Below are 144179 nucleotides of genomic sequence, written 5' to 3'. Positions count from 1 at the left end.
GGTTAGGGGTTGCCAGAGCAGAACTCCGGTCCGCTAATGATTGGTAGTTGATTTTTATGTGCCGAGTTACCAGCCCTGATGCACAACCTTCAACGAAGTTACGCCCATTCACGCATGTCTCCACGCAGAAGACACTCTAGCTGAGAATCGAACCGGACAGTGTCTGACTGTGAGGCGACAACGCTACCGCAGCACCACCACCGCGGAAGTATACACATGGAATGGTGATAAATAAAATATGTAGACTCTTAATATATTCAGCACACCCATTTAACAGTATACATCTTTAGGATTCTCCATCCATCTGTGGATATTATCTGTGTGTGTGTGTGTGTGTGTGTGTGTTTGTGTGTGTATACAGAGATACAAATAGTTTAATAACTACTGATGTATATAGTCTGTAATAATAATAGAGAACTATATAATTAACTCAAAACTCATCAACAATGGAATAACTGATTTTAGTAAAAAGAAAAAAAACACCAAAGTAGTGCTTTTTTCAAGGGCAAATTTCTCTAGACCACTACACCTGCAACCATATATATGAAATTGGTCAAGAATCAGATTAGGTAGAATCAAAAATATTATATTTCTGCTAAAAGTTAAATGCATACATTCCAAAATCATGCAAAGGATAAAAACAAAGCTATGTTTTTGAAGGGGGGGGGGGTAAACTGCCCTTCATTCCTCCCAGCTGGGGGAAAATACCCCAAACTTATATATACTAACTCTCTGCTACACCATCTCAGAGAAGGAATAAATCTGCCAAACAGTGCAATCACTGCTTGCATGCATGTAGACATTGCACTAGCAGAGATTTCCCATAGAAAACAATAATTACACTTCCCCACACTGGCAAAATGTACTAACCGTTAGAAACTTACAAGAGTATCACTAACTCTATAAAACACACAGAAAGAAGAGAAAGCTCAACAGCACACATTCTGAAAAAAAAAAAAAAAACAGCTAACTAAGCCACTTTTCTAAAAATTCAACCTGAAAGTACAACCACTAAATACATAATTCTACCAAATTAATCTTCTACTAAATGTGAAATTTACTTATTTTTTCTATCAAATGTGATTCTACAAATTGTATATTTTACCAAATATACTGTAGCCATCTACCTACATATTTTAATTATATTTATATATATATATATATATATGGGTCTACTAATAATTGAAAGACCACTTACCTGAAACCGGAAACTGAATTTAATGAGATGACAACACTAAACTGTTAATTTACTGAACGATCACACTACCAAATATTTTAACAGGGAATGTATGAAATTGGCCAACATGTGGAAATTTGCCTTTTTCCCCCACTGTAGTGCAGTCCCAGAGTTGGTATATTTAGTTGGGGGGGTGAGTTTGCCATACTGTGGCATATTTCTTTGTTCAGTGTTGGCCAAGTGAATACTTTCCATGTTAAAACATTTAGTAGTGTGATCATTCAGTAAATTAACAGTTCGTTGTTACTGTCTCTGTGAATTCAATTTCCGGTAAGTGGTCTTTTGGTTATTAGAAGTAGACACATATAATGGTGTGTACCACTTAACATCCTTCCACACAATGTTTGATCACATTTACGTCCGTACTGTACTAAGCTTATGTAAATATAGTAGGATGTTGTGCAGAAGGACATTAAACGAAATACAATGTAAAGAATATGGTGTTCATCTAACATCTGTGCTGATTAACATTCTATGGGATAAAACCTATCCTGGATGTTAAGAGGTGCATACCTGTATGTTAATTATATATACTTTAATTTTATAAAACATATATATATATATATATGTATATATCTATAAAGTCAAAGATCACACAAATGAAGAAAAAGGATGATTAAGACATAGTGTTTTTTTTTTTTTTTTTTTTTTTTTTTTTTTTTACGAGCATGTATTCATTTGGAAGGGGAATCATATATAAGCAAGTGCATAATTACACAGACACACACACACACACACACACACACACACACACACACACACACACACACACACACACACATGCACAACATTTTGTTTAATCAGTAAATCAGCATTTTAGGATGTCATTTTTAGGAGATGGAAGCAAACAAGAACCAATGAAATCAGAAAAACAAGACTAAGCATACATACTGTACAAAGAGAGTGACTGAAGGCCAGGAAAGAACCATGTAGGACTAAAGAAGAGCTGTTTACCCTGATCCAATCCACTGCTTGTTATTCTGAATGGAGTATTATATCAGGTGTCTGCCCTTCTGAGCTGGGAATTTCTGGTTAAAGGTTTATAGTGCCTGAATATTTGAAGCTGTATCTTACTGAAATTGGTACACCTTGTTTGCTCTAGCATAGACTAGATCCAGGCCTGCTGAATCTAGCTTTGTTTATATGCTTGTTGTTTGTTTGCTTGTTATTTCCCTGGAAGCTAATTCCACCTAATACGTGGCTTCTCAGCGCTTCTGTGGATCACTAGTGATATCTGCATTGCTTACTGTACTAGTTCCTTGTTTCACTTGAAAGAAAGTTACTGTTTGTCGTTTTTGCATTTAGTTACTTGTAACACATTGCACTCAAGTTACCTGGCACTTTTTCACTATAGCAATTATATGTCAGCACTAAAAAATAAAAGCACTACACCCTCACTCCCCACTGGCCCTTGTTTTCAATTATTAAGGAATTCCCAATATTATTCTAGCATGTCCAAAGGTCAGTTGTCAATCTCCTCTCCGGTCCAGCTGGTGAATCTGGGAATCTTGAGGCAATGTTATAACTGCCTCATGTACACAGACAACCCTCTCCTCCTCCCACATAACACAAATACGTGCGAGAGATGCAGCTATTTAGCCAAACTGGAGGCTGAGCTCTCTCAACTCAGGACTGGCAAGACCAGACAGGAGGAGAAGGCAACTACACACACCACAAAACCAGCCTCACATAATGCTACCACACCAGTGAATCAAACACATAAACACACAAAGACATACTTGGAGGCTCTGAGTAAAAATTTATCTAAACAGCAGAGGCCTCCAAAGCAGACACCCAAACAACTGCTACCTCAAGACACCCCACAAGCAACACATAAACCACAAAAGCAGTGTGCAAAGCAGTCACAGCCCTTAAGGCCAAATACAACACCAAACATACTTGTCATAGGTGACTCCATAGTCAGACACACTGATGTCCCACTCACCAGGCTGAACAAGGAGAGGGTCACAGTAAGCTGCCTATCGGGCGCTAGAATCCGCCACATAACACAAGCACTCTGGTCACTCCACGGCAAGTACAAATATGACACAGTCATTGTCCATGCTGGTGTGAACGACCTGAGACGTACCTCCCTGGACTACATGAAAAGAGACATAGAGGAGCTCTCTGATTATGTAGCCCAGGCAGGTATGACCCTGACCCTGAGCAGTATCCTTCCTTCACCAAGAATGATGCCACAATATAGAGACAAGATGATCAGCTTTAACAATTGGCTTAATGTCTGGTGTCATTCAAAGGGGATCCAGTGTCTGTCTGCCTGGGATGACATGCTTGACAAGCCACGCTGCTTCGCAAGGGACGGCTTGCACCTGTCACCCTGGGATTCCGGATATTGGCTAAGGCTCTTGCCACCCCATAGTGCCTTTTTAGGCAAGGCTCAAATTCTAAACCTACCACCCTAGAAAACAAAAATGGGAAGAAACTGAGGGTAATGCTGCTCAATGCCAGAAGTCTAAATCTCAAAATGCACGCACTTGAGGCCCTTCTCAGTATGGAGAACATCGATGTCTGTGCTGTAACTGAAACCTGGTTCAAGGCTCCTGAGAGCACCCCGGCACTATTAGGTTTTACCTCATATCATGCGTTCCGGCCCCAAAACCCGGACCACACCACAAAAGGAGGGGGTATATCCATATTCATAAAGGATGCCCACACCTCCAGGTCGGTGGCAACGCACGAAGCTTCGGAAACCATCCAGGTGCAACTAACCATAGGCAAAACTGCTCTACAAATTGTAGCATGCTACAGGCCACCCTCTCAAACTCAGGAACCCCACACAGCCTTCCTGAAGACACTGGAGGGTATAAATGTATCTCCAAACACCATCATATTGGGTGACTTCAACTACCCGAATATAGACTGGGAACATTACTCAAGCCCTAACTTTTTAGCCCAATGGTTCCTGGAGTTCATAAATTCAAATGCCATGGAACAGCTAGTCACTGTTCCCACGAGAGGAGAAAATATACTAGATCTCATTATCACAAACATGGGGACAAAATGCTCCACACCGGAAGTATATCCCTCATTGGTGAGATCTGATCATAAACTAATCTCACTGGAAATCCACATCCCGCCAAACTTCACACTACTCAAGACTGGTGTGGTATCCTTCAAGGCCCCTGAGCCAGTGGAAACCACAACCCAAGCTGCGGAAGCCCTTACAAATGCCTTCTATGAACACCTCCAGGACTGCATGGATCAGGCAATCCCAAATAAAACCAAGACTCTTTCCACAAAGGGCAAACGTCCAGTCTGGTGGACCCCAGCCATTAACAAACTTTACAATAAGAGGAGAAAGCTATTACATGATAGAACAAAATCCATAAAAGGGAAGTCACCCCTGATCATTATTAGTAAAAAAATACGAGCACTCATAAAATCAACTAAGGTCAATTTTGAGAGAAAAATTGCCATGGATTCAAAGGACAATCATAAGGCCTTTTTCAGCTATGTTAGGAACCTGGGTGGAAACTCCCAGATATGCTCAGAATTAGTCCAAAATGATACAAAAATCACTGAACCCACAGACATTGCCAACATACTGGCAGACAGGTTCAGTGCAAACTTCACCCCCAAAGGAGAGATAACTATCCCAGCAGAGTGTAGCCTCCCAGACATCTCAAATGCGCAGGTGAAAGCTGCTCTCTCTAAAGCTAAAAACACAGCATCAATGGGACCGTGGTGTCCCCGGCTGTGTGCTACACGAGCTAAATGAGGAATTAAACCCGCACATAAGGCAGCTGTTTAATCTCAGCCTTACCACACGATACGTGCCCAAGGAGTGGCGTACGGCAACTGTGGTCCCACTCCACAAAGGTGGTGCCTCTACGGACCCTGGTAATTACCGCCCCATAAGCTTAACAAGTCTAGTCTGCAAAGCTATGGAGAGGATCATAATGGAGCTCATAAACAAAGATATAGGGACTTGCAGACATTGGACCCAACCCAGTTTGGCTTCGTCAAGGGCAGATCATGCCTTTTGAACTTGGTCGACTTCTTCGAAACAGTCACCAAGGCCATTGATGAGGGAAAGGCAGTCCATACAGCCTACCTTGACCTTGCAAAGGCCTTCGACACAATACCCCACTCGGGTATTGTAGAAAAACTTACCAGCTTAAATGTAAACCCATATGTCACAAGATGGGTTGCAAACTGGCTTAAGGACAGAACCCACAGGGTTAGAGTTGCTGGTGCTATGTCAGAGTCCAAGCCGGTCACAAGTGGTGTCCCACAGGGCTCGGTCCTTGGCCCCCTATTGTTCGGCATCTACTTCTCAGAAGTACAGGCCAACATGGGAGGACTTTGGCTGACAAAGTTTGCAGACGACTGCAAACTGGGCACCATAGTGGAAAGTGCATCGGACACGGATATCCTTCAGAAGGGACTCACGGAAACAGATAGCTGGTGCCAGAGCCATGGCCTGAAGTTAAACACCAAAAATGTATAGTCATACCCTTCGGAAAAACAAGGTAACCCCAAGCTACCATATAGGTGGCAATCCACTAAGCACAGAAGAGGTTATCAGGGACCTGGGGACCCAGGTTGACAGTGGCCTTTCTTTGACACTCACGTTGCTAAAGTGGTTAGAAAGACCTTCTACATTGCCCACCTGATCATGAAGGGATTCACATCCAGATCTAGTGAGGTCATTGTTCCCCTGTACTCTTCACTTATCAGACCAATGATCGAGTACAATGCCCCATTCGGGATGTATCTCACCCGACATCTGCAGCAATTGGAGAGACCCCAAAAGTTCCTCACCAAAAGGATAAAGGGACTCCAAAATCTGTCATATGCTGCCAGATTGAAGAAACTCCAGCTCTATTCAGTTGCATACCGTCTGCTCAGAGGTGTCATGTGCCTGACATACAAGGCCATGTCCAACTCGGAATTAATGGACATGCTCCACCTCAAAAAATCCAAATCCACCAAAACCACTAGAGCAAGCGACTTAAACCTTAGCACGGATATAAATAGGACGTGCTGGAGGGATAGATTTATCACTCAGAGACTCCCTATGCTGTGGAATAAAATCCCGATCCATGTGAGGCAGAGCACCTCGCTGGCTCTGTTCAAGAGAAATCTTGACCTGTGGATGGGAGATCGTAGGTTTATCCCGGGAATCATCTCTGTGGCACTGCTGGACAGAGGCACAACAAACTAATGGGCACAGTATTTTTTCATATAAGGGGTGGCGTAAGCCACAAAAATTTGGGCTAGGCTTATAAATGCCTTAGGGCAGATAGCCTAGTATAAACCTATGAACCTATGAACCTATAACCAACTTACGCGCACACACACACACACACACACACACACACACACACACACACACACACACACACACACACACACACACACACACACACACCATTTTGTATAATCAGTAAATCAGCATTTTAGGACATCATTTTTAGGAGATGGAAGCAAACAAGAACCAATGAAATCAGAAAAACAAGACTAAGCATACATACTGTACAAAGAGAGTGACTGAAGGTCAGGAAAGAACCATGTAGGACTAAAGAAGAGCTGTTTACCCTGATCCAATCCACTGCTTGTTATTCTAAATGGAGTATTATATCAGGTGTCTGATCATAACCAACTTACTATGTAGATACTGAGGAATCCACTTCAAGGGTAATGCTTAAGAGATGAATCTTGTCATTTAATTTCAAGAATAGATAATATATTGGTTATTATCAGCTAAATGTATTATTATTTCCTATATATAGAACTTTAACTGCTACAATGTGTTAACAGTTACAAAGAACAAAGGTGTAAGAGTGTAAAGTGTTTTACAGTTTTGAAGGATCTAACTCGCTAAACACTGCCATGTAGGCAGAGGTCAGAAATGAAGTGCACCTCTCATCAATCAACAGAACCAAACAGCTTTAAAATGTTTCTGTGTTCTTTGGTATCTTGTCATAATATAATTCTTGTATCTCATAACTTGCTTTATTTTATTGTAATGATAACTGTTTTTGCAGCTCTATGGATGCATTCATTTGTGATTAGAACTTTCTCCCCTTGGTCACTACTGTAAAAGGAAAGCTGGCTAAGTAAATATACCTGCTCTTAGACTGGAATTAAATAAATTACCACCTATTTGTCATTTAATATAAAATTCTCTGAAACTTTACTGCCCCCTCAGATCATAGTCACCTTTCAGATTAATTTAGTTTCAAGACTGCCTTGCCTTTCACACTTTGTCACCTCTGCCTACAAATAATTCCTCAGACAATGCAGCAGGCTGCTTCAGTGTGACGAAGGTCACCACAGTACTCCAGCCCATCTAGGGGTCTCCAAGCTGTCAGAGTGCCAGTACTTGTAATTAATAACTTGTATTCTCACCTACCACGAATCACTGAATGGCTGACCTACTGTAGATGGTACGTGATTAGTGATACATATCTTTTGTATGCTGTTAGTCTTACAGACAGCAGTATTTGAAACAATCCCATCAGTTGTCACTTAGGACAGATGAAGCAGTTTACATTACACACAAAGTGCATATTGTCAAAGTCAAAGTAAACTTTATTGTCATTTGGAAGTCACACAAGTGCTAAAACTGAACGAAATGCTGTGTTTCTGGACTAAATGTGCAGACAACACATAGACTATTTTCACACACATTTACACATATAACACCTAGCTATTACATCATGTACATCCATGTAGACAGACTAATATTGCACATAATTAGAAATACATTTTACACTTTTCGAAGTGAACACTTACTTGCATGAGACTTTAGTATTGCACAGATACTTGGTTAGAACATTGCATTGATCCTTGCACAGAAACAGGCATTTGACTATTGCACTGTGAACATTCGAGTATTGCTCTATGGACCTTAGAGTACCGTACTATGGTTAATTTACGAATTTGCAACATGCATTGCACTGAAAAGAAGAGATATTTTACTTCATTGCTACCACCCTAGATGGCCTATAAGTTACAGTCATGGTGAATATTGCACTAAGTATTAGATGAGACTGGTAACCAGGTTAGTGCACAATTTGAGACAGTTTCCATTGACCTAGGTCGACATCATGGAGTGTAGTGGTTACTAGAGTTCAGCAGCCTGATGACATTAGGGAAGAAGCTGTTCCTAAGTCTGTAGTTCTGCAATGTATGCTTGAGAAGCACTTTCCAGATGATAGATGCAAGAACAGATTGTAAGCAGGGTAAGCGCAGTCTTTAATTATTCCTCTGGCCCTGCTGAGACATCTGGATAAGTACAAGTCATGGATAGGTAGTAATATGGCTTTAACGATCCTCTCGGTTGTCTTCATCACTCCCTAGAGGGATTTGCATTCAGAAGTAGAGCAGCTTCCATGCCATTCTACGAGGTTGTTCATCAGGGTGATTTCTATAGTACCATTGTAGAAGATAGTGAGAACTGTCAATGGGAGATTCACTGTCCTCAAAAAGTACAATCTCTGGTGCCCTTTCTTGACTATGACATTTGTATTTGTGTTCCAAGGCAAGTCCTCATCAATGTGCCCTTCCAGAAACGTCATGCTTCTCACGCTTTCCACAGTGTATGCTATGTTATTTCTGTTTACTATACAAATATAAAAATAGGCAGCATTTGGGAAACATTTCAAAAGAACATTAATGGCCCATTTCATTATTTTTTTTAACTTTGGTTCTCCTATTGGATTGACATTCCCCCAATCCCAATGGCTGTAGCTGCTATTCCTGGAGCAGGAATGAAGAGCTGATAGATCATCATTGTGGATGGTGTGGCATTTTCCTGTATGCATCTAATCCCCATTTACATGCATCCTAGTAATCACTCCATAGTTTAGCAACGGATGGACACATGATGGAGACAATGCACAAGTACAAGCAAGTAATAAATCCCTCAAGCAATCATAACCCTTCATGACTAATGTTTCCATTAGGTCTGCAGTTTCTGCCAAGCATACTGTGATTATTAGTAAGGCATTTGCTCCAGGAATCTTTGTGGAGGGCTTTAGCATTACTTGCATTGTTGTAAAATACTTCTGATACCCAGGACCACTAAGTATGCTCCCCTTGCATGCAATGTTTTATCATGCCACATTAGAGGTGCCAATATGGATACTTTAGCAGTCTATCAAGCCATGTATTATCCTTCAGATTAATTTAATTTCATGTTTGAGTAGAATTCCCTCCTTGTTTTTGATACCTAAAAATCTAAACATCTAGATTAAAAGTCTTCATCTGTCTCTTGCTTTGGTGATTGGAAATAGCTAATCAGAGTCACAGTCATATGGCTTGATGGTCAGCAGGTTCAGGGACAGAAAAAGGGACTTAAAATATGTTTCAAACATAATCTCACTAAGCAGGCTATTAAAAGATATGACCTTTTTCAGTGATAAATTCTTTTCTTTTGTGCTCCTTTAATTATCCCAGTAAACTTTTTCACATGTTCATACATTTGTTAAAACAGTTCATTCTGAAGGTTTATGAAGTATTTATAGACCTACTTTATGTAACCCTCTCCTTACTGTTGTTGAATATTATGTGCTGGTCTGTATTACTATCTGAATTTCCAATGCAGGTCATGTTCTACTTCAGTTGCATTCACTTTTGCATTTCTTGAGCAGCTGTTCTCTTGTGATGAATGTGATGCCCCCTTTCTGGGTCAGTGATCAAGGAGCCTCAATCCTTACATTGACGCTGGTGGGGGATGTTCACTTGGAAGAGAAATAGATACACACAGTATTTTCAGATGCAGCTTTCTGCACCAAACACAATTGCCCTTAAGGGGAACACAGTCCAGGGGCTGGGTTTCTGTCTCTCTCCAGGCCCCCAATAAGACTCCCCACTAACACAGCTGTACAGTTGAGTCCTCAGTCAAATGTTCCAAGTCAAGTCCTCCGCCACCCTCTCAGTGAAACTGGTGCTCTGTGTCCCTACTCCAAGTAGCTGATACACACACTCTTGGAGATTTGATTTTCACACACACACACACACACACACACACACACACACACACACACACACACACGCACACACGCACACACGCACACACACACACACATACACAAACGCATACACACACCTGGGAAAGGCTGGCACAGATTTACCAATTATGCCCAGACTATAATGTAGTTCTACTGCCACCAGAGCACTCCAAAGCCAGCTACTCCAAGGCTCTTGCAAGGGTACCCAATTATATTGAGTAAAATTAAAATGAATACAGATGGTAGTGTTTCACCAATGCAACAAGGCTTCCAGGAGCAGCCACAGTGTCACCAGATAAATATCAGTACTCTCAAATGTCAAAATATTCTGTAAAATACCAGCCACAATGAAGGGTTTAAATATATTCAATAATAGATAATAAAAGAACATGAAAATACAAAATATCTGTTTATAATAAAGACCACAGTTTCAATCACTGGAAATATTAAAGATGACACAGATTGAAAAATTCACACAGTCACAGAAAAACAGTACCTAACTAATCTCACTATATCCTATCTGATCTAAAGAATTATTATTCCCTGGTTATTTACTAAAGCAAATAAGATGAAGTGGGTGAGTGGTCTTCCTTTTTTGTCAGGCTTCAAAAACAGATTGCCCTGAGACTTCTGTCTCATCTAGTATTAAAACATCATTTGAGTGCTGGATTACAGAATGACATCACATACAGCTGGTCATTTGACTGTGGTTTCCCTCACTACACCCTTTACGAGAAATTGAACCAGAATCTAGCACTTATGTGTCATAATACACACACACAGAGCTTTCTCAAGATGTGTTATAGCATTTGAAAGCTAGAAAACCATTTCAAAACTTCCACCCTTCCAGGGTAGCAATTACTTCACCCCTAGGGACAATACAGTAGGATTCCTAGTCCTAGTTTTCACAGACATTTCATCTCTGGCTGCAATCAGAACTGTAAGATACAATCTTTATGACCTAAACTAGGTAATTTAATTTCAGACTATTTTTCAAAGTTAGTTGGACTGAGATTAGCCTCTTCTCTTCCAGTATCCTCTGTTACAATATATTCATTTCAACAGTTATAATACAGTCTGACATACAGGTGTATTTCTTTTCTGTCTAGCATGACTAACTGTTGGTACATTTTAACATAAACATATTTACAAATACATTTTCAACACAAGCACCTATACAAATGACATATAAGTATTTACAAAACTCCAGCTAACTATACTGGCATGTATTACATATCCACTGCCCTACTTTTCCTGGTATAGCTGGCAATACCTCATATCATCACATCTCTTCCCCTTTGAAGACTCAAGCTAGTTTTTTCAGTGATCCTGGAGAAACATGGCTTGAGGACAAGAGTCCATCTGGAAGCCCATTAACCCATACCCTGTCTTGAGAGTCCATCTGCACTGGCATTCCTGACCCCGCTATAGTGCTCCACTGTCATGTCATATACCTGCAACCCTAGGGTCCACCTTAATAACTTGGTATTTTGCTGGCTGACTCACTGTAGCCATAGATCCTCCTCAGACTCCTCCTGCCACCTGCTACAAATAATCAGCACAAGGGCCTCCATATCATGGTATGGCTTCATCATGTTAACATGGTACAGTTTTTGCTCTTGCCTTCTGCCTAGCAGTTCTACCATGTACTTAACATCACTGATATTCCTTACCAATTTGAAGGTCAGCTTATTATATCTGACAGGAATGAGAGTTATAACCTGCTGTCCCACAGCATACTCTCGGGCTCAAGCATTCCTGTCATACCAGACCTTTTTCTGCTGTTGGGCTCATACCAGGTTCTCCTGGGCCAAGCCCATGGACTCCCTAAGCCTTGTCATGAGATTTAGGACATATGCCACAACAGACCCCTTGTGGGATTCACACTCACCCTCCCACTCATCATGAATCAGATCTAAAGATCCCCTCACCCTATGCCCATAAAGCAATTCAAATGATGAAAAAACTGTTGATTCCTGAGGTACCTCTCTGTATGCAAAGAGCAGGTGGGGCAAATATTTGTCCCATTCTCTCTTAAACTGGTCTGCAAATGCCTGTAGCATGGTCTTTAGTGTAGTGTTTAATCTTTCCACAAGACCATTAGTCTGGGTATAGGGGGTGATCTTTAGGTACTTCTCCCCACAGTGCTCCCACAGACAAGCCAAATGGTCTGATATGAAAAATGGCACCTCTGTCATTCAGTATTTCTCCCAGGAAACCTACCCAGCTGAAAATATCTTACAAAGCATGTACCACCTTTTCTGCCTCAATAGAGGACAAAGAAACCACTTCAGGATATTTAGTATCTACTACCACCAGGTTATACCTCTTCCCTGTGGAATTTGGGGTACTCAGATGCCCCACAGTATCCATAGCTACTCTCTGAAATGGCTCCTCAGTCACAGGCAAAGGCATCAAAAGAGCTCTGAACTTGTCTCCTGCCTTGCCTACTTTTTGGCACTGGTCACAGGTCCTGCAGTGCCTGTTACATCCCTTACAATCCAAAGACAATAAAAGTTCTGAATACTACATCTCTTGGTGTGCTTTATGCCCATGTGACCTGAAAAAGGAATGTCATGGGTTATGGGTAGAAGTGCTAGATGGTAGACTCTAGGCACTACCAGATGCTGTATTACCACACCCACTAGCCCTCCCTCAAGGTTCTATTCTCTAAACAGTAACCCTTTGTTCCAGTATACAGAATCCCCTTTTTCTTGAGAATCAGGTGCATCCTTAGCTACCTCCCTCAAGCCTCTTAGTGTAGGGTCTAAGAGCTGAGCATGTTTCAGCTCTGTCTTTGTGACCCTTCCCAGCTACTCTTCCACAGGAAGTCTGGTATCCTCTGACTGCGATGCCTCACTGTCAACCTGGGTACTATCGCTCACCTCTGCCCTTGCAGTCACTCTGTCTAAGAGAACATCAGTACCTACCAGCAGCTGTGGCTCACCTTCATGCTCACTGCTATAGGGTATCTCCCTCCCTGAAAAAGCCACCTCACCAGCCCTGGCTTCTGGTGTGGGGTCTGTCTGGGTTTCCCACAAGCTACCAGCCCAACGTGCCTATCTCCAAGCCTGACTCAATGTAACTGCATGCACACAAGGTACTGCATTATAAAAATCATTCCCTATCAAGACATCTGCAGGGATATCCTCAAACATACCTATTTTCTTGCTTCTCTTTCCACCCTCCCAGTCAAGTTGAACCCTTGCCAAAGGTATTTGGAATGGGGACCCTCCTAAAGTTCTGACTGGAGTCGACTGCCCAGGCAAGTACTGCTCCTCTTTAACCACTGCAGGCTTTACAATGGTTATGTCAGAGGCTGTGTCTCTCTTAGCAGTGGCCTGTCTTCCATCCACTAAGATAGGATATAAACTCTGGTGATAGTCTGGTACCCATGTCTTCTCAGGAAAACTTACAACTGGCATACTGTTATTCCTACTTGTTGGCTCACCCACCTTTTGTTCCCTAACTTCCCTCTGTGGATATCTGTATGCTACATGGCTCCACTGGTTACATTTAAAACATATAACCCTTGATCCTGGCCATGTACCTAATCTAGTAGCTTCCCCTGTTACTGGTAGACTCTGTTGCGGTGGTATAGGCTGCCCACCATGGGTTCCCTTATATCTATGAACAGCACTGGATATCCTCTTCTTCTTCAGTGATGCCCTATTTGCTAAGTAGAGCTCCCCTTTTTTTTACCTAGCTCATCTGCAGAGTTCTAGTCCCACTCTGCCAACCAGATTGTCATGGTCTCACGCAAAGTGCTAAGGGCTTGTTCCCTCACTAAAAGGTCTGTCAGCCTTTCAAAAGTGGTGACCTGACACCCACTCACCCTCCTATGAAAATATGTGCTTAACTCAGCAATATAATCACATACAGTTTCATTTGCCTTGCATCTTTGCTCACAAAACATTTTTTCTGTAAGCTTCGGTGTTAACTTAAAACATTCCAATAAACATTTTTTTTATTTTATCATAGTTTAAGCAATTAGTATCAGACAATTTAAAAACAACAATTACAGTTTTACCATGGAGTAAGGAGGTCAGAAACTATACCCAGAGCCCTTGGTCAACATTATACTGTTTACATACTCTTTCAAATATATGAATAAAACTATCAACATTATTACCCTCTGTAAACAGTGGAAGAAATGTACTGACCTTTATTTGTTCTGGAGTACAGTTATTCTCTTCCTCATTACCTCCATGACCCCAGCAAAAAGTCAGCATCTCCCTCTCATGTTGGCCCTGTTTCTCATTTTCTTTGACCTCCAAACACCACAGTCTCTCTGCTGATCTAATTCCATTTGTTCCTCCTTTTCTTCAGCCTCCAAATTCCACAGTCTCTCTGCTGATTCAAATTCCAAGTGCATGCCCTCCAGTTCAAGTCTCTTTAACTCCAGACAGATATTTAAGTCCTCTGGGGAAAAGATGAACTGTTCTGTTTCTGGGGGATGCAAATCCTTATCTCCAGACTGATTATCCTCTTGGTTGCTTGTTTGGACTGCAGCTGCAATTAAGGCTGAAATAATTTCTTCTTTAGTCAGGTTGGCATGCACCAGTCATTTGGCTTCGCACAACTTGGCCAACTGGCTCTTTGTCAGCTTGACATAATCCTTTGCTGACATCTTTGCCTGCCTTCTCTTACTAAACTAAACTAACAAAAATAAATAAATACATAAACAAATAAAACTGTTTTGAAAATGAAACTGTTTATGTTTACCTTGTGGCTGCTGAGAGTACTCACACCTTCAGTGACAACAGCCTACAAGCTACAGAAGTTCAATGAATATCCACACCACTATTCACCAATATGTGACGTCCCACTTCTGGGCCAGTAATCAAGGATCCTCAATCCTTACAATGACACTGGTGAGGGATGTTCACATGCAGCTTTCTGTACCAAGCACAATTTCCCTTAAGAGCACACAGAAAACACATTCAGTCTGGGGGCTGGATTTCACTTCTTTCTCCAGGCCCCAATAAGACTCCCCAGTGACACAGCTGTACAGTTGTGTCCAGAGCCGAGTGTTACAAGCCAAATCCCCCTCCACACTCTCTGTGAAGCCAGTGCTCTGTGTCCCTTCTCCAAGTAGCTGTCACACACACTCTTTTGAGATTTGATTTTCACACACACACTCACACACACACACACACACACACACACACACACACACACACACACACACACACACACACACACACACACACCTGGGAAAGGCTGGTACAGATTTAACAGCTTGGCCAAGACTATAAGGTAATTCCATCACCACCAGAACATTCCAAAGGAAAAATTAATACTAATACAAATGGTAGTGTTTGATAAATACAGCAAGGCTTTCAGGAGTGGCCACAGTGTCACCAAATAAATGTAAGTACTCTCAAAGGTTAAAATATTTTCTAAAAGGCCTGCCACAATGAAAGATTTACATATTTAATAATTAATAATGAAAGAACATGAAAATACTAAATATCTATTTACAATAAACACCAGAATTTCAGTCGCAGGAAATATTAAAAATAGCACCGATGGATAGATTCACACAGTTACAGAAAAACAGTACTTAACAAATCTCACTATATGTTCCTGACTGACCTATAGAATTACTATTCCCTGATTACTCACTAAAGTAAGGCAAGATGAAGTGGGTGAGCGGTCTTCCTTCTTTGTCAGGTTTCAAAAACAGACTGCCATGAGATTTGTGTCTCATCTAGTATTAAAGGATCATTTCAGTGCCTGATTACAGAATGACATCACATACATCATATACATCTGGTCATCTGACTCTGATTCCCACACAACCCCCTTTACTAGAAGCTGAATCAGAATCTAGCACCTTTGTGTCATAATAGACACACATGTAGCTTTGCTAAGATATGTTATGGCATTTAGAATCTATAAAACCATTTAAAAACTTTCATCCTTCCAGGGTAGCAATTACTTCATCCCTAAGGACAATACAGTAGGATTTCTAGTCCTGGTTTTCACAGACATTTCATCTCTGGCTGCAATCAGAACTGTAAGATACAAACTTTATGGCCTAAACCAGGTAATTTAATTTCAGACTATTTTTCAAAGTTAGCTGGAATAAGATTAGCCTCTTTTCTTCCAGTATCCTCTCTTACTATATATTCATTTCAACAGTTACAATACAGTCTGACATACAGGTGCATTTCTCTTCTGTCCAGCAGGACCCACTGTTGGTACATTTTAAAACAAGCAGCTTTACAAATACATTTTCAACACAAACAGCTGTACAAACCAGTTTGATATACAATTGATATATAATTCTTTACAAAATGCTAGCTGGCTATGCTGGTATATGTTACACATCCGTTGCCCTACTTCTCCTGGCATAGTTGATGATACCTCACATTATCAGCAATGTATACTTAAATGAGCACAGAACATCTGGAAGGGGGAGTCAAAATAGTTTTAACAATGGCACCACCACCCCTTCTTTCTTCCTGCTGTAGGAAACCCATCATTCTTATTCCCCTTTCTGCTAGTGCTACTTGATGTTGATTGGCATCCATTTTATCATCACACTCATGCTACTTGTCTTTTTGTTACATGGCATTGAAACTTTGTGGTCCCGTGAGGTAAAGGACCTACCAGTTTTTTGATAGTCAACATCTGTTTGTATATTATTTACTTTGCTACTGGATTTTAGTAGATTAAGTATACAGTTTGTCACTCTTGCATAAAGAAGCACATCATGTTTATATTTCTGTAAAATACTCAGAAGATTATAATACACACTTTCAAAGTGTTTTGGCATCCAAGCAACCAGAGTAAAACTTCATTCCAATCATCTTAATTATGCATGCTTTTTTCTTTGAATATTTAGTGATTTAATCTGGAATATTTGATTTATTTATTTATTTATTTCCAGTTTGATGACCGGGGAGATCCACTGGGCTCAAAGAGCCCATTTTCAGCGGAGGCTCGGGGAGAAAAGCTCCAATAATACATAGTACAAGCTCCATAATATGAAGTACAATACATAGTGGAAACAGAAACAAACTAAGCAAATGTTACATACAAAATAGCAAAAATAAACAAAAGTTAAACAGCAGCTTGGAGAAGGATGTAAAGCACATTTACATGTTTAGTGGTTGAGAACAGTAGTACAAGGTTAAATTAATACTGAGTTTTAAATCATCTAAGAATGATATAGAAGTAACATTAGCATGGATGAGTTCTTTATGCATGAATATTAGCATGAGGTAAATTAATACAGAGGTTTAAATCCTCTGAGAGTGGTATAGAGGAAGCATTAGCATAAAGGCAGTACATAGGGTTAATCAATAGTGTGTAAGGAGAACAAACTTTGTGTGTTATAAAGTATTTATGTATTAAGCAGGTTTGGTAGGTGGAGTGCTATTGCATTTCCATTTTTGGGAGAGTTAAGAATGCAGCTGGGTTTTGAAGTGTTCAGAGTTCTCAGAAATTCTTAGAGATGGAGGGAGAGAATTCCATTTTTGGCGACGGAAAATGATAGGAGAAGCTGACCAGCGGGGCGGTTTGGTTTATAAACAGAGATTAGATTTTGGTGGGTAGATCTAGAGTTCTGTTTGGGGTGTATAATGTTAAGATGTTTGTTAGTGCTGGGCATATAGTTGCTTTGAAAATAAGCTTGTGAGTAATGATGAGTTGGAGGTAGTCAAGGTAGTTTGAGAGTTCTAGCCATTGCAGCTGGTGGAGAGGTTTACAGTGGTGAGTGGAGTATTTGGAAGTGGTGGCAAACTTTGAGATTTTATTGTAACAGGATTCTAGTATAGAAGAGATGGAGGAAGATAGGCTGGTTAGTAGGGGAGCAGCATACATTAGTGAAAGTAGTAAGAAGGCAGTGGCGAGGGTCTGTCTTGTTGAGGGGGAGAGGAACAAAGATGTAGTACACCTATTTCAATGTAATCATTTAGGACCTGCTGAAAACTTGGACATTTAGTAACTACATTACATTGTCTGTTTTGTACTAGTTATATAAGTTCACTTATTAATATTGTCAGTGCTTCTGATGTTCTTGTCTTATTACAATAGGTACAATAGGTGGCTGAGATGAAATTATGTGAGGGTCAAGTGCCCAAATCACAAGATGTTGAGTAACAGAATACCAGTCAGGTTTTTATACAGGAAATCACAGCTAGTATAGTTTTTATGTGTACACTGGAGTGATTCCTTTGTTTTGAGAAATTTCCCCTTACTTTGTATTTTTGTATGACCATGAAGCTGGTGTACATATAAGATATATAAGTTTGATGTATGCAGAAAGAGCAAGGCGTTTGTCACCTTTCAGAAAATACTTATTGTTTGAGCTCTTGCTCTTTTGGTATTTTGGACATTTGTGTTTACTGTTGAGTTCCTCTGTATCTTTTCAGTTGGTGTTTCACAGTTGAGCCATTGCAATAGTGTAATACTATTACTTTCAGCCAGGTGTACTACATCTTTCTTCCTTATATGTGTATTGACTTTTAGGATCTCAGGCTGTTTTTCTTTAATTCATTTTTGTGATTGGGAGAATATGGCTATGTTTTGGATGTTGGAAGCTGGAGTGGCAGCCCTTGCCTTCCCTCTCCCACTACATCTCAACCATTTAAAAAAATCTCACTTTGATGTTCATGAACAGTGGTAGCGTAAATAAGAAATGGTCCCTTCAGCATCGTTCCAAAGTGATAATGATTTCTGAATGCAAAGAGCAAACTGCTTACCTATAACTACAGAGCTACAAAGCATCTGGCATGCTACATGGTTGCTTCACTTCTCCACTAGCTGCTAAGCTGAGAGAGCTGAGAAACCATTTACTCAATCCTCTCAAATATTGATGACTCCATTACCCTTTGGTAAAAACTCTGTACCCATGAACTACCACATAAACAGCAGTCTACTTAACGCCACATGTGTGATAAGAGACCTTGGGACCCAGGTGGACAGTAGTCTCTCCTTTGATAATCACATTGCCACATAGTCAGGAAATCCTTCTATGTGGCACACCTCATCACAAAAGGGTTCTCGTCCAGGAAAAAAAGAGGTCATTGTTCCCCTCTACTCGGCACTCATTAGACCCATTATAGAGTACAATGCCCCTTTTGGAATTTACCTCGCAAGACATCTGCAGCAGCAGCTGGAAAGGCCAAAGAAGTCCCTCACAAAGAGGATTACTTGCCTCAAACAAATGACCTGCACTGACCATCTCAAAAAACTCCAGCTTTACTCTGTAGCATATCACCTACTATGAGGAGATCTCTGCTGTTGGACATGCTACACCTAAAGAAATCCCAATCTCTCCAAGCTACACAGTCTAGGGACCTAAACCTTGTCACCACAATAAGCAAGACATGCTGGAGGGATAGATTCCTGTCCCAGAGACTTCCTCTACTCTGGGACAAGCTACCCATCTATGTCAAGCAAAGTTCCTCATTAGCACTCTTCCAGAAAAATCTTGATGAGTGGATGGGAAAAAGGAAATATACCCTGGGGATCACTTCTGTGGCTCTGCTCAACAGGGGCACAGGAAATTAACTTTCTTGGGTGGCGTAAGCCAGGGAACCTTGTTGGCTAGGTTTACTTAGGCCCTTGGGCCGATAGCCTAGTACCTACCTATGAACCTATGAACTCTTATAAGATGTCCATTCATCAAAAATATAAGTCAAAGAACTTTCTGTAAGTTTGTTCCTGCTTCATACAATTCTCTACCATAAGAAATCAGACAAATTACTGGTATCAAGCAATTCAAACATGATTAAGTACATTACTTAAATGATGACTACAGTTGTACATATTTTGATACAGGGTTAAAAAAAACACAGGGCATGCTTACTAATAAATAATTGATAGACCTAGAATCTACCTCTCGACTGCATATGTGTTTATTTAAAGTGAAAATGGTAATTTCATTCAGTTCTTATTCTACAAATTTAATGTAATATATGTAACCTAAAAGGTTTGTAATGATTTCAACTTTTTTATTATATCCTATAATGTGTTCTATTGTACATTATGAGTATGTAACTAATTATGTTAACATTATCTAAATGGTTTCAGTAATGTTTTAAAGGGGTCAATAGGCCAGCTCACCTCTCAGGTTAGGAAAGGAAATAAGTAAATAAACTGAAGAGGAAGCACTAGCACATCAAGAAACAAAACATATCATTGCACACAACTGTTCATTGTTGTAATTGATGTCAGATACAGCAAGAATCACATTTGCATTGATTTTATACATCCCATGATGGCAAATCCTGACATTCCAAAACAGATATATTTAAAAAAAAAAAAAAAAAAAAACACTTTCAGGAAACCAAAAACAAACAAAGTGTTTTTTTTTTTGCATGGCAGGAACTCCACTTACATCTCTAACTTATACATTCATACATATATGTATATGTGTGTGTGTGTGTTTATATACATACATATTATATGTATATATATATATATATATATATATATATATATATATATATATATATATATATATATATATATATATATACACTAATTCTATGGTTGTACAGCAATAGGAAAAGGGTAAATTCACTGTTTTCTTAAAGCTGTTTTCACCATAACAGTTTTACAATATGTCTCTCGACAAATTACTGATAAAGACTTAACACATTGTTAAGAATCTGCCCTAAAGATTTCTATTTATTGAAGTATTACTGTATGTAAATTGAAACTAACATTGTTGAATGATAGCGTATCAAAGCAGCCTTTCATTGTGTAATAATTGTATGACCCACCTTTAAACTATTGAAGCATATCACTCATATAATTAGCATTTGATTTCTTTATATTACTTAAAGATTACATTTTCCACTCACTTGTAAATAAATGCAGTACAATTCAACATAAAAAGCCCTCTGTGTAGCTATGTGCAGCAACACTTACCAATGTTAGACAACTGAGTACCACAAAATGCTGAAATGTCAACATATAGCATTACTGTTACATCTGTGTCAGCATAGCAGTTGTCCATCTTTGGAAGATTATGCTGTGTAATTTTTGCAATCGTTGTAAATTAATAACTAACAATCACAATATAATGAGTAATCTATCAGTTAGCAAAGATGTCCAGCAGTTAGTACAGAAGACTAAAGTTCAATCTTTTTAGGGAGGTGCTTCTTGTGATAAGGGTATAGAGTTTGAATCTTTCCAGTTTCATCTTTCTACTGTGTGACCTTGAGCAAGTCACTTATCCAGACACTGCTTTGGAGTGATTGGCAATTTGAGCTAGGTACCTTAATGGTCTCTTAGACTGCATGCCTACCCAGTAACTACTTATGAACCTGTATCTAAAAGTAAACTGCATTATTTCATTATTTCATAGTACATTAAACAATTCTTTCTTTGCACATTTGAGAATTGCAGTAAACCAAATATATCTAGAATTATTACAACAATATGATGTGTGTGTATGTGTGTGTGTGTGTGTGTGTGTGTGTGTGTGTGTGTGTGTGTGTGTGTGTGTGTGTGTGTGCAAGTGTAAGTGTATATATATATATATATATATATATGTGTGTGTGTGTGTGTGTGTGTGTGTGTGTGTGTGTGTGTGTGTGTGTGTGTGTGTGTGTGTGTGAGATCTCCTATATTTCCTCTTATGCCCTAGTCTGAGGTGATTTTAATTTTTTTTTGAGAGTTAGGTAAGTTTCTGTTATTGTATTAGGAGTGTAGTTAGATCTGTATAACAATGTGTTTTATATTTTGCTTAATGCTAATCAGTTTAACCTTTTTTAGTGTATTTACTTTACTGGAGATCTGGTCCATTTTTGCCAGAAAATCCATTTCCATTAATAGAATACAAGAAACGTCAAAAAGTTGTGAATATCAAACCCAGAAAAACACACTGTAGCACAATTCCTCTGGTGCACAACCACCAGACTTTATTAACAAAACGTAATCACTTTTGTCTCTATCAATGGAACTTTATCAGAACTACATATCCAGAGGGGTGCATACACTTAATTAGAATATAGCCACATGACTTAATAAAAGACAATTAGGAATTTAAAAATACATATGCTAAGATAAATACATAAAACAAGGATTTGTACATAAATTTAAGCAAGTTTAAATTACAGCTTAGTTGCACACTATTTAAATAAATCAGTGAATGAAACACTTTCATTTATCCCTTTGGCAGTAGCATCAGTTTTTAACTGCCTTAACAACTCAACATACTCAAGCTTCTCACCCCATTGGCCAACCCTAAGGTCTCTGTCAGCCTTTTCTAAAACCGTAAATAAAAACTCCTTAAAATAAATACAAACAACTGAATGTCTGTGTGATGCATGTTTTAAAACTGCTCTTCCTATGTCATATAAATGTTCTGTGATAATTTTGAAGGGTCCATCTTGCCTTTCCTATATAAAAGCTTGTGTATGTCTAACACAGTGCAGCATATACCACACCCTTTGTAGAACTATTATAATAGCCCTTAGCTCAAAATTTCTAATCACCCCGTGCACAGATGTCGGTGTATAACTTAAGTATTTTACAGGGCATGCATTTAAATGTACTTATCTTATGTGGGGCAAACACTTTTTTCTTATACTCCACATGATTGTTAAATTAGGCATCCACTTAAAAGGGGCACAGAAACCTCAGCAGTGAAGGCAGAGCATTTGAAAAATCTTGAGGTGATGGAGATAAAGTGCCTGAAATGGGTGGTAGGATGTAGTCTGTGGGACAGATAAGTAAATTAGGATATTAGCACAGAAGCCTATATAACGCTAATTGTAGAAAACTCAAGAAAATGTTGTGATGGTTCAGTCACATGCATAATAAAGCAGAAGAGAATTTCATGAAGATGATTTTGGCCAGACAGAGAGCTAGATAAAATATTACAGATTATCTGCCTTCCTAGAAATTACTACTACTGTGTGATAGCTTATACATTGTAAAGAAACCTTTGATTCAGTTTCAATCAAAGGTCCTTATGTCTGTCTCATGATGTCTCCATCTTTTTATCTGTCTAACTTTCTATTCAAGTGAGCTATATAAGCATTCTTATTTGGAAGTAAAAATTTTGACTCAGACTTTCTGGTTCGGAGTGATTTCAGACAGCTCCCTGTATTGAATGGTATAAGATATACAATTGGAACACCTGTGACTTACCATGTCAGCTAAGAAAAAATACATATCCTTTTCTACTAGAAATATCACAACATTAACGCTTAGCATGCTAACCACTCATGTAAAGTCTCTGGTATGTGATTTTCTGCTACTGCTTATCAAAGATGTAGTCTTGCTGGGAGAGAGGATGTTAGAAATGCTCCTGAAAATGCCCTGGAATGAAATCATTAGCATCTTTATTACTAATTCTGACAGTAGTTGCTTACAGATAGAAAATGTAAGCAACATTAACTTGTTGCGTTCTACTAAATATAACTGGAGGTTTCAGATTGTTCAGGGGTTGAAATGTGTATTTCTGTTATTTGTTGTTATAGGTAGTAATTTTCTTTTCTACTGCTCACAGATTCAGTGTATCCAGCTTCCTGCTAATGACTTCTTGATATGTATTTTTATTATTTATTTCACATTTGTTAACTGGGTTGGTCCAATTGAACTCAAGCCCATTTTCAGTGGAGACACGGGGAGAAAAGCTCCAAGAAAAATAATAACAATTTTACAGTAACAGGTTTCACAAAAAAGTAACAAAGACAGTTTCACAGTATACATACATAGCAAGATAGCACAGTTTTGTAATAAGTATGGAAAAAAAAGAAACATGATGATAAACAAGTAATTATAATGTTATACACATGATACATTCATACATACTATATAGTTCAATAGCATTACCTAAATAGAGCAGAGCCAGAAAACTTACTGCTCAAAAAGTGGGACAGACAAATGATAAAATCAGGATTAGATAGGATCCTGGCAGGGGCATAACCAAGTTTTCTGGAGAACATTTTTTAATTATTTTTTGAATCTGTTAATGTGTGTAATGCTAAGTAAATTGGCAGGGAGGTTGTTCCAGAATTTTGTTATGGAGGATTAATATAAAAGATTGCCAGGATATGAAATACTTATGGAAAGACAAAATTATCCTTGGAGCAGACATTATACCTAACTCTTTGAATACTTTGGTTTGAAGAGGACAGAAAGTGGGCAAGCACTATCATTGCTTTTCTCTGGAAAAGTCCACTGAATAATAAGTAAGTATATAAATAATTAAAATAAATGTAATAAGAAACACCTAGAGTGAGTGAGTGAATGAATAAATAAATAAATAAATAAAATTAAATTAAATAAATATAATAAGAAACATGTGAAATGATTTTGATGCAATATCATGGCAAATAATATTATGGTAATATGAACGGCTGTTTTCAGTTTCTTAGCAGACCGGAGTTCTATTGTGGTGACCCCTAACTGGGAAAAGCCAAAAGACAAACAACAACTGTAGGTTTCCCCTTGAATACTTAAGGTGTATAGCAATTGCACTATTGAGGAGTTTTCTCTCCGTTAATTCTCTGAAATGTTTTGAATTATAACTTAGGACAAGAGCTTGCTAGGTTATTTGTGAACTTGTTGTTTAGTATTTTATACACAGAAGTACTTTCTGAATGATGTATTAATTATTTATATGTAAAACTATTTGTGTTTTATAATTTCTGCCAAAGTCTTGTCATATCTTACCAAAGAGGTATGTTTTGAAGTTATAATTAAGTTAATTTTAAGTAAGCATCAGTCAGTAGGGATTTATTGCCTGCTGTTTTTATGTAAATTATTTTCTTTACTTTTTAAATTTGTTTCACAGTACTGCATGCTGTTATGGTTGCTACTTTGAAGCTTTCTACCCTTGTCGGTCCTGAAACTGGTATCAGACTCAGTAGTCTTTATTGACTTTAGCAAGACTCAGTCTCAGGATGCAAAACCATGGCTGATGACTAATTATGAAAATCACAGAAAGTGGTTTGTATCCCTTAAGTCATGTAGACTGAGACAAATTCCTTTGTAAAACAACATGGAATTTGAAGAGGAAAAAATGGCAAGACCTTGGTTGCCTGTAGTAGGGAAAATGGAAATGAAAAAATTAAAATTCTACTGAAGGGTTTCCTAGGCTTCTAATACATACACACACACACACACACACACACACACACACACACACACACACACACACACACACACACATATATATATATATATATATATATATATATATATATATATATAAATTAAGGGTAAAGTTATCTATAATGGATTTTGAAACACTCCTTTAAAGTACCCTGCATTATTGGAGAAGATGCATGGATTTTAGTCACTAGCTAAATTTACTGATGCATAGAATATTCTGAATATATGATAGCCCAAAAGTCCAGAATAGTTCAATCATATTTCCAAAGTTCTTATCAGAATGATTCCAATGATAGCCTTTCATGTGATGATCAGCTGTTCAGATCTATCCCTATAGGTTATTACATTTAGTCACTGGTACTAGCCCCCAGTGGCTGGCATCCCCTCCTTAATGTGATTCAGTTACAGGAAGTGGAAGCCCATGTGGAACAGCTGGAAGCATCACACATCAGAAAAATGTTTAAAGTAGCCTGTCTTTTCCCCCAGTTTTAGAGAGCAATCTCAGTGCACAATGGACTATTTTACATAAATAAAAATTAGTTTAACCTTAACAAAGTCATGAGATGGTGTCACACATACAGCATTTAAAGATATTAAAGCTTGTAGACTCCTTCCAAAATTCAGGAATATCCCCATCTTTGTTCAAAGTTGGGAAACAATTTCAAAAATATACTTTTTTTATACTAAGAAACATTTTTGACTATTTTTTTTTGCAATTCAGATTCCTTACGCCAAGTTTATGAGATAAAGCTGTTCATTCTCAACATATATTATGTTTGGTACAACATTATAGTCAGAATGGAAATTCACACATCTTTTCACTAACTTGTGATGAACCATATTCAGTATCATGTCTGTCATGTATTCCATATTTTCTTTAAGACGGAATCAGTTTCACACCTTGAACATAAAAATAGATACTTCCAAATAATGGTTCTTTTAATTAAATTGCTTCATACTTACTATAATGATGTAACTATTGTGAATAGTTTTAGATGTTGATTTATACTAATATGATTTTGAAAATGCCTTACCCTCTTTCAGATTTCACCATAATGATACTGGCTGCATGATTCAAGCTGGCATTACATGTGGCTGTGCTGCCCTTGGCAGTGTGCACATTCAGACATTATAAAGCAATATAATTTTGTCCATGGTTTTATTAGTGTATTTTATGTATTACTCTACTACTTCTGCATAAGTTTACATTGGGTTATGATTGTATGGGTAAGTGGGTTGCTTTGGAGGAGTTCATTTCTATCAGCAACTTTTTTTCTGAATCTGATAGAGTATGACTTTAGTATGTTATAGACTGTACCTGAATCCAACCAAAAGCCTTTCCTCTTTTTGATTTTTCAGCATATTATTCTTAGCTATTCTTCAGTTAATATATTTCTTTAAATGTAGCAGACCTTGGGACCGATTCCAAAAGATATGTTTTCAATTTAAATGGAATAAAGTAACTTACACTGAAAGCAGGTCTTTGGGAATCTGGCTCCCAAATAAGCGTATTTGTAGGTAGGCTTTATAACAAAGAAAGTGACTTACATCAAAAGCAAGCCTTTTGGATTCAGGGCAGGCTTATACCTGAATAAGTCACTTACACTAACAACTCTTTTGTAATCTGGCCCCTTATATAATCATTGTACACCTTTAAAGTATTTTTTAAGTGGCTGTACATACCTGCATCTCCTTAGCATGAAGTTAAATTGCAAATTCAGCAAAAAAAAATGGAATTCTAAACTCTTCTATTACACTTTAAAGTATCCTTCAGGTAGCTTTGCAGCCGGGGACTGTACCTCCCCAACTGAAGTAATGGAAGTACAGTAAGATATCATTATCTCAGACTAATCATGCATTCCTCACATTTGCACTTGCAATTCCACAATTAATGAGCTCCTGCTGAGTATGCAGTCACCAGAAAGCACTGATATTTGATACATTTGTAGCATAGCTAAAATGATGTTGGTAAATTCCAGATTACATAAAGACAGAATTTATTTATTTATTTATTTATGTATTTATTTATTTAAATAATCAGGCATCAAATGGGCTCAGAATCCCCACAAATTGTAATTACAAGGTTCAAATATAGTCGCCCAAAAATATGTGACCAGTACCTTTCCACAATAACTAGTATACATGGAACTGCATTCCCTAGAAATAAAACTAGCTTACTAGCAAAGATCTAAAACTCTGCCACTTAGTTACCTACTACTTACTTATTTACTTTCTTACTTAGTTACTTATTTTATATTTGCTAACTGTGTAACTGGGCTGATCTGAGGACCCTTTTCAGCCATGACCAATGCCACCCAGACAAATACAAGGTACGAATAAAAATAAACGCATATGATAGTTTGTAAAATGTATTATAGTAAACAACCTATGAGATTTTGTTAATGCATCACGGTATAACCAGGGTAACAAAATATAAAAGGAGCAAGTAACAGCAGTATTTCTGGACTAAAACAAAGTAATAGTGGTTACATTTTGAAAAAAAAATGGCATCAGAAATGTAATATAGCAAAACAAGAAATAAATACATATATGTCCCATTAGTGGACTGAGGAAGACTGTCAGAGGTCAGATGACAGCTGGGATAACTGAAGAGAGGGAAGACAGGAGTACCACTACCCTGCAACTCTGAAGAAATTATATTTGTTTTCAATTGTGAGATGAGAACAAAAGGATTTTTGTGTGTTTTGAAATTGTTAATCTATGAAATGGCAATCTTATTGAAGGAGCTTTCAAAGGTAGGAAAAGGAAAGGCTAGCCTGTATAGCTGGATAGCATCAGAGTCACAGAAAGAATAGGAAAAATGTACAGGCACAGATGAAAATGACTTCTGATCTTTAAAATGCAGTCATTTGGTGAAGTCCTTCCAACCTTTCTTAATTTTCTAAGTATCATTCAGTGTAGATCCTTAAGCATATTTTAGCATTCCAGTTTCAGGCTGGAATTTTCTATTTAGATCTTGCAGTTCTTCCAGTATTTTTAAATTATATCTCCTTGTGTTCATTGGTTCAGTTCTTCTCTTTGTCTTGTCTGGTAGAGTGCTGGAAATTGTAGCTAAGTTCCACAACTGCCTAATTTTTCTCTTAATTTAGCTTCTCTTCATTTCTGGGCACTATCAAGGGTCTTACCAAGAACCATGTTTGCATTTATACTTCTAGCTGGGACTTTTCACTTTCTTCAAAAATAGCTTTCTTTCTTAATGTCTTCCTGTAACTCTCATGGTACTCTGCCATTTATACCTAATGCAGCAAATTCATTTTGCAGAAAGTCTTTAAATGCCAGTGCTATATTTTCTATACCAGACTTTATTATGTGCATAGCTGTCTTAGTCATCTCTAACTATAGCATGGTTTTATATACTAGCAGCTGATGATCATTACTGTGGTCAGCTCAAGGATTTCCTTTTATTGGTGTTATTGTGTTTCTCCATTATTTACTTCCACAATCAGGTTTCTGTACAACTCACCGGGTAACATTCATGTAATACAGACAATGCTGATATTGCTGAAAAATGTTTGAAATGTACAGGTTATTTGACTGAAAACTTCTACCAGGCATTCTCCTACTTCATTTATGTTATTGGGGCTGTATGTTATAAACACTCACCTTTATTCTTTGTCCCCAGTTTTCACATTCCAGTCACCCATAACTATCATTATATTTTCTTTGCACATTCTACCTGATACAACTTGTACTTGCTGATAGAAATGATCAGCATCATTCTCTTCTACCTCTGCTGCAGGGTCATATATCTGAACTATAGTCATGTTAACAGATGCACCTCAGAGAGGAGCAGACATTAAGTATTCACCGACTATATTGTACTTGAGTATAGGGCTCCTTAGTTATAAAAGCAATGCCGCTTCTAGGTTAGCTTTTGTTTCTGAAAAAGTAAACCATGTGTTTCTCAGATGGAAATCATCTCAGGCAAGTCTATTTCAATTCACTGACACCCAGCAGATCAAGCTGTGTGCTTTCAATTTCAATCTTGACTACAGCTAGCTTTGCTTGATTCATACTCTACAGCTCAATGCCCCACTATGTAAAACACCTTTACAGCATCTGACCCTCATGCCTGGGCTTTACTGGAAAGGCTCACCCAGATTCTATCACAACTTGCTGTGAGGGAAAGGTTAGTTTGTTGTTGCTTTTGTATTGTTTTATTGCTTTCTTCTATTTTGTATATTGTGATTTGTTTCCTTTATACTGTTTTGCTTGTATTCTGCTTTTAATTGCATTTTAAAACTAGGAAAGAGACCACCTGTGTCTGTTGTGAGTTACACAGAAATTAGAACAGGTCAATTAAGGACTCACACAGAAGTTAGAACAGATCAGTTAATGTTAATTATCTGTGAACTGGGGGTGGAGCTAGGAACTAAACCATCTATTTAAGGGGTAAAAGAAAACATTTCAAAGCTTTATTGGAAAAACTGACCCAGACTCTGCCACAACTTGCTGTGAGGGAAAGGTTAGTTTGCTGTTGCTTTCTTGCATTATGTATTACTTTATTGCCTTCTTCTAGTTTGTATCTTGCAATTTGTTTTCTTTACACTGTGTTTTACTTGTATTCTGTTTTTAATTGCATATTAAAACTAGGAAAGAAACCACAGCTGTGCCTTTTGTGAGTTGTATAGATTTTTTTCTATCCTCCCACCCTGGTGCTGTTTTGTTCTTAAACTCAGCCATCTTTCTAGTTTCCTGCCTCTTATGTTAATTTGACCACATATCTCCTTCCCTATCCCCTTTCACTGGCTAATGTGAATAAACACAAAATTATCATTTTGCAAAATCACTCGCCTTCAACTATTTAAATTTATTGGCCATAAAACTTGATTCCATAGAACCAGCATGCAAAGTGCCCACTCCATTTCAATGTGTCTTGCTCCTTTAACATTAGTGGCTAAAGCTTAAGCTACCCTCTCTTTCATATCTAACTGCTTAGTGCACATTGCAGTGCTTAGGATAGTAATCCATATTTTTCCATCTTACCTTTAAAATCTGCAGCATCTGTTGCAAGATCACCAATTATTGGACACTCCACATTCTGCCTTTCAGTAGTCATCTTGGGATTAGTGCTTCTGTTTTCTCCTGGTGAGAGAAGGAGGACATGGGCAATATTTTCTGGAGACTGCTGATCACTGGAAAGCTTAATAACTGCTTCATAAGTAACAGCTTGGAATGTGTGCTTACATTCTGCTCTTACTGAGAGAAGGAGCAGAGTGCATTGATTCTTGACTGCTTCTGGTTGGGCAGTGAGTGTCTGTGCTTGACATTCCTAATTGATCTGGTTGCTATTCAAGGCATCTACCAGGAAAAGGTTACAAAAAGCCTACAGACCCTTGCATTGTCTGAGACAAGACTGTGCATCACCAAACAAGCTATGATAGGCTTGTCATCTTGGGATTGGTGCTAATGTTTTGCTTCTGGTGAGAGAAGAAGCAAATAAGCATTGTATGCCAGCAGAAGCTGTGGTGAGACCACTACTAATAGTAGCCAGGCAGTAGCCATTCAAGTGACTCCCCTCTTTTCATTATTCTTGACAAACTAGTTCTTTGTTTTCAGTAAGTATTGCTTGATTTGTTTCTAACTTCAGATTATCTACCTAAATACTTCATCCTTAAATTTTCAGGGTCTACATATTAGTTTCCTGTCAAGTGTTTGACAGTGCCCTGTGTAGACACAGACAACTTGAGTGACATTTGTCCTGTAAAATCACAATTGAAGTTTCACCAATACCTAGTTGCACATAGGATAACTAGTTTGCATTGACAAACACTGTCTCCAGAGTAGCAAACCAGCTACTCCTGACATTGCTTCATATTCTCATTCCAACTGTCTAATCATTAAAAAGAGTCTGTTGCCATATATATGAACTTTTCCACTATCTCTGTTACCAACTTGATGGATATGGGCATTGTGAGGCAATGTAGAAATTGCCTAATGTTTACTGCCAACCAGTTAATTCTCAAACAAACTGATATGATATGTGAGAGATGTATTTACACAATGTTACTGGAGGTAAGGTTCTCACATAAAAGTACTCCTAATGTTAATAAGGTTGACAGTAGTACACACGCTGCACCCATCCCATTCAATTTACAGCAGACATATAGATCCACATATGCTGAGGCACTTAAAGTAACCTTCCTAAACCCCAAAGACCTCCTAGACAAAGTACACGTAACAAATACCCTCAGCAGCACTCTTCCAAAATAACGCCCACATCAACACATACAGCCACATCTCATGGAGCCTAGTCACCATACAATCTAACATTCTGGTAATTGGAGACTCCATTGTGAGAGACACTGATAACCCTCTCACCAGGCTGAGTAAGGAGGAATTCATAGTCTGTTGCTTATCAGGGGCTAGGATCCACCACATTACACATGCACTCAGGTCATTGGACCACAAGTACCAGAAGAATTTATGAAGACAGACATCACATAGCTCTCGGAATATGTGTCCCAGGCTGGTATGAACTTGGCATTGAGCAGCATTTTACCTTCTCCAAGGATGATGCCACAATAGAAAAAAAGATAACTGAGTTTAATAATTGGCTTAGCTTCTGGTGTCATTCTAAGGGGGTGCAATATTTGTCAGCATGGAAAGAGATGTTCAACAGACCACGCTATTTTGTCAGGGATAGTCTGCACCTCTCTCCTCTAGGTATTTGAATATTAGCTAAAATATTGTCGTCCCAAAAGTGCCTTTTTTAGGCAATGCCAAACTAAAAGTATTTCTGACATAGCATATCAAAACCAAGAAAATCTAAAAGTATTACCCTTAGTGCAAGAAGTCTAAACAAAAAACTCCACTCCCTAGAAGTTCTCTTCACCCTAGAGAATGCTGACATCTGTGCAGTCACTGAGACATAGTTCAAAGCCACAGAGAGCACACCAGCAATGCAAGGTTATAATGCTTTCCACACATGTAGACCAGCTACTACACAGACAGGGACTAAAGGTGGAGGTGTCTCAATCAAAAATAAATATACCTCATGGCTGGTCAAACATGACAATGTACTTGTGCTACTCCATATTCAAATCTCTATAGGCAAAATCCAGTACCACTTCCTTGCAAGCTATAGGTCCCCTCTTAGACCTAGAAAACCCATACCATGTATTTAAACATAAAGGAAACACTCACCATCCAACCCAATACCATATTCACGGGTGACTTTAATTACCCCACTATTAAATGGGAATCCTATACGACACCAAACTTACAGGCACAGTGATTCCTGGATTTTGTAAACACAAACTCCCTGGACCAGATTGTCAGTACCCGAACTAGAGGTCCAACCATACTGGAGCTGGTCCTCACTAATATTGGAGAGGGCTGCACACCCCCTGGTGTAATGTCTTCCTTGGTAAGGTCAGACCACAGAATGTTCTCTTTTGACATAAAAATAAAGCTTGGACTCCCAGCTAATCCTGAAATATTCAGGAACTACTCTAAAGCTAACTTCCTGCTATTAAGTGATAACCTGACAACATTTTAAGCCCCCATAAACCCTGAGAATACTTCTGCTTATGCAAAAGCACAACTGTTCACAGAAACTCTATACAAGCATGCTAATAGCTGCATAGAAGCAGCTGTACCCACCGGGAATAAGTACAGAACTAACAAAACAAGCCACCCTGGTGGAATCACAAAATCAATAGGTTATATAACAGCAGGAAGAAAATCATGGCAAAAAATAGGAGGTGTAGCACCTAGCAGGATAAAAGCACTCACAGCAAACTAAACAACTCAGAGGACAAATAAAATCTACCAAAGCCAATTTGAGGCCACCCAGGCCAAAGACAACCACAAGTTATTCATTAGCTATATCCACAACCTCAAAGGCAATACACAATTGTGAAAAGAGCTCACTGTAAATGGAGGCACCTAAACTGAACCAGAAGATATAGCAAAACTGCTGGCCGACATATTCATCTCCAGCTTTACCCCTCTCTCCCCCTCTCCCCCTCAACCTTCCCTCAGGAAATACCATCAAATATAATTCTCCTTGCTATCACTAAGGAACAGGTCCGTAATGCTCTCTCTAAAGCCAATATCACTGCATCAGTGGTCCCAGACAGTATCCCAGCATGCCTTCTAAATAGTATGAAACATGACCTATCAGACTCTCTGGAATTGCTATTCAACTGTAGCTTCCAATCAGGCTTCGTGCATCATGAATGGAGAACAGCAACAGTCATCCCTCTGCACAAAGGTGGGCCATCTACTAACCCTGAAAACTACAGACCCATAAGTCTCACTAGTCTTATATGCAAAGCCTTGGAAAAAATTATCATGAAAATGATCAATAATGATATAGTAAACTTCCAGACACTAGACCCAACACATTTTGGTTTCAACAATGGTAGGTCTTGCCTACTCAACCTGGTGAACTTCTTTGAAAAGGTCATCAAAGCAATAGATGACGGCAAAAGGGTTCATACTGCCTACCTTGACCTGACCAAGCCATTTGACACAATATCCCGCTTGGGCATTGTTGACAAACTTAAGAGGTTAGGTACAAACCAGTATGTCAACCAGTGGATAGCCAACTGGCTCACAGACAGGACCCAGGAAATTAGATTTGAGGAGCCCACCTCTACAAAGAGGACAGTCACAAGTGGTGTCCCTCAAGGATCAGTCCTTGGACCACTCCTTTTTGACCTTTACTTCTCTGAAATAAAGGCCAATGTCAGTAGTCTTTGGGTGACTAAATTTGCAGATGATTGTAAATTAAGAGCTGTCATTGAATCCCACACTGACACAAATGTTCTCCAGGAAGGGCTGACACAGACAAACAACTGGTGTCACAGCCATGGACTAAAACTAAATGCCACAAAATGCATAATAGTATCCTTTTGGAAGTCACCCACCCCTGGTAACTATAAATATTGACAAAAAAAACCCTTAGAGTTGACCCAGTAGTCAGGAACTTAGGGACACACATATACAGTAATCTAGCCTTTGACCATCATGTGTCTACAGTAGTGAGGAAATCATTATGTGCTGCATAACTTATAAATAGAGGTATGGCATCTAGTTCCATGGAAGTCATTGTTTCACTGTATTCAGCATTCATTAAACATATCATTGAGTACAGTGCCTCATTTGGTATGTATCTAACCAGGCATATCCAACAACTGGAACATCCACAGAGATTCCTCACTAAAAGAACACAGGGCATATGTAAAATATCCTATTCAGACCCCCTCAAGGCCATATCCCTGTATTCTGTCTCCTACAGGCTGTTGAGGGGAGATCTATGTCTGGCATACAGGGCATTGTCAGACTCCACTCTGATGGGCCTCCTGCATATTCACAAAACAAACAGTACCAGAATTACCCATTCTAAAAACTTAAACCTTGCCTCTGATATAAATAGGACCTGCTGGAGAGACAGGTATGTATCCCAGAGACTACCCCATCTATGGAACAGACTCCCCCTCCATGTGAAGCAGAGTTCCTCTCTAAACTAATTCACATGTAACGTGGAAAATTTGATGGGGAACAGGAAATTCATCCCTGGCTTGGTACCTATGTCTCTAATGGCTACAGGCAATGGGTAAATGGTTCATCTCCCAGATCCCTGCTTGTAAATGTTTTATCTCCCAAGCCCCTGCTTACACTCATCAACGGTACCAAAACGTCTCAGAAATTTGGGATGCATGGCTAGGCTTAAAAATGCCCTTGTGGTCATTAGCCTAGTAAACACCTAAGAACCTATAAACCCATGTCATGAATGGCAGCTTCAACAGTTTAAACATCCAAAGGACTTTAATTCAACACTATCACATATGACAACATTATTCTGAAGAGTATTCTGCTCTTTCACAGGAGCTCAATGAGTGCATTCTGAAATAAGTGACTCTTATTTCAACACTAAATCACAATTTGTTTCAATATCACTATCTAAATGTTAGTCAGCTGGAGAGTTAAGACATTTGCAATAGCATCCGGGTATTATCACAATAATTAACACTCATAAGTTCATCCTTAGCCTGCTGTTCAATAATTAAATGAGAAAGAACTCACAGAACAACAATGGTCTGAAAAAGAAGAGCATTTTCAATCCACTCCTACACCCTGTGATTCATTTATATTTACAAATGTTTGAAAACGAAGACCTACTGGAACACCACAATTCCAAGACATTTTATGGGTATTATAATTTCAGCAAGGATGAAAAGGAGCTGTTACAGGAATTGGCGCATGACAAATCTCTGAGGTTGATGAAACCAGACCAAGGTGAGATTTGGTAATCATGGGCTCTGCTGACCACTGTAATAGAACCATTCTCAAAAACTCTGATAAATATGATTTGCTATCTCAAAATGAGATCAACATTTCTTATATAAATATTAACATAGTTTTAGAAGATCTGCTTCATCACTGGGTCATTAGAAAACAAACCTTTGACTTTTTAAATGTAGAAAGACCTTCAATTTCAACTACTTTTTGGCATGCCAAAGATGCTCAAAGATATTGAGAACACCTCATGAGGCCTGTTGTAGCTGCAGAATGGTCCAAAACTTACTCCCCTAACCACCTGCTTTAACAGAAAATGAACACTTTTTTTACAAGTGATACTTCCACATGTTGAGACTCCTGGGTTTTTCTTCATAGGTTTGTGGGTAGATACTAGGCTATCAGTCTGCAAACTATTACAAGGCTAGTCAATAACCAGAAGCCAGAATCAAACCCTGTACCTTGTATTTGTGAGGTAACAACCTTACCTATTATGCCAACTCTGCATTTGCTTTGGTTCATATGTCAGTACTAGGTTAACTGCCCATGCAGGTCATTTTGAATCTAGCCAGTTATCAGATTTGAGAATCAAACCATGCACACTTTGTTTGTAAGGTCACTACTTCAACCATTATGCCAACCCCCAACTAAGTATCTGTCAGCTGAATTTGAACCCTGTATTAGCTGTCTTTGATCTTTATGATCAATGCAATTACACCTTGTGTCACAGGGAAAGTTAAACATGATTTATATGACAATAAACTTACTTTTGCAACAAATGATGTTATTAACTTGTTCTCACTCATCCCCTAACCTGTAGGTATAGAGTGGTTCAAAGAAGCTGTCTGCACAACTGAATTTCTTTCAAATTAGTTTCTGGTGGAACTATTGAAGATTGTGTTGAAAAACAATTACATTTATTTTAAGAGGGAATTTTACCAACATGTACAAGGAGTGGCTCTGGGCAGCGTGTGTACCAGTTTGTGTAAATGTAGTCTTATGTCTATGACAGCAGAGATTTGTATTTGATTCTGTTTACACCAGACACTGGACTCTTTAAACCTGATTTTTTGATGATATCTGCATTTTATAAAATGGAAATAAGGGCCAGTTACAACACACGTTCATTAAGTATCAGGACACTATCACCAACTTCCTCAGATTCATTTAACTACCTTTCCAAAGATGAAATATATATTTTGGATGCAACAATACTAAGACAGGCTAAACAAGACCTTTGTCTCAATGACTAACCTTTTCAAACTCCTACCTGTACTAGATGAATAATCACCCTTATAGATTCATAGGTGAGCACTAGGCTATCTGCCCTTGCGGACCATTTTAAACTAAGCCAATTTCCATTTTGTTGTACTTGAAATAACCTATCCAATTTGTATATAGATTGGTCTTATCCATCCAATGGTCAGTAATTATATATTACCCCTAATAAGAATAAGTGGGATCATACCATAGATGATGTGAGGGATAAAGCATTTAGGAGCTGCCTCTGTATACTAATAGTACAGGGGCAGCCCTGCAGTACATTTTTTGTTTCCAATTCATAGATCTAAGTTGCACTTAAAATGGACAGGGATGAACTTTGTTTTATGTGGATGGGGAGTCTATTCAAGAGCAGTGGTATTCTCTGCAGGCTATACTTGTCCCTGAAAACTGTTCTGTTGATGTTACAAAAGAGGTTTAGATCCCTAGACTGAGTATTTATGATGCCATTTGACTTGCTAATGTGCAGTAAATCCATCAGTACTGGGTCATAGGATGCCTTGTAAGCCAGACACAGGTCACCTCTTAGCAGTCTGTAGGATACTGAGTATAGTGACAGGGCTAAAAATGGTCATTGAGATCCAACAAGAAATTGCACAAGGGTGGGGTACATAATATGTGCCATTGCTAGGCAATGGGACAAACAACTCAGGCAGCCTCCCAAAGGAAACCCTCAATGCTAAAAACGTTGTTAAAGTGATGATCCTGAATTGTTGTCATGAATCAGGGGCAATAAAAATAATTATGAGTACCAACTGAAAAATATTTTCTCACTACCTGAGGGTGGAAGAAAAAGTGAGAACCAACCCACTTTTGTATACAAAACAAGAAAGAACATCAGGGAGAATTTAGAAAGACAGACAAAATATAATGCTATATTAGAAGGAAGACAGGAACTTGCAAATGTGGATTTTGCCCACGATGCAAAATTATCTCTTAGGGTGAAAGAATTGATTAAAGGGCAATACAGAGAACACTTTACTTTACTTGCCATTTTAACAGTGGTAGTAAAGGTATTGTCTGCCTTGCAACATGTAACATATGTCCTTCCTTCTATTTAGAAAAGACTAAGAAATTTTCCTGAAAGCATAAATGAACACTCATATGATATCACCTCAAAAAAGAAGAATAATGCATTATATACCCACACTACCAACTGCTTCTTTGATGGTTTCCACTTTTGTTTTCTCAGAGAAGTCCCCACTGATCCCAGGGGTGGACTCTGGGACCTTTATCTTGACTCACATGAACTACCATGGCAACTGTAACTAGATGCCACTAATCCACCCGGATTAAATGATTTTGTCTCCATTGGTAGAGTGCTGAAGCTTAGAACTGCCAAACTATGACAGCTCTTATAGGTTGTTTATTAACATTGAGAGATTAACTTACTTATAGATAAAGTTCATTCATTAAAAGTTTTATAAGCCTTATACATTTTACTAAACTAAATTGTTTTACCTTTTAAATGTGTTTTGAAATGTTTCACTTTTTGTAAAACATTTTCATTATTTATTATGTGGTAGTGGCATTGTGCCTTTAAGATTTTGATCATGTGATTTATACTCCATTAAAAGGACTGGATTGAATTTTATCACTATTTCTGATGAAGTCCTATTTTCCTGGAATAAAAGTGGTTAACTCTTTTACTTTTTGGAATAAATATTACTGTTTGAGAGGTTTCATGTAGATCCAAAGCATAACCTGCTGGCTGTTGGTAAAAGAAAATACATGTGTCTCTGAAAATTAGAAAAAAATATTTTCTTCATACCAAAACTGCTAATATGCTTTTAGTCCAGTGTGAAATACCCTTAGAAAAAGAGAGATAACTATAATGTTTTGGACAAAAATAATGCATTTTCTTTTACTAAATAGTTGTACAATCACAGAGTAAGAATATATCAGCAAGGAAAGTGTGGCATGTTAGTAAAAGGGTGTGTAGGTTGCTTTATTGCAATACTATGTGTAAGATTTTAGTGTAGTGCAACCCTTGTGGCAAATTTTCAGTCAAATGCTCTTTAGGCATCATTTTTCCATCAAATGGGATTCTGTCTTTTGGCATTCTGTCTAAATGAGGAATCATTTTCTACTGGTAAATGTGAAACAAACAGTATTTCAAATATTGCCTCATGTCACCACATTATGGCTGGCACAGGCTTTGCTGTCCAATAATATGCAAGGTTCCATAATATTAAGTTAATGGAAACATTATGCATATAATTTCTCTTCAGAATGGGGAATAGAATATGTGCCCAAATCATATGAGCTCTTTGTTTATCCATTTTCTTCTGTTTTTCATTTTTACATATCATGATGTTTTTTTTGTTTGTTTAGTTTTGCTAGTTTAGATTAAATGAGTTTAGACAGCACTCGTCCTAATAAATATGGATCACAGAAACATATGAATAGCTGATCATTTGGTGTTTACTTAGAAATTACTGCAGTTTTTATTGGCTGTTTTTTGGACTTCATACTTTTATCTCTTAACCTCTTACACTACATTATGCTTATGCCACTCATGACTTATCCTGTTTTGGCATTCTTCAATTAGTCCTGTGCTGGGACCCCAAATCCCTAAAATGTCTGGGTAGTAGCACTGTTCTACTACAGGTGACTTTAGAAGCAAGCCATGAAGGTAGGTGACGTCTACAAAAATGACCATGATCAAAATGATACAGCTTTAGCAGTAGGTTATACCATTATAATCTCATACTATTGTGCATTGTTTTAATAACAAAAGTATATTTTTACCACTCCTCATAAGTCACATCTGCTGTAGAAAATTTCACACCTACCTTTTACTTCCATTGCTTATGTCAGACCTTTTCTCCTAGCTATTAGGTTACTTCCACTTTTTTACTTTCTTTACTTGAGTTAATTAATGAAATAATTAACTGGATAGGTCCACTTATCCCAATAATCTTTTAGCCATTTAATAAAGTGCAATAAAAAGAGTATAAATGCACAACTGAGCTCATTCATATAATTTAAATAATGTTTACCTAAAAATGATTTCCACATGCTTTGCTATATGTAGAGGCCTATGGCAATTATACTTTTAGCATAGATTTAAATATTGCCTTTGATGACATTGCATCTACATCTGGGGATCTGTCAAAGTTGAGAATTAGGTCCAAGATACTTGTGAAATCTCTAGGTGCATATTCCACATATTGCCTTGTAAGATAAATGATTTGTCTTGTGTGTATAACTGTTTTCTGGGTACCTCAAAAGGAGGAAGAATTTTGAAGTCAAAGATGGTTTTAGGATTTGAGCCTGGTTTCTGCTTTTAAGTTTAATATCAATATATGGATGTGTTCACATTCAGAATTCTGAATACTAGCCCCAGAAGCATGTAAATAGTGGCTTTCTGCAAAGAATACCCATTACATTTGTCCAGATGTGACAGTATTATCCAGCAAAATCTATTTCATGATGAAAACTAATTACATTGTCGTGGGGTGTTTGAAAATTTTTGGAGTTCATGGTCATGCCATGTACCCAAAAAAGATATTGGTATAGCCGTAAAATAAGTCTTCTCCTTCAATATCGTATTAGACACACAACATAGGAAATTAGCTGACTGTATGTCAAGCCAAAGTTTGTGGATGGATTATGTGAGAGAACTTTCCTGGTTGTATCTTATAAGTAAGATGAGAATCTACTAAGGTGCCTGACTATTTAAATAAAAGCATAGTTTCTGAACAACTTCCATTTTCATCAACAGCCAGCCAGTTGTTATAGACCATCTACTTCAGCTTAGACAAACTATTGATGTAATTGTTTTACAGATTCAGTTCAGTAATGCAGATAACAAGTGAAATAAAGAAATGAAAGAATAAAAGTTCTTGCACTTATGTTATTGTACCTTTCTTTTCATAGCATTCCTATGCACGTGGCAGAGCTTACTGTGTGATAACTGCATTTGTTGGATGAATTTATTGGGAGAATCTATCCTGCTTATTTCTTAAAGCAGTGTGAAAACCTAGCAGGAGCCCAAAATATTGTATTGGAATCTTGAGTTCTAAGCAACATCCATTTTTGCTAATAGTTACGCACATGTTGATGAACTCTTTAGCATGCTCATATTCTTCATACACACATTTAATACATATTATATATAACTACCCTTTTATTACTCAGATCTGTTTAAAGCTTCAGTAACTGTGCTTCCCCCTCCTGTCAAAGCCAGCATCATTATAAAGAAACAAGGAATCTCACCTCATTCAACCCTTTAACCTTCAACAATATTCTAAAAACAACAGACTGGAACTCACCAAAACCCTCCCTCTCGATGAAGCAGTTGAATACTTTAACATCACCTTTATGAACACACTAAAAAGCATTAAACCTCTGCACTGACAACGAATTAAAAATAACCATGCATCCTGGCTATCCAAGCCCACAAAACTTCTCATGCATGCCAGAGACAAAAACTGGAACCTATGGCAAGCACACAGAAACAGCTCAGACCTACTCAAATTCAAAGAACTACACAACCAGGCAAAAAAAAAATAGTGAATAAAGACAAAAAAGAACATTACCTAAAACTGCACTCCAACCACAAACAAAACCCAAAGAAATTCTGGAAATCCATTACTTCACTACTTAACCCAGAAAAAAAAAACAACCTCTGCCCCCTCCCTGACAAATCTCCAAATGAAATAGCCTCTCTCTTTAATACCTTCTTTATCGACTCCATAGCTGACATCATTGCAAAATTCTGTCAAACTAACTACCCCACTTCCCACACTTCCCCACCTACAACACCCACCTACTCCCCCTCCTCTTCTAATACCCACTATTCACACATAGCCAATAACCACTCCACTACCACTTTTACCCTAACACCTATCTCTATGTCAACTATAAATAGACTATTACAAAAGTTAAAACCCTGCTCAAGCGCCCCAGATGATATACATTCAGAACACCTAAAAATAAATGCTGACAGTATCACCTACCCCATAAGCATACTTCTCAATAGATTCATACTCCAGTCTTATGTTCCCAAAACCTGGAAAAGGGCTTTCATCCTCCCACTTCATAAAAGGGACAAAAATACTGACATCTCTAACTTCTGCCCCATTGCAATTCTTTCCACTATTTTCAAAATCTTAGAAAAATGCATCAATATTCAACTTCTTCAATATCTTCTTGACAGCCAAATACTTTCACCACACAACATGGTTTTAGACCTGGCCACAGTACTACAAATGCCCTCCTCACCTTCATGGATACTGTCAACATAGCCCATGACTCTGGCAAAGTTGTCTCCACTGTCTTCCTTGACTCATCTAAAGCTTTTGACACTATTTCTTACTCCTTACTCATCATCCAGCTTTCTAATATCAGTATTCCCCTCCCCACACTAAACTGGTTCTCTAGCTACTTAACTGAAAGACAACTGGCACTCAGATTGAAAAACTCCATCTCTCCTTTTCTCAACACCCCTACCGGAGTTCCCCAAGGCTCCATACCTGGACTACTCCTATTTAGCATATTCATAAACAATTTCCACTCATCCTTGCCTCAAGGATCTGTTATACAATATACAGATGACTCTACCATTGTCTGTTCTGCCATCTCCATTTCTGACCTACTACAAACAACTCAAAAGGCCTTCTCTCCACTGAATCCTGGATGCACAATAACCATCTAGCCCTGAACCTAACAAAACCAAAATCATGCTATTCACCCCTAAGAAAACAACACCTTAAATAAAACTAAATTCACCATCTACTCTCATAGTAAGGCTTTAATTGAAGCTGTTAACCACACAAAGCTCCTTGGAGTCATTATTGATGAACACTTAAAATTCAACTTGCACATTCAACACAACATTCGCAAAACACATCTTACACTTCGAACTTTGTATAGACACAACCACTTCCTAAGTCCATCAACAAAAGCAACCCTAGCCACAACCTTCCTATTACCCTCACTCACCTGCAGTGCCCCTCTGTTTACCAACATTCAGAGCTCTTCTAAATCCAAACTTGAAACATGTTACAACAAACCTGTTAAATTTGCAACAAACTAAATACTCCACCCATCACTGCATAGCTCTTAAGTCACTGAAATGGCTTAAACTACCAAACTATCTCTTCTGTCTACAACTAATCACAGCTCATAAAATGCTCTTTAAACCTCTAGACTGCCCTGCCCTTATTTATATATTTAGCTACTACCACCCAAAAAGGCCCCTTAGATCAGGGAATCAAAAACTCCTGCAGGTTCACAAACTTATTCTCCCACCCAGCCAGCTGCTTTACTCTTGCTCAATAGCCAAAAACTGGAATGCTATGCCTTATCTAATTAGAACAACTGAAAACCCTTTAAAACTTCTCTACAGCATTGTCTGTCTTAAAGCTGGAAATTCTGTTCTAACCCACCCTAGATTACATTTGCAATACCTCTTTTCAACAACCCTATTTCAAGTGGTCATATAACAGTAATCTAAAAAGAGACCAAGAAAAATTGTTCATGTAAATCCTTCTTGAACCTTTAACTTATGAATTATACCATTATTGGTTTTTACTATGTATTTTGTACAACTGTCAACATATTGCGAGTTCTATACAGTTTAGACTATTCTTTTACTATGTATTTTGTGTAAATTTAGCCTTGCAACCCAAGTCTTATAATCTTAACTGTTAAAATTTTGTATTATGGAGCTTTAAAATTTTCTACTGTGGAGCTCTCCTCCCCAGGCCTCCACTGAAAATGGGTTTTGTGTGGCCCAGTAGACTTTCCCAGTAAACAAAATGCAAATAAATAAATGCAGCATCTTATGCTTGTTGTGTGGGTTGCAGCTGAAAATATTATGCTGAGACCAGCTTACTAACCTTGACAGCAAATCCATAAATATATAGAAGTTTCGAGGCTCTGAGCGGTGTCAGTATAGATTTTGTTTTGGTTTAATTTAAAGTTGTACTGCTATGTCAGAAGCAGTTGTTTCTTTTGAGGAAAATCTTGCAGTTTTGAATTGATAACTCAGTGGAAAAGAATTTATTTATATAAAGCCCAGGCCATATAAGCACAGAAAATAAATGAGATTAGGGACATACCATGTAAAATATTTATTTATTATTTGTTTTTATATTTGTTAACCAAGTACAGTGGTCTGAGGACCCTTAATGGGAAACATCTGGGCAATAAAGGCTAATTATTATTAAGTAAGCAGCATGCAATAGTAAATACAGTGGCTGTACATTAATTACGTGACTGCATAAAAATATAATCTAGTTGAAACGTACCAAAACACAAAAAAATTGCCACAAGGCTACTTAATTTGCAAAACATTATATAGGAAAACAGATAAGTAAATAATTCATCGGGTTGTTTACCTTGGAAAACAAGATTAAAGTGTCAGTATATCATAAATAGTATATTTACAGTCAGTAATACAAAAGGTTAAGCATAATAACAAAGTGTTAATTTCAAATTATAGAGATCTAAAAATAGTATATGGAGGAAGTAAAGAGGTGTATTTAAGAGAGTCAAATTTTGTGGATTATTGTATTACTGCATAATCAGTAATAGGATGTATGTTGTAGATTATAAGTAAAAAGTATAAATTATAGTGTCTAGAAACATATTTACAATATTTATTCTTTGTAGCAGTTACCAGACTGGTTTGCCAATTACAGATAGTATATAGGTTGTATAGTTAAGCGATATAAATAGCATGTTTCATCCCAGTGTGTAATAGTAATGACATTGATGGGGTGTTTACAATTCTTTTTTGAGTAATTGATGGAACATTTGTAAATCTGGGCTACCTCTGGAACTTTGAGGGATTTTATTAGCTGTGGAAAGTCTGACAAAAGATTTTTCTGTAATCGCTAGTATTCATAGATGATTGCATGGTAGGCTGTCATCTGTGGTCCCAAGTGAGTAAGGCTATTGCCAGACTGAAGGAAGTTAACTTGTTTGGGGCGATAAATATCATTTATTAGTTTATAAGTAAGTGGGTTAAGCAGCAGTGCTGCTCTGGAAGAAACAGAAAGCAAGTTAGATCTTTGATGGTTAAACTGTGATGTTCATTATTTGAGCTCAGATGAACAAAATCTAAGAATTTTGTTGTTCTTTTTTTCATAGTATTCTTTGATTTTCAGTGGAGTGGAGTGCTATTAAGAAGAGATATTTGAGTCCAGAAAGTAATACATTTACAGTGATGACTTGCCTGAATTCATTTGTCATTAAGTATAAGACTTCATAGCACACTTTTAGCTAGGTAAGTACATTATGTGACTGCTCTTCAACAAGTGAAAGAAAGTTTAAGGTTTGATTGAGACATATTAGGACTGTGAGTGAGTGAACTTCTGGACCAAGTATGTTAAGTGGTTGGGTTGAGGAATCATTTTTTGGTACCTAATAACATTTCCATTGTTTGCTTTGTATTTAGTATAAGTCAGTTACATAGGATCCTGTTTATAAGATGTTTAAAGTAATTTTGTAGTATGGTGTTTAATTGTTGTTTAAAAAGAGAAGACCTTGTGATTACTGTGTCGTCTACATAGAATAAACAATTTTTGTTATAACGTTACCATGGCAAGTCATTTATAAACAGAGTGAATAGGAGTGAGCCAAGAACAGAGCCTTGTGGACTTCTTATAATGGTTATGGAAAAGTTTGTATGGTGCTTGTTTGTTATGATTGGGAGAGTTTTATTAAGAAGGCAATTTCTTAACCAAGTAAGACCTCATCTGAGAATCTGCACAATTTTAATTTTTTTTAAGAATATTTCAGGGTCAATGCACACAAATGCTCCTTTAAGGTCTATAAGAATTACTCCAGTGACTTTGCTGCTTTCAATGGATGTATATGTTTAATTTATGCACATGAACATAGCTGCAGTGGTGCTAAATATATGCCTGAATCCATGCTGCCTCTCAAAAAGAATATCATACTGAGACAGATGTTAGAGTATTGATTTGTAGATTAGCTTTTCTAGTAATGTAGGTAAAGACTCCAGCTAACAATAGGTCAAATGACATCAGCGGTTGTAGGTGACACATTTTTTAGTTTTTGGTTTTATGATTTAAATGGCCAGGGATATTTTTACTGTTAAGAGAAAAGTTAATTAGCCAGTGATGTATGAAGCACAGAAAACTGGCTAGAGACAGATTTAGTTGCGATTTAGTTGCAAGTGATAGAGATAATTACCTAATGATGCTTGAAATATAGACAAGTCCCAGGCAGGAAAAACTCCAAAAATCCCAGCTTTAGCACCAAACACAACAGGTAACACTTTAAAAAAACATATTTTCTAAGTAGCTTCTAAACCAGGTACATGGACCAGAAATCCTGCAAGTTTCATTTAATTTACTAGAAAAATTCTGATAGGTCATCATGTCAAAAGCCTTCATGTTATCCACCAAAAAGCAACAACACTGGGAAACTGCTATATATCCCACTTAGAAGAGAATCAGTGAGAGACCTTGGAGCAGTTTAACAGTTATGTCTATGCCTAAGTCAATGACAACCAGGTAACAGAACACTATACATGGGTTATCATTCTCTTAGCTCCTTAACTACAACTTTATTTTTATTTATTTGTTATAAGAATGAAACAAGGAAGTTGCAAAACATTCTCAAATCTGCAGCAATATTTTTTTCTAGAAAAACCTGGGAATGCTGAGGGCATGTTTTTCTTTTCCATCTATCATCTATCACAGTGTCTTTGGTGCAAAAGGTAGCCAGTTCTATTCCCATACCAGGAAAATTGATTGCTGACACTACAGTGTAGCATGGGGAGGGTGGGGTTTCCACTCTTAAGTGTACTGTCTTTTGCATGAGACTTTAATCTGAGGCCCTATCTGCTTGAGTTGGTAGCTCATGTGGATGTTAAAGATCCCAGCCCACCTAACAAAAAGAGTATGGATCCTTTATTTATAAAAACACAAAAGTTACAGTAAACTTACAAATATTTACAATATATGCATTATTTACATAAATAACTTTTCTTACTACCTTATTAATAAACATTAGAAAAAGAAAAAGGAAAATAGTTTCAGTTATGAGATCACCATTCAATTTTCCATAACTAAAACCTTCTTTTTTAATATCACCACTAAGTCCCATTTTTCATTAATTTTTTTTTCTTAACTGTTTGATTCCAAATTAACAGTATTTTACAAAACATTTTTTATCAATTTTTGTTACACACTTTGCACATTTTCATTTATAACCATATTCAATCATTCCCATGTTTAACTCATTTACATTTTCAATTCCTTCTAAATACTTCATACCAACTACCTTCTTCCATCTACATCCTAAAAAAGCATGCTCACTAGTCTCAAATTCTCTACAATGAAGGCATATTTGTCTTTATTTCATCTTATATGGCATATCTGCTTTCATTGGAGGCTTTTGTAGGCTCCATAAGCCTCCATAAAAAATCTTGACAACCATTTCCTTACGTCTTCACATTCTAGCTTATATTGCTACAATTTTAATTCTTGCCAGTTCTCTCATTATTATACCATTTCTTCAATCACTTTCAGTTTCATCAATTTTTATTTTCCAAGAAAAATGTTCTTGATAATTTATTTCATAATTAGTCCAATACTTCTTTTTTTATTATTCCAGATATATAACCATTCCTCTTTCTATTTCAATTTTGAACTGGCAACAAATCATCATTATGCTTCAAACATTGTTATATTTTGAATAAGTGCAGGGATGCTGCAGAGACTATAGGATTAATCAGTCCTAACCCCTCTTCTTCTCTATTAACATATAATATGTCTTTCTTTACTGGGTTTAATCTAGGGCCCCAAATAAATGAAAAAAATAATATTGTAAACTTCCTTTTAAAACACAACAGGAATATTTAAGACATTTATCAAATATGAGATTCTTGCTAAAAAGAATACAATTAATCAAATAAATTTTCTTTCTAAAAGACATTCTAAATGTCTTCCTAAAACTAAACATATCATTCATATTTTCAATTTCTTCTTTCCATAAATGCAGTATTCTTTCCTGTTTTCCAAAACATATCCCAAGCACTTTTATATTTGTTAAGCTAAGCTTAACACCTCCCAACATACTATCCATTTGCTAATTGTTGAGTTTTCTCTTTTTTTATTCATAATCCTATTATATTTAAATAATCTTGTAAAACCTTTACTGTTTTACTCATACCTAAACCATTTTTGCATAATTATACTATCATCTGCATAAGATAGCAAAATTGGTACAACTACCCCTTCGTTAGAGATATATAACTCATATTTTCCATTTCTTTGTTTATAAATGCAGATACCACATTCATTACTAGACAAAATATTATACTACTCAGAGAACATCCTTGTCTTGGCCTATGTCAGAAACTCAAGGCTTCAGAAACCCGAAATTCATATTGTCAAGATGACATGATCCAGTTTCCTCAAACTCAAACTTAGAAAATAAAAAACATCTACCTTTTTTCTACATTTTTGCACCCCCACACTACCTGCATATTATATATACCAATTCCAAGATTGTACTACAGTGGGGAAAAGGGTAAATTCCCCAGTCCACACTGTACCACAATCTATATTCAAAAGCTTTGAGTTTTTGAAAATTCACTCATAGGGTCTCAACCATATCAATTTCAAGTTTCGGAAACCTCGAGCTTCTGATAGGGACCCCTTGTTTTATACATTTTGAAGCACTATTTATTTACTTAATCAGCCATTAACCAACGCCCTTACTATATTAAATTTATATGCTGGCCTGCATACCCTTCTAATCTTGTTCCCTATATTACATGCTTTCAATATTTCCCATAACACATTATGCTGAATATAATCAAACATTTCACTTACATTACCTACTATAATTATGACTTGATTAGTATCTATAAAATCATCTACCAATTCCTGAATAATTAAAAGCACCTCCTGTACTCTTTTTCCTTTTATACCATATATATTTCTATTTATGACTTTATTTTGCTTTCCATCTTCTCTGTAGAATATTCATAGATTCATAGATATGGTATAGTCCGTAGTGTTCAAAACTATTGATCTCCAATTCTGAATTTCTTCTTTACAAACTTTTTTTTCCATTCATTTAATGCCATTATCCTTTTTGTGATTTTGTAATTTTTTACATTATGTATTCTTTTCCATCTGGACCATCTGCTGACTCCAAATTAACTAACTTTAATACAGTTTCTAATTCCTCTATCACAATATTTTTCCATCTCCTTATTATCTTGATCTAAAAAAGAATCTACTTTGCATTAATTATAAGCTTGTATACTTTGTCCTTTAATTAATTCTTCTATATAATTCTCTGTTATCCCCATAATTGTATCCTGTGTATTACACATTATACCATTTATATCTTCAATTGCCTCATTATACTATTATTTTCCTTAATAATCATTCTCAAATCAGGTGCAATTTCTCTTTTTTCTCCATGCAAAAATATAGTTCCTTATACAATAAATGCTTTATTTTGTATTTATTCTAATTATAAACTTCCTGTTCTTTAACAGAAAAGCTTAATTTATTATTGACTATCAAACATCTCATCACTTAATATTCTATACTTCATTTTTTCTTCCATTCTTTTTTCTTGTTCACATTGTATATACCATTTTTATACTTTTGTTTAAAACACAACTACCATTCTGACCAGTCCTTATAAAATACTTTCTTCTTTACATGATCTCTCCACAGTTCTAGTATGTTATCTTTTCCTATCTCTTCCCATTTAACTTAATTTATTCTTTTAATCGATTTACCTATTTTTAAATGTTCATCATTCCATTTCAATTAAATCCAAATAGCCCTGTGATCAGAAAAATTTGTTGTTAAAACACTTTCTTCTATTATTAGTAATCCTGATGAAAATAGCAAATAATCTATTTTCATTCTATATTTTCCTCTGCTATATGCCCATGTGCTTTTATCCCATATTCTCAGTTGCCCACATTTTATAACATCTAATACTGTTTTAACATCATACTCTCTTTTGCTCTGATATCTTAAGTTACAGCTAAAATAGAATTCCCTTTTTTGTTTAACTACATTCCATTTTATATCTTTCGTATTACTTACATCTGAACCTTCTTCTGTTACTGAATTTTTTCATTATTAGCTTCTTGCTTCTCTTGCTCACTTTCTGGAATATTTATCTGTATTAAATCTATTTGTGTATCTATGACTTCCGAGTCTATTTCCAAGTGCAAATAACTTGCTTCTGATCAGTTTGTGTATCTATATTCTCTGACTCTATCTCTTCACATTCTATACCTAAATGCTCTGTTTTTCTACATTTATAACATCTTAAGTCACACGTCGTCATATCATGCTGTGTCTCTCCACATACATAACATTTTATTTTTTCACAATTGTTAATCAGATGATCAGATTTAACACATAGAAAACAAGTTTTTGGTTCACCTAAATACCTCTCCATAACTTTGCCCCCCTCCGCATTTTTAATACTAGGAATGTGCACAATTTTTTCATTTTCTACATTCAGTAGCACAAGACAGTTCCATGCCCCAGTCCATAAACCTCTTTTATCACACACTTTTGAAACTTCTAATAAATCTTTACATAATTTTAATAAATGTCCTTTTACCTTCGTTGAAGGTTGTGCATCAAGGCTGGTAACTCAGCACGTAAAACTCAACTACCAATCATTAGAGGACCGGAGTTCTGCTGTGGCGACCTCTAACTGGGAAAAGCCAAAAAGACACAACATATGATTTTTTTTTCTTGCCAGTCTGAAAAAAGTCTTTAAGGCATACTTGAAACAGTCTTTGATTTTTTTATATTCCCCTAGAAATTTCTCCATCAATTGACCAGTTTCAATAATAATGCCATGGTAAGCTTCTTTATGCATATGTATAAATGCTCTTATCTCATTTGTTTTAATTCCAAGAGGTGTAATTATTTTATCCATTACCTTATACCTGTCCAGTTCAGTATTTTTTTCTATTCTTACTTTAAACAACATCTATTTCTTGACAGCAGAATCTTTCTTCTCTTCTTTTTCTTTCTGCTCTCTTATCTTAACCATTTCTGCATACAACTTCTTTACTGTAAATTTTGCTCACTCACCATCTTCTTGCTGTATTCTGTCCATAATTTCACCCTAGAAAATATCTTTACTGCTTTCTGGATTACTCACATCTGCCAAGTCCATAAGTAAATCATCCTTGCAACCCTCCCAACTGGGGGATTGTAACAACACATGCTTGTGTGTTGAATCCTCTTCTCCATAAAGGTTCTGCTGGAAAACAAATCTTCAGAATCCATCACAGGTGCAACCTTCTTTTCTTTTTCTACCACTGCACAACACTCTTGTGAAGTCTCAACTGGCTTCACATCATTACAATTTACCAAATTTTCCTTTAAAGACTCACTTTACTTCATCACTTTGATTCTCGAATATAACTACTTCATTCCTTATCCCCTTCTCTCTGTTTATTGCAAATGATTCATTTCTTTCACATGAAGCTGGTGTACTTTAATTTCTTGACAACTCCATGTCTCTCCCCACAATTATCGTCCCCATTTGAAAAGAGTAGGGGATGTTCCCCGATGCCCTTGCCAAATTTCTATCAGAAAGAATGCCACATTGGGTTTCCCCCGAAAAGAGGCTACTAGCCTAGTGGGGGTCTATATCAAAAACTTGAACCTTTACTGACCTGAACACCTAAACGCTGACACATATGCTGTGAACTGCAAATACACCAAATGCCCTAAACCGCGAAATTCAAAAACTCAAAATGTCATAGTTGTCCCATCCCACTGCCCACTACATACTACCTACACAAACTAAATAAACCACATACATACACTAACCAAAACCCTACTTCAAACCCTAAACTAAACCCTACTTCTAACCCTACACTAAATCTTTCATATACCACCATGTATGCACTTAACTTAACCTGTACCCTAACCCTAAGGTCCGAAACTGTCACACACTTACCTTAAAAAGCTATATCCAAACAAACTAAATAACCACACACATACACTTAATAAAACCCTACTTCTAACCCTCCACTAAATCTAACATACATTACCATCTATGCACTTACCTTAACCCGCAACCTAACCCTAAGGTCCATAACTATCGCACACTTACCTTATGGAGCTATACCGCAGAAGGGCTAACCATGACGAATTGACATTTTGGATTTTGTGCTTCAGGACGATCTATGTTTTTTCAGTTCGATGAAGACGTGTAGGAGTTTAGGTGTTTGGGTAAGTAAACATTTGTGTTTTTAATATAGACCCGCCTAGTGGGACTAACCCGGTCAACAAAAGATAAATAAATAAAAATTATTCTTGGCAAACTGGAATTTACATATTTGCACATCTTTGGAGAATTCTTTTAAAGAGGAAGCAGTTGGCTGTTAAGTTTGCAGTGGTACATCATTCATTGTCTCAGTGGCATCTCCATGACATAAGACTTGCATTACTTAATTCCATTATTCACCTTCAAATATTATATTAAATAATTTTGCATGTATATTGGACAACATGTGCCAGACAAACTGAAATGCTTGAGACTCTGTCGATGACAAATTACAATAGCAATTAACACTCTACTTATAATCAGTAGAGACAAAATTAGGAATAATAAAACTGAGTTTTGGTTCTCTTACTCAAATAAGTTTTTATCACAACTAAAAATTTAAATTAAAATGGTTGCTTAAAATCTATTGAGTTTCAGTTCATTTACCCAAATAGCATTACAGCGGTCCTTCTTTTCATTTAAATTCAGATATTTTAAAGTTGTAATCTAATGGAAGTTCTTCACATTTTACTACTCTGTGATCAAATCACTAATTGCTGATCACATATGTCAATTTATTGTTTTCATGTGAATATACATTCTCTAAGCATTTTGTAATCATACAAGAAATTAATATATTTTCATGGCTGTATAGAATTCAAAATCACAAAATAGAGGGAAGAAAGTTGATGCAATGGTTTAACATAATTTAAGTTCAGTATCAAACTCCAGGAGCACTGCATTATGATAGACATGCAGTAATTTTAGCTTGTGCCATTTTTGGGGTAAAAGTTTCATCTAATTTCTGCTATGGAATATTGTTTAATAGAGATGTACTTAATGAAAGGAATAAACCTTCAAATATAGTATCAATAGGGAGCTGTATGAGAATTTTCTGTATAGTTGTAGAGTCCCTTTGACAGTTTTTCCCCATACTTGACCTACATGGCTGCTGTTTCACAATTATAACAGTTTCTGTTGCTGATGTGGCTTGAAGATAATGGGATGTTTGTTTAAAGGCTTATCTGCAATCTGAAGCTCCCATTAACTAATGCTGTCAAGCCTTTTCTATTCTGTAAGAAAGCATCTATCTTGACTTTTATCTGTGAACAGAGCTGTTGCATCGTAGAGCACTAGGGTTGTAATGTCAGCCTGAACATGAAGCTTTTACAAAAGTACTAAAAGAGGCCAATCAAAGCTACTCAAGCATCCCACCCCTACTACAGCAAATATCTGCAAATAAATAAATAATTAATGATAAAAAGTATAAAGAAGTGGAAACACTGAGGTGACAGAGTGACAGAAGATAGATACATACAGACATTACAGTCTGCTTTTAGAAACTGCTACATCAGATTACATTTTATCTGTATATTTAAAATATGCAATGCTACAATACTGTCATTTGCTCATAGGTTCTTAGGTAAGTATGAAGCTAGGTGCCCTTGTGGGCCATTTTAAACCCATCCAATTTCCCTGTTTTTTGTGCTCAAAATAACCTAGCCCATTCTCATTCTTATTCTTAGCTGACGAAACAAATGATGTGTACATTACTACTAAAATTCTACAATGTGTGTTAGTGGCTTATTCAATATTATATCCACTTCAAATCCTCTTGCACAACCTTAGATGGCATCGTGACCTTTCAAGGCTGACACCTCCACTCTCCAGAGGAGACTGCATAACAGGACCTCAAATTACCCATGGTTTGCCCAACTTTCTTTATCGACACAGATCATATAGCTTTGACCTGTATAAACCCCTGAGGATCAAAGAGACACGCAAGGCATGATCAAGATATATTTCTACACATATAAGACAAGTGATGAAGCACAAAGCTACGTTATACTTCTGTTTATCATGGCTAGTAATGTACTATTATTTTATTTAATCTGATGCTGTTTATACCCTTGCTAACTGCAGGACTTCACATTGCTTTTTTCATCTTCAAAGAAAAGAAATCATAAATGGTATCACTACAATGCTGTCAATCCCCTCCCCCAACAGATAGATATTTAAATGGAAAATACTTTATTTTTCTTTCTTTTAAGTAGTGAAACTTTTTTTCCCAGAGGTAATTTGCCCAGTTTAATACATTGTATAGCTCCAGTGCAAACATTTATAGACCTGTATTAAAAAAAAAAAAAGTTTTTATAATTGAAAAAGCCCTACAATTGAGCTAGGGTGAAAGCGCTTGTGGAATTTATACAATAAACGTTTTATGGACTTGCAACCTGTGTGCTAACACGATCGTTTCATTGGATTAGTGGTTTTGTTTTTACGATCATTTTCCACTTGTTTTTTATTTATTTTTTTTATTATGATTTATTTACTTATTTAACTTTGCTGCCAGGGAAAGTCAGACTGAGCAAAAAAAGCATTTTCAGCGGAGACCCGAAAAAAAATTCCACAGTTAAATTATATATATAAAATATATATATATATATATATATATATATATATATATATATATATATATATATATATATATATATACACACACACAGACATATACAAATATAACGCAAAAGTAAAATCATTTTACATGTGCAGTACATTTACATTTTTATTTATTCAATTTTTTTACCTGGTAGTGTCCGACTGGGCCAGGGGCCCATTTTCAGTGGAGACCCGGTGAGAAAAGCTTCACAGTATTACAAAAACAAAAACAATGATTGCAAACAATTACAGGCATTAATATAAGCAATAGTTCAAAAATGGGGAAATGTACCATACAGTAATGTGCAATTCATAAAAGACAAATATTACAACAGAGGATAGTATTTATGAGAAATAAAAATAGAAGTGGGTTGGTAGTTATCCAGGGGATACATGAATGAGGAGTGGGAAATAATACTGCCTGGTTATATAGGAAGGCAAATAAAGAAATAAATACTGTAGCAGTAACTTAGAAATGTAGAAATACAGGTGATATAGAACAATAACACTATTGTCTACTTTGAAGTATTAATTTAATCAGTTTGGCAGAGCTGTGCAGAGTTGGGCGACCATAGCCAGAGATCTGGAGTGAATCTGAACTAGGCCCAAGGCATCCACTGCTTTCAACAAAAAAAAAAAAAGAATATTTTAAGGTTGCATTGCACTTTTTAAACTGTATTTTGCCTTATAGCTGTTTCCTTTTTGCTGTTTTTTACTGATGTGACTGTTTTATTCTGCACTTTATGTTTCTATCATGTCTGCATTTCTTAGCATTGACTGGATTCAGACTTGTTGAATCTAGACTGTTTGGTTTGACTGAAGCACTAAAAACAGTCATCTTACATCGAGGGCCTCCCTGCACCCTTGTGGTACAAGTGTGTAGCTCTGGACCTATCTGACTTGGGTATTGCTGGAAAAAGGCTCGGTCTTGGACTTTCCCATTGGTTAGTTTGGTTTAAAAATGTTTAACTTTGCTGGTGTTTAAGCCCTGTGGTTTGCACATCACATAACAGTGTTTAGCACTGCCATGTATAGATGCAAATAATTAGAAATGCAATTTTTGCTAGATATCTGCTAGAGAAACCTCCATAGCTCCACTGCCTCTCTGCATGCAAAGCAGTTGCGTATTGCTGCCCTGCAAGCAATTCAGCTGCGTATTCTGAGGCATTGCGATAATCTTCCACCCCTAGCCCTCCACAGAATAGTCGCTTCTGTTAGCCTTACAGCAAACCCTGGTCCATCTAATCCATCCCCACTAGTTACCATAATACATACCTGCCATAATGGATGGACAGTTTCTCACCATTTCTCCAGCCAGCTTCATTGAGTTGGACATCCTGAGACAATGTAGCAATTGTCTCATGTATACTGACAATCATTTGCTCCTACAGCAAACAAATACAGTATGTGAGAGATGTAACCATACCATGAAATTAAAATCAGTCCTCTCACACAACAATAAACAAGACATCCAACAGATTGTCAGCACACACACACACCTCTCCTCTCACACAAGATAAGGTTAAGACGCATAAACCCACATATGCAGAGGTACTCACTAAGAGACTACCAAAAGACCAGAGACCTCCCAAGTGCAAAAACACACACACATACTTGTACACAAACAGAATCCACCACTGCACATTACAGCACACATACCACTGTCTCAACAATTAAGCCCTTAAGGCAAAACACCTCAAAACTGAATGTTCTGGTCATAGGTGACTCAATAGTGAGACACACAGATGTCCCCCTCACCAAGATGAACAAGGAGAAAGTCATGGTTAGCTGCTGTCAGGTGCCAGGATCAGTCAAATCATGCATGCACTCAAGTCACTCAGCAACAATTACTGTTATGACTCTGTCATAGTACATGTTGGAGTGAATAACTTGAGATGTACCTCTCTGGATGATATGAATGAGATGTACCTCTCTGGACTATACGAAGAAAGACATGACTGAACTCTCATATTATGTGTCCCAGACAGGTATGTCCCTAGCCCTAAGCAGCATTCTACCTTCACCTAGGATGATACCACAATACAGACAAAAAATGATTGTGTTCAATAGTTGGCTTAGCTTCTGGTGTCACTCCAGGTGGATCTAGTATCTGTCAGCTTGGGAAGACATGGTCGACAGTCCATGCTGCTTTGCCAGAGATGGCCTTCACCTATCTCCTCAAGACTTTTGAATACTGGCAAAGTTGCATGCCTCCGCCATAATGCCTTTTTAGGCAATGTCCAAACCGCAAAACTTCTGATGTAAAGAAATTCACTAAAGACAAACTCAAGGTCATGCTGTTTAATGCTAGGAGCTGAAACAGTAAACTGCACTCCCTGGGAGTGCTCCTCACCTTGGAAGATGCTGACATCTATGCAGTCTCTGAGACTTGGCTCAAGACCACAGAAAGCAGCCTGGCTGTATAAGGCTACAATGCCTTTCAGATGTTCAGACCCCAAAACGAATGTGAAAGAATCAAAGGTGGAGGTGTATCCATCTTCATTAAATCTAAATACACCTTGAGACTGGTGAAACAGTACAACTCTCTTGAGCTACTCCAGGTCCAAATAACTATAGGTAAAATACCCTTCCACATCATTGCTAGGTACAGATCCCCTACCATGAAGCAGGAGAAGCACACTGCCTACCTGGACTTGCTAGAGTCACTCAGTATACAACAAACACTTTGGTCATGGGAGATTTCAAGTATCCTTCCATTGATTGGGTGACCTACATGAGCACAAACACAATCTCTACAAGGTTCATGACCCTTGTTAATTCAGATGCCCTGGAACAGTTGGTCTGCAGCTCCACAAGGGGATTAAATGTCCTGTTACTAGTGCTTACCAACATGGGGGTTCACTGCACTACCTCCTGTGTGGGTTGCCCTCCTTGGTAAGCTCAAACCATAAATCTGTCTTGTTTGAAGTAAAGATCAAACCTAATACCCCCACAGGAGTAAAAAAACTGAAAATTTTCTCCAAAGCAAATTAATGCCTACTAAGCGATACTATAAAAAGTTTCAAAGCCCCTGCCAGTATAGCCAACAATGACTCCTATGCAGAGGAGTATGAAAATACCCTACATAGCCACTTAAACAAATGCATTGACTCAGCTGTACCTAACAGGAACAAAATCAGTTCCTCCCCAAAAAAACAAGCCACCCTGGTGGACTGTAAGTATAAATAAGTTATATAACAAAAGAAAGAAACTGCTATCTAAGAATAGGCAGGGACTTACTCAACAGAGGAAGAAGACCCTCCACAGCATGAACAAGCAAATCAGATATCTCTCAATGTTCTCTAAGGCTAGTTATGAGACTAAATTAGCATCCCTAGCTAAAGAAAATCATAAAGCATTCTTTAGCTACATCCGAAACCTAAAAGAGAATACCCAGCTGTGTGCCGAACTTATAGTGGATGGTACCACTCACACTGAACATGAGGAAATTTCCAACCCGCTAGATGACAGATTTGGCAAAAACTTCACCCCCTGTCCCCACCAGACATAACACTGGTCCTCTACCAAATATCGCCAAAGAACATGTAATACAAGTGCTCTCCAAGGCCAAAAACATGGCCCTAATGGGACCAGATAAAATCGCAGGCTGCTTACTAAACAATCCAAATATCTAGTGGAATCACTCATCACTCTCTTTAACCATAGCCTGAGCACTATCGTTGTTGTTGCAGAGTGGAGAACAGCAACAGTAATGTCCTTGCATAAAGGGGATCCATCGACTGACCCTGGGAATTATCGACCCATAAGCCTAACCAGCCTTATCTGCAAGGCCATGGAAAGAATCATCATGGACCTTATCCACAAGGACATAAGTGACCTTTAAACGCTTGACCTGACTCAGTTTGGTTTTGTTAAGGATAAATCTTGCTTATTGAACTTGGTGGACTTCTTTGAGAATGTAACCAAAACCCTGGATGAGGGAAAAGTGGAACATGCCACCTATCTCGATTTAGCCAAGGCCTTTGACACAATCCCCCACTCAGGTATCATTGAGAAACTCTGTCAGCTGGGGAGTAACCCATACATCACAAGATGGGTAGCCAACTGCTTCTTCAGTGGCAGAATGCACACTGTCAAAGCTGGGGAGTCCACCTCCACCAGTAGACCAGCTAATAGTGGGGTACCACAAGGATCCATGCTGGGCCCTCTACTGTTTCGAATCTATTTTTCTGAAGTCCAGATGGCTTTCCAGTTTTCCAGATGACTGTAAACTGGGCACAATCATAAAGTCCCCAAACAATGTTAACATATTACAGAAGGGGCTGATGCAGACACATGAGTGGTGCCAAAGTCACAGACTAAAACTTAACACAAAAAATGTCTCATTATCCCCTTTGTCAAAGAAGTACCCCCTGGTAAGTATGATATACTTTACTTTACTTTAACTACATTGCAAAAATGTGGAATGTCTTGCCTCTAAATATAGGATCAACAGTTAACAATGCTAACTTTAAAAATCTTCTCAAATCTCATTTAACTAGTTCTTGGTTGTGCGACTGCTTCAACCCCAGTTAACACTAACACAATTGGACAGCTTTACATAATAAGGATTGTCACTTATTAATCCTTAGTATCTGAATACAAATACTTAAATGCCTAAATATGGAAATTTTATAGGTGTCTCTTCCTTGTCAAGTTCCCAGTGTAGTTTTCAGTATGTATTATTTTTCTCAGTGAGCACTTATTCTCTGCTAATCTCTGTACACTACTGTTACATGTACATCACCTGTTCCAACTCTGATTCATCAACCTTGAAATGGATTCTCTGTTAATGGAATGAATCAATATGTTTTGCAATATGATGAGTGCTCTGTCTTATTATTCTTGTGAAACAATTGTTATGTATTACAGTAATTGTTGCTTTGCTCCTATATTGAAATTATGTGTGCTTGTATTTCATAACTTTATATTGGAGCTTTACTCCCCGGTCCTCCACTGAACAAAGGCAGCTTGTCCAGTCGGACTTTCCTGGTAAACAAATGTAAAATAAATATAGATAGCACCTCTCTAAGCTCAAACTCGGTGGTGTGAGACTTGGGAACACAGGTTGATAGCAATCTAAACTTCGATCGCCATGTGTCCATAGTGGTAAGATACACCTTCTGGATTGCACATCTCATAAATAAGGGCATCACATCCAAGACTATGGAGGTTATAACTCCACTGTACTCAACCCTTATCAGACCACTAATTGAGTACAATGCTCCCTTCTGCATGGAACTCACCAGCAACCTGCAGCAACTTGAAAGACCACAGAGGTTTCTAACCAAGAGAATCTAGGGCCTCCAAAACATGACCAACATGAAAAGACTAAAAGCCCTGTCATTGTACTTTGTATCATACAGGCTGCTGAGAGGAGACCTGTGCTTGGCCTACAGACCAGTCTCTTACCCTGCCCTAATGGAAATGCTTCACATTGGCAAATCAAATGGGACAAGAGTAACTCGCTCCAGGGATCTCAACCTAGCCTGTGACATTAACAGAACATGCTGGAGAAACATATATGTCTTCCAGAGATTGCCACTCCTCTGGAATAAGCTCCCTCTCCATGTAAAGCAGAGCTCCTCAATGACCCTATTTAAGTGCAACCTTGACAACTGGATGGGTGACTGTAATTCACCCCAGGGGTGGCACCCATGTCCCTCATGGACAGGGGCAGCTGGTGCTGAACATAAAATCACCCTGCTAACAACCATTTAACTATGGTCAATAAAGGTACTCTATTTTTTACATGGCTAGGCTTGTAAAGGTCCTAGGGCCATTAGCCTAGTAACCTCCTATGAGCCTATGAACATCCACTACATGCAGAAATATTTATACATAGAATATCAAAACTAACAGTTTCATATGCATTTAGGTACCACACATATACTAGCTTCTAACTCACAATCACACATTTACATGCAGCCTTTGTTTGAGTTACCTGCAATGCCCTAACTTCTTTATCATGGTTGTGGTTGTGGTCTTCTACAGGTGCTTGAATGCCATTAGCTCAAAGCTGACCTGCTTGCTGCCACTTCCTCAAAATGGCAAGTGCCAGCCTCCCACTAGTTCAATGCCGTTAACACATACATAGCTCTCCCAGAGCCCTAACTCTAACCACTGCTGGACTATAGCCCTGGGGCTGATAAATATAAGGAGCAAGAATTAGAACTCCCACCTAGTATCTAACCACAATTTTAAACCTCACACCCTAGCTATGACCCTAAAACTAGTAGTTGCTCCCTAACCCTAATCACAAACCCCATTCCCTTACTTAGTTACAAGACATGCAGACAGGAGCCAATAACAACCCTAACCGAGATTTCCAATTCCCCCCAAAGTACTGTCTGTTTAAATGACTTGCTCACGCTCACACAGTTGGCAAATGAAGGCAGAGGAAATCAAATCCTGTAGCACAGGAGTGAAGTTGTTAATAGCTCATAGCCTTAATCCTTTGTGCCATCTCCCAGACTACCCTAAATCTAAAAGCTCCAGTCACTCCCTAAACCTAGAACGCCCTTACACTCTAAAATCAAATCCTAAACTCCATTTCCCTAACCCAAACCCTAAATCTTCCAGTCACTCCCTAAACCTGATCTCAAACCGCACTCTGTAAACCTGAGTTCCCCAGTCACTTCATAAACCTGAAACTCGCTTTTAACTAATAACAAACCCTGTTGCCTAACTATAACCCTAAAACTCCCAGTTCCCCCTAACTCTAATGACAAATCCCATTACCTATCTTTAAAATAAAATCCCCTGGTCACCCCTTAAACCTAACCCTTAATCTCTCATGCCATCCACATGGCTGCTACCCTTACATTGCTGAAATGTTATCTCCACTCTCTCCCCACAGCTGCAGCACTTACCTTATTTGAACATAACTATGTGTTCAACAGGCAGCCCTGCCTCCTACCCACCACTTCCGTCTTTTGCTTGAACTTCTAGTTAAATTCAAGAGGTGGCCCATATAAGTTGCCTGACAGGAGTATCTGGCTACAAGAATGTGGTCTGCAAGCTGCTGAATTTTGAACAGTTAAAGTAGACCCTTGTGGTGATTTGCAAAATAACCATACAAGACATGAGAATTTTTATGAAGTATTGATGCTCCATCAATTTATTTTTTCATTAAGGGAAAGATCATCAGCCTAGTTCTTTTCCCTTGAATAAGAAGTAGGAATTAGGACCATAAAAAAGTGTGTGTACTTCCTTATTTGTCTATACATCACAAGAAAGCACATAAACCTTCTTTTGGAATCATGGCTCTCTTAGGTCAATCACAAGCTCTGGGAGGGTTTTTTCACAGAGTGTAAATTCTTTCCAAATCTAGCCCAAGATCATGACAGGTATATATAAAGGACTGCCCTGAAAAGAAAAGACAGAGGAGAGAGGAAGAAAGGGGAACAAGCAGTAGATCTCCCTACATCTTCAAAGTACTTTTTCAATGAGACAGTAGTGAATACATGAAATGGAAAAATAGAAACGATGATGGAGAAGAAATCCAGGAAGACATTCAGGAATACTTGTTATAGGTGAAAAAAAGGGTGAGGGGAAGGCTGAGATGAAGAGGAGGCAGACTTTTTAATACAATTAAAGGGCAAATAGATAATCTTATTATCTCATGTCTTTAAATAAATGTAATGTAAGATTATATAACGTGATAAGAAGTAGAAGAGTTTTACTATCCTTCCAAGTGAACCTCTTACTGATAGGCAACTACCCACGTTAATTTTTTTTTCTGTAAATCTTTTCATTTTAACTTATTTCCTATTAATAAGATACCTCAAGCACAAAATGCAAGGTAAAATGGTACGTTATTTGTATCATTTTAATAAAAAATGCTATTCAGGACAGCCTGTTGGTGCAGGAGCAGGATATCCTCCTATGACACTAGCAACCTGGGATTGACTAGCAAGGTAAAAAGTTAGATGGCTGGCTGTGAGCGTACGTGTGTGTGGGTGTGGGGGGGGTAAGCTAGAACACCTTATGGTCAGCCTGCCAACCTCAGGAGAAGGATGTGGGTTTTTCTGGCAAAATATTGCTCTCTAGTAAAGGTTGGAGACCAGCATTAATGTCATTCAGATACATGTACACAGAGATGAGGGAGGATGACAAGGCATACTGGCATGAGTGTTCATGGGTGCATGCTTATGATACTGCATGCCTCACCCTTAGGGAAGTTTAGGGAATACAAAAAAATCCTATAGTTAGGAATGGATTAACCATGGTCAGAACATCTCTACCTCTTCTGTCACCCCATGGAGCTGCATAAATGCTCATTAGTTGTATGGTGTTGTTTCACTTTTGTCTGAGTGGGAGGAGATAAGGAGAAGTACCACTCATTTGTCAATAATCATCTTAGCCAAAGGTGGGCAAAAATATTACAAAGGATATTATTCATCTATTTTAATATGTTTATATGGGCTTTTCCCTACTTATTTTCTACTGGAATCCCTGCACTGGCTCTGCTGTTACACCCCCTGCACCTCTTTCTGACCTTAGCTTCCATTTAAGTAACTACATGCTTCCACTACAATTAAGTATGTAAGGAGTTCAGAAATAAGTTTAGCTGCTGCATGAAATGTCACATGATCGTTACGTTTATTTTTATTTTCAGAACCTCTCACCAATTATTCAGATAAATTCTGTTCACCATGATACCAATCATTCATATTCTATTTAACTCAGCCAACTACTGTCTAACTCAGGCCACCCAGAGAGTGTTACAAACAGTTGATACACCTAGCAGATCACATACTCGGACCTGGAGGATAAAGCCAATCTTCTACTAGATAACTTTAGGTATAACTTCAACCCCCTCCTCTCCAACATTCTCATGACTCCTACCTGCATTTATACCTGTCCCTTAAATCTTCCATAAACAAGTCCTCAAGATACTATCAAAGACCAAGAACACTGCTTCTATGGGGCTGGATAACATACTTAGATGCTTATGGGCTAGCCTAAAACAAGACCTGTCAAACCCCCTCCAGAGGCTATTCAATAACAGACTTTGTGCCAGATGAATGGAGGACAGCAGCTGTCATCCTCATGTACAAAGATAGAACATCAATTGATGCCTAAGTCTGACCAGCCTCATCTGTAAGGCTACGAAAAGGATTATTATGGAATTAATAAGGACATAGATAATCTAAAAACTCTCAGCCAAAGCCAGTTTGGATTTGTCATGGGCAAATCCTACTTACTTAACATGGTTGACTTCTTTAAGAAGGTTTCTGAAGCAATGTATGAGGGCAAATCAGTACTCACTTCATATATAGACTTTGCAAAGGCATTCAACACCATCCCACAATGAGGTATCATAGACAAACTATCCCAACAAAATATTAATCCCTATGCATATCCCACTGCATAGCAAACTGGCTCAGAAACAAACCCAATGAAATTAAGATGGGCTGCTTTATTCAAAAGATCTGTCATTAGTGGTGTCCACTAAGATTCAGTCCTTGGGCCACTCTTCTTTGGCAATTACTTCTTGGAGGTTAAATTTACTGTTTATGGTTTATGGCTGACCAAGTTTGCAGATGACTGTAAACTTGGTGCCATCATAAACTCCACAGAAAACATTAATATCCTCCAAGAGGACCTATCCCAAACCAATAGCTACTGTCAAAACCTTGGACTAAAACTAAATGCCAGGAAATATATAAAAGTACCAGAACTCCTGAAAATAGGTCCAGTAGTTAGGGACCTGAGAACATATGTGGTCAGTGAACTGTCCTTTGATCACTACATATCCACTGTTGTAAGAAAGTTTGTTTTTATTGCACAACTTATTACTAAGGGTACAGTGTCCAGGTCCAGGGATGTGAAAATTCCATTGTATTCTGCACTCAACGGGCTGATCGCTGAATTTAATACCCATCTTTGGTATGCACCTGTCCAAATATCTGATGCAGCTTTAGAGTCCGCAATGCTTTCTTACTAAGAAAATCAAGGGCCTAAATCATAAAAACTGTGTAGACCATCTCAAAGCCGTGTATCTCTTCTCAGTGGCATGCAGGCTATTGAGAGATAATCTCTGCCTTGCATACAGTGCCTTAGTAGTCCCTGTCCTGTCAGACCTACTGCATATTTGCAAGTCCAATTGGGGCATAAATACCCACTCAAGACATCTCAATCTCTTTTGCAACATAATTGGTACACATGGAAGCGATACATATCTATACACAGAATACCACTTCTTTGGAATTACATTTTTTCTTCACAAAGTACTTAAATTACAAGGGCTAAAAACTTTAGGGGAATGTATGGCTAGGCTTGTAAAGATGCTCATGGTGCAATAGCCTAGTAAGTATCTATGAACCTATGACCATGCTCTGCTTTCTGCTTTAACTGCACTGGTCCTTATACTTCAAGGATAGTGTTCAGCAACCCAGTGATGAAGCATAAAAACCCCAGTCACTGAACCCCAATGCCTCAACTTGGTCTGAGTGATTTACATAAAGGCTATAAATGAAACCCTTATAAATAAGTAATGAGACATTTTTCAATTATGAGAAAAGACACAGAGTGGCTTAGCACAGTCAATAGTGCAGCACAGCAGCCATTGCAGGACATCTGCTGGCCAGCAAAGGGTGAGGTTAGGAAAGACAAGATGATCTACATCATGCAACAAGCTGACCCATGGTCCCTGTCACTTGTCTCCTGTGCTCCATGTCCTTAGGTTAGAAGCAGGAAGACGAAATGGCTGAACAGAGGGCAGAGGACTGATGTCTGCAGAAAGACTGAGGGGGTCAGAAATATCCTAGATAAATAAATCACAATTCTACCTTCAACAACTAAAAGAAAGCCATATGCATACTTTATACATATATGTCAGATCCACGAAAACACACATAACGGATGACTGGATCACCAAGCCGAGATCGCCAACGCAACACGTTCCCGACAATGGTAAGCATATGCATTAATAATGGAATGTATTCCCATGTCTGCAATGCAGTTAACAAACAAAACTAAACGTGTATAGCAGGGGGGCAAGCTTCTGCACCCTCCATGTGGAGGGTTGCATCCCTACATAAATATACCAACTCTGAGATTGCACCACATTGCAGAAATGTTCCCACTACTCACCATTCTTGGGGATGTGTTGTGTCAGCGATCTCATCTCGGTGATCCGGTCATCAGTGAAGGGTGTTGTGGTGGAACTGATAGATTCCCATATATATAAATATATATATATATATATATATATATATATATATGTGTGTGTGTGTGTGTGTGTGTGTGTGTGTGTGTGTGTGTGTGTGTGTGTGTCTGTGTGTGTATGCACACACACATATATATATATATATATATATATATATATAAAATATATATATATATATATATATATATATATATATATATATATATATTATATATAGCTAGAGACAGACATATGCATACACTCAGATAATACTGATATTATAATATACGTATAGATACACATAAACATATAAATATATATATATATATATATATATATATATATATACATATATACAGATATAGAGATATATAGAGTGCTGATCCAAGTCCTACTTCAGGCTCAGTCCAGAGGTAAAAACACAGTACAATGATAACAGGAAAAGTACCAAATGAAATTAGCACAGATACAAGAACAGTATAATGACAGATATACATTTTCACAGTGTATGCATACATAAGTTACAAGTACTTGGAGGAATAGATACTTACTTTGCATAAAAATATACAGAATTAAAGTATATAGTTGTTCTAGCGAATGCAAGAATGAGAATTTTAGGGAGCAGAAGGCAAAAATTACTGGGTTAGGTTATGTTTTAAAGAAAAGGCATTCTGTTAATTTTAAGAGGTGGAATTTGAGACCTTTCCTGAATGAAGCAGATTAGCTGAGTAGCTATGTTTGTTGGTATGGATTCCTAGAGTTTGGCCTAGTATAAAGATACTATGACAATGGCTGGAGAAATACATTGAACATTTATATTGTCAGTTGTGAAGACGCTGAAAGAAAGAGCTAAACATGCATGTGGGAAAGGCAGAAAAAGAAAACAACAAGAATACAAAGTGTAAATTAGGAAAGACTGAAACCTGTAAATGCCTTATTGAATATGAGTAAATATTTTATGTGAGTAATGAGAGAGCTGAATATCCTTACATGAAGTCAAAAACAAGAACTAGTTACAAAATAAAGCCACACATTTGCTAGGAAGGACACAGTGCTCAAGTATAAGATGCTAAATAAATAAAAGAAAGAAAGAAATTAGGCTACAAGAAGATAAATTAACTTCGGCTTGCTGGTTTGTGTTCTGACTTCCTCTGATGTAAAGGGTAGGGATGGTTACAAAACTGCCCTGGTGTTAATCCTTTAGGCGGTTTACTATATCCCATCCACTAAACTACTGCTGTAGCACTCCCTGTTGACATACCTGTCAACCTCTGAGTGTAAGAAATCTGAGCAAAGCCAAAAATAATGAGGAAGGGGGACAAAGACTCAAAAAATAGGGATGGATTTTAATTATTGTTCTTATAAACTTAGAAGCTTCTAGAATAACAGGTTTTGTACCAGAGTACATTTTCTGAAGGACATGAAGTCTGAAACTCAAATGCCTATCATTATTTAATGATTTCAATTCTCATTAATTTGCCAAGAAAACACAAATTTTATGACAAGCAGACCAAAATATGAGTCAGAAATCTGGACAGACTGCAGTATGTTTTATACAGTGCTTAGCTACTATTTTAATACTATAAGCATGTATATTGACGTGCTGGTTATCCTCGCTAAACAATGAGGATGGAGATGGCTTCTGCCATTGTTATATAGGTTTACCAGTATTTAAAATCAGCTAAATACACAAATAGCATTCAGGCACTTTTTTAAAATGCTCTTGTTTGCAATATATGTGACTGTGTCACAATACAAAGCCACACTGAGTTTTATAGCACTGTAGTTATGTCTGGAATCAGAGACAGAGTAAAATAATATTCAGGAACAAAGGTGCCAAATGAGGAACAGCTTTAAATATTAGTACTACTGATTTTAAAAGTTGAGTGACTAAAGAGGATACTAATTAACATGTATTTTCTGAAGTAAAAGAATGATGTGACTTCAGTGAATGGCATTAATTGTCAACGGTAAATGATTGCCTTTTTTCAAAACATCACAGATTTTACAAAGGATAGTTTACGATTCTTAGACAGAATCACTGACGTCCCTGAAAATTAGAAACATTTGAGAGGAACGCATAACACCATGTCAAGAGCTGTTGAATTTACCAAACTGGCAGTATAGCAAAACACAGGTAATTTTCTGAATAAAGGCAAAAAAAGAAAAGAAAAAACACCCGTGATTTGAGTCTGGGAATTTCATTCCACGGAGACGTATTTACAATTCTTTTAATTTTTTCACTTTTGTTCAGAATAGTTTAGTTACTCTATATCACTGTTGTTTTATGGAATTATATGGACATTCATTATTTTTTCTAAAATAAAGCATTGACCTTCCATATTATTACAGCTGCCAATAGATAGAGAAGACTTGATCCTGACAGAAAGAAATGAAAATCTTTAGACATGCCCACTATTCCCAGAGTAATGATGGCTCCAGTCACAGGATTTTACATTTATGGTAGTGGAGACAGCATGGAGGGGTGGAGTTTGACAACATGGTAGGTGTGGTGAAGTAAGACAAGGAAGAGGCATTCTCTAAATGGGGATCAAGCTAAACTCATTGCCACAGCATGCGATGACCAACTACGAGGGATAATCCCACCTTGATAGGGTAGAATGACTGTCTCTTTAAGCCCAAGTTATCTAGTGTTTGAAGGAATATGATACAGTGTCTACATTTAATACCTTTATCAAAGGCTGTTTGCTTCCCTGAGCCAGTTGTAATTTACAAGGAGCTTATGTTTGGGTTTACCTGTCTGCTCTGTTGTTTTTCTCTGTTTACAAAGCTTGCATCAAACAAATTCCAAATCCACTGAAATGTGTGTGTTTGTATTTCAGTATTGAAGTAACAATGTAAAGATTCATGTTTTGCAGCATTCAACACTCTGCAAATGAAAACAGCCTTTACAAATGTGCCTAAGAGAACACTTGTTTATGTGGACCTAAGGCATTCATCTTTTGCTTGTAAAATGTTTCTGTGGCCTGGTTTCATAATAAATACATGCTGTACAGATATGAGGAAACTACAAAAGATGAGCAGTACACATGCAGACCTTTTGTGAGCACAGAATGTCTAGGACTGCAAGGAGAGATATGCTGAGAAATATCAAAGTGATTTTCACTTTTATCTAGAACTGCTGTTATCATTACTTTATTTATGTATGTATGTTTAATTGCAACTTAAACTATGTTCTTCACTAAACATTCAGAGTGCACAAGGGGAAAAGTAACATTTTTGTACTGACACACTATTATTCTTTTATGTAATGCTTACACACTAGTGTTACTTACTTTTGAAATTATTTATATGCTTTGTATTTTAATACATTATAGTACTTTCTGGATTTATTAATTTACTTTATTTATGTAGAAGAGCACATCAAACCCGAAGTTTTGCAAAGCCGAATAAATAGCCTGAATCACAAAATGCTCAAAGCTCCTTATACTGTGTGTGTGTGTGTGTGTGTGTGTGTGTGTGTGTGTGTGTGTGTGTGTGTGTGTGTGTGTGTGTGTGTGTGTGTGGGTGTGTGGGTGGGGTGGGGGGGGGGGTTGCAGCACAATTGCCTCAGTACTCTCATGATAAATACAATAAAACCAGGGTAATTTATTGCAATAATATTTGCTTTCCCTGATCAAGATTTCCCATCACAATTGTATTCCTTTCACCACTGAGTGTGCTGTAATCTATATAGCTACAATTACTTACCTGAAGAAGAGAAGTGACATTTTATCTGTTCTATTCTGCTTTGTATGTTGGTTTTGTTTTTAGCTATTGTTCACTTTTATCAGCAGTGTTTTTTGTAAACTGTTTATGCTCATAATACTACATTATGCAATATCACATACTACATCTTAATGAGTTAACTGATATTCAGTTGTTCATCATATAAAGCTATGTCAAACCCAGAGCTGTTGGACATGCTACACCTAAAGAAATCCCAATCCCTCCAAGCTACACGCACTAGGGACCTCAACTTTGTCACCACAATAAACAGGACATGCTGGAAGGATAGATTCCTGTCCCAGAGACTTCCCATACTCCGGAACAGGCTACCCATCTGTGTCAAGCAAAGTTTTTCATTAGCACTCTTCAAGAAAAAATCTTGATGAGTGGATGGGAAATAGGAAATACACCCTGGGGATCACTTCTGTGTCTCTGCTCCACAGTGGCACAGGAAAATAACATTCTTGGGTGACGTAAGCCAGGGAACCTTGTTGGCTAGGCTTATGTAGGCCCTTGGGCCGATAGCCTAGTACCTACCTATGAACCTATGAACCTATGTTGTATCCTAACATAACATGTGGCATTTTATCTAAAGATCTGGTCTCCCACTTTGTTACATTTGATTCACAACTGTTTGCTGGCCGTTTTTGGATATTATCTGTCATCTCCTTGGTGATGTTTGGAGTTTTGTATTTTTTGTTTTGTTCAGAAGACCAACAGGAGAATATGGTTGCAGAGAGTTAATGTACCCAGTGGTGCAGAGAGCAATAACCAGGTGATCCAAGTTCGATTAGTAGCTTAAGTGCTTGACAGAGCAAGCAGGGCAGACATATTTGCTTGTCATACAGAGGAAGTGTGCTAGGCAAAGATTTAACTGAGCCCTGGTGGAGGCCAGAGCTCAAAGCTAGAATGATCACTATGCTGGGTGTGTGGGACAGCTGGAATATATGCTGATCCAAGGGTGTATGGAGAGCACAGCCTCAGGCTACTCCTCATTGCCTGCACAACTGAAAAGTATGATGTCAGCATGCAAGGTGGGGGTGATAAAGCTAAAGACTGGTGACCAGCCATTACATGAATAAAATGTCCCGGTGCTGAGTCTTGAATGAAGAGTCCCTCTTCTGTGTCTTATGTTCTGATGTGGGATTCCTTACTCCCCAGGTATTAGAAATGTGAACCATAAGGCTGATTCTTTAAGAAGTTGGGGGCCCATCCACTGCTAGGTTCATATCAGTGGCAGCCTGTCAAGAGCAACTGAGGAAACCAGGGTCTGTGGACACAGTAATCAGGCGAACAGCCCAAGAGCTAAGCTGGGCTGGTGGGAGAGGGGGAAAGTGGTATTTGTGCACCCATGTTTCTAACACCAGAGATCTAGTTACTTGTTCCTTTTCTAGTCATGATCGTACTTTGAGTCTGATAACATTTGATAATGCTTGTTTATGTTACCTGGATTTACCTTTGCTGCTAGACAGGTCTCACATTTCTGGATTGCTGTTGCTTAAACTGTTTCTTACTTAAGATCATGAATTTGATTCTGTTTTTGTATTTTTATCTGCACTGCAAATAAAGGTGTTCTGACTTCAGATGTCATTTCTCCACCAGTATTAAAGAGACCTGTTTTCAGTGCTTTTCAGATGAATGAAAAGTGAATTAATAAGTTTTACTGAGGTTTTCAGACACTGAAATCCTCAAAATTCATTGTACTTAGAACAAGACTTTATGGAGTTTTTCCTGTAGTGCAGTATGGTTCCTAATGTTGATTTTCACAGTTGCAGCCAACATTAGCTTATCCTAGACATTATTAGATTCATTTTCTGGCCAATGTATAAACTGCACTAAATAGTTCCTCTCGTATGCTTCTTTCTTTCTTTGGCTGGTAGCTGACTCATAGGAAATGCATTATAATACATATTAGTCATAAGAGCCTAAACTGTAGCATTTTGTATCATCTCCACTGCTATGGTAATTCTTCATCCCAAAAGTTCTGCATTATAGAGAGTGTTGTTTTAATTCATTTTGGATTGTCTGTTGTCTTTAGCACATTTCAAGCTTAAATATTTTGGGGCTCTTCATTCTTCCATTTTGTTACCAATGTCATCTGAAAGGGTTAACAATTGAAAGGGAACTATCTGGATTTATTAGTTAAGTTTTACCCTTACTGGTCTAGTTTTCTTACTATACGTACTCAATCAACGTGAGATAAAGGCATTGCTTGGAAGGCTCACTTCGCTGATTAAACCAGCTCATCAGTCTAACAATGAAGAAAGGAGAAGAAAAGGAATAGCACTTCTATACACATTAAAGCCCCTGAAATGTCTTGAACCCAGTAATAGCTGACTTATTTCTTGAGTAGACTGTTGAGTCCATTTAAAATTACATTTATCTTGTGATTTAGGAATGTGGTCTTTACTTGATTTGTGTAATCCATCTAAGAGGTGAAACGTGAAGATGTTGATTTATATTTCAACAATCAGTGGGCTGCAGGTTCAATATTTTTCTCATATTACTGTGCTGAATTAATACTTAGCAGATCAGATCCTTTGGAGTAGTTTTGTCTCTTACAGGGCACTGAGTTTTCATTACGAATCATAGATTTTAGTTAACATTGTTTCACTCCTCTGCTTTCGATTTTGTCTTTGCTACTTAATGAATTCTGGGCAGAATCCCCCCTTTGTAAATGGTCTTATATGTATTAAAGACTTTTTTAACCTTTACCTATGTCATTTGCCTAGTCCTCACCAATGATAACTTTATGTTTTCATCATCTTAGCATTGCTTTTGAGTCAGGAGTGCAAGTTGTCTAGGTTGCACTCAGCTAGTTTGGTGGATACCAGTTTTCATGAGAAATTCTTTCAGATGCCTCATGGAAAAATGTCATATTAGAAATCCTTTGTTCTTGTGTCACTTACCCAGGAAAATGATCAGTCCTTATCAGCTATGGTCTATCCTTCTGAGACTCCATCCTTGGGCACTACTGGATAATGAAAGGTCAATCCACAAGTCAAGGATCACATCTGGCAGGAGGCTGACTTGGCATTAATAATGGAGATCTGGTGATATGGGAAATGCGGACCTCATCTCTTTGTTGACACACATCTGATCTCTGCATTCAATGTCACAGTAGGTGGGATATGGCAGCCCTACCATCTGTTTTAGATCTAATTTGGAGATCGAGCATATTAATAAAAAATTCACCAAAATTTCTGAAAATGTCTTTGTGGCAGGAGCAAACTAAATATTTCTCCTTGCAGACCATCCAATAGATTATGTGAGGACCTTTCTGTGAAGGCTTATGGATTTCTTCATCATGGTTTTCAAAGATCAATCTCAGTAGCTTGGCGGGCCATAACACCCGTGTGCATGCCTGGTCTTACAGACTTGTTCTTGAGTTCCTCCAGCTTTTGAAGGGATTCGGCTTTACTATCCTGTAGCACTCATTCTTGCTTTCACAATCTAGACATAGTGTTCACATTAGAGATGGCCATATTAAACCTGAAAGTGGATCCATTTTATTGGTCTAACTTTTATTTGCTCAGCTTCAGTTTGTAGCTCTCTCAAATTAGTCTTCCAGTATCAAGATGACCCCATATGGGGATCTGAAAAGTATGATGTGTAGCAATATTTTACCTTTTATTTGATTATCAGTCTACCAATTTTCATGTTTATCCTCAATCTGCTCTTTCTCATGTACATCATATCGTCTGAGCATAAAAGGTAGGGGCATTGATTTCACTGCAGATGGAAGAGGACTTGTCTTCATAATGGCATGCTTATTAGGATGTTCATAAGTCTGTGAGCCATAAGGAGATCTCCCAACCAAAAAAGTATATTTTTTGTATCTGATCTCAGTTGCATCTAGCCATCCACTGATAATTTCATGAGTGTTTGACAGGCAATGCAATCTAGTCATGTTACTCATACAAAAAAATTTTTCATCACCTGAATATGAGACCAGCACTGCAGGCAATGGTACACCTGTTGACATCCATAGAGACCCAGTACAGAAAATAACAGATCCAACCAAGGATAGTTGTTCAACAGGCTGCTATAATCTGCCAGCCATAATGATAATGGACTTTAATAAAGCTGAAAAGCAAGAAGGGTGATGTGAGGTGATAACAGATTAATCATTATGGAAAAAGGTCAGTGGGAAGACTAGGGCTGGACTTTCAACACATGGAAGACAAAAAAATACAAAACATATGGAATGAGTATAAGAACCTAGATTAGATGCAGATCACAGTCATAAAGTAAAAACTACCAGTGACACAGGGGTTCAAACTACTAAAAGGGCAATTTGGTTAGTCATAACATATTCAAGTTCTTTATTAGAAATATTTTATTTTGTCACTTTTAAATTTCCAAGTCCAATAAGTAAGATAATTCTGAAGCAAAAGTCTTTGTAGGAAGCATTATTTTTTGTTCTCTTTCACATTTGCATATTCATTTAAAACACAAATGACACCTGCTTTATTGCCTCATGTATATAATAAAAAATCTCACACTGGAGACATCTGTGCAGATATAAAGGCATGGTTTAAAAATGCAGAGAGCACCCTGGCAGTGCAGAGTTATAATGCCTTACATACAATCAGACCATTTATTATCCACGGTGGTGGTGCTGTGGTAGCGTTGTCACCTCACAGTAAGACGCTGTCTGGTTCGACTCTCAGCTAGAGCATCTTCTATGTGGAGACATGTGTGAATGGGCGTACCTTCATTGAAGGTTGTGCATCAGGGCTGGCAATTTGGCACGTAAAAATCAACTGCCAATCATTAGCGGACCGGAGTTCCGCTGTGGCGACCCCTAACCGGGAAAAGCTGAAAGACATAACAACAACAACAACAACAATCAGACCATTTATTGAACAGGAAAGGGCAAAAGGTTGAGATGTCCTAATTTACATAAAAAACAAACACCTTTCAAGGCTGGTCAAACAGTATGATGTACTTTATATCAAAATTAACATAGGCAAAGTCCCATGCCATATCCTTGCAAGCTATAGGTCCCTCTCTATGACCCAGGAAACCCACAACACATACTTAAATGTACTGGAGACACTCCCCATTTAACCCAAGACCATATTCATTGACAACTTTAACTACCCCACTATAAACTGCGAATCATACACAACTCTAATCATGCAGGCCCAAAGATTCATGGACATTGTTAGCACAAACAGTCTGAACCAGCTAATCCATATGCTCACTGAAGGTGCCAACCTTCTTGACCTGGTTCACACAAACATGGGAGAATGTTGCACACCCCTTCCCCAAATGTAATCTCCTCACTGCTCAGGTCAGACCATAAAACTATCCCTTTTGAAATAAAAATAAAACCAGGGATCCCAGCTACCCCTAGAACTTCTAGGAATTATTCTGAAGCAAACTTCTTTGTATTAAGTGACACTAGCAAAGTTTCAAGCCCCCCAACCCAGAGAACACTGCTGCCTATGTGGAATTGTTCATAAAAATCCTGTAAAATCATGTTAGTGGCTGCAGAGAGACAGTTTTACTTAACTACAATAAGCACAGGATGAACTCAAAAACAAGCCATCCTGGTGGAATCCAAACATCAATTGTTTATATAATAAATCATGGCAAATATTAGGAAGTACAATGCTCATCAATCTAAATAAGCAACTGGAGGGATATTCAAGTCTATCAAAGCTATATCCGAGATAAAAAATGGCTTCCCATGCCAAGGACAAATGCAAGGCATTATTCAACTATATCTGTAACCTCAAAGGCAATGCACAACAATGTGCCAAACTAATTGGAAATGGAGCAACCTGTACTGATCCAGAAGATGCAGCAAATCTACTGGTGAATAAAGTCATCTGCAAATTTCCCCCTCTCCTCAAGACACCCCTAAGCAAATACCTCAACTTTAACTCTCCCAGTTATCACTAGGGAGCAGGTTGTCAATGCACTCTTTAAGGCCAAGAACACTGCATCAAAGTGCCATCATAATGTCCCAGGATGTCTTATTAATAGCATGAAACACAGCTTATCAGGACCACTAGAATTACTATTTAGCCACAGCCTCCAGACAGGCTTCATGTCAAGCAAATGGAGTACTGCAACTGTTATCCCTCTGCATAAGGGTAGGCCATCTACAGACACAAATAATTACAGACCCATAAGTCTGACTAGTCTCATATGCAAAGCCATGGAAAGAGTTATTATGGAAATTATAAATGATGACATAGGAAGCCTTTAGAAACTGGCTCCAACCCAGTTTGGTTTCATCAAGGGCAGGTCATGCCTACTCATCCTGGTGGATTATTTCAAGAAGGTCACCAAAGCAATAGATAGAGGACAAAATGGTGCATACTACCTGCTTTGATATGACAAAAGCATTTGTCACAATACCCCCACTTGGGCACTGTAGACAAACTCATGAAGTTAGGTATAATCCTTTATATCACCTGCTGGATAGCCAGATGGCTCAAAGATAGGACACATGAAGGTAGGATAGGGGTGTCTACCTCCACAAAAAGGCCAGCCACTAGCAGAGACCCTAAAGGCTTGGTGCTGGAGCCTTTATGGCATCTACTTCTATGAAGTCAATGCCAACATCAAGGGCCTAAGGCTAATGACTGCAAACTAGATATAGTCATAGAATCTCCCAAAGACACAAATACTATCCAAGAAGGCATGACATTGATCAATAACAAGTGTCAGATCCAGAGTCTAAACTGAGTGGCAAGAAATGCATAATAGTATCCTTTGGAAGACAGCTACCCCTGGAAACTACCACATTGGTAACACACATGTAAGAGCACAGACAGTGGTCAGAGATTTGAGAAAGCATATAAACTTAGCCTGCCTTTCACCATCATGTGTCTACAGTAGTAAGAAAATCATTCCATGCTGTGCAACTTATAAGCAAGGGTATGGCATCTAGGTCCAAGGATGCCATTGTAATGCTTTACTCGGCCCCCCTCAGACTAATTATTTGCACAATGCCCCTTTATATGTACTTGACCAGGTATATGCAACAATTAGACATGCACAGTGGTTCCTAACAAAACAAATGCAGGGCTTAAACAACATGTCCTACACAGACCGCCTCAAAGCCCAGTCCCTGTACACAGTCTTCTAGAGACTGCTGAGAGGTAATCTATGCTTGGCCCACAAAGTATTCTCTGATCCTCCTCTAATGGACCTGCTGTACATCTTCAAAATAAACAGAATCAGCATTACCTGATTTAGGGACCTAAACCTCATCTGCAACATAAATAGAACATGTTGGAGGGACAGATATGTGCATCTGAGACTACCCCTTCTCTGGGAGAGGCTTCCCATCCATGTGAAACAGAGTTCTTCCCTAATCCAATTCAAGTGTAACTTGGACAAGTTGATGGGAAATCAAAAATTCATCCTTAGTCTAGCAGCCATGTCTCTAATGGACAGAGGCAGCCTGTAAATGCTTGACCACCCATGCCCAAGACTACATATACCCCTTAAAATAACCCTAAGGTTTCAAAACTCATCAGATACATTTTGGTAGCATGGATAAGCTTAAAAAGGCCCACTGAGGTGTTAGCATAATAATCATCTATTATATATTATTAGTAAATTTGAGGTGTTAGCATAATAATCATCTATTATACATTATTAGTAATACTTGCAATTTTTGACTTTATTTAAATATATGTTTTACTCTATGAGCCTAAAGAATGCAACAATAAGAAAACACTAACTCTTGATATGTTTCCAGTATGTTTCCTTTATATATCTTTAAACCAAATCATATCTTTAACGTATGCACCCACACATACTTATGATATGATAATATTTTAGTGATCACTTTATGCATTATTAAAACATTTATATTATTCCTCATCAATATATTATTTGCTTGACATCTATTTCATGCTGTTTATTAATAGAACTTGAATCGGTAATGCCTAATTATAAAAATGTATGCTAGACTGTCAGTTTATCATTCCTTCAGGTGATATGCCTAGTACTGACACATTGTTCTGGGACCCACTTACAATATGCCCTATGTTTTTTAGGTTCATAGGTTCATAGGTTCATACTAGGCTATCTGACCTGGGGCAATTATAAGCCTAGCCCGATTTTGTTTGGCTTACGCCACCCATTGATTTGAGTATACTGTGCCCTTTTTAAGGTTTAGTTTGCTGTGCCTCTGTCTAATAGTGACATGGAAGTAATCCCCGGGACAAACCTACAACCCCCCCATCCACTCATCAAGATTCTTCTTGAAGAGATTCAGTGGGTTCTGTCTTTGAGCCAGTTTGTGACCCATCTTGTGACATAGGTTCATACTAGGCTATCTGCTCTAGGGCATTTATAAGCCTAGCCAGAATGTGTTTGGCTTTCGCCACCCATTTTAAATTTATTTTGCTATGCCCTTTTTCGAGGTTAGTATACTCTGCCTCTGTCTAACAGTGACACAAAAGTGATACCCGGGGTAAACCTATGATGTCCCATCCACTCATCAAGATTCCTCTTGAAGAGAGTTAATGAGGGAATCTGCCTAACGTGGACTGGGATTTTATTCCAGAGTGAAGGGAGCCCCTGGGTTATGAATCTGTCACTCCAGCATGTCCTATTTATTTCAGTGCTGAGGTTCAAGTCTCTCGAGCGCGTAGCTCAATGGGATTTGGATTTTCTAAGGTGCAGCATGTCCATTAATTCCAGGTTGGACATGGCTTTATACGTCAGACACAGATCGCCTCTGAGCAGGCGGTATGCCACTGAGTACAGCTGGAGTTTCTTTAACCGGGCAGCATATGGCATCTGTTTGAGCCCTTTGATCCTCTTGGTGAGGTACTTTTGGGGTCTTTCCAGTTGCTGCAGGTGTCTGGTAAGGTACATCCCAAAAGGGGCATTGTACTCAATTATGGGCCTGATGAGGAATGAGTAAAGAGGCACGATGACCTCCCCTGATTTAGATGTGAAACCCTTCATGATTAGGTGGGCTATATAAAATGTTTTTCTAACCACTTTGGCCATGTGGTTGTCAAATGAGAGATTGTTATCAACTTGGGTCCCCAGGTCCCTAATTACTTCTTCTGTACTTAATGGATTACCACCTATGTGGTAATTTGTGAGCACTTTGTTTTTGCCAAAGGGGATGACTATACACTTTTTGGCATTTAGCTTGAGGCCATGGCTCTGGCACCAGTTGTCTGTTTCTATAAGGCCGTTTTGGAGGATGCTTGTGTCGGCTGGATAGTCGATTATGGCACCCAGTTTGCAGTCATCTGCGAACTTGGTCATCCACAGTCCTTCTGTGTTGGCCTGTACCTCCGAGAAATATATGCCGAACAAGAGAGGTCCCAGGACTGAGCCTTTTGGGACACCACTTGTAACTGGTTTGGAGTCTGACATGGCTCCAGCAATTCTAACCATGTGGGTTCTGTCCTTGAGCCAGTTTGCAATCCATCTAGTGACATAGGGGTTTATATTTAAGCTGGTGAGCTTATCTATAATGCCCGAGTGGGGTATTGTATTGAAGGCTTTTGCAAGATCCAGGTAGGCTGTGTGGACCACTTCCCCTCGTCAATGGCCTTGGTGACTGTTTCAAAGAAATCAACCAGGTTTAAGAGGCAGGATCTGCCCTTAACAAAGCGAACTGGGTAGGATCCAGTGTCTGTAGGTCCCCAATATCTTTATTTATGAGGTCCATGATGATCCTTTCCATAGCTTTGCAGACCAAGCTAGTCAGGCTTATGGGGCGATAGTTTCCAGGATCCGTTGAGGCACCACCTTTATGGAGAGGGACCACTGTTGCTGTACGCCACTCTTTGGGCACATATCCTGTAGTAAGGCTGAGATTGAACAGTAGTTTTATGTTTGGGTTTAGCTCTTCTTGGAGTTCATGTAGGATGCAGCCCGGGACACCGTCTGGTCCCATTGATGCTGTGTTTTTTTGCTTTGGAGAGGGCGGCTCTTACCTGAGCATCTGAGATGTCAGGGGGGCAGCACTCTGCTGGGATAGATATTTGCCCTTTTCGTGGGGGGGGGGGGTTGCGCTGAACCTGTCAGCTAGGATGTTGGCAATGTCTGTGGGTTCGGTGTATTTTTGTCATTTTGGACTAATTCTGAGCATATCTGGGAATTACCACCCAGGTTCCTAACATAACTAAAGAAAGCCTTGTGATTATCCTTAGTGTCCGGTGCAATTTTTCTCTCGAAGCTGGCCTTAGACAATTTTATGAGTGCCTGTAGTTTTTTGCTAATACTGATCAGTGATGCCTTCCCTTTTTGGGATTTTGCTCTATCATTTAGTAGCTTCCTCCTTCTATTGCAGGAGTGTCCAACCCGTGGCCCGCGGGCCACATGCGGCCCCCAGAGCTCTTCCATGCGGTCCGCGACCCTTAAATTCAAATTTAACTTTTTTTCCGTGTGTTTTCACATCTGCGTCCTTCAGCTATTCTGCGCATGCGCAAAATTACTTTTTTCACATTTTTTTTTCTTGCCAGCGTCTTTCAGCTGGTATGCGCATGCGCCAAAACACCGTTCGGTCGTTTTTTTCATTTGCGGTGAAGGAAGGAGTGAGATCGCGGTGAAGAAAGTGGATGTATTATTTATTTTACACACTGACTACAACATCAATTCTACAGCAGTAAAAGGTAAGCTAAGCTATATAGACAGTATTAAAGTGATCTTAAATGGGTCAGAAATATTTCTGCAGCAAAACGTTGTTTGACTATAAGTGGCAATGGTCTTACTATCAATGAAGCAGCCATTCTCTGGAAAGCTGAATGGAGTTTGCAGAATGTTGTCCTTGTTCTTGAATATTATTCTTGTAAGAGTTTCAAAGTGCACTTTGCTACTATTTTTTTTCTTTAAATTGAAAGGGAAGGGTAATAGCAGCCAAACAATATAAGTTGGGCCGAATGGGGTTTATTTACTGCTGAACTGAGTTTTGTACATAAGGTAGTTGGTTTACTATTATTTGTTGTGTTGACAGCAGAAATTTTCTGTATTTTTTTACAAATCCGGCTAATTACATGATGGCTCCTGAATCATTAACTATTAATTCTAGTGCCCATGGCCTTCCAAATTAATTGTTTTATTTTTTCCAAGAGAGCAGACTTGGTGGTGTTAGTTGTTTTTCCCTAAGATAGGTTACTTTGGTTGAAATAGTTGCTATTCTGACTGTCTTTTTGTTCTATATATATTTGGTTGATTGTCATGAGATTTCTTCCTCTCTCCAGTGCTTAGTTTCTCTACCCAATGAATGATATTATCTCATTTAATAGTCAAGGGTATCATTTGCCTTTTGAGCCTCCTCGTGGTAATTGGGAATAGTGCCCTGTATCTGGAATAATTGTTCTGCACAACAAGTAAGAATGTTGTTAGGGGATGACTAAATGTAAAAGAGTGTCCAGTTTGTGTTTTCACTTTAAGTAGGTTGCCCTCTTCACTTTCAGATACTGATCAACCATTAATGGGTGTGGGGGGAGGTGGTGGTTGTTCTGTTTTTAAAAACATAGTTTTTTTTCCCATAGCTAGGCACCTGTGTTTTATGTTACTTATCTCCAGGTCTAGAATGGTGGTGTTTCAGGTTTATTCTGGTTGACAGCATATAAGGTTCATAGGTTCATAGGTTGATACTAAGCTTTTGCAGGGTCTCAAACAGCATTAATATTTAGAAGAGTATGAGGTCAGACTTCAAATTTAGCAAGTATTTTTACTGCTCACAGGTAGTATCAGTAAATGATAAAAGAAAGTGATTGTCATTAAGCCTGAAGCATTTGTTACATGGCATCAGAGGCTGCCTACGTTTAAGTCAGTCTAACCTGGAATCTGATATTGCAATCATGTAATAGTGGGAGGTAATAAAGTGATTTGAACTAGTCTCTCAAGGTGCACAGTAATAACTCAAACAGACATACTTGAGATAGTCATGATGCAGATAGGCAGGTGGGAATGGAGCAAGTGTAAACCCGTGTATTCAGTGCTGCACTTTAAGTCATCCTGAAGCTTAGTGGTGATTTTGAGGTTGTTCACATATGATAAAATGATGCCTAAGCCATTTGCATCTGCATATTAGATAAGATGACTTTTCTGTAGTATTTTTGCATGTTAGTTAGACGTTGCCCGTTCGATTCTCAGTTAGAGCGTCTTCCGTGTGGCGACATGCGTGAATGGGCATTCCTTCGTTGAAGGTTATGCGTTAGGCCAGGCAAGCCAGCATGTAAAAATCTACTGCCAATCATTAGCAGAGCGGAGTTCCGCTGTGGTGACCCCTAACCAGGAAAAGCCGAAAGACACAAACAAACATTTATGAATACTGCAAACAGAATGCTCTCCATAGAGGTCCTTGGAGGAATTTATATTAAGATGATGGAAGACATGGACATCTTTAGGAAACCAGCAAAATCACAGGTATGATCTCATACAAATTGAAAGGTTCGTACCTGTTAATTTTTTTTACAAATAAAACTTAGATGTTAAACTAAGATGTTAGATTTTAACTGTTTTTTTAATAATTAGAATGAGATATTGAATTTTAGGGCAAATATTATGCATTTATTAATTTATTTATTGTTCAAATTCACCTACAATACAGCCAGTGGGCCGACTTTGTATTAGTCCGCATATACCTGTGGTCTTTTGCTGTTTAGTTTACGATGCGTTGTTAGAGACCCTTTTTTTTTTTTTTTTTTTTTTTTTTTTTTTTTTGGTCCTCAATTGCCGTTTGCCCCCAGACCATTTCTGTTGACTCAATGCGGCCCTTGCAACTGAAAAGGTTGGACACCCCTGTTCTATTGTATAGTTTGTTTATGGCTGGGGTCCACCAGACAGGACGTCTGCCTTTGGAGGATTGGGTCTTGGTTTTTTTGGGATCGCATGATCCATGCATTCCTGAAGGTGTTCATAGAATGCGTTTATAAAGGATTCTGCGGTCTGGGCCGTATTTTCCACAGGCCCGGTGGCTTTGAAGGATTCCACCTCGGTTTTGAGGAGTGTGAAATTTGCTTTAGAGAAGTTTTTCACTGTGGTTTTCTGGGCAGGGGGTGGGGTCGGGATGTGAATATCCAGTGAGATTAGTTTATGGTCTGATCTTACCAGTGAGGGATACACTTCTGGTCTGGAGGATAGAGTCCCCATGTTGGTGATGATCAGGTCCAGTATGTTTTCCCCTCTTGTGGGAGTGGTAACAAGTTGTTCCATAGCATTTGAGTTTATAAATTCTCGGAACCTTTGGGCTAGGGTGTTGGAGCTAGAGTAATGCTCCCAGTCTATGTTTGGGTAGTTGAAGTCGCCCAGTATAATGGTGTTTGGAGAGACCTTCATATTTTCCAGTGTTCTCAGGAAGGCCGAGTGGTGTTCCTGGGTTTTGGAGGGTGGTCTGTAGCAGGCTATAAACTGGAAGGCAGTTTTACCCACTGTTAGTTGCACATGGATAGTCTCTGATGCTTTGTGCTTTGCCACCAACTTGGACGTGTGGGTATCTTTGATGAATATCGATACTCCCCCTCCTTTTGTGGTTCGGTCCAAGTTTTGGGGCCGAAAAGCATGGTATGAGGTACATAGCGGTTTATATTTAAATTGGATAGCTTATCTATGATGCCCGAGTGGGGTATTGTGTCAAATGCCTTTGCTAGGTCCAGATAGGCTGTGTGGACTACCTTCCCTTCATCTATGGCTTTGGTGACTGTTTCAAAGAAGTCAACCAGGTTCCAAAAGGCATGATCTGCCCTTGATGAAGCCGAACTGGGTAGGATCTAGTGTCTGTAGGTCCCCAATGTCTTTGTTTATGAGCTCCATGATGATCCTCTCCATAGCCTTGCAGACTAAGCTAGTCAGGCTTATGGGGTGATAGTTTCCAGGGTCCGTGAAGGCTCCACTTTTGTGGAGTGGGACCACTGTTGCTTTACGCCATTCTGTGGGCATATATCCTGTAGTGAGGCTGAGATTGTACAGCTGTTTTATTTGAGGGATTAGTTCTTCTTGGAGTTCATGTAGGACGCAACCCGGGACGCCATCTGGTCCCATGGAAGCAGTGTTTTTTGCTTTGGAGAGGGCAGCCTTCACCTGAGCATCAGAGATGTTTGGGAGGCAGCCCTCTGCCAGGATAGATACTTGCTCTTTTTTTGGGGGGTAGGGGGTGTTGAAGTTTGCACTGAACCTGTCTGCCAGGATATTGGCGATGTCTGTAGGTTCAGTGTATTTTTTGTCGTTTAGAATCAACTCAGAACAAGTCTGGGAGTTGCATCCCAGGTTCCTAACATAACTGAAAAAAGCCTTATGATTGTCTTTAGTGTCCTGAGCAATTTTTCTCTCGAAGCTGGCCTTGGAGGATTTTATGAGGGATCATAATTTTTTGCTAGTACTGATCAGGGATGCCTTCCCTATTAGGGATTTTGCTCTATCATGTAGTATCTTCCTCCTTCTGTTGTACAGTTTATACATTTCTTCATCATGTTTTGTTTTTACTGATTGCTTGACCCATTTAACATTTTTTGGAACACAATATTTTAATAACTGCTTAAAAAACATAATATCTTGCTGTTTTTCTCTCAGTGTCTCTGCTGTAAATAGGCATTGGTCAATCTCATACTTAGAAACAAACAAATATATTTATTTCAACACATTTGTAATATATTTACTATCCCAACTACCACTTACTTGGGTTACAGTTTCAGTCTCTATACATCTGAAATATTGTAGTGTAAAATTATAAAATGATCACATGATCCATATATTTTTGGATGTAATTTCTCATACTGTAAAATGCTATCTAAGTCTATGGCATATCCATGTAGCTGTGACGCAGTTGTGCATACATTTCTTCATCATGTTTTGTTTTTATCTCTGTCACTCAAGAGATCTGGATGTATTATTTGGCTAAGAATAAATATATTTATCTTGTGTAATTAATTTATTAAGTTTGTTTACTAGGGCAGTGCACCAATCACAGTGGACAAATTTCAGGCACAGCCAGAGTAAATGAAAGCACAGTAAAATCAATCAGTACAGATATGTACATAACATAAGGTAGACAAACATAATAAGAACAGGCAATGTGTGACTCATACCTGTCAACCTCTTAGAGCAAGAAATCTGTACAAAGCCATAAATAAAAGTGGGACCAAAGCCCAAAAATAGGGACAATTTTTAAATATTGCTCTTACAAACTTAGAAAGTTGATAGAATAACAGGCTATGTATTAGCATGAACTTTCTGAAGGATATGAAGTCTAAAACTGAAATGTCTGTCATTATTTGCTAACGTCAGTCTAATGATTTACCACCAATTTGTCGGAAAACCACAGATTTAGGAAAAATGGACCAAAATATGAGGCCCAGATTTGGACATTCTGTGAACATCTGTACAGTTGAGAGGTATGAATGTGACTTAAGCAGTGGGCAGACTTTGCAGATAACATATCAATAAGAAACATAAAGACAGACTATATAAAGAGTGCAACATCTGCTAGCAGATGGAGACAATGTGCTGTCTTTTGAACAGTATGCACATGTTATTTACATTTGACACTGGAAGCTATTATGTTTTCCTTCTGACAATGAGAAGAGAGTTAGGGGTGGTGGTGAGATTGGTTAGCGGTGATGGTGGGGATTGACTGGAAGTAGATAGAATGTTCAGGTCATATGTATCCCTGCTGCACTTAAACTGGGCTTGGTTTTGAGTGTATGATTTTAATTGTGCCTAAATTGTGGATAGGAGGAAAGATCTTTTAGATTGGTAGGATGTGATTACAAATATTTAGGGACAAGAAATTAGAATGCATAATTTGTGCATTGTGGCTTGGTCTCTTGGAGATTGTAGAGTGGTAGAAAACTTTGAAAAGTTTATTAGATTGAAGGAGAAGGTTTAAGAAGTGAGCTTTGCTGCCAGTGTAGTATGTTTCAAGATAGAGGAGATGGAAGAGAAATGAACCTGCTAGTAGATCAGCATACTGCTTTATAAGTAAACATTTGGCTTTATTCAGAGTGATGCAATAGAGCTTTTGAGGGGGAGGGTTAGTTTTTTTTTTGCTATTTCTCCCCCCCCCCCACCCATCCTTTCTTGTTACTGGCCCCGCTCTCATGCCCCAACCATGCTAGGTCTGCCAGCTCCTCAATGCCGCCCCTGCACTTATTCTGGTGATCTGTTGGGTCAGTCATGGATCGAAGGCAATGGGACTTGGCACATTTGTGCTTCCGTTCAGGGGAGAGGGGATCTGTGGCATATTGCCCCTCCTCTGCAGCTGCTCAGCCAGCACCACTGCCCTTTTGAACACACCTCCTCTAGTGGCATCTCTGTTCTCTGCCAGGTATCATCATCTGGATATGCTTGTGCATCATGCTTCCCCCTCAGGATAGGAATACCCATCTCTCCCTGCCACTCTGTCAGTCACTGAAGATGCTAATCAAATCCAGGTCACCTGTGAGGGAGTTAGTAATGAACTTTCACATTTTATTGGTAATTTTTTGAAGTGATGTCAATTTCTTGTGAGAGTCAGCTGTTATTATTGAAACTCTATATTGTAGTTGGAATAAAAGACACCTATACCTCTAGAAATTCTAGTTGGTTTGGACATGATGGAGAGAAGTTTCATGACCCAGAAAATTTAGGAATTAATTTTCTTTCTATTTGTATCTATGTGGGCTTGAAAGTTAAGTATCAGCTGTGTTGAGATGCCATGATATTGGAAGGTAGAATAAGTTTCAAATGGCGTGTAGTCTTGTTTTCATTGGTTCATAGGTAGGTACTAGGCTATTGGCCCTAGGGCTTATATAAGCCTAGCCAAACAGTACCCTGGCTTTTGCCACCCAAGAAAATTATTTTCCTGTGCCCCCATCAAGCAGAGCCACAGAAGTGATCCCCGGGGTGAATTTCCTATCTCCCATCCAATCATCAAGATTTTTCTTGAAGGGTGCTAATGAAGACCTTTGTGTGATATAGATAGGTAGTTTGTTTCAGAGTATGGGAAGTCTCTGGGACAGGAATCTATCCCTCCAGCATGTTCTGTTTATTGTGGTGACAAGGTTTAGGTCTCTAGAGCGTGTAGCTCGGAGGGATTGTGATTTCTTTAAGTGGAGCATGTCCAACAGCTCTGGGTTTGGCATAGCTTTGTATGTTAGGCAGAGATCGCCTCTGAGTAGGTGATATGCAACAGAGTAAAGCTGGAGTTTTTTGAGACAGCCTGCGTAGGGCATCCATTTGAGGCCAGTAATCTTCCTTGTGAGGTATTTCTGCGGCCTTTCCAGTTGTTGTTGTAGATGTTTTTGTGAGGTACATACCAAAAGGGGCATTGTACTCTATAATGGGTCTAATGAGCGATGAGTAGAGGGGAACAATGACCTCTTTTTCACTGGATGAGAAACCTTTTGTGATGAGGTGTGCCATGTAGAAGGATTTCCTGACTACTGTGGTGATGTGACTTCAAAGGAGAGACTACTGTCCACCTGTGTCCCAAGGTCTCTTATCAAACTTTCGTTGTTAAGTAGACTACCGCCTATGTGGTAGTTCATGGGTACAGAGTTTTTACCAAAAGGGATGACAATGCACTTTTTGGAATTATGCTTGAGGCCATGGCTTTGACACCAGGCATCTGTCTCAGTGAAGCCCTTTTGTAGGATGTCCACATTGTTAGGAGTTTTGATTATGGCTCCTAGTTTGCAGTCATCTGTGAACTTTGTTAGCCAAAGACCATCTGTGTTAGCCTGTACTTCAGAGAAGTAGATACCAAACAGGAGAGACACAGGACTGAACCCTGTGGTACTCCACTTGTCACTCATCTGAAGTTGGATTTAGAGTCTGCTACTTTCACAGTGTGGGTTCTGTCAGTGAGCCAGTTGGCAACCCATCTTGTGACATAGGGATTTATACCTAGTTTAGTGAGTTTAAAATATACATCTTCAAACTGTAATGCTCTTTTCAGTGGTGAGAATCAAAACTTGCAGTTGAAAGGTGTACACCTTAACCACTGTGCCACTTGGCCTTTCAGGTCCAAGTTGAAGGAGCTTTAGCAGTTTTTGATATGTACTAGGAAGCATAAGTTTTAATAACCACAGAAATAGGAGACACGCATAAAGTTTGGGTTTGTTGAGGCTGAGAAGAAGGTTATGGTCTTTTAGTCAGTTGTTAAGAGTGTGTGTAGATTATGTGGTAGTTAGTTTTATATGTGAGAGTGGGAGAGGAGGAATCTTAATATGACCATATCATTGGCATTTAAGATCAAAAGACTAATACCTAATTCATTCAAACAGTGAAGAAGAAGGGAGTGATCTTGATCTAAGATATTTGTGAGGTTGAACAAGAGGGCCTCAATAAGATCACCTTTGTCCATATTCAGCAGGATATTATCAATTGATGACCAGAGTGCAGTCATCTTGCTATAGCCATTCCAGAAACCATGCTGCTTTTGGGAGAGGAGATAGTATTTTTGAATTTAGTCAAAGCATTGAAGATAGATAATTTGTTTGCAGAAAAAGTAGAATAGGAGTAGGTCATGTGAATGGCTTGAGTTCCAAGATGGCATTGCTCTTGTGGTTATTGGAACAGATATACTGATAGTGGGTAGGTAAAGTGGGACATGTTCTGAGGATATTGTGACTGCTGTAACAGTAGATCTCCACCAGGCAGTATTGAACAACAAATGAATTAATGTTGAAGTCACTGTCTTCCTTCATAGAGCAAAGCATGCAGTGCACTACATCTGACCTCGATAATGCAGGAGCGCTACCAAAAGGCCCTACTCCTACAAGTTTACTGAGCATTTTGTCATTATATAATATCATGCGGTCACTGCATCTGACCTCAATATGGCAGGAGCTCTGTCACAAGTCCCTATTCCTACAGGTTTACTGAGAATTTTGTCATTGTATAATGTAAGCATATTTATCATGAAAAACCTTACTGTGTAGTAACTTAATCAGTTAAATACATGTCTGCTCTGTGATTCAAAGGCTTTGTGAAATAGTCCATCCACTTTAAGAACCTCTTACTAAGTTGGCCATTGCCCCCTTTTCTTCTCCATTACATTATACTGTATATGCCAGTTATTTAGCATCAGGAAATGACAGAAAACTGTTTTAATTTGGCATCTCTGTTAATTGCTTTGTACTGGCTGTAAACAGATTCATTTCAGTTTGATTTGACCTGAGGGTGGGATGGTCACTGTAGCAGAATGTATTGTTAAATATCCCCACAGTGTTCTCTCCTTTACATTCAATCACTATCTTCCTAAATATATTACTACATTTCTTTCTCTTCAAAGACTGTAGAACAGTGAAAAGACTTTGATAGTGTGCTATATTTGTAACAGTTTAATTTAGATAGGATAAGCCTTATGCATGCTGAACATGTTTTACCTTTAACACATATGCATGTAATACAAATTGCTGATGTTCTGGTAAACACTGTTTTGATGTACTGGTTAATCCCATGAGCATTTACTAAGTGATGGTTTTATATTCTCCTTATAAGTGTGGTGCCATGTTCTGATAATTTTCTCGATACAGTTGTATATTTACACTGCATTGCTGTGGTTCTCTATGAGTATATTTCCTGCTAAAAATACTTTGAGCTTACATTAATAAACTTTCTTACCATCGCTCTACTCTTATACTTCCCTTGTATTCTCTTGATCTGACTTATTGGGGTCCTTTCTCCATCTCTTTTTTTACTATAAGTACTAACTGTATTGCCTCAATATCATATTACAGTTTAGTAAAATTTTTCCCTTTCTGTCATTTCAGAGCCTGCAGTCACTACTTCTGACCTCGATACTGCAGTAGCTCTGCCACAAGGCCCTACTCCTACAAGTTTACTGAGACTTTTGTCATTGTATAATGTAAGCGCATTTATCATGAAGAACTTTATTATGTATTAACTTAATCAGTTAAATACATGTCTGCTCTGTAATTGAAAGTCTCTGTGAAATAGTTCATCCACTCTAAGAACCTCTTAGTAAGTTGGCCACTGCCCCCTTGTTTGACCTGTACACTATACTACATATGGAAGTTATTTAGCCTCAAGAAATTATAAAAAAAAAATGTTTTAATTTGGCATCTCTCTGTTAATTGCTATGCACTGGCTATAAACTGCTTGATCTCAGTTTAATTTGACCTGAGGGTGGGAAGTCCTCTATACTCAGCTTAGCTTCATTCCCCTACCCTACCCTCAATTCCCACACACTCCCTCCTACCCTAATATTATTCTTTTTACATGCACATTTATTTGTGACTTTTATTCCAAAACCCTACTCATATACATAAACTTCTGTTTCTTGTTTCTTACTTCCCTATCTCAGTTTAATTTTTAAACCCCATTCCAAACTATCTTTCTCCCTCCCATGCTGCTTTGCACTATACCCATTCATAATCACTACCCTCCCTAATAGTACATATCTATTCCACATTGTATCATATACTTTTCCCAAATAAGCCCTCATTTTTTCTTATTTTGACTATATTGTTATACTTTATATTTCATATCCTTCTATTCCTTATATTCTAGTGAAGATACCAGGACAACCTAACTCTCTTCTTTTGTAGAAAATACTTCTCTCCTTACCTATCCTCTACCAGCTTTCAGAATCCACCATCACTGACTCTCCCACTGCCCTGCAACTTCATTTCCTTCTTCACTGCTATTTCCCCACTACCTGGCATCTATAAAATACAGATTCTTGTACTTAATTATGCTAGTCTTCAGCTTATCCTTTATTCTTCTCTTCCTACTGTGCCATCTTTCATAATACCATGACTCAGTAATATTTCTCAACATCTCTCCAACTCTGTATCAGTGACCTATCCACACTTCCACTTTAACATCCATCTATCCATCCTCAACCCGTTCCCATTTTGGACATGGGGTCAGGGTATCACTTCAGCAGTGACAATCATCTTGAGCCAAGGTTTATACCACCGGGTGGCTAGCCCTGCTGTTATAGTTCATTCGTACTACACACTTGCACACACACTCTCATCTATGGCCAATTTAGAGTGTCCAGTCCACCTACTGCATGTCTTTGGAATGTGGGAGGAAACTGGAGCTCCTAGAGGAAACACACGTGACTCCACACAGAAGTCACCCCATTCGGGAATCAAACAGAAGAACCTCTTGCTGTGAAGTGACAACACTAACCTCTGTACCACTTTGGCCACCCTAATACTTCCATAAATACTCCCACTTTACACTCTCCACAAATTACACCAAACCTATTTGATATTGCCCCTTATCTTTATTCCAAATATACACTGATTAACTGCACTTCAACTCAAACAAAAACAAAATTAAGTACAAGAAACCTCTCCAAAAACAAATATGTATAATTCCCCAATATACTAAAATCCTTCTAGGAGGGGAAATATACCCTAATCCTGGCACCACCTATCACAATGACCACAAAGATAATTCTCCCCCACACAGTTTTCTAACCCAGTGACAGACACTCCCCAACCCTGATGATCTAATTTTGCTGCAATAAATGTTAGAAACATAAAAAATAAAACTGCTGAACTACATGACTGGATTACCCAACATAAGCCTGATGTTCTCGCTGTAACTGAGACTTGGCTTAAACCCAGCATAAATTACTCCAAAGTTGTACTTCCTGTCTATAATACCACCCATAATGACCGTATAAAGAGGAAAGGTTGCGGTATTGCTTTAATATTTCCCAACACATATCACATTTCCCCTTACCGTAAATGAATACCAAAATTCAGTTCAGCAAAGCTTCTTACTGCTTTCCTCAAAATAAACACTTATGAAAAAATATGCATTACTGTCCTTTACATCCATCCAGTGATTATATAGCTATAGTGGAAGATATACAACATTGGATATCCATAACATTTCCACAAGAAAAAAACACTACTAGGTGATGTGAATGTCAGTTGGTTGAACATAAGCTCTAAATCCCCTACACCTAGCATGAACTTATATGGTTTCACACAACTAATTAATAGCCCCACACATTATAGCAATACATCAAATTCCCTATTAGACTGGATCCTAGTATCAGATCCTAGGAAATACTCCACCATAGGTACACTGTCAGACTCTCTCAGTGATTATCTCCCAATCTATATGCCAGACAGCTCACTTATCCAGATAAACAGCATATTAATAAAGTGGCATGCAACCTTTCCAAGTTTAACACACAAATGTCCTTTACTACACTATTGTCTGTTAACTGGAAATTCATAAAAATCCTCCCCTTAGATGATGTTGTAAATTAATTCAATTCAACTTTTCTAAATATCCTAAATAGCCTTGCACCTTCTAGAAGAAAGAGATTGAAAACAAATAATGCAATTTGGCTTTCCAAAAAGAGTAGAATGCTAATGCAGGATAGAGAAAAAAACGTGGAAAGAATGCCAAAAATATAAAACACCTCAATATCTTGAAAGCTTCGGAATGCTTCACAATCATACTAAAAAAGGAAATAAATGTATAGTAACTTTTAGAATAATACTAAACATAACCCGAAAACATTTTGGACACCCATTAAAGAACTCTTACATCCCGGCCAAAAATTCAACTCAATACCCTCTCCCAGTATCTCACCACTTGAAACTGCAATACAGTTAAACTCTTATTTTATAGATAGTCCAGCATCTGTAACCAAGGATTCATCAACATCTAATCCCAACCCTGTCCAATAGCCACATATTACCACATCCTCTTTCACCTTCAAACCTATGCCCACATCCTTAATCTGTGCTTTTCTTCAGCTGATGACCTCCCAAAGGAGTACCTAAAAATTGCAACTAGTAGCATTCCCTATCCTGTCTCAATCCTTATAAATAAGTCAATCCAGGAATCCCACATTCCATTGCCTGTCTCTGGAAAAAGTCACACATTAACCCTGTGCACAAAGGAAAAAATTCAACGACATTAATAACTTTAAATCTATAGCAATCTTATCTCCTATTGTAAAAATACTTGAACAATTTATTCATAAACAATTGCTAGGCTGTCTCCTGCAGGAAGAATTCCTGTCCCTTACACAACATGGTTCCATCCATCCCATAGTACTAGCACTGCCCTTCTAATGTATATAGGTGCTGTCAATAAAACTAGAGATAATGGAAAACTAGTCTCTTCCTTATTTCTAGACTTCTCTAAAGCCTTTGACACAGTTTGTAATGGCAAACTTCTACTTCAAATGCCCTCACTAGATCTCTCTCAGTCCACCCTTCTGTGGTTCAAAAGCTACCTGCCCAGTAGATATCAGTCAGTAAAATGGCACTCCATGCTCTCTCCTTACCTCCCAGTTACTACCGGTGTACCACAAGGCTGTATCCTTGGTCAACACCTCTTTAACATTTTCACTAACACCTTCTATACATCCACACAACAGGCCACACTAATACAGTACACAGATGATTCCACTCTCATTTGCACATCTGACAACATGCTACACCTCCCAAAAATTGCTCAGAAAGCTTTAATAGCTACTGAAACATGGCTTCATAACTCACAATTCATGCTCAACCCAAAAAAAGACTAAGCTACTACTTTTTCCCCAAATCCCTCTCTCATGAAAAAACAAAATTTAAAGTCCTCACTCTTGATAATGCAACTGTTGAAGTTACTTTTCATAGCAAATTATTAGGGGTGATAGTGGATAATAATCTTACATTTGACCTACATATACAAAATTCCACAAAAAAAAATCAACAAAAATTAGAGATGTTTTACAGAGACAAAATCTTTCTTAACTGAACCTATGAAATCTGCTGGGCATTGTCTGTACTCATAAAAGTTTGTTAAGGCCTGGGACTCCTTATCTGTATCCATCAGGTCAATACTCCTCCTACCATCTTTCAAAATCACTCTGAAAGACTTCCTAGCTAAAATCTGTCTCTGTTATTGCTTAAAACCAAGATAAACTATATCCCTAAATGTGAAAAAGTACCTTTACATTCCTTATAACTCCTTACTCTTCCTTCTTCACTTACTTTCTTATGTCTAACAAATTCTCTTCCTAGATTTTCACTCTAAATATACTATAAGCCTGTTTTCCCCCTCACTTCATATTGAAATTCCTGTTTGTATTAGACTAACTTACCTTTAATTTCTCTACAAACTGTCTAAAATTTCTCTAAATATTAAATGATTGCCATATTACTTGTATTGATTCTTAACCAATGTTTTTTATATTATGTCTAATTTGTTATAGTTATTTAAACTGCAGATGTTTTTATTTTATTTTTGAAGATTGTAGAATTATTGTTCTTAAAATTGTTTGTTGTAATAATTTGGAGCTTTTCTCCCTGGTCATCTGCTAAAAATAGGCTTCTACCCAGTCGGACTTTCCTGGTAATCAAATGTCAATAAATAAATGAAGTGTGTGCATTGTTATGAAACTAATCCAGATTAAGTTAGTAAAGGTAATGCTTTAAGAGGAGAAGGAATTTCTTTTAAAAGTGGGTGTGGTTAGGAATGAATAAATTGGAGGAGGTAGGGGTGACTATAGAATTAGGGGTGGGAAGGGAGTAAAACAGGCCACACTTCCTGTCTCAGTTGCCAGACATAATTAGCTACAACATGTGCAATCACAGCTACCAGCCAGCCAGCCAGTCTGATAAGGTATTAGAAAATCTTTCCAACTAGCGTCGAATCCTGTGGTAGATACTGTACATTTTTCTCTATTGGAAAACTGCATCAAAGTGTGTGAAAAGCTAAATATAACTTTCTGTGGACATAGCTATGCAGATTAATTGAAGCTGTTGGTAAAGGAAAAAAGTGCCAAATGAGTGATAAATGACCAAGCTAGACAACAGGTGGAATCCTAACTATAACCAAAACACAAGGTATAACACTGTGAATAAACCTCCTATAGCGCTTCCAAAAATACAGAGGCAATAAAACAATAACATAGTGCAAAGGAAGAAAGACGGCATAAAATAAACCATAAATATACTTTACTGGTAAGCGCTTTCGCACCAATTCAAAGGTGGTTCATCATGAAGCACCTTTGAATTGGTGTGAAAGCGCTTACCAATAAAGTATATTTATGGTTCATTTTACGCCGTGTTTCTTCCTTTGCACTATGTTATTGTTTTATTGCCTTTGGAATCCTAAAGATTACCCTTAAAGCAGACAGTTGCTGCAGCTCAGAGGTGTGTGAAGATTACACTTAGGCTCAAATAGCATGCTGAGAATGCTGCTGTAATATGTTAATGGAAGGGTGAATAGCGACAAGGGGTAAACTGAGCTGAGCACTCCAGAGCGCCAAATGAGAGATAATTAACCAGTTTCAAAGTGTCCAGAGAGCAGGCAAGGATGGATTTATGGTTCTGCACTTTTCTATTAAAATAGCATAGAGACAATCCACCCAGGCACTGCTTCTGCAGCTTTATTTCCTGTAGGTATCACAAGAGGGGTAACAACTTGCACTGTGAAGGCAAAGTTTCTTATTAAGGGAAGTTGTGCACTCACTGTAGGTTTGAAGGGAAACAAAGAATTGAAAATAAACACTATAATTCTTATCTACTTTCTACAAAAATTAATGCTAACATTTATTTATGTTTCTTGCAATTTTTAATTTCCCATATTTTTTTTTCAACTATAGCATTATTGTTGCCTGACTTCAAAGTCTGTGAAAGTCAGTATATTTTACAGTGTATGTGACCTATATTTTGCAGTATTTTAGGTTATCTTTCACTTACTTGGCATTCAATGCTTGTGGCTGAACACCTGCCTATATAAAGTCCAGGAAAGCACTGGAAACACCAGATATAACAAAAAAAATCACATGTTTTATGCTATATATCCAAAAATAAAATTAAAGTATCAGCTTCTTTGGCTTTTAAAATGAATAGAGATAGTACCTTCCAGTCTCCAAGCAAAATCTGACATACTCTTGTCTTAGTTTTGCCCATTGCCAGGTGTCCTCTTAACATGTAACTATGAGTTAGTTTCATTGCCAGTGCTTATAAGGTTTTAGTGCTAGTAATGTACAGATGGTGCAGTGGTGCAGCGGTAGCATTGTCACCTCACAGTTCAAGGTTGTCTAGTTTGATTCTTGGCTGGAGTGCCTTCTGTGTGGAGTCTGCAAGTCTTCATTGCATTCATGTGGGTTTTCTCTGGGTACTTTGGTTTCCTCCCACATTACAAAGACTTGCATCTGGAGTGTTTCTCCTGGGCCTCTGCTGAAAGTTTGTTCCAAATCGGACTTTCCCGGTTAAAAATGTTAAATAAGTAAAATAAATGTAGAATTTTCCCTACCTTAACTTAGACTGTATAAGAGGCTATCTTTCAGTGCAAAACAGGACTAAGAACTAATGTCAGCACCTTGTTTACTATCCTTGGTTATATTTTCTTTCTTTACTTAAAGTGTCATCTTTCCGTTGAGCCTTTTTAATATTTATGGGGCTTACTTGTAAGTCCACTAACTCAGGCTTACTCTTTTTATTTTCATCATGTTACCTTGAATTGAAAAGCACTGCATTGTCACTTCAACTTAGTTTATGTCTTCTGCTACAGAGAGTGATACTGCGCAAAAAACATTTTGTTCTTATTACTCTTTTATCTGTGCAATAATTTTAATTACTCATCATTCTTTGTTTTAGGTTGTTCCCTAGTGTTTTAATGTGAGTGGATGACATTGTCTCACTTTCTTCTCCTTCATTGTGTTATACACCCTCTGCAAAGAGAGTGTCAAACCAAATTTCTATTCAGTTTTTCTTCTTTCCTTACTTAAAGATATCTATTGCTTAAAGACAACCTTTACTTGAGTTTTTTTTGTTGACCGTAGTAAAAATAGACTGAGAATTCTGCATTCTCCTATATAACTCACTTTTAGAACTTCCTGTGTCCTGAAAGTCCTCAGAAGCATACTCGTCTTCCTCTATTTGTGCTTCTGTTTCTTTACTAATGCTTCTAGTAATTCTCTCTGCAGATATTTGTCTTGGATTGGCTCAACTCAAGTTTTTGGCACCTTACCATTGTCTCTCTCTCTCTCTCTATATATATATATATATATATATATATATATATATATATATATATATATATATATATCCAGATTCTCAAAAACTTGGTTATGTCTATACCATAATGGATAGTTAAGAAAACATTTAAAAGTAAACAAGTCAAGCTGGTTCCATGGCATAGTGCGACAGAGCCCTGACTGTGATCCAGACAATGTGAGTTTGACTAGAAAATTAGGTACTGAAGTTGCCTAGTTGGGAGGGGAGATAGGGCAAATTGTTTTAGCTTGCCCATCCAGACAGGTGGAATCCAGCACCTCCCCAGCAGAGAGTGGTATGCATAGCCTGATCACAATGCAGGATGCCTTTTCTTTGGTACCTGATGGGAGGTGCTGGAGTAGGTGTGCCACCACATACTGTGATGTGCTTGACATCTCACACACACACACACACACACACACATATATATATATATATATATATATATATATATATGTATATATATATATATATATATATATATATATATATATATATATATATCTTTATACATATGTTCTACCATGAATAGTATATTCCCACCCAGTACACCTGAAATTCCCTGCCCCCTTTGCATATATTGAATACAATGGAGTGGATATGGGGGACTAAATAGATAGCTATATAGACAGACAGACAGATAAACTAGTTACTAAGTGCCTTGAAATCAGAATCAATGACTAATATCTCGAAGAATGCCATTCTAAAACTACTGCCTAAGAAACGCAACCCCTCCAATCCATCAGACTTTTGGCTCATTTCTATTCTCCCTATCCTAAGAAAGATTCTGTTTATTTGCAACTCACTCAATACAGCAAACAATACCACCTTCTCTCTCAAAAGCAGCATGGCTTCTACTTTGGTTGCAGTACATCCACAGCTATCTGGGTACTCAGCGACAACATTCTACTTGAAATAGACAGAGGCCTAATTACATGGGCAATTTTATTGACCTCAGTAGAGCCTTTTATCTTGTTGATCACTCAGTTCTCCTAGACCATCTCACTGAAATAACATTAGTGATGACACACTTCCCTGGTTCAGAAAGTATCTCTCTAACCTCCACTTCTGAGTTAATTAAAATCTATCTAACTCTGCATCAATACCTCAGCAGAAAGGAGTTCCTCAGGAAACTTTTCTGGCATCTGTTCTCTCTTCTGTCTAAATTAAACAAGCTTCTTTTTGACTTACCCCATCTTCCTCTCCTGCTTTATGCTGATGACATGGTCCTATTCCACTCCAGCCATTCTGTCTCTTCTCTTGAACTCAAACTTCATGCTGATTTTCATGCCTTTATTCATTGGGTCAGTGATAAACAATTACTGCTAAACTCCTTTAAAACAAAAACAATGCTTTTTGGCACTAGGTGAAAGCCCACCTATATCCCTAGGCTTCTATGAATCCTTGATAATCTTAATAATAATGAAAATGTTACTACATTCAGATATTTTGGGATTTGATTTGATCACTTCCTAAATTTCCAACTCCACCTGGACTACACACACACACACACACACATATACACACACACACACACACACACACACACACACACACACACACACACACACACACACACACACACACAAAAACTGTCTCCTATTCTGGGCTAATAGGATCTCCGTTTTTCTATCCAGAGCCTGTTGAAATGCCATAGGTAGAGGTATCTTACTGGAATACTGTCTCCTGCTAATTAAAGAAATGTATCCACCATTCAGTCCATTTCACATGCCATTGCAGATGCATCACTCTCTTCCCCAAGTAATGAACAGCACTGCAAAACCATTAAAAAAGCTTTCTGGCTACCTGGATAATAATATTTTGACTTTCTACTTGCCTCTCAACTATTTAAACTTATCAGAAATTAAATCTTCCCTCCACTAGCTTGCAGGCTATTCAGAGATGCACCAATGTACAACCTTAGACATCCTAATCACTCATGTTCCTCCTCCAAACCCCCAAACTAGGCTTTGCTTTACAGACCATGCTTTCTCAGTCCTTGCTTTTAAACCGAGAGAATCTCTCCCTTCTTTTGTTAAATATCATTCCTCTTACCGGATTTTCCATTCACAAGTAAAAGCACATTTCAAGACTCTAGGAAAATGAAACTGCTCTTTCTGTGGTCATGTGATTTAACCTCTTCACTTCTTTTTTCTGTCTACAACCCTTGCTTTGACTCCATTTTTGATTACGATTCTTTCAGCATGTGAACTCTGATTTTCACTATGTATGTAATACTATATGTATATATATATATATATATATATATATATATATATATGTATATATATATATATATATATATATATATATATATATATATATATATATATATATATTGCATTTTTTCACTCACTCTGTATTTAATGTAATTTATCTATTGCCTTTATTCCCTCATTTCCCTCAAGCCAACTATTTCATTGTTGCTTTAATAACTAAATCACTAATCAGACAGTTAGTGTAAAGCATGATGTAATAATCAGCCATTTTATGCCTACCCGTTTTTATTTATTTATTTATTTTTTTGCGGATGATTGGAATAAAGTTGTGAAAAAGCAAGATGTCAAAAGCAAGAGTTGCCAAATTATGATGTGTACTGTATTTGAGTGAGAAATGTTTGCAAACCACCTAACCACAACAGCCAAGTGTATAACCCTTACTGTCTTGAAAATAACACAGAAACTAAATTTTAGGGTCTAGTCTGTTTGTACCTTTAAAACAGTGGCAACATTATTGTATGATTCAGAACTTAATTGTATTTTCTAAAAGACATATCCAGTAATAATTAGATGAAGAACAGAATGTCATATGAATGCCACAATGCCACTTATTTTGCTGATTGGGGTCAAAGGTAGCAATTACATTGCCTATGACGATGGCACATCGTCTTTAGCCTAATAGGCATAGATCCTATTTTTTGACACAGGAATTGCTAAATCCAGCAGTTTCAGACTCAGACATCTTTTGAAAAGTACCTGATGTAATTTGTCAACTCTCTCTTTCTAGCTGGCGTGATCATTTGTGGGTCATACAGAAGTAGCAGTCTCTACATTACATTACATGTTTTGCTTGCTGGGAATGGTAAGCCTATTCATTTCTGGCATGTCATTTACAATATCAGATCTGACTACTCCCTTGCAATATTCTGTATCCAGAATATAAGAAGAAATTCCCCTCATCTTATACTTACACTTTTTTTGTGTATAATGTGGATGATCACCATAACAGTGCCAGCTGTGCAAAGTTTAGGCAGTGAATCAACAAAGGTACATGGCTTACACAGAGTAGCTGGTCCCATTTACTATTTCCTTCTATATCAATCTCTAGACTGTACCAGCTCAACTCACAGCTGAAGACATCACTTCCATCCTTCTTATATTGCTATTGTTGCATTTGTTGAAAAGTACAAATGAATGTAAAAAATGTCTTAAGCCATTTGGTACGTTTTTTTGTGTTCAGTTTTTTTATTCTTCCTTATCACTAACAGTTTTAAAGCTACAATAATCTATCAGTTGCCTTCAGCAATGTAATTTCTGCCCTAGCCCGGTGGAATTAGGAGTCAGTGATTTGTCAATGGTATCATTAAAATATACACCAACTACTTCTACTTCTTCTGTCTTTGATCTGTAAATGCATGGTGAAAAGAACCCCTTGTGTGTTTTTTCTATTTCTCTTCATGGATAATGTGGGTATGTAGCCCCACAGAGTCAGACTTGTTAACTTGTTAAGTAAGTCACTGATATAAAACCATGGCTTAGATAGATTAACTGGCTTCATTCACTGCTTCATTCCTGTATAACTTTCTGTGCATCTTACTATATTTCCAGCAGTTTTCTCATGCCACTGACAGAAAAATCCTCTCAAAGCTTGTAACACACCACTAGAGCTGCTAAAAAGTTTGCAAGATGGAGCCGTTTCTTAATCCTTTGAAATGGATATGTTTTCTTATCAGCATTTCTCTAGACTCTTATCATGAGGGCTGATCACATAGGTTTAAGAGGACTTCAGCTGCCCTGAGTGCAGCTGCTGAGAGATCTACTAAGCTACCCAAGAAAAGACAATTAGTTCTGAAATGTCTTTTATTATCTCAGATTTATATAGTTAGGATTTGAAAATATGATGTGACTTGAAACATACTATTCCCATAATGTTTTGTTGTCCCCTACTCATGCACAGGGCTGCCATGGATATCTAGTCAACTACAGTGTCAAACCACCATTTAAATATATTTTTATTTATTTTTATTTATTTTACAGTTTGTTTACCGGGATAGTCCATTGGGCCAAGAAGAGCCCATTTTCAATGGAGTCCTGGGGAGAAAAGCTCCATGAACAGCAATATAATACGAAGACAATGCATTTACATTTATGTAATACTATTGAAGAACGATAGCATTACATAATATGATAAAAAAATTACGACTGCAGTGAAAATTCAGTTAAAAAAGTAAAAGGTAAAATTGCAAACACACACACACACACACACACACACAAACACAAATATATATTTATACTACTTTTCATTTGCTATGTTTTTTGCATTGCATGACCATTGCCATACTATTACATTTTGGCACCTATTTCCACAGTGACATATTTTCTTTACATGGCACTCAAAAGTAGCCACCATTTCAAATACTGGAAATGACACATCATTAGAAGTCATACAGTTGCTGTACACCTACAGAATCCTACCTATAGTTATCCCAAATCATTGATTTTTTTTTCACCAGTCTAGAAGCATAAAGTTTGCAGTTCCACTGAGGTGCATTTCTCCTGGTAGCTGTAGCACAGATGGTTATACTATATCATAAGCCAAATTAAGTGATGAACAAGTCCCTTGAGTCTGAGAGGTGTGCAAAGCAGGGCACTTCATTCCTCCCTCCACTCACCAACTCAGGTAGGTCATACATAAACCAAGGTCATCAGGTCTGTAGGATGTAAGGAATCACCTCTCCCATGCAGGAAAGGAAGAAAACCATTCTATGTAGGACAATAGCACAATGACTCATCAATTCCATAGCTCTCAAGTGTCCACAGTTTTGCAGATGTCCATGATTTAGTCTCCTTTCTTCCTATTTCTCAAAATGTTTGATGTTGTAGTACATGACTGAAGATTGAATCAGTTATGAAATATATTACAATTTCATACTTCTTATTGTTCAGAAAATGCACTTTGATGCAAACCTCTTGAGGTAATGCACCTGAAAGTGTATATCAGGGTGACACATACTGGGGGGGTGTAATCATCACCACCACCTGAAAGTGCATGTCAGGGTGACAAATAATGGGGAGGGATACTATCATCACCACCTGAAAGCACATGTCAGGTTGACACATAATGGAGTGTATTATCATCAACACATGATGAGGTCTAATGGGTGAAATATAATGGGAGGTATTATTGTCACAACCTGAAAGCGCATGTCAGGGTGACACATAATGGGGGTATTAATGGGAGGTATTATTGTCACAACCTGAAAGTGCATGTCAGGGTGACACATAATGGGGGTATTGTCATCATCATCTGAAAGTGCATCTCAGGATGACATATAATGGGGGGTATTATCATCACCACATGCTGAGGTTCGATGGATGGCACATAATGGGGAGGGATTACTATCACCACATGATGAGATCCGATGTGGAACACCTAATGTGTCTACAAAATCTACAAAACTATTAGGTGTCATCATAGAAAATAATCTTAAATTTGACCTACATGTTAACCAAACTATCAAAACCATCAATAAAAAACTAGGGTCACTTTACAGAATAAAAGCCTTCCTAACCCTCCAGCTAAAATTGCCATAGCTCGCTCTCACCTTCTTTCAACCCTTCTGTATGCATCCCCTCTACTCTCGAATTTGAACAAGACTGTCCTTAACAAACTCTCAATTTGCTACAACCACATTGCCAGGTTTGCCACTGGGCTGCCTTTTAGGACACATCATTGCATCAGTCTAAATCAGCTTGGTTGGCTTGAACTACCTAGCCTAATCCAGTGTAACCAACTGATTATGGCCTATAAAATCCTCTATAATCCGGACAATACTCCTGCACTTAAAAATATTATCACCCCCTATAACAATCCTAGACCGCTTCGATCCTCTAACAAACTACTAATTCAGACTAGCAAAATTAATAACACAGCTGGTGATTCTCTCTTTGCAAACTCTGTAAGTAGATCCTGGAACTCTCTTCCAGCTGATATTACCTTACTTTCCACCTTAGGTCAATTTAAAACTAGACTCAAACAACATTTGTCACTTAACTGGCTATGTCAATGTATCAAGCCTGGCTAACTCGAATGTGTAAAAATCTGTTAACCAGTTTACTGTGTAATTTAATTTAATCCTGACTTGTGCTCAGGACTAACTGCAACCTGTGGAACTTGTTTAATTTGCCTACTTATGTAATCTCTGTAAATAGTCTGTTTGTAATATGTAATGCTGGTATTATGTAATGCTGTATCTGCTTACCCTTGGAACTTTTCTCCCCGGGCCTCTGCTGAAAATGGACATGCATCCAGTCAGACTATCCAGGTCAACAAATGTAAAATAAAATAAATAAATAAATAATGGGAGGTATTATCATCACCACATCGTGAGGTCTGATGGGTGACACATAATGGGGAGTAGTATCATCACCACATGATGAGGTCCAATGGGTGACACATAAGGGGGGTATTATCATCATCACATAATGATGTTCGATGGGGAAACATAATGTGGGGTACTATCATCACCAACTGAAAGTGCATGTCAGGGTGACTCATAATGGGGGGCATTATCATTACCACCTGCAAGTGCATATCAGGGAGACACAAAATGGGAGGTATTATCATCACCACATGATGAATGTCTGGAGGGTGACACATAATGTGGGAGGGTATTATCATTGCCACCTAAAAGGGAATGTCAGGGTGGCACACAATGGGGGTGCTTATCGTCACTGCATGATGAGGTCCGATGAGTGACACATAAGGGGGGAGTATTATCACCATCAAATAATGAGGTTCAATGGGTGAAACATAATGTGGGGTATTATCATTACCACCTGAAAGTGCATGTCAGGATGACTCATAATGGGGGGGCATTATCATTACCACTTGAAAGTGCATGTCAGGGAGACACATAATGTGGTGGCATTGTCTTCATTACCTGAAAGTCCATGTTAGAGTAACACATAATGGGGGGTATTATCATCACCACCTAAAAGTGCATGTCAGGCTTACACATAAAGGGGGGTATTATCATCACCACCTGAAACTGCATGTCAAGATGACACATAATGGGAGGTATTATCATCCAAATGTGAAAATGCATGCCAGGGTAACACATGATGGGGGTATTATCATTACCATGTGAAAGTGCATGTCAGGGAGACACATAATGGCGTGGTATTATCATCAACAGGTGAAATTGCATGCCAGTGAGACACATATTGGGGTGGCATTATCTTCATTACCTGAAACTCCATGTTAGAGTGACACATAATGGGGGTATTATCATCACCACCTGAATGTACATGTCATGGTGGCACATAATGGAAGGTATTATCATTATTGCCTGAAAGTGCAAGTCAGGGTGGTACCTAATGGGGTGATATTATCATCACCACATGATGAGGTCCACTGGGTGACACATAAAGGGGGGTATTATCATCACCACCTTAAAGTGCATGTCAGGTAGACAAATAATGGAGGGGTATTATCACCACCCTAAAGTGCATGTCAGGCAAACACATAATGTGGGTGTATTATCTTCAGCACCTGAAACTGCATGTCAGGGTGACACATAATGGGGGGATATTATCATCATCACCACATGATGAGCACCCATAAGTGACACATAACGGGGGTGTTATCATCATCATATGATGAGGTTCGATGGGTGAAACATAATATGGGTTATTATCATCACCACCTGAAAGTGCATGTCAGGGTGACTTATAATAGGGAACATTATCATTACCACATGAAAGTACATGTTGGGGAGACACATAATGTGGGAGCATTACCATCACCACATGATGAATGTCTGGTGGGTGCCACATAATGTGGGAGGATATTATCATCACCACCTGAAAGTGCATGTCAGGGTGACTCATAATGCGGTGCATTATCATTACCACCTGAAAGTGCATTTCTAGCTGGCACATAATGGGGGTATTATCATCACCATCTGAAACTGTATGTCAAGTTGACACATAATGGGGGATATTATCATAAACAGGTGAAAGTGCATGTCAGGGTGACAGATGATGGGGGTATTGTCATTACCAGGTGAAAGTGGATGTCAGGGAGACACGTAATGGGGTGGTATTATCTTCATTACCTGAAAGTCCATGTTAGAGTGATACATAATGGGGGGCTATTATCATCACCACCTGAAAGTGCATGTCAGGGTGAAACATAATGTGGGGTATTATCATCACCACCTGAAAGTGTATGTCAGGGTAACTTATAATAGGGGACATTATCATTACCACCTGAAAGTACATGTCGGAGAGACACATAATATGGTTGCATTATCATCACCACATGATGAATGTCTGGTGGATGACACATAATGTGGGAGGATATTATTATCACCACCAGAAAGTGCATGTCAGGGTGAATCTTAATGGGGGGGCATTATCATTACCACCTGAAAGTGCATGTCTAGCTGGCACATAACGGGGGTATTATCATCACCATCTGAAACTGTATGTCAAGTTGACACATAATGGGGGGTATTATCATCAACAGGTGAAAGTGCATGTCAGGGTGACAGATGATGGGGAGTATTATCATTACCAGGAGAAAGTGGATGTCAGGGAGACACATAATGGGATAGTATGATCTTCATTACCTGAAAGTCCACGTTAGAGTGACACATAATGGGGGGCTATTATCATCACCACCTGAAAGTGCATGTCAAGGTGACACATAATGGGGTGGTATTATCATCACCACATGATAAGGTCCAATTGGTGACACGTAATGGATGGTATTATCATAACCACCTGAAAGTGCATGTCAGGGAGACACATAAAGGGGAGGTATTATCTTCATTACCTGAAAGTCCATGTTAGAGGAACACATAATGGGGAGTATTATCATCACCACCACCTGAAAGTGCATGTCAGGGGAACACATGATGGGAGGTATTATCATCACCACCTAAAAGTGCATGTCAGGCTGACACATAATGAGAGGTATTAACATCACCATCTGAAACTGTATGTTAAGGTGACACATAATGGGGGGTATTATGATCAACAGGTGGAAGTTCATATCAGGGTGACTCATGATAGGGGGTATTATCATTACCAGGTGAAAGTGGATGTCAGGGAGACATATAATGGGGTGGTATTATCATCACCACATGATGAAGTCTAATGGGTGACACATAATGGAGTAATATTATCTTCATTACCTGAAAGTCCATGTTAGAGTAACACATAATGGGGGGATATAATCATCACCACATGAAAGTGCATGTCAGGGTGACACATAATGGGGAGCATTATCATCACCACCTGAAAGTGCATGTCAGGTTGACTCATAATAGAGGGCATTATCATTACCACTTGAAAGGGTATGTCAAGGTGACACGTAATGAAGTGCTATTATCATTACTACATGATGAGGTCCGATGGGTGACACATAATGGGGGGAGCTAACTAGTTCACTGATAGAACCCACTCAGTCAAAATAGGGAAAGCCACCTCTAGTAGTAGACTAGTAATGAGCGGTGTATCCCACAGATTGGTCTTAGGGCCTCTACTATTTGGGATATACTTTTCTGAGGTGCAAGCCAAAACCAGTGGTCTGTGGCTGACCACGTTTGCAGATGACTGCAAGCTGGGCACTGTCTTAAATTCTGCTAGTAATGTGAACATCCTCCAAGAGGGCCTTACCTAAACTAATGACTTGTGCCAGAACATGGCCTCAAACTGAGTGCCAAGAAGTGTATCATAATCCTCTTTGGGGAAAATGTCATCCCCACTAATTATCACATTAATAACAATGTACTAAGCATGTAAACACTGGGAGGAACTTGGGCACCCAGGTTGCTAACAACCGGACTTTTCATCACCACGTTGCCTCCATTGCACAGAAGGCTTTCTACATGGCCCACCTCATAAATAAGGGTATTTCATTCAGGAACAAGGAGGTCATAACATCCCTGTACTCCTCCCTTATCAGACCAATAATCGAGTACAATGCCCCCTTCAGCATGACACATGCCAAGCACATGCAGCAGTTGGAGAGATCACAGAGGTTCCTAACAAGGAAACTCCAGGGTCTCAAAGATCTATCCTATACAGATAGGCTAAAAGCCCTGTCCCTCTAGCTCAGAGGTGATCTGTGTCTGGCATACAAGGCCATTTCAGAATTAGCCTTGATGGAGTTGCTGCATATCTGTAAGACAAACTCCACTCACGCAACCTGCACACAAGGCCTTAACCTGTCTGTGACATTAATAGAACATGTTGGTGGGATAGGTTTGTGTCCCAAAGACTCCCCCATCTGTGCAATAGACTCCCTGTCCATGTCAAGAAGAGAGCCTCTCTAGCCCTCTTTAAGAGAAACCTGGATGACTGGATCAGAAACAGAAAATACACCCCTGGAATCCCACCTGTGACCCTGCTGGACAGGGGAAACATGTACTGACTTTGAGGGAACATGGACAAAATTCTTGTCTAGGCTTATAAGAGCCTCCGGGCCAGTAGTCTAGTATCATCCTATGAACCTATGAACGTATTATCATCACCACCTCAATGTGTATGTCAGGGTGACATGTAATGGGGGTATTATCATCACCACCTGAAAGTGCATGTCAGGGTGACACATAATGTGGAGAGGGAGGTATTATCAACTGCACCTGAAAGTGCATGTCATGGTAACACATAATGAGGGGGTATTATGATTACCATCTAAAAGTGCATTTCAGAATGACATATAATGGAGGGGATATTATCATCAGCACCTGAATGTTCATGTCACGGTGACACATAATTGGAGAGAGTTATCATTGCCACCTGAAAGTGCTTGCCAGTGGGAAACATAATGAGGGTATTATCATCACCACCTGAAGTGCATGTCAGGATGACACAAAATGAAGCGGTATTGTCATCACCACCTGAAACTGGATGTCATGGTAACACATAATTGGTGGATATTATCATCACCACATGATGAATGTCTGGTGGGTGACACATACATAGGGGGAGGGTGTTATAATCACAACCTGAAAGGGAATGTCAGGGTGGCCACAATGGGGGGGTTTATCATCACCACATGATGAGATCAGATAGCTTCCACATAATGTGAAGGTATTATCATCACTACACAATGAGGTCTGATGGTGACAAATATTGGGGGGTATTATCATAACCACATGATGAGCTCCGATGGGTGACACATAATGGGGGTATTATCTTCAACACCTGAAGGTGCAAATCAGGGTGACAAATGATGAGGAGTATTATCATTACCACCTGAAAGTACAGATATCATCATCACCACCTTAACGTGCATGTCAGAGAGACACATAATGGTGGAGTGCTATCTTCAGCACCTGAAAAATGCATATCAGGATGACACTTAATGGGGGTATTATCATCATCAGATGATGAGGCCTGATGAGTGACACTTAATGGGAGGGTAATATCAACTGAAAGTGCATGTCAGAAAGACACATAATGGAGGAGATATTATCATCAGCACTTGAAAGTGTATGTCACGGTTTAACATAATTTGGGAGAATGATCATCACCACCTGAAAGTGCTTGTCAGGATGACACATAATGGGTGGGTATTATCCTCACCACCTGAAAGTGCATGTCAGGGTGAGACATAGTTGGGGGATATTATCATCACCTCATGATGAGGTCCACTGGGTGACCTATAATGGAGGGATATTGTCATCACCACCTCAGAGTGCATGCCAGGGTGATACTTAATGGGGGGGTATTATCATCACCACCTCAAAGTGCATGTCAGGGTGAGATATAATGTGGGATATTATCATCACCACCTTAAAGTGCATCTCAGGGTGACACATACTAGGGGTATCATCATCACCACCTGAAAGTGTATGTCAGGATGACTCATAATAGAAGGTGTTATCATCACCACCCTACAGTGCATGTCAGGGAGACACATAATGGAGGGAATATTAACATCAAAACCTAAAAGTGCATGTCATGGTGACACATAATTGGGGGAATTATCATCACCACCTCAAAGTGCTTGTCAAAGTGACACTAAATGGGGGGTATTATCATGACCACCTGAAAGTGCATGCCAGAGCAACACATAATATGGGGTATTATCATCACCAACTGAAACTGCATGTCAGTGTGACACATAATGGGGTGATTATATCATCACCACATTATGAGGTCCGATGGGTGACACATAGTGGGGGATATTATCATTACCACCTTAAAGTGCATGTCAGGGTGACACATAATGGGGGGTTTTATCACCACCACCACAAAGTGCATGTCAGAGAGACACATAATGTGGTGGTATTATCTACATTACCTGAAAGTCCATTTTAGGTTGGAACATAATGAGGAATATTATCATCAGCACCTGAAAGTGCATGTAAGGATAACACATAATGGAGGGGTATAATCATCACCACATGAAAGTGCATGTCAGAAAGACACATAATGGAGGGGATATTATCATCAGCACCTGAAAATGCATGTCATGGTGACACATAATAGGGTGGATTATCATTGCCATGTAAAAGTGCATGTCAGAGTGACACATAATGATTGGTATTATAATCACCACATGAAAGTGCATGTCAGGGTAACATATAATATTTTGGTATTATCATCAAAGCAGAAAATGCATGTCAAGGTAATACATAATGGGGGGGGGGGGTTATCATCATTACCTGAAAGTGCATGTGAGAATGACACATAATGGAGGGGATATTATCATCACCACCTGAAAGTGCATGTCACAGTGACACATAATTGGGGGGACTTATCATCAACACCTGGAAGTGCATGTCATGGTGACACATAATAGGGGTTATTATCATCACCACCTGAAAGTGCATGTCAGGGTGACCCATAATGGGGGGATTGATCATCAACACCTGAAAGTGTCAGAGAGACACATAATGGGGGCATGTTATCTTCAGCACCTGAACGTGCATATCAGAGTGACACTTAATAGGGGGTATTATCATCATCACATGATGAGGTCAGATGAGTGACATTTAATGGCAGGGTAGTATCATCAACTAAAAGTGCATGTCAGAAAGGCACAAAATGAAGGGGATATTATCACCAGCACCTGAAAGTGTATGCCACAGTGAAACATAATTTGAGGGAATGATCATCACTACCTGAAAGTGCTTGTCAGGATGACACATAGTGGGCAGGTATTATCATCACCACCCGAAAGTGCATCTCAGGGTAACATATAATGGTTGTGATATAATCATCACAACTGAAAGTGCATATCAGGGTGATATATAAAAGGGGGTATCTTCCTCACCACCTGAAAATGCATGTCAGGGTGATGCATAGTTGGGGGATATTATCATCACCACATGATGAGGTCCACTGGGTGTCCTATAATGGGGGATATTATCATCACCACCTCAAAGTGCATGTCAGTGTGACACTTAATGGGTGGTATTATCATCACCGCCTCAAAGTGCATGTCAGGGTGACATATAATGGGGGTATTATCATCACCACTTGAAAGTGCATCTAGGCAACACATCCTAGGGGTATTATCATCACCACCTGAAAGTGCATGTCAGGATAACTCATAATAGGAATTATTATCATCACCACCCTAAAGTGCATGTCAGGGAGACACATAATGGAGGGGATATTATCATCAGCACGTGGAAGTGCATGTCATGGTGACACATAGTATGGAGAATTATCAGCACCACCTGAAAGCACTTCTTAAAGTGACACAAATTGGGAGGTATTATCATGACCACCTGAAAGTGCATGCCAGAGAGACACACAATGGTGACACATAATAGGGGTTATTATCATCACCACCTGAAAGTGCATGTCAGGGTGACCCATAATGGAAGTATTATCATCAGCACCTGAAAGTGCATGTCAGGGTAACACATAATGGAGGGGTATTATCATCACCACCTGAAAGTGCATGGCAGGGCAATACATAATGGAGGGTATTATCATCACCACCTGAAGGGGAATGTCAGGGTGACACACAGTTGGAGGGTTTATCATCATCACATGATGACATCCAATAAGTGACACATAAGGGAGTGTATTATTATCATCACATGATGAGGTTCAATGGATAAAACACAAAGTCAGATATTATCATCATCGCCTGAATGTGCATGTCAGGGTGACACACAATGGGGGCCTTGTCATTACCACCTGAAAGTGCATGTCAGGGAGACACATAATAGAGTAGTACTATCTTCATTACCTGAAAGTCCATGTTAGAGTAACACATAATGGGGGAATATTACCATCACCAACTGAAAGTGCATGTCAGGGTGACACATAAGGAGGGAGGTATTATCATCACCACCTGAAAGTGCATGTCAGGGTGACACATAATAAAGGGCATTATCATTACCACCTGAAAGTGCATGTCGAGATGACAGGTAATGAAGTGGTATTGTCATCACAACATGATGAGGTCCAATGGGTGACACATAATGGGGGTGGGTGCTAACTGGCTCACTAATAGAAGCCACTCAGTTAAAGTTGGGGAAGCCACCTCTAGTAGTAGACAAGTAATGAGCGGTGTACCCCAAGGTTTGGTCTAGGTCCCTTTACTGTTTGGGATATACTTTTCTGACATGCAAGCCAAAACCAGTGGTCTGTGGCTGAGCACATTTGCAGATGACTGCAAGCTGGATGCTGTCTTAAATTCCCCTAGTGATGTGAGCATCCTCCAAGAGGGCCTTGCCTAAAGAATGGCTGGTACCAGAACATGGCCTGAAATGGAATATCAAGAAATGAATCATCATCCTCTTTGGGGAAAATGTCATCCCCACTAATAATCACATTAATAACAATGTACTAAGCATGCAGTCAGTCATGAGGGACTTGGGAATACAAGTTGATAGCTACCTGACTTTTGAGCACTACGTTGCCTCTGTTGTACAGAAGGCTTTCTACATGGCCCACTTCATAAATAAGGGTATTTCTTCCAGGAACAAGGAGGTCATAACATCCCTGTACTTGTCCCTTATCAGACCCATAATCAAGTACAATGCCCCCTTCAGCATGTACCTTGCCAAGCACATGCAGCAGTTGAAGACACCACAGAGGTTCCTGACCAGGAAAATCCAGGATCTAAAACACCTGTCCTATACAGATAGGCTAAAAGCCCTGTCCATCTATTCAGTCTCATACAGACTGCTCAAAGGTGACTAGTGTCTGACATACAAGGTCATTACAGACCAACCCTTGATGGAGTTGCAGCATATCCATAAGACAAATTCCACTTCTGCAACCCACACGCAAGGCCTTAACCTGGTCTGTGGCATTAATAGAACTTGGCAGGAATAGACTCCCTGTCCATGTCAGGCAGAGTACCTCTCTAGCCCTCTTTAAGAGGAACTTGCAAGACTGTATGGGAGACAGAAAATACACCCCTGGGATCCCACCTGTGTCCCTACTGGACAGGGGGAACATGTGCTGACTTTGAGGGAATATGGGCAAAATTCTTGGCTAGGCTTGTAAAGCCTCCAGGCAAATAGCCTAGTATCATACTATGAACTTATGAACCTAGGAATCTATTATCATCACCACCTCAAGTGCATGTCTTATACCATACTTTCAAGATCTCTCTTAAACACTACCTTACCCACCTCACTACTTGCCCCTGCAACCTCCCCATTTGAACCTAGTACACATCTTGGTCTCTTCACACCTCTCTCACCTTCCTTTCATCAGCCTACTATCCATCTCATCCTCCCTCCCTACCACCTATCAACCCCCCTCTTCCCCACACACCTTCCTGCCACCCCTTACCTTTATACCACAAGGCCTGCTCTTTCCTACCTAACTCTTGTCAGTATGTATAAAACCTTTCCCAACTCCTTGCAGGCCACCTATTTCATACTACGACCCTCACAATTGCTAATCCACAAATCCTATTAACTCATTATCACCCCTCTACACTAAATCTGAAAACTCCCCCCCAAAATCCCACTACTCCTACCCCCTATTTATCCTACTTACATCACCCTCAACTGCCCTCCATCTGTTCTGACTCCACTACAACATTAAAGCTGCCACCTAACTGCATCTTTGTTAAAACTCTCACATGCCTCCCTATTTATATGCAACTAACAATCATAACTCTATTGGTGTATTTAGCAAAATTTGTGTTCTACTATTTTTGCATTCTTCTATTGTGTATTGGGTAAATAGAATTTTAGAATTTTTGTATTATTTTACTGTATACTGGAGCTTTTCTCCCGGGCCTCTGCTGAAAACGGGCTCTGTCCCAGTCGGACTATCCCGGCCAACAAATGTCAAATAAATAAATGAAATAAATAAATGTCAGGGTGACATGTAATGGGGGTATTATCATAACCACCTCAAACTGCATGTCAGGGAGACACATAATGGGGTGGTATTATCTTCATTACTGGAAAGTCCATGTTAGAGCGAAACATAGTGGGGGGTATTATCATCACCATTTGAAAGTGCATGTCAGGGTTACACATAATGGAGGGTATTATCATCACCACCAGAAAATTCATGTCAGGGTGACACATAATGGAGGGTATTATCATCACAACCTGACACTGCATGTCAGGGTGACACATAATGTGGGGGGCATTATCAACACTACCTGAAAGTGCATGTCAGTTAAGACATAATAGGGTGGTATTATCAACACCACATAAAAGTGCATTTCAGGTTAACACATAATGGGGGGTATTATCATTACCACCTGAAAGTGCATATCAGAATGACATATAATAGAGGGGATATTATTATCAGCACCTGAATGTGCATGTCATGGTGACACATAATTGGAAGGAGTTATCATCACCACCTGAAAGTGCTTATCAGGGGGAAACATAATGGTGGGGTATTATCATCACCATCTGAAGTGCATGTCAGTTGACACACAATGGGGTGGTATTGTCATCACCATCTGAAAGTGGATGCCAGGGTAACACATCTTGGGAGAGTTATTATCATCACCACATGATGAGTGCCTGGTGGGTGACACATACTGTGGGAGGGTATTATAATCACAACTTGAAAGGGAATGTCAGGGTGACACACAATTGGGGAATTTGTCATCACCACATGACGAGGTCCGACATCTTCCATATAATGTGAGGGTATTAACATCACCACATGATGAGGTCTGATGTTCACAAATACTGAGGGGTATTATCATCACCACATGATGAGGTCCGATGTGTACACATAATGGGGGGTATTATCTTCAACACCTGAAAGTGCATATCAGGGTGACAAATAACAGGGGGTATAATCATTACCACCTGAAAGTACATAATGGGTGATGTTGTCACCACCATAAAGTGCATGTCAGAGAGACACATAATGGTGGAGTGTTATCTTCAGCACCTGAAAGTGCATATCAGGGCGACACTTAATGGGGGTATTATCATCATCACATGATGAGGTCTGATGAGTGACACTTAATGGGAGGGTAATATCATCAACTGAAAGTGCATGTCAGAAAGGCACATAATGGTGGGGATATTATCATCAGCACCTGAAAGTGTATGTCACTGTGAAACATAATTTGGGGGAATGATCATCAACATCTGAAAGTGCTTGTCAGGCTAACACATAATGAGGAGTATTATCATCACCACCTGAAAGTGCATCTCAGTGTAGCATATAATGGTTGTGGTATAATCATCAGAAATGAAAGTGCATGTCAGGGTGACATATAATAGAGGGTATTATCCTTACCTCCTGAAAGTGCATGTCAGGGTGATGCATAGTTGGGGAGGTATTATCATCACCACCTGAAAGTGCATGTCAGGGTGACACATAATGGGGGGTATTACCATCATCACTGCAAAAGTTAATTTCATGGAGACACATATTGGGGTAGTTTTATCTTCAGTACCTTAAAGTCCATGTTAGAGTGGCAAATAATGGGGGGGGGTATTATCATCACCACACTAAAGTGCATGTCAGGGATATGCATAATGGAGGGGATATTATCATCAGCACCTGAAAGTGCATGTCATGGTGACACATAATGGGGGAATTATCATCACCAACTTAAAGTGCATGTCAGGGTGACACATAATGGGGTGATATTATCATCACCACTTTATGAGGTCTGATGGCTGACACATAATGGGGGATATTATCACCACCTGAAAGTGCATGTCAGGGTGACTCCTTATGGTGGGTATTATCAGCACCTGAATGTGTATGTCATGGTGACACATAATTGGGGGAATTATCATCACCACCTGAAAGGGTTTGTCAGGCAGACACATAATGGGGGGTATTATCATCACCACATGAAAGTGCATGTCAAGGTAACATATAATGGTTGTGGTATTATCGTCACAACTGAATGTGCATGTCAGGGTGATGCGTAGTTGGGGGGTATTATCATCACCACATGATGAGTCTGGTGGATGACCTATAATGGGGGATATTATCATAACCACCTCAAAGTGCATGTCAGGGTGACACATAATGGAGGGGTATTTTCATCAGCACTGCAAAGTTCATGTCATGGAGACACATAATGGGGTGGTTTTATCTTCAGTACTTCAAAGTGCATGTCAGCATGACATGTAATGGGGTATTATCATAATCACCTCAAAGTGCATCTCAGGGTGACACATAATGGAGGGTATTATCATCACCACCTAAAAGTGCAGGTCAGGTTGACAAATAATGGAGGTATTATCATCACCACCTGGCACAGCATGTCAGGGTGACACATAATGTGGGGGGGGTATTAAGTGCATGCCAGGGCAACACATAATTGAGGTATTATCAACATCACCTAAAAGTGCATGTCAGGGTAACACATAATGGGGGGTATTATCATTACCACCTGAAAGTGCATTTCAGAATGACATATAATGGAGGGGATATTATCATCAGCACCTGAACGTGCATGTCACGGTGACACACAATTGGAGGGAGTTATCATCACCACCTGAATGCTTGTTAGGGGGAAACATAATGGGGGTATTTATCATCACCACCTGAAGTGCATGTCAGGATGACACAAAATTGGGCAGTATTGTCATCACAACCTGAAAGTGGATGTCAGGGAAACACATATTATCATCACCACATGCTGAATGTCTGGTGGGTGACATGTACTGGGAGATGGTGTTATAATCACAACCTGAAAGAGAATGTCAGGGTGACACACACTGGGGAATTTATAATCACCACATGATGAGGTCTGATAGCTTCCACATAATGTGATGGTGTTATCATCGCTACACGATGAGATTTAATGCTGACAAATACTGGGGGATATTATCATCACCACATGAAGAGGTCTGATGGGGTAACACATAATGGGGGTATTATCTTCAGCATCTAAAAGTGCATATCAGGGTGGCACATAATGGGGGATATTATCATCACCACCTGAAAGTGCATGTCAGAAAGACACATAATGGTGGAGTGTTATCTTCAGCACCTGAAAGTGCATATCAGGGTGACATAATGAGGGCTATTATCATCATCAAATAATGAGCTCTGATGAGTGACACTTAATGAGAGGGTAATTTCATCCCCTGAAAGTGGGTGTCAGAAAGACACATAATGGAGGGGATATTATCTTCAGCATGTGAAAGTGTACGTCACTGTGAAACATACTTTGGGGGAATGATCATCACCGCATAAAGCATATCGCCTACTCAGAGGTGATCTCTGCCTAGCATGCAAAGCTATGTCAAACCCAGAGCTGTTGGACATGCTCCACTTAAAGAAATCCCAATCCCTCCAAGCTAAACGCTCTAGGACCTAAACCTTGTCACAACAATAAACAGAACATGCTGGAGGGATAGATTCCTGTCCCAGAGACTTCCCATACTCTGAAACAAACTACCTATCTATATCAAACAAAGCTCCTCACTAGCACTCTTCAAGAAAAATCTTGATGATTGGATGGGACATAGGAAATTCACCCCAGGAATCACTTCTGTGGCTCTGCTTGACAGGGGCACAGGAAAATAATTTTCTTGGGTGACGAAAGCCAGAGTACCTTTTGGCTAGGCTTATATAGGCCCTAGGGCCAATAGCCTAGTACCTACCTATGAACCTATGAACCTATGCATCTCAGGGTAACATACAATGGTTGTTGTATTATCATCACAACTGAAAGTGCATATCAGGGTGACACACACTTGGGGGGTATTATCATCACCACATGATGAGGTCCTGTGCGTGACCTATAATGGGGGATATTATCATATCCACCTCAAAATGCATGTCAGGGTGACATGTATTGGGAGATATTATCATCACAACCTCAAAGTTCATGTCACAGAGACACACAATGGGGTGGTTTTGTCTTCAGTACCTCAAAGTCCATATTAGAGTGACACATAATGGGGGGGGGGTTGTATTATCATCACCACCTGAAACTGCATCTCAGGGTAACGCACTGTAGGGGTATTATCATCACCACCTGAAAGTACATGTCAGAGTGACTCATAATAGGGGGTATTATCATCACCACCCTAAAGTGCATGTCAGGGAGACACATAATGGAGGGGATATTATCATCAGCACCTGAAAGTGCATGTCATGGTGACACATAATTGAGGGAATTATCATCACCACCTGAAAGTGCGTGTTGAAGTGACACATAATTGGGGGTATTATCATCACCACCTGAAAGTGCATGCCACAGAGACACATAACTTGGGGTATTATCATCACCAACTGAAAGTGCGTGTCAGGGTGACCCATAATGGGGGGTATTATCATCAGCACCTGAATGTGCATGTCAGGGTAACACATACTGCTCAGACAAGCTCCACATGGGTTTACAGAGTGGTCCTAGCAGCAGGGAACTCAGAAAAGTGACTACCTTCTGGATTTAAGTATCTTTGCTTGTTTTTCACTTAAAATAGCTTCTGTAGCTTACCTTGAACTAGCCTGAACTGTTTTTTAACTGATTGCTGCATTATTTTAAAAATCTGCACTTAAAGTTACATTTAGTCGAATTTGATCGAAAGTTTGCTTGTTTGTTTGTTTAATTTAACTGTGGAGGCTGCCCACTAAAGTGTGCTAGCCTGTGTAACTTATTTATCACTGTTTCTGCATTTTCTGTGTGTTTCTACTAAAAAAACAAAAAAACAAAAAAAATAATCCTTGTTTTCCCACCTTCCTCAACTAGTTTAGACCAGTTTACAGGCATTGCTGTGTTCTGGGCTGTGGTGTAGTTCCTGTGTTGTCCATTACCTTATTTGGATAGAAGGAAGTTTCTTTGCTCACCAGTGGGAATGGGGAGCCTTGAGCAGCCTACCTGTTCTTAGGGGAAGTGACCTCAGCACAAGAAGCTGTAGTAATTGGTTGTTTGGGACCATTTCCAGCTCTTTTGTAGTTCACCGTTTAAAATCCACCTCTGGGCGGTTTTTTCTGGCTATACTGCTCAGACAAGCTCCACGTGGGTTTACAGAGTGGTCCTAGCAGCAGGGAACTCAGAAAAGCGACTACCTTCTGGATTTAAGTTTCTTTGCTTGTTTTTCACTTAAAATAGCTTCTGTAGCTTACCTTGAACTAGCCTGAACTGTTTTTTAACTGACTGCTGCATTATTTTAAAAATCTGCACTTAAAGTTACATTTAGTCGAATTTGATCGAAAGTTTGCTTGTTTGTTTGTTTAATTTAACTGTGGAGGCTGCCCACTAAAGTGTGCTAGCCTGTGTAGCTTATTTATCACTGTTTCTGCATTTTCTGTGTGTTTCTACTAAAAAAACAAAAAAACAAAAAAATAATCCTTGTTTTCCCGCCTTCCTCGACTAGTTTAGACCAGTTTACAGGCATTGCTGTATTCTGGGCTGTGGTGTAGTTCCTGTGTTGTCCATTACCTTACTTGGATAGAAGGAAGTTTCTTTGCTCACCAGTGGGAGTGGGGAGCCTTGAGCAGCCTACCTGTCCTTGGGGGAAGTGACCCCAGCACAAGAAGCTGTAGTAATTGGTTGTTTGGGACCATTTCCAGCTCTTTTGTAGTTCACTGTTTAAAATCCGCGTTTGCACGGCTTTGCGCGGTCGTGAGCATAACGCAGCGCCGGTTAAACAAGGTTAAACTTTTTCTGGCTCCGCCAAGTCTGTTCTTCAATTTTTCCCTTAAGGAAGCTCTACTCTTAGTAAAACCAGACTGCTCACTGTATTATAAGCCTAGCACTTGTTCTCAATACTTCTCTACTAAGTAAGCACTCTCGTACTAAGTAAAGCACTACATCTACTTACCACCCCAGTGAATACCTACTTCCATTAAAGGTATACCACTCCCTTATACTGTTCTAGCATGTCAAGTGGTAGATTACTGGTGTCGTCTCCAGTTCAGCTGGTCAATCTGGGCATCTTGAGACAATGCTACAATTGTCTCATGTACACAGACAACCCTCTTCTCCTCCCAACAAACACAAATACATGTGAGAGATGCAACTATATAGCCAAACTGGAGGCTGAACTCTCTCAACTCAGGGCTGGCATGACCAGACAGGAGGAGATGGCAACCACACACACAACAATCCCAGTCCCACATAGACCCACCACAACTGCAAACCAAACACATAAAAACACAAAGACATACTTGGAGGCTCTAATAAAAAACTTACCAAAACAACAGAGGCTCCCAAAGCAGACATCCAAAAATCCACCACCTCAAAACAAAACACATGCAACACATACTTCAATAAATCAGTGTGTCGACCAATCGCAGCCCTTAAAGCCAAACATCTTGCCTGATACACTAGTTATAGGTGACTCCATAGTCAGACACACTGATGTCCCACTGACCAGGCTGAACAAGGAGAAGGTGACTGTGAGCTGTCTATCGGGAGCTAGGATCCGCAACATAACACACGCACTCAGGTCACTCCAAAGCAAGTACAAATATCACTCCGTCATTGTCCATGCTGGTGTGAATGACCTGAGACGTACCTCCCTGGACTACATGAAAAGAGACATAGAGGAGCTCTCCGATTATGTAGCCCAGGCTGGTATGACCCTGACCCTGAGCAGCATCTTGCCCTCACCAAGAATGATACCACAATACAAAGACAAGATGATCAGCTTTAACAATTGGCTCAAGTACTGGTGTCATTCTAAGGGGATCCAATTTCTGTCTGCCTGGGATGATATGTTGGGCAAGCCACTCTGCTTCGCAAGGGACGGCTTACACCTATCACCACTGGGCATCCGGATATTGACTAAGGCTCTTGCCACCCCCATAGTGCCTTTTTTAGGCAAGGCACAAAAGACAAACCCACCTCCTTAGAAAACAAAAATGGAAAAAAACTAAGGGTAATGCTGCTCAACGCCAGAAGTCTAAACCTCAAGATGCAAGCACTTGATGCACTCCTCAGCATGGAGAACATCGACATCTGTGCAGTAACTGAAACCTGGTTCAAGGCTCCTGAGAGCACCCCAGCGCTACCAGGCTATACCTCGTATCATGCTTTTCGGCCCCAAAACCGGGCGAACCACAAGGAGGGTGTCCATATTCATAAAGGACACCCACACCTCCAGGTTAGTAGCAACACATAAAGCATCAGAGACCATACAGGTGCAACTAACCATAGGCAAAACTGCTATACAACTGGTAGCATGTTACAGACCACCCTCCCAATCTCAAGAACCCCACTCAGCCTTCCTGAAGACATTGGAGGATATGAATGTATCACAAAATACCATCATACTGGGAGACTTCAACTACCCAAACATAGATTGGGTACATTATTCTAGCCCTAATACCCTAGCCCAAAGGTTCCTGGAGTTCATAAATTCAAATACACTGGAACAACTAGTCACCTCTCCCACTAGGGGAGATAATATACTAGACCTGATCATCACAAACATGGGGTCAAAATGCTCCACACCGGAAGTATACCCCTCACTAGTGAGATCTGACCACAAACTAATCACCCTGGATATACATATCCCACCTTCACCCCCAGCACAAAAGACCACAGTGAAAAACTTCTCAAAAGCAGACTTCACTCTTCTTAAGACTGAGATGCTATCCTTTAAGCCCACTGTGCCAGGGGATACCACATCCCACAATGCCGAATCCTTCACAAATTCTTTCTATGGACATCTCCAAGAATGCATGGATCATGCAATCCCAAACAAATCCAAGTCCCTCTCCACCAAAAGTAAGCATCCTGCCTGGTGGACCTCAGCCATAAACAAATTGTATAACAAAAGAAGGAAGCTACTGCACATCAGAGCGAAATCCCATGAAGGGAAGACATCTCTGATCACCATTAGCAGAAAACTACGTTCTCTCATAAAAACATCCAAGGCAAACTTTGAGAGAAAAATCGCTAAGGACACTAAAGATAACCACAAAGCCTTCTTCAGCTATGTTAGAAACCTGGGCGGAAACCCTCAGATATGCTCAGAGTTGGTTCACAACAACAAAAAATACACTGAACCCACAGATATTGCTAATATTCTGGCTGACAGGTTCAGTGAAAATTTCTCGCCTCCCTCACCCCCAAAATAAGAAATACTTATCCCAGCTGAATGTAATCTCCCTGTCATCTCAGATGTCCAAGTGAGAGCCGCCCTAAACAAAGCAAAAAACACAGCATCAATGGGGCCTGACGGTATCCCAGGGTGCGTGTTACGTGAACTCCAAGAGGAGCTAAACCCACACATAAAAATGCTATTTAACCTTAGCCTTACTTCGGGATATGTACCTGAACACTGGCGTACAGCAACAGTGGTCCCACTCCACAAGGGGGGTGCCTCTACAGACCCTGGAAACTACTGCCCCATAAGCTTGACTAGCCTGGTCTGCAAAGCTATGGAAAGAATCATTATGGAACTCATAAACGGAGACATAGGGAACCTACAGACGCTTGACCCTACCCAGTTCGGCTTTGTAAAGGGCAGATCCTGCCTTTTAAACCTGGTTGACTTTTTCGAAACAGTCACTAGAGCCATTGATGAGGACAGAGCAGTCCATACAGCATACCTGGACTTGGCTAAGGCCTTCGACATGATACCCCACTCAGGCATCATAGATAAGCTAAACAGCTTAAAAGTAAACCCTTATGTCATTAGACGGGTTGCAAACTGGCTAAAGGACAGAACCCATAAAGTTAAAATCGCTGGAGCAATGTCTGACTCAAAGCCAGTCACAAGTGGTGTCCCACAGGGATCTGTCCTGGGACCCCTCTTGTTCGGCATTTATTTCTCAGATGTTAAAGCAAACATGGTAGGGCTGTGGCTGACAAAGTTCACAGATGACTGCAAACTAGGCACCATAGTCGATACACCAGCAGATACACACATCCTACAAAAAGGCCTCACAGAAATGGACAACTGGTGTCGTAGTCAAGGCCTTAAACTAAATGCCAAAAAATGTATAGTCATCCCTTTTGGAAAAAACAAAGTACCCACAAATTATCACATAGACAGCAACCCACTGAGTACGGAAAAAGTAATCAGAGACCTAGTGACCCAAGTAGACAGCGACCTCTCATTTGACACCCACGTTGCCAAAGTGGTTAGAAAAACATTCTACCTTGCACACCTCATCATGAAGGGTTTCACATCCAGATCCAAGGATGTCATTGTACCCCTATATTCCTCCCTCATCAGACCCATGATTGAGTACAATGCCCCATTTGGTATGTACCTCACCCGGCACTTGCAACAGCTGGAGAGACCACAAAAATACCTCACCAAAAGGATCAAGGGTCTCTAACATATGTCTTATTCTGCCAGACTAAAGAAACTTCAGCTCTATTCAGTAGCATACTGCCTGCTCAGAGGTGATCTCTGCCTGATGTACAAGGCCATGTCCAACCAGGATCTGATGGACATGCTCCACCTCAAAAGATCCAAATCCATCAGGACCACGAGAGCTAAAGACTTAAACCTCGGCACAAGTATGAATAGGACATGCTGGAGGGATAGATTCATAACCCAAAGACTTCCCATGCTTTGGAACAGGATCCCAGTTCGTATTAGGCAGAGCCCCTCACTGACTCTCTTCAAGAGAAATCTTGATGAGTGGATGGGAGATTGTAAGTTTACCCCAGGGGTCACATCTGTGTCACTGCTAGACAGGGGCACAGTAAACTAATTCTATTATATAAGGGACCTTCACTGTGTCACTACTAGACAGAGGCACAGTATTCTTGATTTATTCTGTACATTTTTGTACCATTTCATGGGGTGGCAAAAGCCACATCACTATGGCTAGGCTTACAAATGCCCCAGGGCAGATAGCCTAGTACTATACTATGAAACTATGAAACTATAATGGGGGGGTATTATCATCACCACATGATGAATGTCTGGTGGGTGACACATACTGTGGTAGGGTATTATCATCACCACCTGAAGGGGAATGTCAGGGTGACTCATAATGTTGGGCATTATCATTACCACCTGAAAGTGTATGTCAGGGAGACACATAATGGGGAAGTATTACTTTCATTACACTTAATGGGAGGGTATTATCATCACTACCTGAAAGTGCATATCAGGGTGACACATAATGGCAGGTATTATCATCACCACCTAAAAGTGCATGTCAGGCGGACACATAATGGGGGTATTATCATCACCACCTGAAACTGCATATCATGGTGACACATAATGGGGGAAGTATTATCATCACCACCTAAAAGTGCATGTCAGGGTGACACATAACAGGGGGTGTTATCATCAGCATCTGAAAGTGCATGTCAGGTTGACTCATAATAGAGGGCATTATCATTATGACCTAAAAGTGCATGTCAAGGTGACTCATAATGAAGTGATATTATCATCACCACATGATAAGGTCTGATGGGTGACACATAATGTGGGGTATTATCATCACCACCTCAAGGTGCATGTCAGGGAGACACATACTAGTGTGGTATTACCTTCATTATCTGAAAGTCTATTTAGAGTGACACATAGTGGGGGATACTATCATCACCACCTAAAGGTGCATGTCAGGGTGACACATAATATGAGGGTTATCAACACCACCTTACAGTGCATTCCTGGTAACACATAATTGGGGGTATTATCAACACCACATGAAAGTGCATAACAGGGTAACACATAATGGGGTATTATCATTACCACCTGGAAGTGCATTTCAGAATGACACATAAATGGAGGGGATATTATCATCAGCACCTGAAAGTGCATGTCAGGGTGACACATAATTGGAGGGAGTTATTATCAGCACATGAAAGTGCTTGTCTGGGCAAAACATAATGGGGGGTATTACCATGACCACCTGAAGTGCATGTCAGGATGACACAAAATGGGGCGGTATTATCATCACCACCTGAAAGTGGATGTCAGGGTAACACATAATGGGGGTTTTATCATCACCACATAATGCATGTCTAGTAGGTAACACATACTGTGGGAATGTGTTATCATCACCATCTGAAAGGGAATGTCAGGATGACACACAATGGGGGGATTTATCATCACCACATGATGAGGTTCAATAGCTGACACATAATGTGAGGGTATTATCATCACTACATGATGATATCTGAGTGTGACAAATAATAAAGGTATTATCATCACCACATGATGTGGTCCTGTGGGTGACACATAATGGGGGTATTATCTTCACCACCTGAAAGGGCATATCAGGGTGATAAATAATGGAGGCATTATCATGACTACCTGAAAGTACATATCGGGGTGACACATAGTGGTGAAGCATTATCTTCAGCACCTGAAAGTGCATGTCAGGGTGACACACAAAGGGGGTATTAAGATCACCTCCAGAAAGTGTACATCAGAGTGACACATAATGGGGGGTATTATCATCATCACATGATAAGGTCTGATGAGTGACACATAATGAGAGAGTAATATTATCAACTGAAAGTGCATGTCAGAAAGGCACATAATGGAGGGGATATTATCATCAACACCTGAAAGTGCATGTCACGGTGACACATAATTTGGGGGAATTATCATCACCATCTGAAAGTGCTTGTCAGGATGACACATAGTGGGCAGGTATTATCATCACCACCCAAAAGTGCATCTCAGGGTAACATATAATGGTTGTGATATAGTCATCACAACTGAAAGTGAATATCAGGGTGATATATAAAAGGGGGTGACACATAATGGGGATATTATCATCACCACCTGAAAGTGCATGTCAGGGTGCCACATAATGGGGGGGGTATTATCATCACCACCACCTCAAAGTGCATGTCAGGAAGACACATAATGGGGTGGATTATTTTTATTACCTAAAAGTCCATTTTAGAGTGAAACATAATGGGGAGTATTATCATCACCACCTGAAAGTGCATGTCATGATGACACATAATAAGGAGTATTATCATCACCACCACCTGAAAGTGCATGTCAGAGTGACATATAATATGGGGTATTATCATCACCACCTGAAGGTGCATGTCAGTGTGACACATAGTCGGGGGTATTATCATCACCACATGTTGAGATCCTGTGGCTGACATATAATGGAGCATTATCATCACCACCTCAGAGTGCATGTCATGGTGACACATAATAGGGGGTATTATCATCAGCACCTGAAAGTGCATGTTATGGTGACACATAATTGGGGAAATTATCACCACCACCTGAAAGTGCATGTCAGGGTAACACATAATGGAGGAATATAATCATCACCACCTAAAGGTGCATGTCATAGAGGAATTATTATCATTAGCACCTGAAGAAGCATGTCATGGTGACATACAATTAGGGGAATTATCAACACCATGTGAAAGTGCTTTTTAGAGTGACACATAATGGAGGGTATTATCATCACCACCTGAAAGTGCATATCAGAGAGACACATAATGATGGGTATTATCATCACTACATGAAAGTGCATGTCAGGATAACATAAAATGGTTAAGGTAGTATCATCACAACTGAAAGTGCATGTCAGAATGACACATATTGGAGGGGAAATTATCATCAGAACCTGAAAGTGAATGTCACAGTGACACATAATTGGGGGGAGTTATAATCACCACCTGAAAGTGCTTGTCAGGCCAAAATGTAATGCAAGGTATTATCATCACCACCTAAAAGTGAATGGTAAGGTAACCCATAATGGGGGGTATAATCATCACCATATTATGAATGTTTAGTGCATGACACATACTGTGGGAGGGAATTATCATCACCACCTAAAGTGGAATATCTGGGTGACACACAATGGGAGGGTTTACCATAATCATCTGGTAAGGTCCAATGAGTGACACATAAGATAGGGTATTATCATTATCGCATAATGAGGTTTGATGTATGAAACACAATATGGGGTATTATCATGATCATCTGAAAGTGCATGTAAGGGTGACTCAAAATGGGGGGCATTATCATTACCACCTGAAAGTGCATATCAGGGTGATATATAAAAGGGGGTGACACATAATGGGGATATTATCATCACCACCTGAAAGTGCATGTCAGGGTGCCACATAATGGGGGGGTATTATCATCACCACCTCAAAGTACATGTCAGGAAGACACATAATGGGGTGGATTATTTTTATTACCTAAAAGTCCATTTTAGAGTGAAACATAATGGGGGGTATTATCATCACCACCTAAAGGTGCATGTCAGGCTAACACATAATGGGCGGGTATTATCATTACCACCTGAAACTGCATGTCAAGATGACGCATAATTGGGGACATATTATCATCACCAGATGAAAGTGTATGTCAGGGTGACACATACTGGAGGATATTATCATCATCACCACATGAAAGTGCACATCAGGTTCACGCATAATAGAGGGCATTATCATTACCACCTGAAAGTGCATGTCAAGGTGACATGTAATGGAGTGGTATTATCATCACCACATGATGAGGTCCAATGGGTGACACATAATGTGGGGTATCATCATTACCACCTCAAAGTGCATGTCAGGGTGACACATAATGGGGGGTATTATCATAAACACCTCAAACTGCATGCCAGGGAGACACATGCTGGGGTGGCATTATCTTCCTTACCTGAAAGTCCATGTTAGAGTGACACATAGTTGGGGGTATTATCATCACCTCCTGAAAGTGCATGTCAGGGTGACACCTAATGGCGGGTATTATCATCACCACCTGAAACTGCATGTCAGGGTGGCACACAATGTAGGTGGCATTTTCAACACCACCTGAAAGTGCATATCAGGGTAACACATAATAGGGGGTTTTATCATTACTCCTGAAAGTGCATTTCAGAATGACACATAATGGAGGGATATTATCATTAGCACCTGAAAGTGCATGTCAGGGTGACACATAATTGGAGGGAGTTATTATAACCACCTCAAAATGTTTGCTAGGGTGAAACATAATGGGTGGGGGTATTATCATTACCACATGATGAATGTCTGGTGGGTGACACATACTGTGGGAGGGTGTTATCATCACCACCTGAAAGGCAAAGTCAGGGTGACACACAATTTATCATCACCACATGATGAGGACCGATAGCTGACACATAATGTGAGGGCATTATCATCACTACAAGATGAGGTCCGATTGGTGACACATAATAGAGGGTATTATGTTCAGCACCTGAAAGGGCATATCAGGGTGACAATTAATTGGGGGATATTATCATTTCCACCTGAAATTACATGTCATGGTGAAACATAGTGGTATAGTGTTACCTTCAGAACCTGAAAGTGCATGTCAGAGTGACATATAATAGGGGGTATTATCCTCACCATCTGTAAGTGCATGTCAGGGTTACACATAGTTGGAGGTTTATTATCATCATCACATGATGAGGTCTGGTGGGTGACCCCATAATGGAGGATATTATCATCACCACCTCAAAGTGCATGTCAGGGTGATAATGGGGGTATTATCATCAACACAGCAAAGTTCATGACACAGAGACACATAATGGGGTGGTTTTATCTTTAGTACCTGAAAGTCCATCTTTGAGTGGCACATAATGGAGGATATTATCATCACCACCTCAAAGTGCATGTCAGGGTGACAATGGGGATACTATCATCACCACAGCAAAGTTCATGACACAGAGACACATAATGGGGTGGTTTTATCTTTAGTACCTGAAAGTCCATCTTTGAGTGGCACATAATGGGGGATATTATCATCACCACCCTAAAGTGCATGTCAGTGAGACATATAATGGAGAGGGATATTATCCTCAGCACCTGAAAGTGCATGTCACTGTGACATATAATTGGGTGAATTATCATCACCACCTGAAACTGCTTGTCAGGGTGACACATAATGAGGGCTATTATTAACACCACTTGAAAGTGCATGTCATGGTGACACATAACAGGGTGGTATTATCATCACCATATTATGAGGTCTGATGGGTGACACATAATGGAGAATATCATCACCACCTGAAAGTGCATGTCAGGGTGATGCATAGTGGGAAGATATTACCATCACCACATGATGAGGTCCGGTGGGTGACCTACAATATTGGGATATTATCACCACCACCTCAAAGTGCATGTCAGGGTGACATATAATGGGGGTATTATTATGACCAACTGAAAGTGCATGTCAGGGTAAGACATAATGGGGTATTATCATCACCACCTGAAAGTGCATTACATGGTGACACATAATTTGGGAAATTATCATCACCACCTGAAAGTGCTTGCCAGAGTGACTCAAAATGATGGGTATTATCATCACCTCCTGAAAGTGCATGCCAAGGTAACATATAATTGTTGGGGTATTTCATCACCACCTGAAGGTGCATGTGAGGCTGACACATAATAGGGGTATTATCATGACTACCTGAAACTGCATGTCAAGGTGACACACAATGGGGGAGGTATTATCATCACCACCTGAAAGTGCATGTCAGGGTGACACATAACAGGCAGTATTATCATCAGAACCTGAAAGTGCATATCAGGTTGACTCATAATAGAGGGCATTATCATCACAACCTGAAAGCGCATGTCAAGGTGACACATAATGGGGGGGTTTATCATTACCGCCTGAAAGTGCATTTCAGAATGACACATAATGGAGGGGATATTATCATCAGCACCTGAAAGTGCATGTCAGGGTGACACATAATTGGAGGGAGTTATCATCACCACCTCAAAATGTTTGCTAGGGTGAAACATAATGGGTGGGGGTATTATCATCACCACATGATGAATGTCTGGTGGGTGACACATACTGTGGGAGGGTGTTATCATCACCACCTGAAAGGCAAAGTCAGAGTGACACACAATGGAGGGATTTATCATCCCCACATGATGAAGACCGATAGCTGACACATAATGTGAGGGCATTATCATCACTACATGATGAGGTCCAATTGGTGACACATAATAGGGGATATTATGTGCAGCACCTGAAAGGGCATATCAGGGTGACAATTAATTGGGGGATATTATCATTTCCACCTGAAATGACATGTCATGGTGAAACATGCATGTCAGAGTGACATATAATAGGGGGTATTATCCTCCCCATCTGTAAGTGCATGTCAGGGTTACACATATTTGGAGGGGCATTATCATCACCACATGATGAGGTCCGGTGGGTGATCCTATAATGGAGGATATTATCATCACCACCTCAAAGTGCATGTCAGGGTGACACTTAATTGGGGGTATTATCATCACCACAGCAAAGTTCATGACACAGAGACACATAATGGGGTGGTGATATCTTTAGTACATGTAAGTCCATCTTTGAGTGGCACATAACAGGGGGTATTATCATCACCACCCTAAAGTGCATGTCAGTGAGACATATAATGGAGGGGGATATTATCCTCAGCACCTGAAAGTGCATGTCACTGTGACACATAATTGGGGGAATTATCATCACCACCTGAAACTGCTTGACAGGGTGACACAAATGGGGGGTATTATCATCACCACCTGAAAGTGCATGTCAGAGTGACACATAATGTGGGCTATTATTAACACCACTTGAAAGTGCATGTCATGGTGACACATAACAGGGTGGTATTATCTTCACCATATTATGAGGTCTGATGGGTGACACATAATGGAGAATATCATCACCACCTGAAAGTGCATGTCAGGGTGACAGATAATCGTGGGGTATTACCATCACTATCTCAAAGTGTATGCCAGGGAGACACATAACAGGGTGGTATTATGTTCATTACCTGAAAGTCCATTTTAGAGTGACACATAATGGGGGCTATTATCATCACCACCTGAAAGTGCATGTCATGATGACACATAATTGGGGGTATTATTACCATCACCTGAAAGTGCATGTCAGGGTAAGACATAATGGAGGAGTATAATCACCACCTGAAAGTTCATGTCAGAAAGACACATAATGGAGGGAATATTATCATCAGCACCTGAAAGTGCTTGTCATGGTGACACATAATTTGGGGAATTATCATCACCACCTGAAAGTGCTTGTCAGGGTGACACACATAATGGGGGTATTATCATCACCACCTAAAAGTGCATGTTAGGATAACATATAATTAGTGGGTATTATCAACACCCACTGAAAGTGCATATCAGGGAAACACAATGGGGGTAATATCATTACCACCATAAAGTGCATTTCAGAATGACACATAATGGAGGGGATATTTTCATCAACAGCTGAAAGTGCATGTCAGGGTGACACATACTTGGAGGGAGTTATCATCAACACATGAAGTGCTTGTCATTGAGAAACATAATGGGGGTATTATCATCACCACCTAAAGTGCATGTCAGGATGACACAAATGGGGCGGTATTATCATCACCACCTGAAAGCAGATGTCAGGGTAACAGATAATGGAGGTATTACCATCACCACATGGTGAATGTCTCGTGGGAGACACATACTGTGTGAAGGTGTTATCATCACCACCTGAAAGGGAATGTCAGGGTGACACACATTGGGAGATTTATCATCACAACATAATGAGGTCCGATAGCTGACACATAATGTGGGGTATTATCATCACTACACGATGAGGACTGATGGTGACACATCATGGTGGAATTATCATCACCACATGATGAGATCTGATGGGTGACACATAATGGGGGTATTATCTTCAGCATCTGAAAGGGCATACCAGGGTGACATGTAATGGGGGGATATTATCATTACCAATTAAAAGTACATGTGAAGGTTACACATAGTGGTGAAGTGTTGTCTTCAGCACCTGAAAGTCCATGTCTGGGTGACACATAATGGGGGTATTAAGGTCACGTCCTGAAAGTGCATATCAGAGTGACACCTAATGGGGGATATTATCATCATCACATGATGAGGTCTGATGAGTGACACGTAAAGGGAGAGCAATATCATCAACTGAAAGTGCATGTCAGAAAAACACATAATGGAGGGGATATTATCATCAGCATCTGAAAGTGCATGTAACGGTGATACACAGTTTGGGGGAATTATCATCACCACCTGAAAGTACATGTCAGAGTGACACATAATGAAGGGTATTATCATCACCACCTAAAAGTGCACGTCAGGATGATGCATAGTTGGAAGATATTACCATCACCACATGATGAGGTCCAGTGGGTGACTTATAATATAGGGATATTATCACCACCACCTCAAAGTGCATGGCAGGGTGACATATAATGGGAGTATTATTATGACCACCTGAAAGTGCATGTCAAGTTAAGACATAATGGAGGGATATAATCATCACTACCTGAAAGTTTATGTCATGGTGACACATAATTTGTGGAATTATCATCACCACCTGAAAGTGGTTGTCAGGGTGACACACATAATGGGGGAATTATCATCACCACCTGAAAGTGCATGTCATGGTGACACATAATTTGGGGAATTATCATCACCACCTGAAAGTGTTGTCAGAGTGACTCAAAATGACGGGTATTATCATCACCACCTGAAAGTGCATGCCAGGGTAATATATAATTGTTGGGGTATTTCATCACCACCTGAAGGTGCATGTGAGGCTGACACATAATTGGGGTATTATCATGACTACCTGAAACTGCATGTCAAGGTGACACACAATGGGGGAGGTATTATCATCACCACCTGAAAGTGCATGTCAGGGTGACACATAACGGGCAGTATTATCATCACACCCTGAAAGTGCATATCAGGTTGACTCATAATAGAGGGCATTATCATCACAACCTGAAAGCGCATGTCAAGGTGACACGTAATGGAGTGTTATTATCATCACCACATGATGTGGTCTGATGGGTGACACATAATGGGGGATATTATCATCACCACCTCAAACTGCATGTCAGAGAGACACATACTGGGGTGGTATTATCTTCATTACCTGAAAGTACATGTTATAATCACCACCTGAAAGTGCATGTCAGAGTAACACATAATTGGGGGTATTATCATCACCACCTGAAAGTGCATGTCAGGCTGACACGTAATGGGGGGTATTATCATAACCACCTCCTCAAAGTGCAAGTCAGGGAGACGCATATTGGGGTGGTATTATCACCACTTGAAACTGGATTTCAGGGTGACACATAATATTTGGGGTATTATCAATACCACCTGAGAGTACATGTCAGGGTAAAACATAATTGGGGGTATTATCAACACCACCTCAAAGTGCATGTCAGGCTGACACATAATGGGGGGGTATGATCATCAACTCAAAGTGCATGTCACGGAGACACATAATAAGGAGTATTATCATTGCCACCCGAAAGTGCATGTCAGGGTGACCCATAATGGAGGGTATTATCATCACCACCTAAAAGTGCATGTCAGGGTAATACATAATGGAGGGGTATTATCATCACTACCTGAAAGTGCATGTCAGAAAGACACATAATGGAGGGGATATTATATTCTGTACCTGAAAGTGCATGTCATGGTGACAGATAATGGGGGGCATTATCACTACCACCTGAAAGTGCATGTCAGGGAGACAAATAATGATGTGGTATTGCCTTTATTACCTGAAATTCCATGTTAGAGTAACACATAATGGTGGGTATTATCATCACCACCTGAAAGTGCATGTCAGGGTGACACATAATGGGGGGTATGATCATCAACTCAAAGTGCATGTCAGGGAGACGCATAATAAGGGGTATTATCATTGCCACCTGAAAGTGCATGTCAGGGTGACCCATAATGGAGTTTATTATCATCACCACCTGAAAGTGCATGTCAGAAAGACACATAATGGAGGGGATATTATATTCTGTACCTGAAAGTGCATGTCATGGTGACAGATAATGGGGGGCATTATCACTACCACCTGAAAGTGCATGTCAGGGAGACAAATAATGACGTGGTATTGTCTTCATTACCTGAAATTCCATGTTAGAGTAACACATAATGGTGGGTATTATCATCACCACCTGAAAGTGCATGTCAGGGTGACCCATAATGGTGGGTATTATCATCACCACCTGAAAGTGCATGTCAGGGTAATACATAATGGAGGGGTATTATCATCACTACCTAATATTCCATGTTAAAGTAACACATAATGGTGGTTATTATCATCACCACCTGAAAGTGCATGTCAGGGTGACTCATAATGGTGGGTATTATCATCACCACCTGAAAGTGCATGTCATGGTGACACATAATGGGGGGTATGATCATCAACTCAAAGTGCATGTCAGGGAGACACATAATAAGGGGTATTATCATTGCCACCTGAAAGTGCATGTCAGGGTAATACATAATGGAGGGGTAGTATCATCACTACCTGAAAGTGCATGTCAGAAAGACACATAATGGAGGGGATATTATATTCTGTACCTGAAAGTGCATGTCATGGTGACAGATAATGGGGGGCATTATCACTACCACCTGAAAATGCATGTCAGGGAGACAAATAATGAGGTAGTATTATCTTCATTACCTGAAATTCCATGTTAGAGTAACACATAATGGTGGGTATTATCATCACCACCTGAAAGTGCATGTCAGGGTGACACATAATGGGGAGTATGATCATCAACTCAAAGTGCATGTCAGGGAGACACATAATAAGGGGTATTATCATTGCCACCTGAAAGTGCATGTCAGGGTGACCCATAATGGAGGGTATTATCATCACCACCTGAAAGTGCATGTCAGAAAGACACATAATGGAGGGGATATTATATTCTGTACCTAAAGGTGCATGTCATGGTGGCAGATAATGGGGGACATTATCATCACCACCTGAAAGTGCATGTCAGGGTAATACATAATGGAGGGGTATTATCATCACTACCTGAAAGTGCATGTCAGAAAGACACATAATGGAGGGGATATTATATTCTGTACCTGAAAGTGCATGTCATGGTGACAGATAATGGGGGGCATTATCACTACCACCTGAAAGTGCATGTCAGAGAGACAAATAATGACGTGGTATTGTCTTCATTACCTGAAATTCCATGTTAGAGTAACACATAATGGTGGGTATTATCATCACCACCTGAAAGTGCATGTCAGGGTGACTCATAATGGGGGTTATTATCACCACCACCTGAAACTGCATATCAAGGTGACACATAATTGGGGAGGTATTATTATGGCTCTGTAGTAGAAGCTCAAAGAGTCTCTTCATCAAACATTTAAACACCGGCATGTAAAGAGAGAATGTTGTAAACCGCGAATGGCCGCTTTCGTGAATTTTTTCCCTGTGAAAAAATTTGCTTGGCCGTTATCGGGAATTGCCCTTTTCTCTAATGTAGTGCAACCTCAGAGTTGGTATATTTAATTAAGGGGAGTGGGGGGGGCAATGCCTCCACTTGATTAGGGTTTTAAAGTTTGTTTTTATGCCTATGGCCAAGTATTTTTTTCACTAGGAAAAATTTGCAGAAATGGTCATTCGTGGTTTATAGTTTTCACTATTTATGTGTTGCTCTTTACGTGTTCATAAAAAAGGCCATTTGATCATATAATATAGACCCATTATCATCACCACCTGAAAGTGCATGTCAGGGTGACACATAATGTGGAGTATTATCATCACCACCTGAAAGTGCATGTCAGGTTGGTTGACTCATAATAGAGGAGACTATCATTACCACCTGAAGGTGCATGTCAAGGTGACATGTAATGGAGAGGTATTATCATCACCATATGATAAGGTCCAATAGGTGACACATAATCGGGGTATTATCATCACCACCTCAAAGTGCATGTCAGGGTGACATATAATGGGAGGTATTATCACCACCTAAAACTGCATGTCAGGCTCACACATACTTTGGGGGTATTATCATCACCACCTATAACTGCAGGTCAAGGTGACACATAATTTGGGAGGTATTATCATCACCACATTAAAGTGCATGTCAGGGTGACACATAATGGGGTAGTGTTATCACCACCATATTATGATGTCTGATGGGTGACACATAATGGGGGATATTATCATCACCATCTCAAAGTGCATGTCAGGGTAGCACATAATGGAGGGGTATTATCATCACCACCTAAAAATGCATGTCAGAATGACACATAATGGAGGATATATTATCATCACCACCAAAAAGTGTATATTATGGTGACACATAATTGGGGGAGTTATCATCACCACCTGAAAGTGCTTCCCAGGATGAAACATAACGGGGTGGTATTATAATGACCACCTGAAAGTGCATGTCAGAATGACACAAAATGGAGTAGTATTATCTTCAACACCACAAAGTGCATGTCTGCGTAACACATAATGGGGTGGTTTTATCTTCAGTACCTGAAAGTCCATGTTAGAGTGACATATAATGAGGGGGTATTATCATGACCACCTGAAAGTGCATCTCAGGGTGACACGTACTGGGGGTATTATCACCACCTGAAAGTGCTTGTCAGGGTAACACATAATGTAGGGTATTATCAGTACAACATGAAAGTGCATGTCAGGGTGACACATAATGGGGTGGTATTATCATCACATTATGAGGTCCACTAAGTGACACATAATGGAGGGGTATTATCATCACCACTGGAAAGTTCATGTCAGAAAGGCACATAATGGAGGGGATATTATCATCAGCACATGAAAGTGCATGTCATGGTGACACATAATTTGGGGAATTATCATCACCACCTGAAAGTGCATGTCAGAGTGACACATAATGACGGGTATTATCATCACCAGCTGAAAGTGCATGTTTGGCTGACACATAATATTCCCAAATTATGTGTCACCTTGTCATGAAGTTATAGATGGTGATGATAATACCCCCAAATTATGTGTGAGCCTGAAATACAGTTTTAGGTGGTGATAATACCTCCCATTATATGTCACCCTGACATGCACTTTGAGGTGGTGATGATAATACCCCGATTATGTGTCACCTATTGGACCTTATCATATGGTGATGATAATACCTCTCCATTACATGTAACCTTGACATGCACCTTCAGGTGGTAATGATAATCCCCTCTATTATGAGTCAACCTGACATGCACTTTCAGGTGGTGATGATAATGGGTCTATATTATATAATCAAATTGTCTTTTTTTTGAACATGTAAAGAGCAACAAGTAAATAGTGAAAACTGTAAACTGCGAATGGCCACTTCCGCAAATCTTTTCCTAGTGAAAAAAACACTTGGCCAAAGGCATAAAAGCAAACTTTAAAACCCTAATCAAGTGGGGACATCCCCCCCACTCCCCTTAATTAAATATACCAACTCTGAGATCGCACTACATTAGAGAAAAGGGCAATTCCCGATAACAGCCAAGCAAATTTTTTCACAGGGAAAAAATTCATGGAAGTGGCCATTTGCGGTTTACAGAATTCTCTCTTTACATGCCGGTGTTTAAAGTTTTGACGAAGAGACTCTTAGAGCTTCTACTACAGAGCCATAATAATACCTCCCCAATTATGTGTCACCTTGACATGCAGTTTCGGGTGGTGTTGATAATACCCCCCATTATGAGTCACCCTGGCATGCACTTTCAGGTGGTGATGATAATACCCACCGTTATGTGTTACTCTAACATGGGATTTCAGGTAATGAAGATAATACCACCTCATTATTCGTCTCCCTAACATGCCCTTTCAGGTGGTAATGATAATGCCCCTCCATTATCTGTCACCATGACATGCACGTTTAGGTACAGAATATAATATCCCCTCCATTATATGTCTTTCTGACATGCACTTTCAGGTGGTGATGATAATACCCTCCATTATGGGTCACCCTGACATGCCCTTTCAGGTGGCAATGATAATACCCCTTATTATGTGTCTCCCTGACATGCACTTTGAGTTGATGATCATACCCCCATTATGTGTCACCCTGACATGCACTTTCAGATGGTGATGATAATACCCACCATTATGTGTTACTCTAACATGGAATTTCAGGTAATGAAGATAATACTACCTCATTATTTGTCTCCCTGACATGCATTTTCAGGTGGTAGTGATAATGCCCCCCATTATCTGTCACCATGACATGCACTTTCAGGTACAGAATATAATATCCCCTCCATTATGTGTCTTTCTGACATGCACTTTCAGGTAGTGATGATACTACCCCTCCATTATGTATTACCCTGACATGTACTTTCAGGTGGTGATGATAATACCCTCCATTATGGGTCACCCTGACATGCACTTTCAGGTGGCAAAGATAATACCCCTTATTATGTGTCTCCCTGACATGCACTTTGAGTTGATGATCATACCCCCCCATTATGTGTCACCCTGACATGCACTTTCAGGTGGTGATGATAATACCCACCATTATGTGTTACTCTAACATGGAATTTCAGGTAATGAAGATAATACTATCTCATTATTTGTCTCCCTGACATGCATTTTCAGGTGGTAGTGATAATGCCCCCCATTATCTGTCACCATGACATGCACTTTCAGGTACAGAATATAATATCCCCTCCATTATGTGTCTTTCTGACATGCACTTTCAGGTAGTGATGATACTACCCCTCCATTATGTATTACCCTGACATGTACTTTCAGGTGGTGATGATAATACCCTCCATTATGGGTCACCCTGACATGCACTTTCAGGTGGCAATGATAATACCCCTTATTATGTGTCTCCCTGACATGCACTTTGAGTTGATGATCATACCCCCCATTATGTGACACCCTGACATGCACTTTCAGGTGGTGATGATAATACCCACCATTATGTGTTACTCTAACATGGAATTTCAGGTAATGAAGATAATACTACCTCATTATTTGTCTCCCTGACATGCATTTTCAGGTGGTAGTGATAATGCCCCCCATTATCTGTCACCATGACATGCACTTTCAGGTACAGAATATAATATCCCCTCCATTATGTGTCTTTCTGACATGCACTTTCAGGTAGTGATGATACTACCCCTCCATTATGTATTACCCTGACATGCACTTTCAGGTGGCAATGATAATACCCCTTATTATTTGTCTCCCTGACATGCACTTTGAGTTGATGATCATACCCCCCATTCTGTGTCAGCCTGACATGCAGTTTGAGGTGGTGTTGATAATACCCTTAATTATGTTTTACCCTGACATGTACTTTCAGGTGGTATTGATAATACCCCGAATATTATGTGTCACACTGAAATCCAGTTTCAAGTGGTGATAATACCACCCCAGTATGCGTCTCCCTGACTTGCACTTTGAGGAGGTGGTTATGATAATACCCCCCATTACGTGTCAGCCTGACATGCACTTTCAGGTGATGATGATAATACCCCCCCCCCATTATGTGTCACCCATTGGACCTCATCATGTGGTGGTGATAATACCACTCTGTTACTTGTGACCTTGACATTCACTTTCAGGTGGTAATGATAATGCCCTCTATTATGAGTCAACCTGACATGCACTTTCAGGTGGTGATGATAATACTCCTCATTATGTGTCACCCTGACATGCACTTTCAGGTGGTGATGACAATACTTATCCATTACGTGTCACTTTGACATGCAATTTCAGGTGGTGATGTTAATACCCCCCATTATGTGTGAGCTTGACTTGCAATTTTAGGTGGTGATGATAATACCTACCATTATGTGTCACCCTGAAATGCACTTTCAGGTTCTGATAATAATACCCCCCATTATTTGTTACTCTAACATGGACTTTCAGGTAATGAAGATAATACCACCTCATTGTGTGCCTCCCTTACATACACGTTCATGTGGCAATTGTATGTCAGGTAGGCACACAATGAGGTGTTATCAACACCACCTGAAAGTGCATATCAGGGTAACACATAATGCAGGGTTATTATCATTGCCACCTGAAAGTGCATTTCAGAAGGACACATAATGGACGGAATATTATCAATACCTGAAAGCGCATGTCAGGGTGACACATAATTGGAGGGAGTTAGCATAACTACCTGAGAGTGCTTGACAGGATGAAACATAATGGGGGTATTATCATCACCACCTGAAGTGCTTGTCAGGATGACACAAAATGGGGGGTTTTATCATCACCGCCTGAAAGTGGATGTCACGGTAACACATAATAGGGGGTATTAGAATAACCACATGATGAATGTCTGGTGGGTATCCCATACTGTGGGAAGGTGTTATCATCACCACCTGAATGGGAATGTCAAGGTGATACACAATGGGGGATTTATCATCACCACATGATGAGGTCTGATAGCTGGCACATGTGGGTATTATCATCACTACATGATGACGTCTGATGGTGACAAATTATGACTTTATTATCATCACTACATAATGAGGTCCGATGGGTGACATCATGGGGGGGGGTATTATCATTACCACCTGAAAGTACATGTCAGGGTGACACATAGTGGTGAAGTGTTATCTTCAGCACCTGAACGTGCATGTCAGGTTGACATATAATGGGGGTATTAAGTTCATCTCCTGAAAGTGCATATCAGGGTAAGACTTTATTGGGGGGTATTATCATCATCATCACATGGTGAGGTCTGTTGAGTGACACGTAATGGGAAAGTAATATCATCAATTGAAAGTGCATGTCGGAAAGACACATAAGGGAGGTGATGTTATCATCAGCACCTGAAAGTGCATGTCGCGGTGACACATCATTTTGGGGAATTATCATCACCACCTGAAAGTGCATGTCAAAGTGACACATAATTTGAGGCATTATCATTACCACCTGAAAGTGCATGTCAGGGTGACATATAATTGGATGGTATTATCATCACCACATTATGAGGTCCAATAGGTGACACATAATGGGGGATATTATCATCACCACCTCAAAGTGCATGTCAGTGTGACCCATAATGGAGGGTATTATCACCAGCTCAAAATGCATGTCAGGGTGACACATAATGAGGTGGTATTATCTTCATTACCTGATAGTTAATGTTAGACTGACACATAATGGGGGTATTATCATCACCTGAAATTGGATATCGTGGTGACACATACTGGGGTATTATCACCACCTGAAAGTGCATGTCAGGGTAACATATAATGGTTGGGGTATTATCATCACCACGTGAAGGTTCATGTCAGTGTGACACATAACTGGGAGATATTATCATCACCACATGATGAGGTCTGGTGGCTGACATATAATGGGGGGAATTATCATCAACACCTGAAAGTGCATGTCAGAAAGACACATAATGGAGGGGATATTATCTTCAGCACCGGAAAGTGCATGTCATGTTGACACATAATTGGGGGAATTATCATCACCACCTGAAAGTGCTTGCCAGCGTGACACATAATGGGGGTTATTATTATCCCCACCTGAAAGTGCATGTCAGAGTGACACATAATGACAAGTATTATCATCACCACATGAAAGTGCATGTCAGGGTAACATATAATGGGGGGTAATATCATCACCACCTGAAAGTACATGTCAGAATGATACATAATGGAGGGGATATTATCATCATTACCTGAAAGTGTATGTCACAGTGACACATAATTGGGGGAGTTATCATAACCACCTGAAAATGCATGTCAGGATGACACAAAATGGGGTGGTATTATCATCACCACCTAAAAGTGCATGGCAGGGTAACACATAATGGGAGTATTATCATCACCACATTATGAATGCCTGGTGGGTGGAACATAATGTGGGAGGGTATTATCATCACCACCTGAAGGGGAATGTCAGGGTGACACACAATAAGGAGGGTTTGTCATCACACATGATGAGGTCCAATGAGTGACATATAAGGGGGATCATTATCATCATCACATGATGAGGTTCGATGGGTGAAACACAATGTGGGGTATTATCATCACTTGAAAGTGCATGTCAGGGTGACTCATAATGGGGGGCATTGTCATTAGCACCTGAAAGTGCATGTCAGGGAGACACACAATGGGGTTGTATTATCTTCATTACCTGATAGTCCATGTTAGAGTAACACATAATGTGGGGGTATTATTATCACCACCTGAAAGTGCATGTCAGGGTAACACATAATGGGAGGTATTATCATCACCACCTAAAAGTGCATACTGGGCTGACACATAATGGGGGGGTATTAGGAACACTACCTGAAAGATTGAGGTGTTGCTATTCTCTACACCCACCAGCTGTCCCTACACCCTCTCTCTCTCTCACCTCTTCAGATTTCCACCCAGCAGACGTTACTGCAGCCAACTTTCAAATAAAAACTCATAAGAAAATAGCTATTGCCTCCATTTATATTCCCCCTGGAAATAATATCCCTATCTTAGAACATTTTCTCTCTTGAATTTCTCTAAACATCACCTATGAAACTATTGTCTTTGGAGATGTAAACATTGACTGGAATGCCCTTACCACCGACTGCCCAAACTCCTCCATTAACCTTTTTGGCTTCTCCTAACTTATCTCAGACCCAACACAACTAAACACTGTAACTCTAGCCCTACTCTAGACTGGGTCCTCACCTCCAATCAATCTATACCATAACTCCTCCACCCTACCCAATACCCTTAGTGATCACCACCTCACCTACATAGACACTCTCCTCAACTACACAAACCCCAACAATACAAAGACTGATGTAAACTCTCAAACTTTAATCCTGCTACTTTCAACAGCCTGCTCTTTTCAATTATTTGGTCCTTCCTCCACAATCTCCCCCTTGTAAATGCTGTCCTAGCCTTCAATAACATCTTCCTAGACACACTCAATTCCCTGGCCCGTATCAGGAAAATAAGTATCAAAACTCAATTTTCCCCCAGCTCACACAAGCTACCCAAGCCCTTATTAGTAAGAGAGATAGTGCATGGAAAAACTGGAACAAATCCAAATCCAGCACTGATCTTTATACCTACGGAGAACTTCGTAACTTAACCAAATTAAAGGCCTCCCTTGATAAATATTTTTTTTTTCATAAACCAATCAATAATCTGCACTCTAACCCTCAAAAATTCTGGCAATCTCTTAATAAGTTGTTGCATCCTAGGTGCCCATCTTCCCCTAATCCCTGCCCAAACAGCTCTTCCTCAGATACAGCTACAGCTACATTTCTAAATTCCTTCTTCATCAACTCTATCCACAGTTGTACCACTAACTGTAACCTGGTCAAACAACAAGGACCTCCAAAGCTAAAACACAAGCAAACACCAATCACAACCAAAGTGTCACATAGCTCACAACACCAGTGTGCTACCCAGCAACAGCCCCTAAGGCAAGACAACGTACCTAACACTTTAGTCATAAGTGACTCTATTGTCAGGCACACTGATGTCCCACTCACTAGGCTGAACAAGGAGCAAATCACAGACAGCTGCCTGTTGGGTGCCAAGATCCACCACATAACGCATGCACTCAGGTCACTCCACAACAAGTACAAATATGACTCTGTCATTGTCCATGTTGGAGTGAATGACTTGAGACGTGCCTCTCTGGACTACATGAAAAGAGACATGGAAGAGCTCTCGGATCAAGTGGCACAGGCAGGTATGACCCTAGCCCTGAGTAGCATCCTGCCTTCACCCAGAATTATACTACAATATAAGGACAAAATGACTGACTTCAACAATTGGCTAAGCTTCTAGTGAGATTCAAAGGGGATCCAGTGTCTGTCTGCCTGGGATGACATGATCGACAGACCACAATGCTTTGCCAGAGATGGTCTGCACCTGTTGTGCCTAGGATTCAGGTTACTGGCTAAGGCTCTTGCCACCCCTATAGTGCCTTTTTAGGCAAAATTCAAAGGACAAAACCACCACCATAACAGGTACAAGCATGCAAATTCTGAAGGTAATGCTACTCAGTGCTAGAAGTCTAAACCTCAAAATGCACTCCCTCGAGGCACTCCTAAAAATGGAGAACATCGATATCTGTGCAGTAACTGAGACCTGGTTCAAGGCTCCAGAAAGCACCCCTGCAATACCAGGCTACAACTCTTACCACACCTTTTGGCTACCAAACTAGGATCGAAAAACTAAAGGTGGAGGAGCGTCCATATTCACCAAGGATATTCACACCACCAGGCTACTTGCCCAACACAATGCATCTAAAATTCTCCAGGTGCAACTAACACTAGGTTAAGACTGCAATCCAAATTGTAGCTTGCTACAGATCCCCCACCATGCCACAATATTCTCACTACACCTTTCTAAACATACTGGAAAATATTATGATACAACCAAACACCCTAAATCTGGGTGATTTCAACTACCCTGCCATTAACTGGGAAAACTACTTGTGTACCAACGCCTTTGCCCAACGGTTCTTGGAATTCATAAATTCCAATGCCCTGGATCAACTAATCCATAGTCCCACCAGGGGCTCCAATATCCTACACCTGGTCATTACTAACATGGGAAATTGATGCTTCACACCTATGGTCACCCCCTCGTTGGTCAGGTCTGACAATAAGCTAATCACCCTTGACATCCATATCCCACCCACAGTAAGGAAACCTCCATAAAAAAACTTCTCCAAAGCCAACTTTATGCTACTCGAGTCAGAAGTGACAAACTTCATGACACCCATGCAGACAGGATCTGAAAGTTTGACTGCTGAATCCTACACTAAGGCACTGTACAAGCACATCCACTCATGTATGAATCATCCCAAATAGAACCAATATGCTCTCCTCCAAAAAAGCAAGCCACTGTGGTGGTCCCCTGCCATAAACAAACTTTACAACAAAAGGAAGAAACTGTTGCAGAAAAGAGGAAAATCCCAGGATGCAAACAACTCCCTTACCAGCCACAGTAAGAAGCTGAGATCCCTCATAAAATCCTCCAAAGCTAGTTACGAAAATAAAATTGCCAAAGATTCCAAAGACAACCACAAGGCATTCTATAACTATGTCAAGAATCTAAATGGCAATGCTCAGATCTGGTCTGAGTTACAACAGAATGGCATTAAATATACTGATCCCAAGGATACTGTCAATATCCTGTCAGATCAATTCAGTGTCAACTTCACCCCCCTCCCACCCCCTAAATGACCCATCTCAATACCAGAAGATTGCCAAATTCTGGTAATAACGGCCACACAGGTAAAAAAAATACACTCTCCAAAGCTAAGTATATAGCATCCATGGGACCAGATGATATCCCGGGCTGTGTACTACATGAACTACAAAATGAACTGGCATCTCACCTAACTGTCATGTTTAATCATAGCCTCACCTCAGGCTTCGTACCCACTGAGTGGTGCACAGCTACAGTTATTCCACTCCACAAGGGGGGATCCACCTTGGATCCCAGGAACTACCTCCCCATCAGTCTGTCGA

This window comes from Protopterus annectens, chromosome 14.part0 (assembly GCF_019279795.1).
Source record: "Protopterus annectens isolate FY-2018-M chromosome 14.part0, PAN1.0, whole genome shotgun sequence".
Lineage (NCBI taxonomy): Eukaryota > Metazoa > Chordata > Ceratodontiformes > Protopteridae > Protopterus > Protopterus annectens.
This window is presented reverse-complemented; position numbering follows the sequence as displayed.